The sequence below is a fragment of the Salmo salar genome, chromosome ssa22, assembly GCF_905237065.1.
Source record: "Salmo salar chromosome ssa22, Ssal_v3.1, whole genome shotgun sequence".
Taxonomy (NCBI): Eukaryota; Metazoa; Chordata; class Actinopteri; order Salmoniformes; family Salmonidae; genus Salmo; species Salmo salar.
Window position 1 is genome coordinate 12,850,313 of NC_059463.1, and position 144,179 is coordinate 12,994,491.

The following is a 144,179-nucleotide window of genomic DNA, read 5'->3' on the forward strand; positions in this document are numbered from 1 at the left end:
AATAAAAAAGACTTGTAGAATCTATGCCAAGACGTATTGAAGCTGTTCTGGCGGCTCGTGGTGGCCCTAGCGGTTAGACGCGAGCCAGCAGCCGGAGGGTTGCAAGTTCGAATCCCGGGTCTGACTGAAAAAAATCTGGCGGGAAGCGAGCTGGCAACTGGCCTGCCGTTATGTCCTTGAGCAAGGAACTTGGGCCCTAGCACCTCACAAAAAAAACGTGTTTGTTTGTCTTTTAGAGGGGTTGGTTTGAAAACGGAAGTAAAATTTCTCTTGAACCTTGTGTGCAACCCTTGCGCACATACACTTGACCAATAAAGTGATTTTAATATAAGACACTATGTTGGTGTTTCCTTTATATTGACAGTTACCTGTAGGTGGTGACGAATTAACAGCACTAGAGGCCGGCTGCATCAACAAAAACACCTTTCTGATATAGAATTGAATATCTTACCAAATAAATTCCTGAATGTTGATTTTAAAACATAATTCCTTATCCAATTTTGTGATAAAAGGCAAAAGCCTACCTCCATAGCTTCGATCTATGCAATCATGTCTGATTTTTTATTTATTTTTATTTAACTAGGCAAGTCAGTTAAGAACAAATTCTTATTTACAATGACTGCCTAGGAACAGTTCAAGGAAAGGCGCAAGGGTTTCCTTAAGATTATTCCAACAGGGTCTTCCCTTCTGTCAATTTATTAATTTTACAATGAGTCAAGTCAAATTGTTTCTAAGGTATGCACAACACTTACACTTGTCCGCTATTCGTCCCTCTGAAGCCCCAGAAATCATCACCACCCCTAAAGAGATCAACATGCATTCATAAAAAATAACAAGGTGAAATCTAATTTAATTTGTCAACCCTAACAACGGAAATTAAGTAAATTGATGGTAATACTATTTAAGCAAATTACATCGTATTATCTTGGTACCAATCTTAAAAGTTGCAATATGTTCTATGTGCACTATTTCTATGCTTCCCGTTCTTATGTTTCGTTTTTGCATCATTTACTTTCGGTTTTGTACACCAGCTTCAAACAGCTGAAAATACAATATCTTTTAAATAACCAAACCACTTAAACCGCTGTGAAATGATTATCTACACTATACATTGCTTGTTTTATCACATAAACTATTAGAATTTTAGCAACCAGGAAATGGAGGAGCGATTTCTGCATATTGCACATTTAATAAAATCTGTAGCTCATCAAAATGAAAATCAAGCACTTAACACATTATATAAGTGTATGATAGAAAATGAAGATACATTAATGATTCAATAGCCACAATGATAATCCTACGTTAAAACTGCTGAGGGTTAATTCGTCATCATTATTAAAGACTTCATTCATGTAAAAATATGAAATCATAATACTACACAGGTTTTATAGTGCTGTTAGGTTGTCAGAACACAGGGTAGGACGGGCTGTGTGGTTTGCTGTTGGCAGGCAGGCGCTGGAAACGGTAGCGGGCCAAACGAGACACGTCAAGCAGCTGGTCAGAATGCTGACTGCCAGACACTCTGGACACTGAAAAATCCTGAGAAAAAAAACAGAAAACCAATCAACCAGACCCACACATACCAGTATGCCAAACAAACACATGTTAAGACACAGACATCTTTGCAACGGCCACCAAGACATGTGATATGTTTTCATTCATCTTGCAATGGCTCACCAGAAACTTCTTAGACTGTGGCTGTGCAGAGGGGACTTCATAGCATGCTGGCTTCATGTCCACAGAGCTCCTCAGATCCAGGCTGCTGAGCTGTTGCCCAGTGCTGGGGACTGTGTTAGACCAGCCTGACAGACAGTGCTGTAGGGAACATCAAATCAAAGGCTTGTGATACAACTACAACTAAAACCGTATTATAGTTTTTGGGCAAACTATGAGCCGGATAAGCAATGAGAATGAGCAAGATGACAAAGCAAGATGATAACAGAACAGTATAAGTCAAATGATTGAGGAGTGTGTTTCAATGTCAAAACCACATTGTGTGGAGAGATGTAGTCTTCTCTTATTAACTAACACACACATGCCACACTCACCGATGGTAGACCCAGGCTGTCGGAGGGGTCAAAGCTACACCTCCGATGGGCTTTGTACTGGTATGCTGGCAACAGAGTAGAGCGAGGGATGCTGACCCTGGGACAGAAACAAAAGCATATTCTTTAGGACAAGTGTTATAACGGGATGGTATTAAAACACCATCCTGGTTTGTAATGGACTTCACTTTAGTAGAATTTGAGGATCAGTGAGATGAAAAGTGGCACCAGGCGGATGAGTGGTCTCACCTGATAAAGGCTGGCTCAGCCGCAGTGTGGGGGATTTTGTATTTGGGCTTCTTACACACAGGACATGACTCCTGAGAGTCCAACGGGGTTGGGAACAGTCGGCTGTTGATCCTGTAACAGAACGTACCTAAACAACAAGGAGAAACCGAGTCAGACAGTACAGTTACAGTATTCAGGGTCTCTTCTTCAGTAAGCAATAGTGACATTATGTACGTCTAATCCAAAAGCTTGCTATGGTTTCTCATACACTGGTGAGTGTCCATGGCGTGCTGTTGGTCTTCCTTCTCTATTGACAGTGGTGGGGGTGAAAGGTCCTCTTCAGATACTCTGTGAGGAGGGTAAATCAACAGTCATTCATTAAATAAGAATTATTATCTATTTCAGTAATAGCCTTCTTATAGTCGGATCTTTTGGTTAAAAATACTTTATGCCCAAATCCGATTCACAGCTCAAGAAAAAACATATTACATTAAGTGAATGCACTTGCCCTGCTTGTTGGCTGTGGACACACTCATCTCTGTTGACCTGTCGGAAAGTGCGCAGATCATTGAAGAACTGCTCAGAGTGCTCTGTCAAGGAGCTTTCTGCATCCAAAATCCCTACGGGAGGAGAAAACTATCAATTTCATATAGAGTAACATTTTGGCTGCTACCCCCACTAAACTGGTTGGGTTAGCTTTATTTCTGTATAGAACTCATTTATTGTCATACCTGCTATCCAGTCATAGCCCAGTAAAGGCTGCAGACGCTGTCTGTCTGAGGCTGATGTTTGCTCCAGTCCAGGGGATTGGAATGTGAATTTACCAACCTCCCTCTATGGACACAAGCAGAGGGCAACATTTTTAATGAGACTATTAAAGGTGAAATCTGTTGCTCAATAAAAACACAGCAGTGAGTGCAATGGTAGATCAAGCAGTTGTACCAAATATGTTTTATAACTAACCCAAGATAGGCCACAGCCTGTCGTTTCCAATGGGAGGAAATTAATTATAATGGGCTGAACAAGCAAAGAGGTGGGCAAAGCCAAGCACGAGCTAGTTTGATCCTATTGGCGCGTTCTAGCATATATTTGCATTCTTCTGTTAAGGAACGTCTACTCTGTGAAATGTGCAATAACTAAATTTGCACTTGCATTCCTTCTAAACAAAGCAATTTTTAAAAACTTCTACAAAACTGTTTGTAACATATTTTAATTTTGTTGGCATCCATCTTCTCCCACAGCCGGCCACTGGGCTTCCTCCCATCACCATTTTTGGTGGTGAGTGGAAATGCCAACAGGATGCTATAATTCTGGTAAACATCTGGCTCATTGTTCTATCTGTGGTTGTACTGCCTCACTTTGATAATACAGTGCCATCTAGTTGGAGATGATATACCCGTGTATAGTAACCTTTCTTTATATATTATCTATGGTAGTAATAGGGTAATTACTACAGTAACAACTTTTTTTTTAGCAGAACTATCCTTACACCACTTGTGTAATAACAACATTTCCCTTCTCCCTTTTTATTTGCTCACCCGTTCATTCTCCTGATTATAGTAAATAGGCCTGGTATTGTGCCTCCTAATATCCAGTGATCTGACAAGACTTGCAGGACGGTCTTTGCTTCGGTCTTGAAAAAATCCTGTGTAAACAGTAGAGTGTTCTGCAGCTTGGCCTGGTTTAAGCTTGGGTCCCGTGATAAGGTATGGTGTAGAGGTCGGACAGCGGGTGACTTTCACAGATTCCACTGCCTCACCTGAGGAAAAATGGGTTCAGCATTATTTCTATGGAAATCTTATTGTGTGACTGATATGCCAATATTAGTCTATGTCAGCAGTTCCTTTGCATTTCATTGGCATATCTAGCTTGTTAAGGTTACCTACCTTCAGATCTCAGTGGTGCTGTTGCCTGTGTTTTTGTGTTGTCTCTCTCCTTGAACTGTACAGTAGGTTTGCTGAGAGCAGACCTGGCAGTACCTAAGTCACCATCTATAAGGGTCACCATGTTCTCTGCAGGGGGGCTTTTTTCTTTATTCTGACCTGGGTTTTTTGTTGAGTTGTTTTGTGTTGTCCGGTTTGAATCATTCTCCGAGCTGCCTTTGGTGCCGGTGATAGTCAATAAACTTTCGGTTTGGTGCCTCAATTGCATCAACAAGTCTTTGTTGCGCTCTCGCAATGCACTCAACCGTTCGGGCGAGGCCATTCGCTACTGAACAGTGGGCTGGCTAACGTTAGATATCTAGCTACTAAGCTAACGTAGCTAGCTAACGTTAGCTTGCTAGCTAGACCAAAAGCAACGTTACGTTAAGAGCTTAAGAGCAAAGAGCCAGTCTTGGGCAATTCAGAAGACACATTTTTTTTGTTGAAAATTCGCTGGCTATTTCATACAAGTTTTAAAATATATAATGTATGTTTAATAATTTATAAACAAACACAATCCAAGTTTTATCAGTCTTCTATGTTTTCAGCTTGACTTTAACTCCATAACAACGCATCAGCATACAAAGCATTTGATTGGCTAATGTGAAGTTAGTCCCCGTAATGCAACGCGCAACCATTTTAAAGAAACAAACACACATTACTGAAGAAAAAAACATTTTACGTCCCAATTATCTCTATCTACTCCAAAAGTGTCCACTTGTGCACTTCCCATCACTGGTACAGAAATATTGTGGAAACTCCCTCCATGCTACTGTGGAAAGTAGTGAACGAGTGTACACTTCAGGAGAAAGGAGACATTGTTGGGATGCGAACTGGTTCTGTGGTTTGAAGACTAGGTCTAATTCTGCAATCATGACCACGTGAAAAAAAATGTTGTATTAACCACTCGCGACTGGGAACGCCCCCCAACTGGTAACAAGCGAGAAACTCGTATATCATCCCTGAGCTCCGATTTTTCCATCATGCTAATCTCTGACATCACCTACTAAGGAAATTACCTCGATAACAGCCTTTTCGACAGTCATGCAACAACAAAACATTATTTATAAAAAGCTATCTATTAATATGGTTTTTGAACGCTATCATTTGTTTACAAGCGTGATCGCTGTAATAGTTACTTAGTTTATGGTTGATGCAGTTTGTTGACCATTAGCCAATCTGCGTTTCTCGGTGAGTTCAAAGCACATGAAAGCATCCAATTGGGATTTACGACTTCACTTCACTGGTAATTACCACCTGCCCACTTGAAAATGAACGCAGCATTAGGTCTGAGAACGTAATCAAATAATATAATACACATGTAGGTTTCAAAACTATGTGATTTGTCAGGAAGTTAGGATTCAATTTGTAATTAAAATGACAAGGAGTGACATAACACATGATGCCCCAGCCAATTATATTATCCCCCTACAGATTGTCTGTAACATGTTATACAACCAGTGGGTCTAATCCTGAATGCTGATCGGTTAAAAACGGTATTCCAGCAGGTGTCTATTCCACAAGTTACCACCGGCTAAATCTATGACGTTAAACTGCCTATTTACTCTGTTCCATCTGCCTGCTTAGTCCAATGTCTCATCAGCCCAGCCAGGCAATTTATAAACGTGATCTCCACTATATCTCACATTTCATTTAGACTAACATTTAGTTTTCAACAGCGGAGATTTGAATAAACGTTGCTGTCTGTCTCTCCGACATTTGCAACATTGTTTCAATATTCAAATTTGATCTCCAGCTGTACCATAGTAATGAACTTGTCAGGAGTCCGGACGAGAAGCAGCGTTTTCTCAGCCAGTGGAAATCATGAATCAGCTGGCATCATTTTTATGGATATATACATATTGAAAAAGCTGAAACGAAACGAAGTGCTGCTAGTTTGCAGTATTTTCAGATTCAGTTTGAAGTGATTGTGTTAGTTGTGGCGTTGGATAGCTCTTCTGAACAACAGTGTCTTGTGACGAGAGAGCAGATTTTCTATGCCAGGCAAAATAGCGCCTCATTAGCTCATCGTTATGGGTGTCAAAATAAATGTCACTAGAAAACAGATTAAACAAACGCAAATGCAGCTACTGTTATTTTTCTGGGTGCATTGTTTGACGTGAGTGCAAGTTAGCAGTAGTTGGGTAGCTAGCAAGCAAGAGATACAAAGGAGGTAAAAAAATAAATAAATACGTTGCCAGCCAGTATGGCAATAAATACAGAACAAAAAGACTGAATGACGTCTGGCAACCGAACCTATAGAACGAACGACCAGCCGGCTTGGGTAGCAATCCTAGATTTGTGTCGGGACAATACCTTGTGGAAGGATGAAATACTATGAATAAATTCATCCAAATAACGTTTTTCATTAAAATATGTCAATAATTTTTTTCATTGTAACCCGTTGTCTAGAAGTAATAATGCACTTGAAGCCGGTGTTTGGAGAATATTGTTATGAAACAGACAGGGAGCAAGTCTCGAACCCTCAACCTTCCAGCCCGAAGTCCAGCGCGCAATCGACTGTGCCACAAAACCATGATGGAACGGCAGAGTCGATATCCGCGATTATATATTGGCACGTTTGCCTAACAACACTAATGCCAATAAATCCTCCAAACACCGGCTTCGAGGGTATTATCACTTAAATGTACAATTACTGTTTAATATAATTAACATATTCATTCATAGTTTCTGAATACTTTAGACAAGGTCATTGTAATGTTTTTCATTGTGCCATCCTAAAAGTACAATCTGCGCTTGTAAAAGCTGAGAAATTTGTGAGTATTCATCCACTGCTTACTGACAGGAGGAGATTAGTTTATCTACAATTAAACCTGTCCATCCGTGGTGACACTAATCATGGCACTGCCGGTGGCAGAGGGTCACAGTCATAATGATATGTATGCTCTCGTTTTGAATGGTGCTGAGCTGTGTGGGCGAGCTGCTACTCTATATTCCAGTCACAGCTCGTTTGCATTGAGATGTGTCCCAGCCAGTCCAGAGTGATTAGCTGACCACAGTACTGTGAGTTGCACCCCATTATCATTAAATGGTGCCAGTTATGAAGTCATATACTCCTCTGTGTCCCTGTAATTACTCTCCCACTGTTGTGCTCCAGGCAATTACTGCCTGCTGCCTGAACGCCTCATTGTCCATTAACCACTGGTCACAGACATCACAACAACAACAACAACAACAGAATAGGGAATTACACAAGATTTACAAACATATCATTCTTAGAATTTAGAATAAATGGGAACCTTCATTACTGTAAAAGCCCTGGTTCATTTGACAGTGGTAATCATAGGATAAATGTGAAGCAATTCAGTCAATACTCAATGAGACCAGAGCTCTGGGAGTTTTTTTGGTGAACTGAAAGGGTAAAAGGTGAAACAAAGAATATCATTTTTACATCTGGAATATTATCCATATCATACCCTGTAGAGGGCGATATGTGACTTTAAATGACTCTTCTAGATAAGAAGGAACTGTAAAAGTCAATAACAAATGGAAATATATTTCACAAGAAGTGTTCTAGCAAAACAAAACAGGACACTGTGTTTATGCTGAGGCTGAGCTAAGTGCTCCAACCATGTTACAACTACATTCAAATCCCACCTGGAGTCACTGAATGTATTGATCTCATCATAGTTTTACATGGTTTAGAAATACTGTGGGTCCTTCTTTACCAGATGCGAACACTTTTTAAAATTTCCTCTGAACTGAAATTCTCGGTGTGCTCCCCTGCTGCGGAGCTGTAGTCATCATAGTGGGACTATGGAGACCAGATGAAGTAGAGTACATGCAAAGAAAAATAAACCAAAGCCAATATACAGAAGAGGTTTCACTTGGATTCCCTGGCCAGTCGATATCATGGAAAGAGCAGGTATTCTTAATGTTTTGTACACTCAGTGTACATCAAGTCACCTAATGTGTCTACCTCTACTAGCTGACAGTGACATCTCTTATATTCCTAGTTTTAAATGATGTTTGATAAGCAGTAACATTTTACATTTTAGTCATTTAGCAGACACTCTTATCCAGAGCAACTTAGAGTAGTGAATGCATACATTTCATTTCATGGATTTTTTATTTATATATATATTTTTGTACTAGCACCCCGTGGGAATCAAACCCACAACCCTGGCATTGCACACACCATGCACTACCAACTGAGCCACAGCGAAGGACAAGTAAGCACACAGAAAAACATAGTCCCAACGGGAGATAGCGATGGACAGTGAAGGGTCAGGTTGGCTGATAGGATCAGGCTGAGAGGGGATACCTGTCACAGCAGGTGGCAGTGAGGTATTGAAGGGGGAGGTGGCTGTGCTGATAAAGAGACACAGAAGGTCGATTGTTCCCGCCAAGCTGCTTTTAGCAGGGGGATGCCATTAAGATAAGGAGGATTAGGTCTAGCACAGGGAGAGGGTTGTCCTAGCTGCCACGCTCTGATGGACAGGACAGCAGGAGAGATCGCACTGGGTAAGAGACAGGGTCCAAGAGAAGGTATGCAGAGACGCAGGGTCCAAGAGAGGTTTGCAGATACTCTACTATTCAGCAGCAGCACAGGATGCACACACACAGATGCATTAAACAATCAAAGAAACTAAAGGCTGTATGCCTTTACAGTGTCGCGATATACAGTACAAGGCAAAACAGCATCCTTCCTAGGTTGCAGGAACACATGTTCTTTGAGTTCTCGTTTTCCATGACACAATAAAAATGCTTCTAATCAACTGAGGGGGGATCTACTATAAATGATCAGCCTTTCCAGGATGGGAGGAATATTGTTTTGCCTTCCTACATAAACATCCAGGTACTAGCTTTGATCCATCATCCTATTGAGCCCTGAGTGTCAGAGAATGGTAAGAACACATTGAGAAAAACGGAACCACGGCAAGGTAGCACTCTTTAGCTAGTATTTAGGTGCCGGCGCTACCAAAAGTTTTCCAGGAATGGAGTGCTTATCTGTGTATATTCATTCTAGCTCCTTGGTATCTCAGAAAAGGAAAGGTGATAGCATCTGGGGAGATGCTATCACCTTTCCATGCTAACAGCTTTCCTTTTCTGGAATAACAAGGATCTGCAAGCCCTCTTTAGCTACTTGCATTGTGGATCCTTCCAGCACAGCGTTTACCTCTGAGATTTCACCCTGGTGATTTTGTGTATCTTTTATGTTGTGCACCTGTTATAGAGCGAGATGCGAGACACTTTACTTGACACCCATTGTCACAACACATTATGACACGGTCATAACTATGTCATGACACGGTCACCCATTTATGACACGGTCATAACCATGTCATAATATGGTCATAACACTGTCAGGACACATACATTTAGACCTGTTGTGACATATATTGCATTATTTTATGGCTGGTTATGACACCTACATAAGAGTGTCAAAACCCACAAAACCTACCACTGTAGTTATTTTATGGCTGGATATGACACCAACATAAGAGTGACAAAACCCAAAAACCTACCACACAAGGCAAAACATTCTATTACACCATAGCCTACTTGTCTACAGTATGTTAATGTTATACAACACTTTACTGAAATTGACCATATAAAATTCTCATTGTAATTGCACACAAATGTAGGTAAGACATGCACCTACCCCAATGCTCTGTTGCTGATCACTGGGATGAAATCAGGAGCAGATTTCAGGAGCAGGACAAGACACTCTTTTTTTGACTGATGACTGACATAATGGCATGGACACGATAGGCCAATCTGGCTTCTATGATTACGATGGTCATAATGCTTCATGACAGTGTCATAAAGTGTCTTTTCTGCAAGTTATTTAAAATATGACAAAAAAAAACATGATTGTAAATAATGAATTACAACAACAACTTAAGAAATACATTTTCAAATGAAAGGAAACTTCTTGGCATGGAAAAAAATACATTTGAATAAATGTGGGTTTTGACACTCTTATGTAGGTGTCATAACCAGACATAAAATAATGCAATATATGTCACAACAGGTGTAAATATATGAACAATGTTCAGGCACTGAGCAAATTTCAGGTTTGCTGAGCGCAAACTTGAATGCTGTGAAAAGTCTGTGCAGCTTCCAGCGAGCGTTTATTGTGAACACTGAGGCTGCAGTCGATTTAAGTTAGGTCTACCTGAGTGGCCTGCCATCAGAAACAATGGAGAAAATGCATCCATAACATTTTAACATGGAAATAGCTGTTCTATCATTCAGCCTACAGTAGCAGCCAATGTGTGGTGTTCAATGAAGGCCTACATTCCATAAGACTTTTGAAAAGAACATGCATGGCTTGACATTAACCTGTTTATCCACTTGTCCTTCAGACAAGGAGGTGACTGAAAATTGTGTTGTTTGATGCAAGAAACCCCTTTACAAAATAAAATGCACTATTATTCCAATAGCATTATTACAGAGAATCAGACACAAAGAAGGCTAGTAATGCAGATGTTTTGTGCGCTTGTAAGCAATCACTCCCCCATTGCTGACTACAAATGATCAATAACTGGGCTAATAACTCACTAACTAGCAAAGGATGTGAACAAAATTTGCACACGTGGCTACATGCAGCTCTCGCTTTGATCTCAAAACAAGCTCATCTATTCATTTTTATTTTTTTATTTCACCTTTATTTAACCAGGTAGGCCAGTTGAGAACAAGTTCTCATTTACAACTGTGACCTGGCCAAGATGAAGCAAAGCAGTGCGTCAAAAACAGCAAAACAGAGTTACACATGGGATAAACAAATGTACAGTCAATAACACAATAGAAAAATCTATGTACAGTGTGTGCAGAGAAATAGGCCATAGTGGCGAAATAATTACAATTTAGCATTAACACTGGAGTGATAGATGTGCAGATGATGATGTGCAAGTAGAGATACTGGGTGCAAAAGAGCAAGAAAAATAAATAACAATATGGGGATGAGGTAGTTGGATGGGCTATTTACAGATAGGTTGTGTACAGGTGCAGTGATCGGTAAGCTGCTCTGACAGCTGATGGTTAAAGTTAGTGAGGGAGATATAAGTCTTCAGCTTCAGTGATTTTTGCAATTCGTTCCAGTCATTGGCAGCAGAGAACTGGAAGGAAAGGCGGCCAAAGGAGGTGTTGGCTTTGGGGATGACCAGTGAAATATACCTGCTGGACCGCAGGCTATGGGTGGGTGTTGCTATGGGGACCAGTGAGCTGAGATAAGGCGGGGCTTTACCTAGCAGAGACTTATAGATGATCTGGAGCCAGTGGGTTTGGCGATGAATATATAGCAAGGGCCAGCCAACGAGAGCATACAGGTCACAGTGGTAGGTAGTATATGGGGCTTTGGTGACAAAACGGATGGCACTGTGATAGACTACATCCAATTTGCTGAGTAGAGTGTTGGAGGCTATTTTGTAAATGACATCGCCGAAGTCAAGGATTGGTAGAATAGTCAGTTTTACGAGGGTATGTTTGACAGCATGAGTGAAGGAGGCTTTGTTGCAAAATAGGAAGCCGATTTTAGATTTAATTTTGGATTGGCGATGCTTAATGTGAGTCTGGAAGGAGAGTTTACAGTCTAACCAGACACCTAGGTATTTGTAGATGTCCACATATTCTAAGTCAGAACCGTCCAGAGTAGTGATGCCAGTCGGGCGGGCAGGTGCGGGCAGCAATCGGTTGAAGAGCATGCATTTAATTTTACTAGCACTTAAGAGCAGTTGGAGGCCACGAAAGGAGTGTTGTATGGCATTGAAGCTCATTTGGAGGTTCGTTAACACGGTGTCCAAAGAAGGGCCAGATGTATACAGAATGGTGTCATCTGTGTAGAGGTGGATCAGAGAATCACCAGCAGCAAGAGCGACATCATTGATATATAAAGTGAAAAGAGTCGGCCTGAGAATTGAACCCCGTGGCACCCCCATAGAGACTGCCAGAGATCCGGACAACAGGCCCTCCGATTTGACACACTGAACTCTATCTGAGAAGTAGTTGGTGAACCAGGCGAGGCAGTCATTTGAGAAACCAAGGCTATTGAGTCTGCCGATAAGAATGCGGTGATTGAGTCACAATGGGTGGCTTGTGGATTCCGAAGAGTCAGGCGCAGGAGACAGAAAGGTTCCGTTAATGAATTTAATAAAAATATCCACACGGAAAATATGCAAGGTATGGAGTGCAAGGTGTGCAAAAGTAACGCACCACCCTTAAAAGAACGTAACCAGGGACGCAGCCCAAAAGGAATAGCGTAACTCCAAAATATACAGAACCACATGAAAAAACACCCTGACAAACGAACAATCCCGCACAAACAACAAACCTAACTAACTAGCCTAAATACCCCTCCCCACGAACAACTAACACAAAACAGGTGCGCAACTAACCTAGGCCTAACTAACAGAACGTGAAACATAAATCGATGGCAGCTAGTAGGCCGGCGACGACGACCGCCGAGCGCCGCCCGGGCGAGGAGGGGCACCACCTTCCGTAGGTGTCGTGACAGATTGACAGAGTCGAAAGCCTTTGCCAGGTCGATGAAGATGGCTGCACAATACTGTCTTTTATCGATGGCGGTTATGATATCGTTTAGGACCTTGATCGTGGCTGAGGTGCACCCATAACCAGCTCCAAAACCAGATTGCATAGTGGAGAAGGTACGGTGGGATTCCAGATTGTCGGTGATCTGTTTGTTAACTTGGCTTTCGAAAACTTTAGAAAGGCAGGGCAGGATGGATATAGGTCTGTAACAGTTTGGGTCTAGAGTATCTCCCCTTTTGAAGAGGGGGATGACCGTGACAGCTTTCCAATCTTTAGGGATCTCAGACGATACAAAAGAGAGGTTGAACAGGCTAGTAATAGGGGTTGCAACAATTTTGGTGGATAATTTTAGAAAGAGAGAGTCCAGATTGTCTAGCCCAGCTGATTTGTAGGGGTCCAGATTTTGCAGCTCTTTCAGAACATCAGCTATCTGGATTTGGGTGAAGTGGGCAGGTTGCTGCGGGGGGTGCAGAGCTGTTAGCCAGGGTTGGGTAGCCAGGTGGAAAGCATGGCCGGCCATAGAAAAGTGCTTATTGAAATTCTCGATTATCGTAGATTTATTGGTGGTGACAGTGTTTCCTAGCCTCAGTGCAGTGGGTAACCCAGAGATGGCGCTAGTGGGGCACCTATCTAGGATATATAAACAGGTACATTATGAGTGTCTGATTAGGATGTCGTGACCTGTAACATGTATTACCGGAGTAAAGGATTGTGCTTGCATTTTATAAAACTCTCCAACGTGAGTTATTCACATAGACATAATAATACCTGCTTACAAGCAAAAACTCAAACAGGAAGTACCAGTGACATGCTCACTATGGAAGTGGTCAGATGAAGTGGATGCTAAGCTACAGGGCTATTTCGCTAGCACAGACTGCAATATGTTCCGGGAGTCATCCGATGGCATTGAGGAGTTCACCACATCAGTCACCGGCTTCATTAATAAATGCATTGACAATGTTTTCCCTACAGTGACCATACGTAGATATCCCAAACAGAAGCCATTGATTACAGGCAACATCTGCACTGAGCTAAGGCTAGAGCTGCCTCTTTTAATGAGTGGGCCAGTAATTCGGAGGTTTACAATAAATCCTGCTACGCCCTCCGACGAACCATTAAACAGGTAAAGAGTGAATCCAGGACTAAGATCGATTCCTACTACACTTGCTCTGATGCTTGTCGGATGTGGTAGGGTTTACATACTATAATTGATTACAAAGGCAAACCCAGCCGCGAGCTGCCTAGTGACGCGAGCCTACCAGACAAGCTAAATGCCTTTTATGCTCGCTTCGGGGCAAGCAACACTGAACCATGCATGAGCGCACCAGCTATTCCGGACGACTGTGTGATCACGCTCTCCGTAGCCAATGTGAGTAAGACCTTTAAACAGGTTGACATTCAGACGGATTATCAGGACACATACTCAGAGCATGCGGTGACCAGCTGGCAAGTGTCTTGTGCCCAAGAACGCCAAGGTAACCATGAAATGCTTTGAAATGCTTTTGGCTCACATTAGCACCATTATCCCAAACAGCCTTGACCCACACCAATTTGCATACCGCCCCAACAGATCCACAGATGACACAATCTCTATTGCACTCCACACTGCCCTTTCCCACCTGGTCAAAAGGAACATCTACGCGAGAATGCTGTTCATTGACTATAGCTCAGAGTTCAACACCATAGTGCCCACAAAGCTCATCACTCAGTTAATGATCCTGGGATTAAACAACCTCCCCCTGAAACTGGATCGTGGACCTCCTGACAGGCCGTCCCCAGGTGGTGAGGGTAGACAACAACACATCCACCATGCTGACCCTCAACATGGGGGCACCTCAGGGGTGCGTGCTTAGTCCCCTCCTATACTCCCTGTTCACCCACGACTGTGTGGCCGTGCACAACTCCAACACCATGATGACGAGACAGCCTATAGGGAGGAGGTCAGAGACCTGGCAGTGTGGTGCCAGTACAACAGCCTCTCCTTCAACGTCAGCAAGATGAAGGATTTGATCGTGGACAACAAGAGACAGAGGGTCAAGCACACCCCCATTCACATCGACAAGGCTGTAGTGGAGTGGGTCGAGAGCTTCAAATTCCTGTGTCCACATCATAAGGACCTAACAAACACACCAATACAGTCGTGAAGAGGGCACGACAATGCCTCTTCCCTCTCAGGAGGCTCTAAAGATTTGGCATGGGCCCTCAGATTTTCAAAAAGTTATACAGCTGCATTATTGACAGCATTTTGACTGGCTGCATCACTGCTTGGTATGGCAAAAGCTTAGCATCCAACCGCAAGTCGTTCCAGAGGATAGGGCGTACGGCCCAATACATCCCTGCCATCCAGGACCGCTATACCAGGCAGTGTCAGAGGAAGGCCCTAAAAATTGTCAAAGACTCCAGCTACCCAAGTCATAGACTGTTCTCTCTGCTGCAGCACCAAGTCTGGAACCAAAAGGATCCTGAACAGCTCTTAGCCCCAAGCCATTAGAATGCTGAACAGTTAATCAAATGGTTACCCAGACTGCTTGGATTGACCCCCTTTTTGTTTTCACTAACTCTATGTACACTCAACCACACATACTACACTTACACTCCAACACACACACACACACACACACACACACACACACACACACGCACACGCACACGCACACGCACACACACGCTCACACATAGACACACTCTTTCACACTCTTCACATACACTGCTGCCACTGCTTATTATCTGTCCTGATTGCCTAGTCGACTTTTACCCCTACCTAAATGTACATATTACCTCAATCACCTCGTACCCCAGCACATTGACTCGGTACCGGTACTCCCTGTACATAACCTTTTCTTTTTTTTTCTTACTTATTAACTTTGCATTGTTGGGAAAGGGCTCATAAGTAAGCATTTCACAGTAAAGAGTTTTCAGTGCATGTGACAAATAAAAATTTGATTTGAGGTTGACCTTGGGACAGGGACTCTCGTCATCTCTCAATGTCCCCCTGAGGACGAATGCTGGCATAATAGTACAGAAAGCCGAACTTAATCTTATAATTGCTCTGACACATTATACACTGAATAATAAAAAAGCCATTACACCATTGATATTGCAATAGAACACTCAAGCACTCTTCTTTTTATTCATCAGCTGACCCCCTGGATTCTGTTTAATGGCATAGTTATAGCAGTTTTCTCCACTCGAATACAAAAGACACACAGAAACAGAAATGCTTGCAGAGCACAGGCAAATACAAAAATATATACACACGCACGCACGCACGCACGCACGCACGCACACACACACACACACACACACACACACACACACATGCACACACATGCACATACAAGCACAGTCACACTTAGCCAAACATTATCCTTGCTACTCATGAGGACTATTCTCGGTATTCACAAATTGCTGGTGATAAAGTAGTTATGGGTTTCTCCTCAGGGAGAGAGGCATTAAAGACTGCTCAGTGCTCAGATAGCTTGTATAAAAGGAAAGACAACCTAACAGGCAACAGGCAATGTATGTTAATGTACAACAACCCATACAGATACTCAATAATTAAGTAAATCATAACCAGGAGAGAGCTGTTGAGAAAGCCTGGAGAGACCAAGATGAGGAGGAGAAATCATATCAGTTAGTCTTGGGCCTGGAGAGATGTCTTGACCAGGACCTGTTACAAGGGTCTATCTTGACAAAAACTTTGCTGGTTACTACTTTATTGAGGAAAAAGGTACTTACTATGATGTGATATGCAAATGTCTCACCTAGCTATTTTAAGATTAATGTACTAACTGTAAGTGGCTCTGGATAAGAGCTTCTGCTAAATAACTAAAATGCAAATGTTAATGTATTGTGAGTTGACAAACCTGCAGAGCCCTGTGTCTTGGGGTCTAACCCTAAGAAGTTCTGGAAAATGGTTAAAGACCTGGAGAATAAACCCTCCTCCTCACAGCTGCCCATGTCCCTTAAAGTTGATGATGTGGTTGTTACCGACAAGAAGCACATGGCTGAGCTCTTTAATCACCACTTCATTAAGTCAGGATTTGACTCAGCTATGCCTCATTGCCCGTCCAACATTTCCTCATCTCCCACCCCTTCCAATGCGACTATCCCCGGTGCTTCTCCCTTTTTCACCTGCCCCGCAACAAAGTTTCTCCCTGCAGGCAATCACTGAGTCCGAGGTGCTAAAGGAGCTCCTGTCACTTTGGCAAGAAGGATCAGGAGACAGACGCAGGAATACGTCATATTTTTTTTTTACTTAGCCCAAATTACGGCGTGCCATGTGAAGGCACGGGGACGAAGACCAAACAAACACGTAACAAAAACACAGGGTTGAAACCCAAACAAAAGAGCGAGGAGTACCTTGAATAAATAACACACACGCACAATGATTAACACACGGGATGAGACCCGTAATCGCAATGAAAGTTCCAGAGGGATCCGTGTCAGTACCCCCCCCTCTGACGCACTGCACCAGCAGCGCAATGACACCGGCCTCGAGGATGATCACAGGAACGCAGTGCGGGTCGATCAGGACCCGATGCAGTTACCGAAGTTGCATCATCGTCGGACGGGCCAGTTGCTGCTGCTGCAGTTGAGGCGGTGTCGGACGGACCAGTAGCAGTGGCGTCGGATGGACCGGTTGTGGCGGCGTCGGACGGGCCAGTTGTAGCTGCTGAAATTGCGTCGTCAGACGGACCCGTTGTGGTGACGTCGGACGACCCGGTTGCAGCTGCCGAAGTTGCGGAGGCGCCGGACAGACCAGTCGCAGCGTTGTCGGACAGGCCATTCCCGCTGTCTCCCTTCTTAGGGATAGCCCCCTTTTCTCCCCAATTTTTGCCTAAAAGACATACCCAAATCTAACTGCCTGTAGCTCAGGCCCTGAAGCAAGGATATGCATATTCTTGGTACCATTTGAATATGAAACACTTTGAAGCTTGTGGAAATGTGAATTGAATGTAGGAGAATATACCACAATAGATCTGGAAAAAAACTACCAGATTTTTTTCTACCACCATCTTTTGAAATGCAAGACAAAGGTCCCAGTTCTAGCCATCACTCTGGTTGTAATTCCCAATAGTGTCCACAAGATGGCAGCAGTGTATGTGCAAAGTTTCAGATGGATAACTTGAATGAGTGAACTACAAGAATTTTAGTGTGAAGTCCCCAGGTACATTTGGGCAAATCGTGAAGGAGACATTCGCATTCATATTACATTTTTCTGCAAGAATATCGTCAAATCTGTATACTTGGACTTTGATTTAGCTTTCCAAGTATTAGTAGCCATATTATAAGGTCAACATTTGCAAAACAACCAGTTTTCCTAACTTCATAACTCTGAATATTTGTATAATATTTTCCAAAACGAAAAGGCATCCTGTCGTACAAGGTTAGTAGCTACATTTTACAACATATACATGATACTCCCGTAAAGCCCAGCTCATTGGCTATCTAGCTAGCTTTGTTTGACCTCTATTGGTGCTTATTTGACAAAGATACAGTCGTTCAAGTGATGACCGCCTGTGTCGTCGGCGTGCCATGAAGGCCTCGCTCTCTGACAAAATATGGTGTCCTATAGGATATACTACACCCCTAACGATATAGTGAAGTCTTGTTACGTTCTAGAATCTCTGAGGAATACATATGAACATGATTTGACTCGTTGAAACAACGTTTAGGGTGAGATTTTCATAGATTCATTTCTATGCAAATTGAAAGAGTGGAAATACAAAATCGATCGTGCATGCTACAGGGAACTTTTTAGGATATGAAAAAGGATTTTATCTAACAAAACTATACTTCATGTTATCTCTGGGACCCTTTGGATATAAATCAGAGCAAGATTTCAGAATGTAAGTACACATTTCACCTTCAGAGGTGAATTTATCAAACCTATCGCGGTGAAAAAAGTGTTTTGTTGTTTTGTTGAGCTCTCATCAAACAATAGCATGGAATTTTATCGCAGTAATAGCTACTGTAAATTGGACAATGCAGTTATATTAATAAGAATTTAAGCTTTCAGCCGATATAAGACACTTGTATGTATCGACATTTGTTGTTTCTCTAAAATCTGCGATGCTGACACATAGCGCTGCATGATTTACAACTGTCCCGTTGACAGGACGCCGCTCCCTAATTAATGGTCAATTATTCTGTCACGTTGGTACATATGATTTGGGAGACAGGCACATGTCACGACTTCCACCGAAGTCGTTTCCTCTCCTTGTTCGGGCGGTGTTCGGCGGTCGGCGTCACCGGTCTTCTAGCCACCGTCGATCCATTTTTCATTTTCCATTTGTTTTGTCTTGTTTTCTTACACACCTGGTTTCCATTTCCCTCATTAATTATTGTGTATTTAACCTTCTGCTCCCCCCATGTCCTTGTGTGGAATTGTTTGTTTGTAAGTGCTTGTACTCTATGTTACTGGTGCGTGTCGGGTTTTGTACCCATGTAGGTTCTTTTTGCATTGCCGTGGGTTTTGTATTACACTGCTCCGGCTATTACCTATTTCTGCTCTCCTGCGTCTGACTTCACTGCCACCAGTTGCGCAACCCTTACAGAATTCCACACCTGTATATGGAGTCAGCAGGAGCAGGTGCCCCTGGTAGAGGGGTCGAGGAGCGCGTCCTGGAGCAAAAGGCGATGATCCACCATCTCGGCGCCGCCATGGACCGCGTTGTCCAAATCATGGACCGCTGGGAGAGACAGGGAGTTCCTCCAGCGCCTCCCCCAGCACATCAGGGGCCTCCACTACTCACTCCCCCTGCACACGGTTCCAGTGGGATTTGCCTCACCCTCCCCGGGGAGTACGATGGGGCGGCTGCCCGCTGCCAGGGGTTCCTACTGCAGTTGAATTTATACCTGGCAACCGTCCACCCGGCTCCTTCGGGCCGTGAGAGGGTGTCCGCCCTCGTCTCATGCCTCTTGGGGAAAGCCCTGGAGTGGGCCAATGCCGTGTGGGTGGAAGGAAGGAGATGCGGTGTTGGACCACTTTGAGGAGTTCACCCGTCGTTTCCGGGCCGTCTTCGACCACCCGCCCGAGGGCAGAGCAGCGGGTGAACGTCTTTTCCACCTACGGCAGACGACGAGGAGTGCACAGGAGTTCACTTTGGACTTTCGGACCCTGGCCTCCGGAGCATGATGGAACGACAGGGACCCGATCGACCACTATTGCTGCAGTTTGCGCGAGAACGTCCGACGAGAGTTGGCCTGCAGGGACACCACCCTTACCTTCGACCAGCTGGTGGACCTGTCCATTCGGCTGGATAACCTGCTGGCTACCCGCGGACGTCCAGATTGGACGTCCGCTCCGATTCCTATGGAGTTGGGAGGTGCTGCGCTCAGGGACACCGGAGGAGGTTCCATCTCGTACACCATCTGTGGCCGTAAAGGTCACACTGCCGGTCGGTGCCGGGTTGGTTCCTCTGGGGGTCGAGGCAGCAGGCAGGGCACTCTGGCGTCACACGAGGTGAGAAAGCACCATTCTCACCCAGAGCCCTCTGTTACACACGTTTTTGTTCGTCACTTTTCCTGAGTTTTCCCTGCATTCCCAGCATAAGGCGCTAATCGATTCAGGTGCGGCTGGGAATTTTATTGACAGTGCATTTGCCCATTGTTTAGGGATCCCCATTGTTCCTGTGGCTACACACTTCCCAGTTCACGCCTTAGATAGTCGACCACTAGGGTCAGGGTTGGTTAGGGAGGCCACCGCTCCTCTGGGCATGGTGATGCAGGGGGGTCACACGGAGAGAATAAATCTCTTTCTCATTGACTCTCCTGCATTTCCCGTGGTGCTAGGCCTACCCTGGTTAGCTTGTCATGACCCCACTGTTGCATGGCTACGGAGGGCTATCACGGGGTGGTCGCAAGAGTGTTCGGGGAGGTGTTTAGGGATTTCCGTAGGTCGGTGAAAAGTCCAGACCAGGTCTCCACCGTGCACCTTCCCCCCGAATATGCCGATTTGGCTCTCGCCTTCTCCAAAAAGAAGGTGACTCAATTACCACCCCATCGACAGGGTGATTGTGCAATAAATCTCCTGGTAGACGCTGCACTTCCCAGGAGTCATGTGTATCCTCTGTCACAGGCGGAGACGGTGGCTATGGAAACATATGTCTCCGAATCCTCCACTTCCCCCACCTCCTCGAGTTTCTTTTTTGTGAAGAAGAAGGAGGGAGGTCTGCGCCCGTCTACTGATTATCGAGGTCTTAATCAGATAACTGTGAGGTACAGTTACCGCTACCTCTTATCGCCACGGCGATTGAGTTAACCTGTTATGGATAGGGGGCAGTATTTTCACGGCCGGATAAAAAACGTACCCGATTTAATCTGATTATTAGAATATGCATATAATTATTAGCTTTGGATAGAAAACACTCCAAAGTTTCTAAAACTGTTTGAATGGTGTCTGTGAGTATAACAGAACTCATTTGGCAGGCCAAAACCTGAGAGGATTCTGTACAGGAAGTGCCCTCTCTGACCATTCCTTGGGCTTCTTGACTCTCTTGAAAACTGAGGATCTCTGCTGTAACGTGACACTTCCTACGGCTCCAATAGGCTCTCAGAAGGTGGGAAAAAGCTGAATGGTGGCTTTGCAGCCCCTGGCTGAAAAACATTAGCGCATTTTGATAGTGGTCGATCAGAGTACAATGAGACTGAGGCGCGTGCACGAGGCGACCCCATGTTTTTATTCTTTCGTCTTTGAACGAAAAAAACGACTCCCGGTCGGAATATTATCGCTTTTATACGAGAAAAATTGCATAAAAATTGATTTTAAACAGCGGTTGACATGCTTCGAAGTACGGTAATGGAATATTTAGAATGTTTTTGTCACGAAACGCGTCGGGCACGTAACCCTTCGTCACCCTTGGATAGTGTCTTGAACGCACGAACAAAACGCCGCTATTTGGATTTAACTATGGATTATTTTGAACCAAACCAACATTTGTTATTGAAGTAGAAGTCCTGGGAGTGCATTCTGACGAAGATCAACAAAGGTAATCCAATTTTTCTTATAGTAAATCTGAGTTTGGTGAGGGTCAAACTTGGTGGGTGTCAAAATAGCTAGCCTGTGATGGCGAGCTATCTACTCAGAATATTGCAAAATGTGCTTTCACCGAAAAGCTATTTTAAAATCGGACACCTCGATTGCATAAAGGAGTTCTGTATCTATAATTCTTAAAATAATTGTTATGTTTTTTGTGAACGTTTATCGTGAGTAATTTAGTAAATTCACCGGAAGTGTTCGGTGGGAATGCTAGTTCTGAACGTCACATGCTAATGTAAAAAGCTGGTTTTTGATATAAATATGAACTTGATTGAACAAAACATGCATGTATTGTATAACATAATGTCCTAGAGTTGTCATCTGATGAAGATCATCAAAGGTTAGTGCTGCATTTAGCTGTGGTTTTGTTTTTTGTGACATTATATGCTAGCTTGAAAAATGGGTGTCTGATTATTTCTGGCTGGGTACTCTGCTGACATAATCTAATGTTTTGCTTTCGCTGTAACGCCTTTTTGAAATCGGACAGTATGGTTAGATAAAGGAGAGTCTTGTCTTTAAAATGGTGTAAAATAGTCATATGTTTGAAAAATTGAAGTTTTTGGATTTTTGAGGAATTTGTAATTCGCGCCACGCCTATCATTGGATATTGGAGCAGGTGTTCCGCTAGCGGAACGTCTAGATGTAAGGTTAAAATGCACGGGGCGCGCTTCTTCACCAAACTTGATCTCAGGTGTGCTTACAACCTGGTGCGTATCCGGGAGGGAGACGAGTGGAAGACGGCATTCAGTACAACCTCAGGTCATTATGAGTACCTCGTCATGCCGTACGGGTTGATGAATGCTCCATCAGTCTTCCAAGCCTTTGTAGACAAGATTTTCAGGGACCTGCACGGGCAGGGTGTAGTGGTGTATATTGATGACATTCTGATATCCCCCGCTACACGCGTCAAGCATGTGTCCCTGGTGCGCAAGGTGCTTGGTCGACTGTTGGAGCATGACCTGTACGCCAAGGCAGAGAAATGTCTGTTCTTCCAACAGTCCATCTCCTTCCTAGGGTACCGCATTTCCACCTCAGGGGTGGAGATGGAGAGGGACCGCATCTCAGCCGTGCGTAATTGGCCGACTCCCACCATGGTAAAGGAGGTGCAGCGGTTTCTAGGGTTTGCCAATTACTACCGGAGGTTTATCCGGGGTTTTGGTCAGGTAGCAGCTCCCATTACCTTACTGCTGAAGGGGGGACCGGTACGTTTGCAGTGGTCGGCTGAGGTGGACAGGGCTTTTAGTCACCTGAGGGCTCTGTTTACCTCGGCTCCCGTGCTGGCCCATCCGGATCCCTCTTTGGCATTCATAGTGGAGGTGGACACGTCTGAGGCTGGGATAGGAGCCGTGCTCTCTCAGCGCTTGGGAATGCCACCGAAGCTCGAAACTACGACGTGGGGGACCGGGAGCTGTTGGCTGTCATCAAGGCTTTGAAGGCGTGGAGACATTGGCTTGAGGGGGCTAAACACCCTTTTCTCATTTGGACTGACCACCGCAATCTGGAGTACATCCGGAAGACGAGGAGACTGAACTTTCGCCAGGCAAGGTGGGCCATGTTTTTCACCAGTTTTGTTTTCACCCTTTCTTACAGACCAGGTTCCCAGAACTGTAAGGCAGACGCACTGTCCCGGCTGTATGACACAGAGGAGCGGCCCATGGATCCCACCCTCACACTCCCGGCCTCCTGCCTGGTAGCGCCGGTAGTGTGGGAGCTGGACGCGGACATTGAGCAGGCGTTGCGTGCAGAGCCCGCTCCCCTCCAGTGTCCCGCTGGGCATCTGTACGTTCCATCCGTGACCAGCTGATCTATTGGGCCCACACGTTACCCTCCTCTGGTCATCCAGGCATCGGCCGGACAGTGCGCTGTTTGAGTGGGAAGTACTGGTGGTCTACTTTGGCTAAGGACGTGAGGGTGTATGTTTCCTCCTGCTCGGTGTGCGCCCAGTGTAAGGCTCCTAGGCACCTGCCCAGAGGTAAGCTACACCCCTTGCCTGTTCCACAGCGGCCATGGTCACACCTGTCGATCGATTTCCTGATCGATCTTCCCCCATCACAGGGAAACACCACGATCCTGGTCGTTGTGGATCGTTTCTCTAAGTCCTGCCATCTCCTCCCGCTGCCCGGTCCCCCTACAGCCCTACAGACTGCGGAGGCCTTGTTTACGCACGTCTTCTGGCACTACGGGGTGCCTGAGGACATACTGTCTGATCGAGCTCCCCCAGTTCACTTCGAGGGTCTGGAGGGCGTTCATGGAATGTCTGGGGGTCTCAGTCAGCCTTTCCTCAGGTTTTCACCCCGAGAGTAATGGGCAGGTGGAGAGAGTAAACCAGGATGTGGGTAGGTTTCTGAGGTCTTATTGCCAGGACCGGCCGGGGGAGTGGGCAGCGTTCGTGCCCTGGGCAGAGATGGTTCAGAACTCACTCCGCCACTCCTCCACTAACCTCTCCCCCTTCCAGTGCGTACTGGGGTATCAGCTGGTTCTGGCTCCATGGCATCAGTCAGACCGAGGTTCCTGCGGTGGATGACTGGTTCCAGCACGCGGAGGAAACATGGGACGCCGCCCATGTTCACCTTCAGCGCGCCGTGCTGCACCAGAAAGCCGGCGCAGACCGTCACCGCAGTGAGGCCCCGGTGTTCGCACCGGGGGACCTGGTCTGGCTTCAGAACTCTGCCGGAAGCTGGATCCGCAGTTTGTGGGGCCATTTAAAGTCCTGAGGAGACTGAACGAGGTGAGTTACAGGCTACAACTTCCCCCAGATTACCGTATTAACCCCTCGTTCCTTGTGTCTCTCTTCAGGCCGGTGGTGGCTGGCCCGCTCCAGGAGTCTGAGGTGCGGAAGGTTCCTCCGCCCCCTCTGGACATTGAGGGGGCCCTGGCGTACTCCATTCGATCCATACTGGATTCGAGACGTCGGGCGAGGGGCCTTCAGTACCTCGTGGACTGGGAGGGGTACGGTCCGGAGGAGAGATGCTGGGTTCCGGTGGAGGACGTGTTGGACCCTTCAATGCTGCAGGAGTTCCACCGTCTCCGTCCGGATCGCCCTGCACCTCGCCCTCCAGGTTGTCCCTAAGGCCGGTGTCGGCGCACTGCTGGAGCCGCACGTCGGGGGGGGGGGGGGGGTACTGTCACGACTTCCACCGAAGTCGTTTCCTCTCCTTGTTCGGGCGGTGTTTGGTGGTCGGCGTCACCGGTCTTCTAGCCATCGTCGATCCATTTTTCGTTTTCCATTTGTTTTGTCTTGCTTTCTTACACACCTGGTTTCCATTTCCCTCATTAATTGTTGTGTATTTAACCCTCTGCTCCCCCCCATGTCCTTGTGTGGAATTGTTTGTTTGTAAGTGCTTGTACTCTATGTTACTGGTGCGCGTCGGGTTTTGTACCCATGTAGGTTCTTTTTGTATTGCCGTGGGTTTTGTATTAAACTGCTCCGGCTATTACCTATTTCTGCTCTCCTGCGTCTGACTTCACTGCCACCAGTTCTGCAACCCTTACAGCACAGGAATGTGTAATAGGGTTTTTATTTAGCCCAAATTACTGTGTGCTGTGTAAAGGCACAGGGACGAAGACCAAACAAACACATAACAAAAACACAAGGTTGAAACCCAAACAAAAGAGCGAGGAGTACATTGAATAAATAACACACTCGCACAATGATTAACACATGGGATGAGACCCATAATCATCTGCGCAATCCACAAGGGCACGAAAGCTCAAAACACACAGCACGGGCACTCACACGCACCAACGGACATTGTACAATAACCAACAACACCATGGTGAACAAAGGGCACATATATACAAATACAATCAGTGGGAATTGGGGCAAGGTGTGCGCAATGAAAGTTCCAGAGGGATCAGTGACAGCTCCTGAAACTTGACCCCAAAAAAACATCTGGGTCAGATGGTTTAGACCCTTTCTTCTTTAAGATTGCTGCCCCTATAATCCCCAAGCCTATCTCTGACCTTTTTATCCTGTCTTTCATTTCTGGGGAGGTTCCCATTGCTTGGAAGGCAGCCACAGTTTGTCATTTAATGAAAGGGGGGGGGGATCAAGCTGATCCTAATTGTTATAGGCCTATTTCTATTTTTCCCTGTTCATCAAAAGTGTTAGAAAAATGTGTCATATATCAACTGACTGGCTTTCTTCATGTCTATAGTATTCTCTCTGGTATGCAGTCTGATTTCCGCACAGGTTATGGGTATCTCAATGCAACCTTAAAGGTCCTCAATGATGTCACCATTGCCCTTGATTTTAAGCAATGTTGTGCTGCTATTTTTATTGACTTGGCAAAAACTTTTGATCCGGTAGACCATTCCATCCTTGTGGGCCAGCTAAGAAGTATTGGTGTCTTTGAGGGGTCTTTGGCCTGTCTTGCTAACTATCTCTCTGAAAGAGAGCAGTGTATAAAGTCAGAAAATCTGCTGTCTCAGCCACTGCCTGTCACCAAGGGAGTACCCCAAGGCTCAATCCTAGGCCCCACACTCTTCTCAATTTACATCTAAAACATAGCTCAGGCAGTATAAAGCTCTCTCAACCATTTATATGCCGATGATAGAGTCTTATACTCAGCTGGCCCCTCCCCGGATTTTGTGTTAAATGCTCTACAACAAAGCTTTCTTAGTGTCCAACAAGCTTTCTCTACCCTTAACCTTGTTCTGAACACCTCCAAAACAAAGGTCATGTGGTTTGGTAAGAAGAATACCCCTCTCCCCACAGGTGTGATTACTACCTCTGAGGGTTTAGAGCTTCAGGTAGTCACCTCATACAAGTACTTGGGAGTATGGCCAGATGGTAAACTGTCCTTCTCTCAGCACATATCAAAGCGCAGGCTAAAGTTAAATCTAGGCCTGGTTTCCTCTATCGTAATCGTTCCTCTTTCACCCCAGCTTCCAAATTAACCCTGATTCAGATGACCATCCTACCCTGCTAGATTACGGAGACATCATTTATAGATCGGCAGGTAAGGGTGCTCTCGAACAGCTAGATGTTCTTTACCATTCGGCCATCAGATTTGCCACCAATGCTCCTTATAGGACACATCACTGCACTCTATACTCCTCTGTAAACTAATAATCTCTGTATACCTGTCGCAAGACCCACTGGTTGATGCTTATTTATAAAACCCTCTTAGGCCTCACTCCCCCCTATCTGAGATATCTACTGCAGCCCTCATCCTCCACATACAACACCTGTTCTGCCAGTCACATTCTGTTAAAGGTCCCGAAAGCACACACATCCCTGGGTCACTCGTCTTTTCAGCTCGCTGCAGCTAACGTCTAGAACAAGCTGCAACAAACACTCATACTGGACAGTTTTATCTCAGTCTCTTCATTCAAAGACTCAATCATGGACACTCTTACTGACAGTTGTGGCTGCTTTACGTGATGTATTGTTGTCTCTACCTTCTTGCCCTTTGTGCTGTTGTTTGTGCCCAATAATATTTGTACCATGTTTTGTGCTGCTACCATGTTGTGTTGCTACCATGTTGTTATCATGTTGTGTTGCTACCATGCTGTGTTGTCATGTGTTGCTGCCTTGCTATGTTATTGTCTTAGGTCGCTCTTTATGTAGTGTTGTGTTGTCTCTCTTGTCGTGATGTGTGTTTTGTCCTACATTTATAATTAATGAATTTATTTTTAATCCCAGCCCCTGTCCCCGCAGGATGCCTTTTGCCTTTTGGTAGGCCGTTATTGTAAATAAGAATGTGTTCTTATCTGACTTGCCTAGTTAAATAAAGGTTAAATAAAAAAATGGATAAATAAAAATAGGAAGCGTTAGATAACCAGGCAGTAAATCTGTACAGGGAGAACATTGAGGTTAGTCACAGCAAAGCCAGAACATCAGGGGGGAACATCAGCTCATGAATCTACAGCCTACTACGACCTTAACAGCCAGTCTGTAGGGACAGCTAACTAACCCAGACCCGACCTACAGAGACAGTGTTTGAAAAGCCATTGGATTGAATGTATTTTCTTTGATGTGGGATGGTATCTTAGTGACAGCATGACTAAATGGGATTCACATCTAAAATAATGCTTATTCTAAAGTTATGCAATGATAAACTCATATATGGTGTGTTAGCTGGGGACATTCAGAGAGCAATAATCCTTTAGAATTCTACAGGGATATATTAATAAATCACAGAAAATGGGAAATATGCAACTGCTAACTACAACCATTTTCATAGTGTGGCGTACCTCAGGTTAGCCACCAGGGGGAGACTCGAAGTCTACATCCCGCCGCGATGGCTCCCTCTGCTGGACGTGCCAGGTTCTCGACGGGCTCTCCGGCCAGGACTAATTGAGGCTTATTGGGGTTGGTGTGTAATAAAGGGGCTGATTGCTCACCAGCGGGACGACTCCCATAAAGCTGCCAGGAGGGCAGCACACGAGCCCGGAGCCCAGAAGACGGTATCCCGGAGGACACCTCCTGAAGGAGGCCTATTATTTTCTCTTTGTTTATTATTTAAATAAACACCCTTGAAACCGAGCTAATACAATTCTGTCCTTGTCTGATCTGTGTAAGCGTCTTGACAAAACCCCCTGGTCTGCCACAAGTGGTGGAGAATTCGGGCATTCTGATAACGTGGGCAGATCAGGGTTGATGTTAACCAAGCATCAGCATGGACGAGTTGATAGCTCAGTTCGTCCGGGCCCAACAGCACAACAGGCGGTTCAGGAACAAACGCTGGAGGACCCGCGGCTACAAAATGTCCGCCTTGTTGAGGAAATCAGGAAGCTACTGAATTGCATCCAAATCAGTTTTAAATCAAGCTAACGGAGGACGACGACATCGAAACATACCTCTGCACGTTTGAGCGGACTGCGCTACGGGAAGGATGGCCAAGGCCAAAGTGGGCAAGTTTGCTGGCCCCGTACCTGTCCGGGTATGCCCAAAAGGCGTATTGTGACCTTAATAACAAACAGGTGGCTAACTAAGATGGTCTCAAATGGGAGATACTCAGCCGCTACAGGTACAGCCTGGTCCATTGGGCCCAGCTGGTTCACGACTGGAGGTTTGTGGCCAATGCCTCCACCCGAGCCCAGATAAGCGACCTACTGCACATCACCAGAGCATGGCTCCTAACCGACATATCCAACCTCTCCATCATAGCTTCTTACGGGAGTTACCCCACAACATGACGAGGGCAGCGAGTCTATGTGCACCCCAGACCTTGGAAGACCTCCCGGGAGCAGTGAAGATGCATTACAACATAGAGGCCCTGCTGAAGGGGAGCCGGGCCGATTCGTGGACCCGTCTGAGGGGGCGGAAGGACACCCCCACCGCCGTATAACCCGAACCAACTACATCACCTCTTGTTGGGCGCACCACAAACCACCTGCACCCATGGTCCCAATGAAAGTCGACAAACATGACACTGAAGCTTTATTGGACTCTGAGAATGTGGTTACGCTCATCGTCATGAGCCTGATGACCCAGGGGACCAAACGTGGTGGGGAGATGTCCGTTTCCTGTGTCCACAGTGACACCGAGCAGTATCCGACCGTACAGGCCAACATCGTGACACCACAAGGGAGCTGCCAGATGATGGTGGGTGCCATACCGGAGTTGCCGGTACCCCTCCTCATGGGACCAGATTGTCCCCTGTTCATGGCACTGTGGAGGCATGAGCTGAGGAAAAAGGTAAGAGCTGGCAGTAGACGAGAGCGAGGACGACCTGTCGCCTGCGCGGCCCGGATGCAAGCGGTTGACCAACCCGTATCTACTGGTCCGGAGTCAGAGTCTGAGGGGGCGCCGGAACCCAACCCCCCTGGTGAACAACTGGAGGAGCCCATCCTCCCCCTCATTGATTTCGAGGGACCAGCCAAGATGCCCGCCATGGGCCAACTGAGGGTACAGTTCGGGACTCCACAGTGGGAGGATCCAAACTTGAAAGCCGCTGCAGGCCAAGTGATAGCAATGGATAGCCAGCTACTTCCGGGGTTGACTGGCGAGACCCCCATTTCCAAATCAAGAATAACCTTTTGTATCATGTGTCGCGCCAACAGGGGGAACTTCGAGAGGTACTGTTGCTGCCCCGACGGTATGTGGGAACCGTTCTTCAGCTGGCCCACACCCATCTGTTGGGGGCGCACCTTGGAATGTAGAAGATCCGGGAACGGCTCACCGCCCTGTTCCACTTGCCCGGGAAGAGGAGGGTCGTGGAAGACTATTGTCACAGCTGTCCAGTGTCAAATCACTGCCCCTAAAGCACACTTCCAAAACCCACTGGTCCCCCTACCGATCATCGGGGTGCTCTTTGAATCGCATCGCCATGGACATAGTAGGACCCCTGGTAAAAATGGAACGAGGACAACGGTACATCCTGGTAATAGTAGATTATGCCGCCCGGTATCCTGAGGCCATTCCCCTACGGGCGGCAGTCTCCAAGGGAATCACCCGGGAGCTGTTCCACGTCTTTAGCCTGGTGGGCATCCCGAACAAGATCCTGACCGACCAAGGTACCGAGTTTATGTCCCGACTAATGAAAGATTTGTGTGATCTCCTACAGATTATGCATATCCGGACCTCCGTCTTTTACCTGCAGGCAGATGGGCTCATCGAGTGGTTCAATAAAACACTCAAACAAATGCTGCGGAAAGTCCACGGGCAGGACGGGAAGAACTGGGACCAGCTACTACCCCACCTTATGTTCTCGGTCCGAGAAGTGCCCAGTCATCCACCGGGTTTTCCCCTTTTGAACTCCTCTATGGGAGGAGGCCACCCGTACTACTGGACCTCGCCACGGAGGTGTGGGAAGCCCAACCAACCCCCTTACGCAGTGTGGTAGAACACATGGAGACGATGGGGGAGTGGATGGCAGCCATATGGCCAGTGGTAAGGGAACATATGGAGAAGGCCCAACGCACCCAAGCCCAGGTCTACAATCGGGGAACCCAGCTCTGAGAAATCCAGGTGGGAGACAAGGTGCTGGTCTTAATCCCCACGGCAGAGAGTAAGTTCCTGGCAACGTGGCATGGGCCGTACAAGGTGCTAGAGAAGTTGGAACCCATCAATCACCGCGTACGGCAGCAGGGGAGACAGAAACCCCAACAGATTTACCATGTGAACCTGTTGAAGAGGTGGCACAAGAGGACAGCCTTGGCCGTGTTATGGTCGGGACCCAAGATGCCAATGGTACCAGTGGTGGCCCTGAGCAATGAGGACCTCGACATGGCCCAGAAGCAAACGCTCCGGGAGCTCGTCAATCAGAACACTGCAGTGTTCCCCGTGAAGCCGGGCCACACGACCCTCATTGAACACCACGTCCGCACCCGGCCCGGGGAAACGGTATAAAAGAGGCCATATCGGATCCCAGAGGCCCGAAGAAAGGCTGTGAAACAGGAAGTGGAGGCTATGCTGAGGATGGGTGTCATCGAAGAGTCCCACAGCGCCTGATGCAGCCCCATCATGTTGGTGCCCAAACCGGACAGTAGCCTGCACTTCTGTAATGACTTCTGTGGCATGAACGATATCAGCTTGGTCGACGCCTACCCCATGCCGAGGGTGGACGAGCTCATCAACCAATTGGGAATGGCCCGGTACATCAGCACCCTCAACCTGACCAAAGGATATTGGCAGGTACCGTTGGCAGCCTTCTCCTGGGAGAAGACACCGGACAGCTATCATCAGTACCGGGTGCTCCCATTCGGTCTCCACGGATCCCCGCCCACATTCCAGCACCTTACGGACCGAGTCCTCTGACCCCATCAACAGTACGCAGCGGCCTATTTGGATGATATCATCATCCACAGCCAAGGTTGGGAAGAGCAACTGACACGACTCCAGGCGGTGATGGACGCGCTCAGGCAAGCCAGTTTGACAGCAAACCCCAAGAAATGCAAGTTAGTGTTCGAGGAGGTGGAGTACCTGGGGTATTTGATTGGATGGGGAAACGGAAAGAGAGGAAGGCCCACACAGTACGTGACTGGCCCATTCCACGCACCAAGACACAGGTCAAGTCCTTCCTGGAACTGGCAGGAAACTACAGCCGGTTTATCCCCAACTTTGCGGCTATAGCCTCCCCCTTTACCGATCTAACCAGGGCTCGCCTCCCGAAAACAGTGACATGGACGGGTGAGACCGAAGCGGCATTCAGGCGCCTGAAGGAAGCACTGTGCTCCCATCTGATTCTCGTAATGCCCGATTTCCAAGTACCGATGTTGGTCCAGACAGACGCATGGGACACAGTACTAGGGACATCCTGTCCCAGGTACATGATGGGAAGGAGCACCCCAGCATGTACATAAGCCGAATGCTGATACCCAGAGAAAAAAAATACTTGATTGTCGAGAAAGAGTGTCTAGCGGTGAAGTGGGCGCTAGACACTTTCAAGTATTACCTGTTGGGCACCCACTTCAACCTGGTCACAGACCATGCTCCTCTGGCCATCCAGACCAGGGACACAAACAGTCGGGTCACCAGGTGGTTCTTCAACGCCTCTCTTTTTCTGTTGCGCACAGGTCAGGGGCGAAGCATGGGAACGCGGATGCCCTATCGAGAAGGGAGACATACGTCACACTGACGACAGCCCCCTCAGGTTAGCCACCAGGGGGAGACTCGTCGAGGCCTGGTGACAGACGGACGTGCCAGGTCTCGACGGGCTCTCCGGCCAGGACTAATTGGGGCTTATTGTGGTTGGTGAGTAATCAAGGAGCTGATTGCTCACCAGCTGGACGAGTCTCATAAAGCTGTCAGAAGGGCAGCACACAGGAGTGGGGGCTGGAGAAGAGAGTTTACTCCTGTGTAGTCGTGCTCAGTACCAGAGATAACGGAGGGAGCTCGGTTTTGTTCCCAACAGGATACAGCAAGACCCTGAAGCCCAGAAGACGGTATCCCGGAGGAGACCTGCTGAAGGAGGCCTATTATTTCCTCTTTGTTTATTATTTAAATAAACACCCTTGAAACCGAGCTAATACAATTCTGTCCGTGTCCGATCTGTGTAAATGTCTTGACCAAACCCCCTGGTCTGCCACAATAGGCTTCTAAAATATGTGTTCCAGGAAGAAACAAAACAATTCCAGGAAATTAAATGGAATATTCAATAAAAAATACATGCATTTTTGTTACCATGTTACTTTAATAGGAAGAGAACATGATGAAAAAACAGTTATAATACATGTGCAGAATGGAGGACATTTTATAAAATGTAATAAAAAATGAATCATTTTAATTTGTTATATTAAAGAGGCACTTAAATGTCCAGTATGTTCTTGGTAAAAACAACAACTGTAGTTAATACTATCACCCAGGTGACCCTATCTTTCCTTTTCCCTACAGAGAACTGTCTGCATTTGAGAATTGAGAATTCTGGTGCAGCAGGATTTAGCAAACTCAAGCAAAAGCACAAGTTGAGTTCATTCCTAATAGCCTAATTAAAAAGCTTTCAAAACTAGTTTTTCAAAGCTTCTAATCATTGAGACAGGGAAGTATTAACTTATGGCCAGGGCGAGCACAAACGTACACTGCCTTATACACTTTACAGAGCAAATAAATCTATAATGATTGAATTTGAGCTCCTGCACTTGAATACAATTAGGCACGCTTTTGCCAAGCAGTCTCTGCTCCGTATACAGGTGGATGACAGAGAACATCAGGCAATCAGCCATATAAGGAATAATAAGCATGACAAGCCATGTCTGGTAAACCCTAAGACAACTATCAATATATAATATAGCACATATCAAGCAGCTGCAAGTTGGCTACTGAAAAACAAAGGCCACAACTCCATGAACACTTCATTTCAAGTGAACTATTCAAATGTGTTTTGGGCGTGCCAAACAGCCAGACATTATACCTGGAACTACTGTCCCTATTAAATTAGCAGTGACACAAATGTACACTGTATTGTTTAACTGAGTTACTGTATGCACTACTAGCCACCTAGCAATTTTATAAAGTTGGTTTTAGCTAGCCCAGATAGGTTCCCAATCTCCCAACCTCATAACTAGTGACCAATAAGCCATTTCAGGATATCAATCAAGTTAGAGTAGCTAGCTTGTCTAACTATCTTAGCTGGCATGCTGGCAAGGTTGGTAGCCTTTAGAAAAGCAAGCAATTACTAAATGTACTGAATAAGACTAACATTCCTTTCAATCTTTGACCCAGATTTCAGCAGAGATGCAGAGAAGCATATTTAGTTTCTTGAAAAATTACCATCAGTCACAAGGACACAGACAGCTCAAGAGGTATGCTTAAGATATGCAGAAAAATAGAATTAAGCATAATAACGTGTAGCATTGTCACGACTTCCGCCGAAGTCGGTCCCTCTCCTTGTTCGGGCGGTGTTCGGCGGTCGACGTCACCGGTCTTCTAGCCATCGCCGCTCCACCTTTCATTTTCCATTTGTTTTGTCTTGGTTTTCCGCACACCTGGTTCACATTCCCTCATCTGACTTATTGTATATTACCCTCTGTTCCCCCCATGTCTGTGTGTGGAATTGTTTGTTTGTTACGTGTGGTTCGCATCAGGCTGGTTTGCGCTGGGTATGTGCTTCATTTTTTTCACGCTCAATAGTTTCCTGTGTGTATCAAGAATGGTCCACCACCCAAAGGACATCCAGCCAACTTGACACAACTGTGGGAAGCATTGGAGTCAACATGGGCCAGCATCTCTGTGGAACGCTTTCATCACTTTGTAGAGTCCATGCCCTGATTAATTGAGGCTGTTCTGAGGGCAAAACTCAAATATTATGAAGGTGTTCCTAATATTTGTTATACTCAGTGTAGTTCTGCTGTATCAAGGTCACTGCCTGTTAAAGGGGCAATCCTCAGTTTTTACATACATTTTTGGACTTAAATGAATGGTAGGTACCTATTGATTCTTGAAGAATATAACATAAATGCCTCATGAGTTTAGTTCAACTGTCGTCGCCCATCAGAACCCCAAATATAAGCTTATTTTACTCCAACGTTTGTGAGCAAAGTAAATTTAAACAACCACTGTTTAGCCTAAAAACATTGTTTAGACTGTTATTTTCATATCATGGATGGTCAGCCCTTGCATCCATAGCGTAGTCTATGGATTTGAGAGTGGTTGCATTCCTCCAGCTCCATACCTCAGCTTTTTACTGAAACTATGGCGGGGAGTTCACTTTGTTAATTTTCAATTAAGGACTGTTGCTTTAAACACTTTCAATAGAGTAATAGTGTTATTATATGGTGCAATCCTCTAGTGAATGAGTTAATTTTGTGCCATTAATATCAAGCAAAGCTTCTGAAGTCGAGAACAAAATTCTTAGTATTGCAAAAAGAATGATGATATTGAAAGTAAAACATAAACCCAAAAGTATTGACAGCAAAATCAAATATTGCAAGGAAATAATTGTTTATTTTATTTTAATGATGTGTTTTTGTAAGGGATGCTCTCTGCCTCTCCCTCGCTCCCTCTCTCGTTCTTTCTCCATCTCTTTCTCTCCCTCTCCCTCTCTCTCTCCCTCTCCCTCTCCCTCTCTCTCCCTCTCCCTCTCCCTCTCACTCACTCCCATGAGCTGCAAACTGGACCAGATAGTATCTCTCAAGCATCCAGCGCCACAGCGTCATTTCTTCACACACCAGCTCTGGGTGACAGCTCAGTAGGGGTGTTTGGGAAAACAGCTTGCTGTGCGAGACGTCTCAGGGAATTCTACCGTCTAGATACAGGTAAGGAGCACTGCCTCACAGGCACTCCCTTGCTACATACCTTTGCACACATTTAACCACGACAGGTACATAAACAGATATACATTTATAGCTGCTATAGTTTCAAATTTTCATAAGATTTAAACTCATTTGTATGATCTTAGCTGGTAATTTTATTTAATGTAAAAATGTATACTAATTTTGCTACCAGTCAGATAACACTTTTCTATTCTATCGTACATGAATACTGTATCATGCATGCTGCCTACTTTATGGATTGTTTTGAGCATGAACGCTACATGTGTGCATCCTACAAATACCCCCAAAGCCACCTGAAATGTCTTAACAAACTAGACAACAACAACAACAACAAAACATTTTACATTTTCTTTGTCACTATACAGATACACTATATATACACAGGTATATGAACACCCCTTAAAATGAGTGGATTTGGCTATTTCAGCCACACCCGTTGCTGACAGATGTATACAATCGAGCACAAAGCCATGCAATCTCCATAGACAAACAATGCCAGTAGAATGGCCTCACTGAAGAGCTCAGTGACTTTCAACGTGGTACCGTCATAGGATGCCACCTTTCCAACAAGCCAGTTCATCAAATTTCTGCCCTGCTAGAGCTGCCCCGGTCAACTGTAAGTGCTGTTATTGGGGAGTGGAAAAGTCTAGGAGCAACAACAGCTCAGCCGTGAAGTGGTAGGCCACACAAGCTCACAGAGCTGAAGCGCATAGCGCGTAAAAATTGTCTGTCCTTGCTTGCAACACTCACTACCGAGTTCCAAACTGCCTCTGGAAGCAACGTCAGCACAAGAACTGTTTGTCGGGAGCTTCATGAAATTGGTTTACATGGCCGAACAGCCGCACACAAGCCTAAGATCACCATGCGCAATGCCAAGCGTTGGCTGGAGTGGTGTATAGCTCGCCGCCATTGGACTCTTGAGCAGTGGAAATGCGTTTTCTGGAGTGTTGAATCACGCTTCACCATCTTGCAGTCCGACGGACGAATCTTGGTTTGGCAGATGACAGGAGAACGCTAACTACCCAAATGCATAGTGCCAACTGTAAAGTTTGGTGTAGGAGGAATAATGGTCTGGGGCTGTTTTTCATGGTTCGGACTAGGCCCTTTAGTTCCACTGAAGGGAAATCTTAACGCTACAGCATACAATGACATTCTAGACGATTCTGTGCTTTCAACTTTGTGGCAACAGTTTGGGGAAGGCCCTTTCCTCTTTCAGGAGGAACGCCGACTGCGAGCCAGGCCTAATCGCCCAACATCAGTGTCCAACCTCACTAATGCTCTTGTGGCTGAATGGAAGCAAGTCCCTGCAGAAATGTTCTAACATCGAGTGGAAAGCCTTCCCAGAAGAGTGGAGGCTGTTATAGCAGCAAAGGGGGGACCAAATCCATATTAATGACCATGACTTTGGAATGAGATGTTCCACGAGCATGTGTCCACATTTTTTTGGTCATGTAGTGTATAAACAAAACATAGGCTCAGAGTTCAGAAACATTGAGTAAGTTCATACTGTTGACCTGACACACAGGCAGGCACTAATCCCTGGCACCGAGTTGAGAAGTTCAGAGACGTGGCTGTAGTACCAGTCACCAAACATGTAATCCCATCTAACGAGAAAAGGTGCTTAGAGCAAAGAAAGTCTAAATCCATGACATTTTCCACCCAAAGGTTTTCGTTTTGATGTCTAGTTATACACCATAACATTGCATCATTGCTCTAATTCACAAATACACTTTTAAAGGTTACTAAATCTCATCTATTCCCCCAAGACATTTGAGGGTATAACCTATACTGAACAAAAATATAAACGCAACATGCAAAGTGTTGGTCCCATGTTTCATGAGCTGAAATAAAAGATTCCAGAAATGTTCCATACGCACAAAAAGCGTATTTCTCTCCACTTTTGTGTACAAATTTCTTTACATTCCTGTTAGTGAGCATTTCTCCTTTGCCATAATCCATCCACCTGACAGGTGTGGCATATCAAGAAGCTGATTAAACAGCATGACCGTTACAAATCAAACCCAATCAAACTTTATTTGTCACATGCGCCGAATACAACAAGTGTAGACCTTACCGTGAAATGCTTACTTACAAGCCCTTAACCAACAGTGCAGTTCAAGAAGAGTTAAGAAAATATTTACCAAGTAGACTAAAATAAAAAGTAACACAATAATAATAATGAGGCTACATACAGGGGGTACCGGTACCGAGTCAGTGTGCTGGGGTACAGGTTAGTTGAGGTAATTTGTACATGTAGGTAGGGGTGAAGTGACTGCATAGATAATAAACAGCGAGTAGCAGCAGTGTACAAAAGGGAGGGGGGGACGGTGTCAATGTAAATTGTCCGGTGGCAATTTTATTAATTGCTCAGCAGTCTTATGGCTTGGAGATAGAAGCTGTTGAGGAGCCGTTTGGTCCTAGACTTGGCACTCTGGTACCGCTTGCCGTGAGGTAGCAGAGAAAACAGTCTATGACTTGGGTGACTGGGCTTTCCTCTGACATGCCTATTATATAGGTCCTGGATGGCAGGAAGCTTGGCCCCAGCGATGTACTGGGCCGTTCGCACTACCCTCTGTAGTGCCTTACGGTCAGATGCCAAGCAGGTGCAATACCAGGCGGTGATGTAACCGGTCAGGATGCGCTCGATGGTGCAGCTGTAGAACCTTTTGAGGATCTGGGGACCCATGCCAAATCTTTCCAGTCTCCTGAGGGGGAAAAGGTTTTGTCGTGCCCTCTTCACAACTGTCTTGGTATGTTTGGACTATGATAGTTTGTTGGTGATGTGGACACCATGGATCTTGAAACACTCGACCTGCTCCACTACAGCCCCGTTAATGTTAATGGGGGGCCTGTTCAGGCCTCCTTTTCCTGTAGTCCACGATCAGCTCCTTTGTCTTGCTCACATTGAGGGAGAGGTTATTGTCCTGGCACCACACTGCCAGTTCTCTGACCTCCTCCCTATAGTCTGTCTTATTGTTGTCGGTGATCAGGCCTACCACTGTTGTGTTGTCAGCAAACTTAATGATGGGGCTGGAGTCGTGTTTGGTCACGCAGTCGTGGGTGAACAGGGAGTACAGGAGGGGACTAAGTACACACTCCTGAGGGTCCCCAATGTTGAGGATCAGGCGTGGCAGACGTGTTGTTGCCTACCCTTACCACCTGGGGGTGGCCCGTCAGGAAGTCCAGGATCCAGTTGCAGAGGGAGATGTTTTGTCCCAGATTCCTTAGCTTAGTGATAAGCTTTGTGGGCACTATGGTGTTGAACGCTGAGCTGTAGTCAAAGAACAGCATTCCCACATAGGTGTTCCTTTTGTCCAGGTGAGAAAGGGCAGTGTGGAGTACGATTGAGATTGCGTCATCTGTGGATCTGTTGGGGCGGTATTCAAATTGGAGTGGGTCTAGGGTATCCGGGAGGATGCTGTTGATGTGAGCCATGACCAGCCTTTCAAAGCACTGACGTCAGTGTCACGGGGCGGTAATCATTTAGGCAGGTTACCGTCGCTTCCTTGGGCACAGGGACTATGGTGGTCTGCTTGAAACATGTATTACAGACTCGGTCAGGGAGAGGTTGAAAATGTCATTGAAGACACTTGACAGTTGGTCTGCGCATGCTTTGAGTACACAGGTGCATCTTGTGCTGGGGACAATAAAAGGCCACTATAAAATGTGTAGTTTTGTCACATAACACAATGCCACAGATGTCTCAAGTTTTGAGGGGGTGTGCAATTGGAATACCTACCAGAGCTGTTGCCAGAGAATTTAATATTAATTTCTCTACCATATGCCGCTTTCCATGTTGTGTTTGAGAATTTGACAGTATGTCCAGGCGTCCTCACCTTCTTCACAACCACAGAACATGTATGGCATCTTGTGGGCTAGCGATTTGCTGATGTCAACGTTGTGAACAGAGTGCCGCATGGTGGCGGTGGGGTTATGGTATGGACAGGCATAAGCTACGGACAACAAACACAATTGCATTTTATAGATGGCAATTTGAATGCACAAAAATACTGTGAAGAGATCCTGAGGCTCATTGCGAGGCCCATGTTTTCAAGGTATCTGTGACCAACAGATGCATATCTGTATTCCCAGTCATGTGATATCCATAAATTAGCGCCTAATGAATTTATTTAAATTGACGGATGTCCTCAGCTGAAATGTAACTCAGTAAAATCAATGAAATTGTTGCACGTTGCATTTATATTTTTGTTCAGCATATATCAACGGAATTTAATACATAAATGACCACAACCCTTAGTAAGAAAACTGAAGATGACAGTGCAATCATATCACTATTAGATATCAAATTTGCAATATCTAATTATCAAAATAAGGAATTCATTGTATAGTCTATCTGAGGGGTGAAAGCAGATTTTGGCTCGGATATAGGCCTACCATAGCAACCTGGTCTTGTTGACTACAGAGATATGTAGCTCTGACATTGAGACAGACAGCTTTTGCGAATACATTCGAGATGGGCAGTAAAGACCTGCAGCTCCTTCAACCTCCAACAGCAGTGCCAGACGTGCCCATGAGTATTCATCAGGAGAAGCTAATGGGGCACAGCGACATGAACCTCTGATTTAGAGCCCTGCCTCCTGTCACTCCTAACAGAAGAGCAGCTAGAGAAAGTGTGCAACAGGCTGGTATGGGAGGAGGAACAGGTGTTGATGAGTGAAAAGATGCAAAGTGATGCTGAAAGGTATGAGTCATTGGGATTTGTTCCCCAGAAATGCTCATTTGCAATATTGTGTTCAGATAAAACATTATGATGAGTAGGAAATATTGTGCTGGAGGTGTACAGCCAGCTGTAGAATTATGAAGGGCCACATTACCCCTATTGAGTTAGGCCTACACATATTTTTTTTGTACTAAAAGCACAAATGCATAATTTAATTCAAAATTCTTTAAGATATGAGTGGGTGAAGAAACCCACGTTATATTTAACATTACGCCTAATATGACCACTTGTAAGGCTAAAAACGTATCCAAAGTCAAATGAGCAAATATTATGTCCCAAACTAAGAATTTTCTCAAAATAGCGAAGTGGCAAAGCCGAGCTCACAATTTGTTCTGCGCATCGTTGTCAGCGGTGTCTGGGTCATATCACCGAAACAGTCAAGGGAACAACATGGTCAAATCGGACACTACAATAATTTATTTCCAGTTGCGCAGTAGGCCCAATGGAAGGGTGTGATTCATTAGGCTATTAGCCTATAAATACGCTTTATCGTAGAAAGGAGACACATTTTCATACGAAGGAGAGATAAGTTGAAGGTTCAACTATGTTTTCTCTCACTCGGTTTAGGTCACTTGGACGACTGGCAAAGCACTGCATCACTTTACACAGCCCACTCACAAACGGGTACGCAGGCTCTCTGCCTGTACCCCGTCCCCGTTACTCTGCACGCTAATTTTCCAGAGAGCCCGGAGAGGTGAGAATGGGAAAATCCGAAAGCCAAATGGATATCATGGAAAAATCAACCAAACCAGTGAAGCGCCGTTGGACTGTTGTGGAGATCGGGCTATCTGTGCTGTTGTTGCTGGTCAGCTGTGCCCTAACTGGACTGATAGTCCTCTACACTTCGGCTTTGAGAGGTAGGCTCAACCCAATGACCGAGGACTATTCCCCTAATCAATTGCTAAATGTCATGCCATTTGTAAAGTAAAGTGCGTAATGTCCTGAATTGGTCTGTGACCCTCTGATTTTCTCCACTAATAGTAATGCAATTTACATTTTAACGGCTATGTCAACTTGTGGAGGTCATATGGTTTGACTATAGTTGGGCATTGGGCAGTAGAAATACAAATAGAATTGGACCTCCACTAATTACACTCACATCTTACTGTGATATTTATCAGGTTTTCATGTTATGATTCCTCTAGTTGGAAAGCACAAAGCCAAGCAGTATCTGAAAAACTTTATGAGCATCTTGTGACAACTATCCCAGAGTGTTTTGTAAAGTATATTGAGGGATAAGTAGGCGACCAATTTTCTAATCAGAATCAAATGTCCATTATTGAGGTGGGAAAAGCATTCCAGCCTATTGTAACAGTAAGTGCTCTGATCAAGCATTTTCCGCATTTATTTTCTCTCCAATGCAGAGCAATCTAATAGATCTGGTGTGTCGAGGAGCTCAGTCACTGAGGGTGAGTCTTACATTTTAGTCATTTAGCAGATGCTCTTATCCAGAGCGACTTACAGTAGTGAATGCATACATTTCATACATTCTTTTCTCCGTACTGGTCCCCCATGGGAATTGAACCCACAAACCTGGCATTGCAAACACCATGCTCTACCAACTGAGCTACACGGGACTTCAGTTGAAATACGTGATTATATCCATGTTATAGGATACGCTACGATGTAAACTGGCCAGAGGATGTTCCCCTTCTAATTCCCTCGGACAAAAGTGAGAGAATAGTCATCGCTGACAGAGCCATTTCAGAGAGACCAGACAGACAGACAGTATCAAGCCATGACTTTGCCAAAGAAATCTGAAGGGTCCTTAATGCTGCTGTTAATGAATTCATACTCTTTGCCAGGAATGACGATAGTTGTTTTCTATTAAACGTTCCTCTTATATCCATTCACTGTGTCATGTTTTCAGGGCAGCAGTATCGTTCTGGCCCCAGCAATGTTTGCACAACTCCTGAGTGTGTTACTGCAGGTGAGCATTCCACCTTCATACGGGGTTGGTCTTCCTCCCAAAACAAACTCATCACTCAATATTATGTCAACATCACAGACAACTGCGTCACAAGTTTCCCTTAACTGCTATGTAGTCCCATATTCCCCTCTCTTGACTCCTCATCTGACTGTGGCCCCACAGCTGCTCGTCTTCTGCAGAACATGGATGCAACAGTGGAGGCGTGTCAGAACTTCTACCAGTATGCCTGTGGGGGCTGGCTGGAGCGCCATGTCATCCCAGAGACCAGCTCCCGCCACAGCGTCTTCGACATCCTCAGAGACAAGCTGGAGATCGTGCTTAAAGGTCCAGTTCAGCCATTTTTTTTAAAATCTCAATGTCAAATCATTTCTGGGTAACACTGAAGTATCTTACTGTGATTGTTTTCAATTAAAATGGTCAAAAAGAAACAAAAATAGCAAAAGGCGATATTTCAAGCAAGAATATTGCTAGGAGTGGTCTGAGTGTGGAGGGGAAAACTGAAAATGAGCTGTTATTGGCAGAGAGGTTTGAAACTCTCTTTCTTATTGGTCTATTAACTAATTTACCGCATGGGGATGTCACCATGGAAGGCCAAAACTCCATCCCACCAAAACAGGCAGACATTTCAGGTGGTCTTTTCAAACAGCTCTTACACCAAAAAGGCATGATCATAACCTCATAGTGTGGACATATATATATATATATAAAACACAGGAAAACAATGGGCCTTTAAAGGTCAGTCAACAACATGTTTCCATAGTAACCTCAGGGTCAGCCATTATGTGATAAAAGTGATCCATGGTCAGCTACTGTCTTGTATGCAGGATTACACTGTGTTATCAACTTGCTGTGTTAGATAAAATCAATGGATAAAATTAGGTCAATCTTTGCGATGCTGTCGGTTATCTTCTCACAGGAGTTTTTGAGACTGAGAGTGATCAGGACCGTGATGCCTTCAAGAAGGCCAAAACTCTCTACAGCTCCTGCATGAATGAGAGTGAGTAGGATTTCTCACGTCTAAACTCATACCAACTCGACAGCAGTTAACACTGTTACAGCTCTTTGGTCTCGTCAGAATTAGTTGCATACTCTGTAATAGTAATCAACAGTAAGTATGTAAGATTGACGCACAGTGCGTTCGTAAAGGTGTCACTGTGTTGTCTGTGTTGTCTGCTGTAGCTCTGATAGAGCAGCTCGACTCCAAGCCTCTCGTGCGTCTCATCGATAGCATAGGAGATTGGCCTGTTGCCTCAGAGGACTGGAACAGCGCTACAGGTACTGATAACGCACACACACACACACACACACACACACACACACACACACACACACACACACACACACACACACACACACCAGCTGAAATGATGAGTGATATGAGTGTGAGTGACGTGTGACATGCTCGTCCAGCCTGCCCCTCCTCCCGGCTCTCAGGTGTTGTGATGGGGGGGGGGGGTTGAGTGGGCAGCAGAACAGCAGAGCAGTCCTCAATCAGGACTGTGACCGATTCTTAAAATAGACCACTGTGATCTGCGCCAAACCTCCTGACTGCCGCCAGTATAATTAAATGTAATCAACGACGGTGGCTCAAACAAAATTAACCACGCGTAAGTGCATCTGGTGCGTTTTCACAAACAGATATATGACTGTAAATTGTGCGGCAGTGGCCATCTACAGCGCTGTGGCTTCAGAAAGTATTCACCCTCCCTGACGTTTTGAACATTTAGTTGTGTTACAGTCTGAATTTAAAATTGATTAAATGTAGACTTTGTGTCACTGATCTACAAACAGTACCCCATAAATGCAATTGAACAAATTAATAAAATATGAAAAGCTGAAATGTCTTGAGTTAATAAGTATTCAACCCCTTTGTTATGACAAGCCTAGATAAGTTCAGGAGTAAAAATATGCTTAACAAGTCACATAATAGGTTGCATGGACTTACTCTGTGTGCAATAATAGTGTTTAACTTGATTTTTGAATGGCTACCTCATCTCTGTAATCCACACATACAAGTATCTGTAAGGTCCCTCAGTTGAGCAGTGAATTTCAAACACAGATTCAACCACAAAGCCCAGGGAGGTTTTCCAATGCCTCACAAAGAAGGGCACCTATTGGTAGATGGGTAAAAATAAAAAAAAGCAGACATTGAATATCACTTTGAGCATGGTCAAATGATTAATTACACTTTGGATGGTGTATCAATACACCCAGTCACTACAAAGTTACAGGTGTCCTTCCTAACTCAGTTGCCGGAGAGGAAGGAAACCGCTCAGGGATTTCACCATGAGGCCAATGGTGAGTGTAAAACAGTTACATAGTTTAATGGCTGTGATAGGAGAAAAAAACGGAGGATGGATCAACAACATTGAAGTTATTCCACAATACTAACCTAATTAACAGAGTGAAAAGGAAGCCTGTAAAGAATTAAAATATTCCAAAACATGCATCCTGTTTGCAACAACTCAACAAAATGTGGCAATGCAATTAACTTTTGGTCCTGAATACAAAGTATAGTGTTTGGGGCAAGTCCAATACAACACAAAATTGAGAACCACTCTCCATATTTTCAAGCATAGTGGCGTCTGCATCATTTTATGGGTGTGCTTGAAATCGTTAAGGACTGGGGGAGTTTTTCATGATAAAAAGTAAACGGAATAGAGCTAAGCACAGGCAAAATCGCAGAGAAAATCTGGTTCAGTCTGCTTTCCACCAGACACTGGGAGATGAATTCACCTTTCAGCAGGACAATAACTTTAAACACAAGGCCAAATCTACACTGGAGTTGCTTACCAAGAAGACAGTGAATGTTCCTGAGTGACGAGTTACAGTTTTGACTTAAATCTACTTGAAAATTTGTCTAGCAATGATTTTGAAAAGAATAATGAGTAAATGTTGCACAATCCAGGTATGGAAAGCTCTTAGAGACTTACCCAGAAAGACTCACAGCTGTAATTGCTGCCAAAGGTGCTTCTGCAAAGTATTGACTCAGGGGTGTGAATACTTATGGAAATTAGATATTTAATACAAAAAAAGTGTAAACATTTCTAAAAACATGTTTTCACTTTGTCATTATGGGGTATTGTGTGTAGATGGGTGAGAATTTGTATTTATTTTATCCATTTTGAATTCAGGCTGTAACACAACAAAATGTGGAATAAATCAAGGGATATGAATACTTTCTGAAGGCTCTGTGTACTTGGCTCTGTGAGAGGTAGTCAGTGTACTCTCTGCAAGCCAGATGATTAATGTTATATTAAATGGCCTTGTGTATAATTGTTTCACGTTATTATCCCAGAACAGGCCTGGAGCCTGGAGGACACTCTAGCCACCCTCAACTCTCGTTACCACAAAAAGGTTATTCTGGACATGTATGTGTGGACGGATGACCGCGATTCCCGGCGCCACATTATCTACGTAAGGACAGTGTCTGAATACACAATGTTCCCAAAGTTCACTGTTTTATTTGTCAATCTTCACCAATACTGATTTGGTGATAGAAAGCTGACATGTCTGTTTATATTTTACAGATTGACCAGCCAGCACTGGGAATGCCATCCAGAGATTATTACTTCAACGATGGAAACTACAAAAGGGTACTTTCATCAACAGCGTGTTTAATAATGTTATATTGATGTCATTGCAGGTCAACTTTGCAGTTATGTGTCGTATGGCTCTTTAGGTGCGAGAGGCCTACTTGCAGTACATGGTTTCCATGGCGAGGATTGCCCGCGAGGACAGGAACTTGACCCAGGAAGATGACCGTGTGGTGGAGGAAATGGTGCAGGTGCTGGATCTAGAGACAGATATTGCCAATGTGAGTGCCAACCTGCCACAATAGGAACCAGAGCTGTGACAGAAATGAAAAAGAGACTTCAATGAATTAGTCTACAGCAAGAAACATCTAATAGAGACTCATGAAATCAACTACACTCTACTTTATGTTGTCCGCATGTTAAAAACTTGATGAATATCATGAATAGATCAATATTACTGCTAAATACAGTTTGTCACCTCAAATTATAATACATCAGACATTACTGTACACCTATACTTTCTGTGCTGTCGTGTCATAGGCCACATCCCCTGCAGAGGAACGTCAGGATGTCACGATTCTCTACAATAAGATGACCCTTAGTAAGCTGCAGGAGTCCTTTAATCTCAACGTAAGTGCTTCCACTCCAGTGATTTCAAGTGGATGAGACTTGAGTCTGATGGCTTTGTCTATTTATAGTACACTGTACTATATGTACAGTGCATTCTGAAAGTATTTAGACCCCTTCCCCTTTTCCACATTTTGTTACGTTACAGCCTTGTTCTAAAATGGATTAAATTATTGTTTTCCCTCATCAATCTACACACAATACCCCATAATGACAAAGCAAAAACAGGTTTTTAGAAATGTTTGCAAATTTATACAAAATAAAAAACAGAAATACCTTATTTACATAAGTATTCAGACCCTTTGCTATGAGACTCGAAATTGAGCTCAGGTGCATCCTGTTTCCATAGATCATCCTTGAGATGTTTCTACAACTTGATTGTAGTCAGCCTGTGGTAAATTCAATCTATTGGACATGATTTGGAAAGGCACATACATGTCTGTATAAGGTCCCACAGTTGACAGTGCATGTCAGAGCAAAAACCAAGCTATGAGGTCAAAGGAATTGTCCGTAGAGCTCCGTGACCGGATTGTGTCGAGGCACAGATCTGGGGAAGGGTACCAAAGAAATTCTGCAGCATTGAAGGTCCCCAAGATTACTGTGGCCTCCATCTTTCTTAAATGGAAGATGTTTGGAACCACCAAGACTCTTCCTAGAGCTGGCCGTCCGGCCAAACTGAGCAATCGGAGAAGAAGGGCCTTGGTCAGGGAGGTGACCAAGAACCCGATGATCACTCTGACAGAGCTCAAGAGTTCCTCTGTGGAGATGCGAGAACCTTCTAGAAGGACAACCATCTCTGCAGCACTCCACCAATCAGGCCTTTATGGTAGAGTGGCCAGAAGGAAGCCACCCCTTAGCTTTGAGTTTGCCAGAAGGCACCTAAAGGACTCAGACCATGAGAAACAAGATTATCTGGTCTGATGAAACCAAGATTGTACTCTGTGGCCTGAAAGCCAAGCCTCACATCTGGATGAAACCTGGCACCATCCCTACGGTGAAGTATGGTGGTGACAGCAACATGCTGTTGGGATGTTTTGCAGTGGCAGGGACTGGGAGACTAGTCAGGATTGAGGGAAAGATGAACGGAGCAAAGTACAGAGAGATCCTTGATGAAAACCTGCTCCAGAGCGCACAGGACCTCAGACTGGGGCGAAGGTTCACCGTTCCAACAGGACAATGACCCTAAGTCCTTGAATGGCCCAGCCAGAGCCTGGTCTTAAACCCGATCAAACATCTTTGGAGAGACCTGAAAATAACTGTGCAGCGAAGTTCCCCATCCAACCTGACAGAGCTTGAGAGGATCTTCAGAGAAGAATGGGAGAAACTCACCAAATACAGGTGTGCCAAGCTTGTAGCGTCATACCCAAGAAGACTCAAGGCTGTAATCGCTGCCACAGCTGCTTCAACAAAGTACTGCATACTCCTGAGTGGTGCAGCGGTCTCAGGCACTGCATCTCAGTCCTAAAGGCATCACTACAGACCCTGGTTCAATCCCAGGCTGTATCACAACAGGCCATGATCGGGTGTCCCATAGGGCGGCACACAATTGGCCCAGCGTCTTCCAGGTTAGGGGAGGGTTTTGCCGGGGTAGGCCGTCACTGTTAAATAAGAATTTGTTCTTAACTGCAGACACATTTCCGTTGAATACATTCAGTTGGACAACTGACTAGGTATCCCCCATTCTCTTTCCCTAACTGGCTTGCATAGTTAAATATAGGTTAAAAAAATATATAATTAAGTAAAGGGCCTGAATAATTACAGTTGAAGTCGGAAGTTTACATACACTTAGGTTGGCGTGATTAAAACTCGTTTTTCAACCACTCCACAAATTTCTTGTTAGCAAACTATAGTTTTGGTAAGTTGGTTAGGACATCTACTGTGTGCATGACACAAGTAATTTTTCCAACAATTGTTTACAGACTGATTATTTGACTTATAATTAACTGTATCACAATTCCAGTGGGTCACAAGTTTACATACACTAAGTTGACTGTGCCTTTAAATAGTTGGAAAGTTCCAGAAAATTATGTCATGGCTTTAGAAGCTTCTGATAGGCTAATTAACCTAATTTGAGTCAATTGGAGGTGTATCTGTGGATGTATGTCAAGGCCTACCTTCAAACTCAGTGCCTCTTTGCTTGACATCATGGGAAAATCAAAAGAAATCAGCCAAGACCTCAGAAAAAAAATTGTAGACCTCCACAAGTCTGATTGATCCTTGGGAGCAATTTCCAAATGCCTGAAGGTACCACGTTCATCTGTACAAACAATAGCACGCAAGTATAAACACCATGGGACCACGCAGCCATCATACCGCTCAGAAAGGAGACGCGTTCTGTCTCCTAGAGATGAATGTACTTTGGTGTGAAAAGTGCAATTCAATCCCAGAACAACAGCAAAGAACCTTGTGGAACCTGGAAACAGGAACAAAAGTATCTATATCCACAGTAAAACGAGTCCTATATCGACATAACCTGAAAGGCCACTCAGCAAAGAAGAAGCCACTGCTCCAAAACCGCCATAAAAAAGCCATACTACGGTTTGCAACTGCACATGGGGACAAAGATCGTACTTTTTTGGAAAAATGTCCTCTGGTCTGATGAAACAAAAATAGAACTGTTTGGTCATAATGACCATTATTATGTTTGGAGGAAAAGGGGGAAGCCTGCAAGCCGAAGAACACCATCCCAACCGTGAAGCACGGGGGTGGCAGCATCATGTTGTGGGGGTGCTTTGCTGCAGGAGGGACTGGTGCACTTCACAAAATAGATGGCATCAAGAGGCTTGCAAGCCTCCCCCTTTTGATTATTTTACAGTGACGGCCTACCCCGGCCATAACCCTCCCCTAACCGTGTGCCGGGGCAGGAGGTAGCCTAGTGGTTAGAGCATTGGACCAGTAACCATAAGGTTGCAAGATCGAATCCCAGAGCTGACAAGGTACAAATCTGTCGTTCTGCCCCTGAACAAGGCAGTTAACCCACTGTTCCTAGGCCATTATTGAAAATAAGAATTTGTTCTTAACTGGCATGCCTAGTTAAATAAATACAAAATGAGGAAGGAAAATTATGTGGAAATATTGATGCAACATCTCAAGACATCAGTCAGGAAGTTAAAGCTTGGTCGCAAATGGGTTATCCAAATGGACAATGACCCCAAGCATACTTCCACAGTTGTGGCAAAATGGCTTAAGGATAACAAAGTCAAGGTATTGGAGTGGTCATCACAAAGCCCTGACCTCAATCCTATAGAAAATTTGTGGACAGAACTGAAAAAGCGTGTGTGAGCAAGGAGGCCTACAGATCTGACTCAGTTACACCAGCTTTGTCAGGAGGAATGGGCCAAAATTCACACAACTTATTGTGGGAAGCTTGTGGAAGGCTCCCCGAAACAATTTGACCCAAGTTAGACAATTCTAAAGGCAATGCTACCAATTACTAATTGAGTGTATGTACAGTCGTGGCCAAAAGTTTTGAGAATGACACAAATATTAATTTTCACAAAGTCTGCTGCCTCAGTTTGTATGATGGCAATTTGCATATACTCCAGAATGTTATGAAGAGTGATCAGATGAATTGCAATTAATTGCAAAGTCCCTCTTTGCCATGCAAATGAATTGAATCCCCCAAAAACTTTTCCATTGCATTTCAGCCCTGCCACAAAAGGAGCAGCTGACATCATGTCAGTGATTCTCTCGTTAACACAGGTGTGAGTGTTGACGAGGACAAGGCTGGAGATCACTCTGTCATGCTGATTGAGTTCCAATAACAATAACAGACTGGAAGCTTCAAAAGGAGGGTGGTGCTTGGAATCATTGTTCTTCCTCTGTCAACCATGGTTACCTGCAAGGAAACACATGCCGTCATCATTGCTTTGCACAAAAAGGGCTTCACAGGCAAGGATATTGCTGCCTGTAAGACTGCACCTAAATCAACCATTTATCGGATCATCAAGAACTTCAAGGAGAGCGGTTCAATTGTTGTGAAGAAGGCTTCAGGGCGCCCAAGAAAGTCCAGCAAGCCCAAGGACCTTCTCCTAAAGTTGATTCAGCTGTGGGATCGGGCCACCACCAGTACAGAGCTTGCTCAGGAATGGCAGCAGGCAGGTGTGAGTGCATCTGCACGCACAGTGAGGCGAAGACCTTAGGAGGATGGCCTGGTGTCAAGAAGGGCAGCAAAGAAGCCACTTCTCTCCAGGAAAAACATCAGGGACAGACTGATATTCTGCAAAAGGTAAATGGATTGGACTACTGAGGACTCGGGTAAAGTCATTTTCTCTGATGAATCCCCTTTCCGATTGTTTGGGGCACCCAGAAAAAAGCTTGTCCGGAGAAGACAAGGTGAGCGCTACCATCAGTCCTGTTTCATGCCAACAGTAAAGCATCCTGAGACCATTCATGTGTGGGGTTGCTTCTCAGCCAAGGGAGTGGGCTCACTCACAATTTTGCCTATGAACACAGCCATGAATAAAGAATAGTACCAACACATCCTCCGAGAGCAACTTCTCCCAACCATCCAGGAACAGTTTGGTGATGAACAATGCCCTTTCCAGCATGATGGAGCACATTGTCATAAGGAAAAAGTGATAACTAAGTGGCTCGGGGAACAAAACATCGATATTTTGGGTCCATGGCCAGGAAACTCCCCAGACCTTAATCCCATTGAGAACTTGTGATCAATCCTCAAGAGGCGGGTGGACAAACAAAAACCCACAAATTCTGACAAACTCCAAGCATTGATTATCCAATAATGGGCTGCCATCAGTCAGGATGTGGCCCAGAAGTTAATTGACAGCATGCCAGGGCAGATTGCAGAGGTCTTGAAAAAGAAGGGTCAACACTGCAAATATTGACTCTTTGCATCAACTTCATGTAATTGTCAATAAAAGCCTTTGACACTTATGAAATGCTTGTAATTATACTTCAGTATTCCATAGTAACACCTGACAAAAATATCTAAAGACACTGAAGCAGCAAACTTTGTGAAAATGTATATTTGTGTCATTCTCAAAACTTTTGGCCACGACTGTATACTTCTGACCCACTGGGAATGTGATGAAAGAAATAAAAGCTGAAATAAATATTTCTCTCTACTATTATTCTGACATTTCACATTCTTAAAATAAAGTGGTGATCCTAACTGACCTAAGACTGGGAATGTTTACTAGGATTAAATGTCAGGAATTGTGAAAAACTGAGTTTAAATGTATTTGGCTAAGGTGTATGTAAACTTCCAACTTCAACTGTATGTAAATGTGATATTTCAGTTTTTTTATACATTTGTCATTATAGGGTATTGTGTGAAGATTGATGAGGGGAAAAAACAATTAAATCCATTTTAGAATAAGGCTGTAGCGTAACTAACAAGCCAAGGGGTCTGAATACTTCCCGAATGCACTGTATGTACTTGTAGCTTGCAGAAGAAGGCTCAGCCTGATAATAATAGCAACAAATATACATTTCTGACAGGGTTTCAACTGGACAAGGTTTGTGCGTGGAGTGTTGTCCAGCGTGGCTGTGGACCTACAGCGAGAGGAGGAGGTGGTGGTCTACAGCTCTCCCTACCTGGAGAAGATGAACGACGTGCTCTCCAAACACACTGTCAGGTCAGACTCTGCCCAATGGCAGCTGTTCATGTAGAACAATGGTAGGATCATGAGAAGCCCATGGTTCAAATGTGCTTCTATCAGTATAGTATCTACTGTGAATTATCATGCGAGCCAAGGTGGTCACATCATCTTGGGCTGTGTGTGTCATGTAGATACATTGCTTGAGCGATTGAGGGACATTATTGGTGAAATATGTCCATGTTTTTCTCCTCCAGAACCATGCAGAACTACCTTACCTGGCAGCTCGTCATGGAGAGAGTCAGCAGCCTGAGTCGCCGCTTCAAAGATGCCAGAGCACACTATAGAAAGGTGAGACAGATATATGAGCACACTTAGGAGCACACTTCGAAACAAGCACATTGAAAAGCAAATTCATGTGTAAACATGTGGCAAATTAGACGGTCTGTGTGTGTGTCAGGCACTGTACGGGACCACCGTGGAAGAGGCACGGTGGAGAGACTGTGTGCGTTACGTCCAGGGCAGTATGGAGAACGCAGTGGGTGCTCTGTATGTGCGAGAGACCTTTGCTGGTGAGAGTAAACGCATGGTGAGTCACTCCTGTTGACGAGACGCAGGCAAAACAGGGACAATCCCTCTCCAGCTTATTATATCACTGTCACTAAAGCAGTTTAGGCTGCACTTTTAACATGAGTGCCCATTTGTGTCCATGTGAGTTGTTATGGGTGTGTATATGTTGATTTATTAACTCTTTGTGTGGACAGGTCAGTGACCTCATCAGTAAGATCCAGGAAGCGTACGTGGAGACACTTGAGGAGCTGAACTGGATGGATGACCAGTCTAAGGAGAAGGCAAGAGAGAAGGTACAAACAAAGCGGTGCAAACAAACACACCATGTACATCAGCATTTTGAATGTGTAAAACAAAGAACTTAGCAGCTGACTGTTCTACTGCTCTATGTTCTCAGGCCATGGCCATTAAGGAGCATATTGGCTATCCTGACCACATTCTGGAAGAGGGCAATCTGAAGCTTGACCAGGAGTATGCCCATGTATGTGTGACCTGGCCAAAGTACTGTGATACATCTTCCTGTTCAAAGAGAAATGGATGTGGAATTTGTTGTCTATATTGATTCTGATGATCTGGTCTCTCTCTGCAGCTGAACTTCAGTGAGGAGAACTACTTTGAGAACGTCCTTGAGAACCTGCAGGCTGAAGCACACAAGACTTTGAAGAAGCTGAGAGAGCCAGTCGACCCAGACATGTAAGATACATCCATTTAGCCTCACATTAGTGTAGACTCACCCCCCACTGGGCACAGACGTCAATTCAACGTCTATTCCACGTTGGTTCAACGCCATTTCATTGAAATTATGTAGAAACAACGTTGATTCAACCGGGTGTGTGCCCACTGGGACGTGAACACGGGGCACACATTCCCTCTCAAACGATGGGATCTTTATTCTAATAGTTTTTTTTTTTCTAGGTGGATCATTGGCGCTGCTGTTGTCAATGCTTTCTACTCGCCAAACAGAAACCAGATAGGTAAGATGACAACAGCCAAACACAATGGCTGCAACTTTTGTCACCCATCCAAACTTAGCTATCGTCAGCCAATCATGACTTAAAGAAAAATCCCTTACTAGAAAAATAAACAAGTTCTGAAGACACCATAATTATTTGATGAATTCAGAAGCATGTAGAGAATAAAAACAAAAACATGCATCCTGTTTGCAACAAGGCACTAAAGCAATACTACAAACGTGGCAAAGCAAATCACTTTTTGTTATGTTTGGGGCAAATCCAATACAAATCCAATACAACACATTACTGAGTACCATTCTCCATATTTTCAAGCATAGTGGTGGCTGCATCATGTTATGGGTATGTTTGCAATCATTAAGGACTGGGGAGTTTTTCAGGATAAAAAAGAAACGGAATGGAGCTATGCACAGGCAAAATCCTATAAGAAAACCTGCTTCAGTCTGCTTTCGACCAGAGACTGGGAGATGAATTCACCTTTCAGCAGAACAATATCCTAAAAAACAAGTCCAAATCTACACTGGAGTTACTTACCAAGAAGACAGTGAATGTTCCTGAGTGACCGAGTTGCAATTTTTACTTAAACCTGCTTGAAAATCTATGGCAAGACCTGAAAATGGCTGTCTTAGCAATGATCAAAAGCCAACTTGAAAGAGTGCTTAACCAATTGTGCTATTTTGTGTGTTTTTTTCAAATTGTTTGTAACTTATTTTGTCCATAATGTTGATAGTTCCGTCTCTTATGACCGAAAAGAGCTTCTGGATATCAGAACAGCGAGTACTCACCTCGAACTGGACAAATATTTTTTCTTAAATGAGTCTTGACGCTCCCGGACAAGGGGCAAATCCTTGTCATTCGCATGAAGAAAATAAGGAGATACAGGGGGCGCAGACCAGGGTGCCTTGTGAGAATTCGTCAGGGAGTGGGTAACCCGCCTCTACCATCCATTCTACTGGCCAATGTGCAATCACTGGAGAATAAACTGGATGAGCTCAGTGTGAGACTATCCTACCAACGGGACATTAAAAACTGTAATATCTTGTGTTTCACCGAGTTGTGGCTGAATGATGACCCGGATAATATACAGTTGCTGGGTCTCCTGTGCATCGGCAGGACAGAACAGCTACATCCGGTAAGACGAGGGGTGGGGGTGTGTCTATTTGTCAATATGTCACATATGTCTAATATTAAGGTAGTCTCAAGGTAAGGCTCGCCTGAGGTAGTGTACCTGATGATAATCTGTAGACCACACTATCTACCAATAGAGTTTTCAACTATACTTTTTGAAGCCGTCTATTTAGCACCACAAACCGATGCTGGCACTAAGACCGCACTCAATGAGCTGTATAAGGCCATAAGCAAACAAGAAAATGCTCATCCAGAAGCGACGCTCCTAGTGGCCGAGGACTTTAATGCAGGGAAACTGAAATCCATTTTACCTAATTTCTACAAGCATGTCACTTGTGCAACCAGAGGAAAAAAAACTGTAGACCACCTTTACTCCACACACAGAGACGAGACGCGTATAAAGCTCTCCCTCGCCCACCATTTGGAAAATCTGACCATAATTCTATCCTCCTGATTCCTGCTTATAAGCAAAAACTAAAGCAGTAAGTACAAGGGACTCGCTCAATGCGGAAGTGGTCAGATGACCCGGATGCCATGCTACAGGACTGTTTTGCTAGCACAGACTGGAATATGTTCCGGGATTCATCCAATGGCATTGAGGACTATACAACCACCTCAGTCACCGGCTTCATCAATAAGTGCATCAACAATGTCGTCCCCACAGTGACCATACGTACATATCCCAACCAGAAGCCATTGTTTACAGTCAACATCCGCACAGAGCCAAAGACTAAAGCTGCCGCTTTCAATCGGGGCGGGACACTAATCCCGAAGCTGATAAGAAATCCCGCTATGCCCTCAGACGAACCATCAAACAGGCAAAGCTTCAACACAGGACTAAGATTAAATCCTACTACACCAGCTCTGACGTTTGTCGGAAGTGGCAGGGCTTGCAAACTATTACGGACTACAAAGGGAATCCCAGCCGCGAGCTGCCCAGTGACGCAAGCCTACCAGATGGGCTAAATGCCTTTTATGCTCACTTCAAGGCCAGCAACACTGAAGCATGCATGAGAGCACCAGCTGTTTCGGATGACCGTGTGATCACGCTCTCCGTAGCCGATGTAAGCAAGACCTTTAAATAGGTCAATATTCACAAGGCCGTGGGGCCAGACAGATCACCAAGACGTGTGCTCAGAGCATGCGCAGACCAACTGGCAAGTGTCTTCACTGACATTTTCAACCTCTCCCTGACCGAGTCTGTAATACCTACATGTTTCTAACAGACCACCATAGGCCCTGTGCCCAAGAAAGCGACGGTAACCTGCCTAAATGATTATCGCCCCGTAGCACTGGTCATGGCTCACATCAACACCCACTCAAATTTGCATAACGCCCCAAGAGATCCACCAATGACGCAATCTCAATCGCACTCCGCACTGCCTTTTCTCACCTGGACAAAAGGAACACCTATGTGAGAAGGCTGTTATTTGACTACAGCTCAGCGTTCAACACCATAGTGCCAACAAAGCTCATCACTAAGCTGAGGACCCTGGGACTAAACACTTCCCTCTGCAACTGGATCCTGGACTTCCTGACGGGCCTGCCCCAGGTGGTAAGGGTAGGTAATAACATATCTGCCACGCTGATCAACACGGGGGCCCCTCAGGGGTGTGTGCTTAGTCCCCTCTTGTACGCCCCAAGCATGACTCCAACACCATCATTAAGTTTGCTGATGACACAACAGTGGTAGGCCTGACCACCAACAACAATGAGACAGCCTATAGGGAGGAGGTCAGAGACCTGGCAGTGTGGTGCTAGGACAACAACCTCTCCCTCAACGTGAGCAAGACAAAGGAGATGGACGACAGGAAAAAGAGGGCCGAACACGCCCCCATTCACATCGACTGGGCTGTAGTGGAGTGGGTCGAGAGTTTCAAGTTCCTTGGTGTCCACATCATAAACAAACTATCATGGTCCAAACACACCAAGAAAGTCATGAAGAGAGCACAACAATGCCTATTCCCCCTCAGGAAACTAAAAAGGTTTGGCATGGGTCCTCAGATCCTCAAAGTTTTACGGCTGCACCATTGAGAGCGTACTGACCGGTTACATCACCGCCAGGTATGGCAACTCCTCAGCATCTGACCGTAAGGCTCTACAGAGGGTAGTGCATGTGGCCCAGTACATCACTGGGGCCAAGCTTCCTGCCATCCAGGACCTATATACTAGGCATGTCAGAGGAAGGCCCAAAAGATTGTCAAAGACTCCAGTCACCCTAGTCATAGACTGTTCTCTCTGCTACCGCACGGCAAGTGTTACCAGAGTGCCAAGTCAAGGTCTTAAAGGCTCGTTAGCAGCTTCTACCCTCAAGCCTTGACTGCTGAACAATTAATCAAATGGCCACCCGTACTATTTACATTGACCCACCCCCTATGTTTTTACACTGCTGCCACTACCTGTTTATTATCTACGCATAGTCACTTTACCCCTACCTACATGTACAAATTACCTTGACTAACCTGTACCCCTGCACATTTATTCGGTACTGCTACCCCCTTTATATAGCCTCATTATTGATATTTAATTGTTACTTTAAAAAAAAGTTTTTAACTTTAGTTAATTTACTAAATATTTTCTTAACTCTATTTTCTTAAAACTGCATTGTTGGTTAAGGGCTTGTAGGTAAACATTTCACAGTAAGGTCTACGCCTGTTACCAACTGTGGTAAATTCAATTGATTGGACATGATTTGGAAAGGCACACACCTGTCTACATAAAGTACCCACAGTTGACAGAGCATGTCAGAGCAAAAACCAAGCCATGAGGTCGAAGGAATTGTCCGTTGAGCTTCGAGACAGGATTGTGTCGAGGCACAGATCTGGGGAAGGGTACCAAAACAATTCTGCAGCATTGAAGGTCCCCGAGATTACAGTGGCCTCCATCTTTCTTAAATGGAAGAAGTTTGGAACCACCAAGACTCTTCCTAGAGCTGGCCGTCAGGCCAAACTGAGCAATCGGAGAAGAAAGGCCTTGGTCAGGGAGGTGACCAAAAACCCGATGATCACTCTGACAGAGCTCCAGAGTTCCTCTGTGGAGATGCGAGAACCTTCTAGAAGGACAACCATCTCTGCAGCAATCCACCAATCAGGCCTTTATGGTAGCAGCCAGACAGAAGCCACTTTTCAGTAAAAGGCACATGACAGCCCGCTTGGAGTTTGACAAAAGGCACCTAAAGACTCTCAGACCATAAGAAACAAGATTCTCTAGTCTGATGAAACCAAGATTGAATTCATCACATCTGGAGGAAATCTCACCCTTCGGTGAAGCATATTTGGACTTTTAACGGGAGCTGACAGACAGACCACCCGGTGACTATATGGTTTGGCTCTGATATGAGTGCTGGTCTGTATGTATGAGCCTGCTCTGCTGCATGCCCTGGTGCTCTCCCTTATTAACGAAAAAACACATGAATTTCACATGTGAACACGTGATCTCATGTGATTTAATATGAGGTTGATGTGATAACGTGACAACGTGTGAAGCAACATGTGATAACATAAAACTACACATGTGACAATGTGTTAGCTCATGTGAAAACATGATCTCATGTCAAATTAATGTGAAATAAATGTGACAACATGGGGAGTCAAAATGTCAACATGTGATAACATGAATATCATACTATTACAGCTAATTTAAGGTGTTAATGTGAAAGGACAGTATGATGCTATATCAGCTGCGGTCGGTGACCTTTAAGAGGAAGGAGGAGCGTTTTTATGAGCATGGCCTTATTTCTATTATAGCGTATTGGATGACTGTCATTCATATTCCATTCACCCAGCTCAATGTAACATCGATAGGTTTAGGTTGCTACATGATACTCAAACTTTCCCTGTACCCATCATGAGGTTGCTACAACCTAGCCTATGAATGAAAGTTTACAACATAGGTGCACAGGTCAAGAAGTAATCAAGGTGACAGACCGTGACACATTCAATACCACCTTGCACAGTCTTGCCTGCATCTAGCTGATCTAGGGTGTAATAATTAGTCCCAACAGTTGCAAACAAAGTTTCTATTGGACAAATTTAGGTATGTTTATTCCCATTTTGTACCGTTTGTTTCCGTTTAAGAAACGTTTTTCGACATAATCGGCGGAATGAATACACCCCTGATCACACACAAACATAGTTCACTTTCACAGCAGCCACATACAAACAGTTCACTTTCACAGCAGCCACATACAAACAGTTCACTTTCACAGCAGCCACACACAAACACAGTTCACTTTCACAGCAGCCACACACAAACAGCATGATCATTTTGCTCGTTGTAGAATTCTTTCTCTCATCTACGCCCTCTCCTCCTCTCACCTTTTTTCTTCACTTGTGGACATCAGTGCACAACACATCAGCTATCTGTGACCAAGTGAAAAAACCTTTCTAACCCAACCCTTCATATCATAACCGCTAACTGCTACACACAGCCTACCTACAGTGCCGTAGCTACTAGAACTAACGCGTTAGTAAACCCCGCAACAATCATGCAGTACAGTGTACAGTCAGCAAGTAGTTTAGCAGTTACACCGGCAGGTCCGGTGTCAATAAATCAATAAAACCAAAAGCTTACCTTGACTTGGAAGAGTTCCAGTGTTGGATAGGCATAGCCAGCTAGCTAACATAGCATCCCTATCTTTTTGAGCCAGGTGTTTGAGTAGGCTAAACTAGCTAGCTGCATTCGCTAGCTAAGTAAAAGTGAAAGTGAACAAAAAATACAACAAAATATAGCTATCTCTCTGGGTCTCTCTCTTGCTTCTTCATTTTTTAAGAATTTAATTTGTTCAAAACTGTACAACTATTGCCTTTCTCTCTTTGAGTCAACTACTCACCACATGTTAAGCACTGTAGTGCTTGCTAGCTGTAGTTTATGCTTTCAGTACTAGATTAATTCTCTGATCCTTTGATTGGGTGGTCAACATGTCAATTCATGCTGCAAGAGTTCTGATAGGTTGGAGGACATCCACTGGAAGTTGTCATAATAACTGTGTAAGTCAATGGAACGGGGTGAAAACCATGAGCCTCCTAGATTTCAAATTGTAGTCAATGTACCCAGAGGAGGACGGAAACTAGCTGTCCTCTGGCTATACCATGGCGTTACCCTACAGAGTGCTGTTGAGGCTACTGTAGACCTTAATTGTAAAACTGTGTTTTAATCAATTATTTGGTGATGTGAATACAGTTGCAGTCAGACGTTTACATACACCTTAGCCAAATACTTTTAAACTCAGTTTTTCACAATTCCTGACCTTTAATCCTAGTAACAATTCCCTGTCCTAGGTCAGTTAGGATCACCACTTTATTTTAAGAATGTGAAATGTCAGAATAATAGTAGAGAGAATGATTTCTTTCATCTTCTATTTCTTTCATCACATTCCCAGTGGGTCAGAAGTTTACATACACTCAATTAGTATTTGGTAGCATTTCCTTTTAAATTATTTAACTTAGTTCAAACGGTTTGGGTAGCCTTCCACAAGCTTCCCACAATAAGTTGGGGGAATTTTGGCCCATTCCTCCTGACAAAGCTGGTGTAACTGAGTCAGGTTTGTAGGCCTCCTTGCTTGCACACGCTTTTTCAGTTCTGCCCACAAATTTTCTATGGGATTGAGGTCGGGGCTTTGTGATGGCCACTCCAATACCTTGACTTTTTGTCCTTAATCCATTTTGCCACAACTTTGGAAGTATGCTTGGGGTCATTGTCCATTTGGAAGACCCATTTGCGACCAAGCTTTAACTTCCTGACTGATGTCTTGCTTCAATATATCAACATAATTTTCCGTCCTCATGATGCCATCTATTTTGTGAAGTGCACCCGTTCCTCCTGCAGCAAAGCACCCCAACAACATGGGATGGTATTCTTCGGCTTCCAAGCCTCCCCCTTTTTCCTCCAAAGATAACGGTGGTCATTATGGCAAAACAGTTCTATTTTTGTTTCATCAGACCAGAGGACATTTCTCCAAAAAGTACAATCTTTGTCCCAATTTGCAGTTGCAAACCGTAGTCTGGCTTTTTTATGGCGGTTTTGGAGCAGTGGCTTCTTCCTTGCTGAGTGGCCTTTCAAGTTGTGTCGATATAGGACTTGTTTTACTGTGGATATAGATACTTTTGTACCTGTTTCCTCCAGCATCTTCACAAGGTCCTTTGCTGTTGTTCTGGGATTGATTTGCACTTTTCGCACCAAAGTACGTTCATCTCTAGGAGACAGAACGCGTCTCCTCCTGAGGGGTATGACGGCTGCGTGGTCCCATGGTGTTTATACTTGCGTACTATTGTTTGTACAGATGAACATGGTACCTTCAGGCGTTTGGAAATTGCTCCCAGGGTTGTACCATACTTGTGGAGGTCTACAATTTGTTTTCTGAGGTCTTGGCTGATTGCTTTTGATTTTCCCATGATGTCAAACAAAGTGGCACTGAGTTTGAAGGTAGGCCTTGAAATACATCCACAGGTACACCTCCAATTGACTCAAAGGATGTCAATTAGCCTATCAGAAGTTTCTAAAGCATGACATCATTTTCTGGAATTTTCCAACTGTTTAAAGGCACAGTCAACTTAGTGTATGTATACTTCTGACCCACTGGAATTGTGATACTTTAAACAATTGTTGGAAAAATTACTTGTGTCATGCACAAAACCGACTTGCCAAAACTATAGTTTGTTAACAAGAAATTTGTGGAGTGGTTGAAAAATGAGTTTTAATGACTCCAACCTAAGTGTATGTAAACTTCCGACTTCAACTGTATATTTAGTATAGTTTTATAGAATTTTTAAAAACTTTTTCATGTTTCACAATTTTTATGAAATTCACTGAGGAGGATAGTCCTCCCCTTTCTCCTCTGAATAACCTCCACTGTGCTGTATGCTGATTACTTTAGAATCAACCGCACTTGGGTTTTGAACTCACAACCTTTTGGTTGCTAGCTAACTGAAGTTCCTGCAGCACCACCAATTCTGTAGACATAATGGAGATCGGCTATACATTTATTGCCGAAGAATACAGTATTGCACTTTGCCTAAAGTGGCAGGAAAAATAAGTAATTTTTACAAAAACTTGAATGTGTTGTTCCTATAAAATGACAGTATGCTGCTGTATTCTGATTTCAAGAACTGTAAAATATTGTTTAAGTTTGTAGTGTGACAACAATTGGAACAAAGCCTTAAATGGGATTTAAACTCATAACATCTCAGCAACCTCTAATGTCCTGCTTCAGTGCAGCTAAAGCGTAAAATCTGTGAGCATGGAAGAGATATGGGCCACAGACTTATTGGCAAGAATGCATTTCTGCACTTTGCTAAAAGCTGGCAAGAAGCAAGTAAATAATTATCCAATTATCACCACCAACATAATATTAACATAAAACTAGCAGTGCTCAAGGACTTAGAGAATACATTAACTCTTTGGAGATTTGAACAATGGGAGTGCATTGATATTTCTGCCGTGCCACTAGGTTCATTGCTTGGAAAATATATTAACACACTCTCACAGAATTATGGTATGGTTAGGGTACACTACAGTGTTGTTCCCTGGGGTACAAAAAGGTCAACGTTAAAAACTGAACGACTAAAAAACACCATAAGGAAAAGCAAAGCTGAAAAAGATTTAAATATGTCCACAGTTTCGGCCCCCTCAGGTTCTCTGGCAGGCTATTCCAGAGGCTGGGGGGATAATAACTTAAAGCTGCCTCTGCAGGCTTTGGGATAGTTAAAAGGTCAAAAAGGTCAGTAGGACCTGCAGGACCTACTGGGTACATAACATAAAAGCATGTCTGACATGTATTGGGGTGCACAATCGTGGATTGATTTAAACACCAATAGAATAATCTTAAAATGTATTCTAAATCTCTCAGACAGCCAGAGCAGAGACCTTAAAACCGGTATAATGTGTGTTCTCCGTCTGGTCTTGGTCCGTACCCGTGCTGCAACATTCTGTATGTGTTGCAGTTGACCGATGGGTCGACCAGACAGTAGAGCGTTACAGTTGTCAAGCCTTGTAATAAAAGCATAGAGGAGTTTCTCTGTATCAGCCTGAGAGAGAGAAACAGCCGCACCTTGGCAATGTTCCTCAAGTTGTAAAAAGCTGACTCTTCTGTTGACAACATGCACATCACTTGCTGATTGGCAGCATACTGTAACAGAGGCAGCCAATCAGAAGATTGCAGGTGGTTTGGAGGTTTGGCATTCAGCTAACTATTTTTGGTCTCCCATGAGTGGGAATGCCATCCCAGTTAATGTGTTCTGTTGTATTCTAGTCACCATGTCATTGTAATACTCGCTTCCCTACAGACCATCAGTGTGATGTATTAGTGATGTATTAACTACACTAAGTGATGTATTAATGTAGTGATGTATTAACTACACTAAGTTACTGTGAATTTCACAATAACCTACTTGCAAATAGCTGACAGCAAGTTATTGAAAATTAAACATTAACTTCTTGTGAATCAGCTGCTATTAAGCTACTGGGAAATTCACAGTGCAGCTCTTAATTGTCTCTAGCTCTTACAAAAAGGTGCTCAACCTTGATCAACACAACAATAAAACCAATTAAACTGGCACAACATTCCAGTTGGTAGAGCATGGCGCTGTGGATTCCATTTCCAAGGTGAACCAGTACGAAAAAAATAAGTATGCACTCAGTAAGTCACTCTGAATAAGAGCATCTCCTAAATTACTAAAATGTAAACATTCCAACCAACAGTTGGCAGCCTAGTGGTTAAGGACGTTGGCCAGTAACTGAAAGGTTGCTGACCCGGTGAAAAAATCTGATGTCCCCTTTAGCAAGGCACTTACAGTGCATTCAGACCCTTTGACTTTCACATTGTTACATTACAGCCTAATTCTAAAATGTATTAAATAGTTTTCTTCCCTCATCAATCTACACACAATACCCCATAATGACCACGCAAAAACAGGTTTTTAGAAATGTTAGCACATTTATTACAAATTCAAACAAAAATATTGAATTTACCTAAGTATTCAGGCCCTTTACTCAGTATTTTGTTGAAGCACCTTTGTTAGCGATTACATCCTTGAGTCTTCTTGGGTATGACGCTACAAACTTAGCACACCTGTATTTGGGGAGTTTCTCCCATTCTCTGCAGATCCTCTCAAGCTCTGTCAGGTTAGATGGGGAGCGCCGCACAGCCATTTTCAGGTCTCTCCAGATATGTTCGACCGGGTTCAAGTCTGGCCTCTGGCTGTGTGGTTAGTGTCGTTGTCCTGTTGGAAGGTGAATCTTTGCCCCCAGTCTGGGGTCCTGAGAGCTCTGGAACAGGTTTTCATCAAGGATCTCCCTGTACTTTGCCCCGTTCATCTTTCCCTCGATCCTGACTATTCTCCCAGTTCCTGCCGCTGAAAAACATCCCCACAGCATGACGCTGCCACCACCATGCTTCACCGAAGGGATGGTGCCAGAAGTGAGGCTTGGCATTCAGGCCAAAAATAATCTTGTTTCTCATGGTCTGAGAGTCCTTTAGGTGCCTTTTGGCAAACTCCAAGTGGGCTGTCATGTGCCTTTTACTGAGGAGTGGCTTCCGTCTGGCCACTCTACCATAAAGGCCTGATTGGTGGATTGTTGCAGAGATGGTTGTCCTTCTGGAATGTTCCTCCCATCTCCACAGAGAAACTCTGGAGCTCTGTCAGTGGCCATCGGGTTCTTGGTCACCTCCCTGACCAAGGTCCTTCTCCCCTGATTGCTCAGTTTGGCCGGGCAGCCAGCTTGAGGAAGAGTCTTGGTGGTTCCAAACGCCTTTCATTTAAGAATGATGGAGGCCACTGTGTTCTTGGGGACCTTCAATGCTGCAGAAATATTTTGGTACCCTTCCCCAGATCTGTGCCCTGTGCCTCCACACAATCCTATCTCGGAACTCTATAGACAATTCCTTCGACCTCATGGCTTGGTTTTTGCTCTGACTGTCAACTGTGGGACCTTATATAGACTGGTGTGTTCCTTTCTAAATCATGTCCAATCAATTGAATTTACAACAGGTGGACTCCAATCAAGTGGTAGAAACATCTCATAACAAAGGGTCTGAATACTTTTGTCAATAAGGTATTTCTGTTTTTCATTTTTTATTTGCAAAAATTGCTAAAAACCTGTTTTCGCTTTGTCATTATGGGGTATTGTGTGTAGATTGATGAGGAAAATATTTTATTTAATCCATTTTAGAATAAGGCTGTAACATATCAAAATGGAAAAAGGGAAGGGGTCTGAATACTTTCCGAATGCATTGTAAGTCGATCTGGATAAGAGTGTCTGCTAAAAATGTACATATTTTAGACCATACTCCCAAATATACTAATGAGCCTCCACAGCACATTTCCCCCTCCTACATTTCAAAGTACAGTATAGTCACGTTCACATGCTAGTCGAAGCTAGGAAACTCTGAAATGTCCGACTTGCTAATTCATTGAACATGGCACGTGATTAACTACAACCATTTAGCAATTTGGAGATTTCAGAGTTTCCTAGGTCCGACTAGCATTTGAGCGCAGCATAATGCTGCGTTCGTAACCAAGTGGGAATTTGGGAATTTACCACAAACGACTGGGAAAAATCCACTTGAACGACCCTCCAACTGGTAATTACTAGTGGGGAAACTCGTCTATCATCTTGAGCTCCCACTACTCCCCCATGCTGAACTTTGACGTCACCTAAGGAAATTACATTTTATAACAGCATTTTCGGCAGTTAAATGCAACAACAAAACATTAATAAAAAGCAACCCATTAATATGTTTTTTGAGCACTATAATTTGTTTCCAAGCATGATAGCTGTACTTTTAGTTTATGGTTTACGCAGCTTGTTGGCCATTAGCCGATCACCTTTACTCAACGAGTTCAAAGCATGTGAGCGCATCCAACTGGTATTTACGACTTCACAACTGGTAAATTCCCACCTCCCATATAGTTACGAATGCAGCATTAAATGGAATATAGTATTATATAGAAAGAGGAGTGGGAGGCCTCAGTGCACAACTGAGGAAGAGGACAAGTACATTAGAGTGTCTAGTTTGAGAAATAGATGCCGCACAAGTCTTCAACTGGCAGCTTCGTTAAATAGTACCAGAACACTAGTCTCAACGTCAACAGTGAAGAGGCGACTCCGGGATGCTGGCCTTCTAGGCAGAGTTGCAAAGAAAAAGCCATATCTCAGACTGGCCAATAAAAAGAAAAGATTAATATGGGCAAAATAACAAAGACACTGGACAGAGGAACTCTGCCAAGAAGTCCATTATCCCGGAGTCGCCTCTTCACTGTTGACGTTGAGACTGGTGTTTTGCGGGTACTATTTAATGATGCTGCCATCATTGATTACATTTACTTATTTTAGCTATTTGAGAGTTTTCTGTATAGTTGTTAAATGTTGGTGGGGTATATTATTCTGTTTAATGTTACTCCTGAATCACTATGATAAATATAATAGTTTTTCTTGAGTGTATTTTTAACAAAACTGAGATGTACTTTGAAGTCTAAAGTGTAGGAATACAGGTGAAATCAGTTATTGACACAGACATTCTGGTGTAGCAGGATGATCAGAATGCAGTGAATCTAGAGGTTCTGAGTTCAAGGTAAGGACATGAGGAATAATAATTACTGTTTAAATAAACATACGCACTGTAGTCGAAAATGTTAGTTTAAAGCACTGTGTGTGTATCATAACAACACATTTTTGTTTTCAGGGTTAAAAGCAGTGTGTGTGTATCATAACAACAAATTTTGGTTTTCAGGGCATCACCTGTGAAATCTCGTGAATTTTATTCCAAGTGAAAGGTTATGCGATCACGTGAAAATCCATGTGAAACTTAGTGTGAAAATCCACATCATCACGTGAATTGTTCCAAAAACACATGGTTTCACTTGATTTCACATGTGCAAAATGTGATTTTCCACATGTGAAATCATGTAGTTTTTCCATAAGGGCTGGCTCACTTCCACTCTCACCTCATTGAGAATAATGACTGGCGGTAATCCTTTCTGCTGTTGATAGTTTCAGGCTCCAGTGCACACAAACTTTGCGGGCTAAAAAAGATGGACTTGGCTTGGGGCGCCAGCAACAATGAATGCAACTCAGACAATGCTGCTAACACATGGACTGGTAATGTGCAATGATGATTAGTCAGATGTGAAGAATTTTGTTTCATTCGCTTGATATAAAAGGTTGCATGATATGGAAATCTTCAATGAATCATTGTTTATTATCAGTGCGCTGGAGAGGTTCCAACAAACTTGAAGTGCCATAGTGAACGTCTGTCAGGAGGTCCCACGGGGCAGTGATTAAGCTTATTTATAATTAATTCATCATTCATGTTTTCTTCATTCATGTGACCGACCAATACTGGGTCATGCATGTGACAGACCAATACCTCACAAGGCTTCTTCTCTAAGATGAGACCTTGAAACTGAGATATCTTTCATTCTCAAAACAAGGGTCTTGGCGTTCTGCCAAATTGCAGATACTGATAGTGAAGGTTCGTTCAATCGATCACTTGCATGAACACAGAAAACGGTTATTAGAAAAGCACAAACATAGAACACGGAAATTGTTAAATAGAAAAGCGCCAACATAAAATGTTCCATCACATTCCATCCTCTTATCTCTTGTGTGATAATAATCATTACATTTTAATGTAAGCATTTAGACTTTAGCTTCTATATCAAAATAGTCTATACTCCTATTAAAGTAAGGGAAATCAACACAGAAAAAACACAGATCATTTCAAACCCTTCATTCTGGGTTATACAATGTAATTAGTATGGTAATACTATAATCATAATAAAGGTTATACTTCTATTAACGGGAGTGAATTTATCAAGAATACACACACATGCACAGCATGTTAAAAACCACAATTTAGACAAACTAAGAAAGAAAAAACATGCTGCAGCCTATTGGGCAATTTGAGATCCACAACTTCCAACCAAGTTGCAGGCGTCCACTCTGGTTGTGGGTAATTATTCTTAGCAACAGTGGCAATGTATTCGGTGAGACCAGTCACATTAGAAGAGTGATCTAGGACAAAAGTACAACATTCATCGCCAATGATTGCACAAATACCCCTTGACCTGCCAAAAGATAGTCAAGAGCCTCTGTTTAGCAAAGCCAATTTAAGCAATTCTTTTAGCATTTCCAATTCCAAGTCTCTAGAGATCTCCTGAATCTGGTCTAGGGCACATGCATAGTGACTTTCACTCGGAAGAGAGAGAATACATGTTATAACAGTTTCACACCAACCTTTAAAAGGAATGAGATTGGGGCAAGGTTAGCCCAAGCTACAATCTAGTGGCTCTCCTCACAATTTAGGGGCATAGCTCTGTCTCTAGAAGCCTCGCCTTTCCAAATCATAATTATAACTATTGATAAATTATCCAACTCAAATTTAGAATGACGGTCCTTAGTGCTTCACGTTGGTTCTATCATTTTAATTTAAGACCCTCAACTTAGCACAAACCAATACTGGCATACAGTATATTTATCTTATTTTTCTAACATTAACGTTTCTCATCACGGCCCCAATTTGTGGTAATGACAGATTGGTATCTCAATGCATTCTTAGTCTAAATGACTATCAAATTCGCAGTGTGCAGACCTCCACAATCAACGTGATTGCCTAAATCCATTACATGCACGGTTGACCACCCCCCCCCCTCCCTCCCAGCCGGCACTCATCCTTCTGCCGTTTTCTTCATGTTCTTCTTCAGATAGTGTTTCAGTTTGTCCTCCTAATGGCACATGTTCAAAGTGGATGGCCCTTGATAATGTCTCTCACCTGAGCCGCCACTGTCCTTTACAGTCCATTATGTCTTTGTCCATTTTTCGACCAGTACACCAGCAGTATGATAGAAGTTTGGATGGGAACTCTCTCCATGCTCACTCCACATGGACTTATGTCGCACTCCTGAGAGAAAAGGCAGTTGATAGCGTCGGCTGGATGCTGTGTACAGGGTGCTGGCTCGGATTCAGGTCTCACGGTAGAAGTGGTGAAGGACAGTACTGAACGCCATTGTCGCCATTGCTTCAGCCGGTTAGGGGGGTTGAGGTTCACACTGTTCTTGGTAAAATGATCCCTTCCATGTGTAACCGATGTGAAATGGCTAGTTAGTTAGCGGTGGTGCGCGCTAATAGCGTTTCAATCGGTGACGTCACTCGCTCTGAGACTTGAAGTAGGGTTTCCCCTTGCGTTGCAAGGGCCGTGGCTTTTGTGGCGCGATGGGTAACGATGCTTCGTGGGTGTCAGTTGTTGATGTGTGCAAGGGTCCCTGGTTCGAGCCCAGGTTGGGGCGAAGAGAGGGACGGAACCTACACTGTTACATTGATGCAGTTGACCCGGATCATTGGTTGCTGCGAAAAAGGAGGAGGTCAAAGGGGGGGTGAGTGTAACCGATGTGAAATGGCTAGTTAGTTAGCGGTGGTGTGCGCTAATAGCGTTTCAATCGGTGACGTCACTCGCTCTGAGACTTGAAGTAGGGTTTCCCCTTGCGTTGCAAGGGCCGCGGCTTTTGTGGCGCGATGGGTAACGATGCTTCGTGGGGTGTCAGTTGTTGATGTGTGCAAGGGTCCCTGGTTCGAGCCCGGGTTGGGGCGAAGAGAGGGACGGAACCTACACTGTTACATCTAGATACCACCGCCATAACCTCAAGAGAGGAGAGACCAGAACAACAGTTTAGTTTAGGGCATTTCTGATTTAGGAAATCCAGACAAATTATTTACTGTATGACAAATTATTATTACTACCAATACTCTTAATAACAACACAGTTGAAAATATTTTTTTCTCAAATTGGCTTATACTCCCCTATCATCTTGGCGATCTCACCGCAGAGTTACAAGAGGGCGTATCCTTAGGGAGAAATCACGACCATCCAGCAGACCCAATCTCGTGAGATCTGTTATTGAAGCAAGACAAAAACAAAGAAAACAAAACAACAACAGCAATACAAATATATCACTCGAGGTGGAGAAAACTTAACCTCTATGGGCTAGGCGTCCCACCTACTCAACAGCCAGTGTAATCCCGTGGCGCGATATTCAAATACCTAAAAAATGCAAAAACTTCAATTTTTCAAACATATGACTATTTTACACCATTTTAAAGACAAGACTCACTGTCCGATTTCAAAAAGGCTTTACAACGAAAGCAAAACATTAGATTATGTCAGACACCCATTTTTCAAGCTAGCATATAATGTCACATAAACCCAAACCACAGCTAAATGCAGCACTAACCTTTGATGATCTTCATCAGATGACAACCCTAGGACATTATGTTATACAATACATGCATGTTTTGTTCAATCAAGTTCATATTTATATCAAAAACCAGCTTTTTACATTAGCATGTGACTAGCATGTGACTAGCATTCCCACCGAACACTGCCGGTGAATTTACTAAATTACTCACGATAAACGTTCACAAAAAACATAACAATTATTTTAAGAATTATAGATACAGAACTCCTCTATGCACTCGCTATGTGCGATTTTAAAATAGCTTTTCGGTGAAAGCACATTTTGCAATATTCTCAGTAGATAGCCTGGCATCACAGGGCTAGCTATTTAGACACCCAGCAAGTTTAGCACTCACCAAAGTCAGATTTACTATAAGAAAAATGTTATTACCTTTGCTGTTCTTCGTCAGAATGCACTCCCAGGACTTCTACTTCAATAACAAATGTTGGTTTGGTCCCAAATAATCCATTGTTATATCCAAATAGCGGCGTTTTGTTTGTGCGTTCAAGACACTATCCGAAAGGGTAAATAAGGGTGACGAGCATGGCGCATTTCGTGACAAAAAAATTCTAAATATTCCATTACCGTACTTCGAAGCATGTCAACCGCTGTTTAAAATCAATTTTTATGCCATTTTTCTCGTAAAAAAGCGATAATATTCCGACCCGGAAAGCGTGTAAACGTACAAAGAGAGAGAAAATAAAAACATCTCGTGCCCTCGTGCACGAGCCTGAGTCTCAGAGTTCTCTGACCGGCCACTATCCAAACGCGATAATGTGTTTCAGCCTGGGGCTGCCTCGATATCTTACTCGTGGTCCGAATCACACATAGGACTATTGATAAATTATAAACTTTTTCTTAATTATTCGAGTTTACATAGCCCATTTAAATCTCACTCAATGTCTCTAGTCTTTATAGTGAGGGTGATCAGGTCTCACCAGGAAGTCAGAACAGAGGTCCGAGGTCAGTCAGCCCTATTAAGTGAGTGTTTGTTTCCCTGTACCTCAGACATTATTTAAAGATATTTCAAACGTTTTGTGTATCAGGTTTACATTCAGTACATTTCTTATGAAGATAATTTACATGTGTGCAACCAAAACTCTGTCAATAGAAACTTCAGAAATGTCATTTGTGTACAGCATCCTTTCTAACCTGTGAGTAGGTGGGTTGTGTGTGAGTGCTGGCGTGTGTGTGGCAAAAATCATTGGGAAAAAACAAACAAAAAATGGCCAGGCCTAACTTAATTTGGGAGCTCCCTTAACAGCTGGATCCGGGTAGCTTTAACTGCTCTCCCAAGGCACTTGCCTTAGGAAGCCTTTCAAAGGGAGAGATACATAATCATAAAAAAAACTTGGTAGTGGACATTCCATCAGTCTTATACATAATTATACTTCAGATGATGCAGTGTCCCGTCAAGCTGAATAGGCACCTTCTAAAGTAAACAATCCCAGAGCCCCTCTCTTGTAATCTTGTCATTTTGACCTGTTGCATTAACATACAATTCTGTACAAACTGTCCCTGGGACATAAAACTAGTCAAAATATGAAATCCGCTAGGACCTTCAAAAAGTTAGTGCTGACTTATCAGCTCAATATTCGGTACTAAAACATTTACTTAGATCTACTTCATTCTGGTCACAGTTCCACGCAATGGAAAAATATTGTTTTAGATGACATTACCTTCTTAAAATCACTGGTGCTACCCAAACTATAGAATTGTCAAAAACTTGCTTATTCAATTATTCATACCTCTGTCCCAAATTTCCCCACTGTCTTTCATACAGCCTGTTTGAGTTCAGTGTGTACTGGCAGCTATCTATTGTATCACAGGAAGCTATATCTCTAACCCAAACAACAGATAACACAAACACGAGAGCAGTGGACCAAGCCTTGAAGAGTGAGCGGCCTCTAATTTAATATCATTCCCAATGCTCGATCCCCCTTTCTTACTTCTTCAAATTACTAAGATATTCCATTATTGGAGTGCAATTTGAAAGCCAATTACCATTCACTTTGTTACTTTCACTAGTCTCCATATCATTTTCCTTCAACTAGGACTCCCTTCCCAATAGGAAGTCCTCTTAACCTCTCTGGGGTATGTGGGACGCTAGCAAAATAGGAGAGCGCCAAATTCAAAACAACAAAAATCTCATAATTCAAATTTCTCACACATACAAGTATTATACACCATTTTAAAGATAAACTTCTCGTTAATCCAACCACAGTGTCCGATTTCAAAAAGGCTTTATGGCGAAAGCATGCCATTAGATTATGTTAGGACAGCACCTAGACAAGAAAAACCACACAGCCATTTTCCAAGCAAGGAGAGGCGTCACAAAAACCAGAAATACAGCTAAAATTACTAACCTTTGATGATCTAAATCAGATGGCACTCATAGGACTTCATGTTACACAATACATGTATGTTTTGCTCGATAAAGTTAATATTTATATCCAAAAACCCCATTTTACATTGGAGTGTAATGTTCAGAAATATTTTTCCTCCAAAACATCCGGTGAATGAGCACATCAATTTACAGAAATACTCATCATAAACATGGATAAAATATACAACTGTTATGCATAGAATTAAAGATACACTTCTCCTTAATGCAACCGCTATGTCAGATTTCAAAAAAGCGTTACGGCGAAAGCACACTTTGCAATAATCTGAGTACAGCGCTCAGTCACAAGCCATACAGATACCCGCCATGTTGTGGAGTCAACAAAAGTCAGAAATAGCATTATAAATATTCACTTACCTTTGATGATCTTCATCGGAATGCACTCCCAGGAATCCCAGTTCCACAATAAATGTTTGTTTTGTTTCGATAAAGTCCATATTTATGTCCAAATACCTCTTTTTTGTTCGCGCGTTCAGTTCACTATTGCAAATGCAGAAGGCGCATGCACTAAGTCCAGACAAAAAGTCAAAAAAGTTGCATTACAGTTTGTAGAAACATGTCAAACGATGTATAGAATCAATCTTTAGGATGTTTTTATCATAAATCTTCAATAATATTCCAACCGGACAATTCCTTGGTCTTCAGAAATGAAAAGGAACTCAGCTCGCTCTCACGGCTGCGCGTGTGACTGAGCTCATGGCATTTTTCCAGACACCTGGTTCAAATAGCTCTTATTCTCTCCCCATTCACAGTAGAAGCCTGAAACAACGTTCTAAAGACTGTTGACATCTAGTGGAAGCCTTAGGAAGTGCAATATGACCCCACAGACACTGTATATTGGATAGGCAATCACTTGAAAAACTACAAACCTCAGATTTCCCACTTCCTGGTTGGATTTTTCTCAGGTTTTCGCCTGCCATATGAGTTCTGTTATACTCACAGACATCATTCAAACAGTTTTAGAAACTTCAGAGTGTTTTCTATCCAAATCTCCTAATAATATGCATATCCTAGCTTCTTGGCCTGAGTAGCAGGCAGTTTACTCTGGGCACGCTTTTCATCCGGACGTGAAAATACTGCCCCCTACCCCAAAGAAGTTAATCTACTATTACCAATATACTCGATCACTCTCAAACAACATTCTGCTTTTCCCCCATTGCAAGGTTTAAAACAAAACAAACATGATAACTTTATCCATATTGGAAGGCATTGTTTTCATTTTAGTCTACCCTAACAATGTTACTCTATATATTTATTTTACATTTCTGATGGATATTCACTTTCTGCTTCACACTTATTAAATGTCTATTATTTTAAGATTAACATGTAATGCTTTGGAGGGATCAATATGTATTAACTGAGCTGGCACTGTCTATCAGTCCCCTGTAGATGGCATGGTGCTCTGTCCATAATAAGTCCCTACCTAGCAAGTTAAATGGTTGAGTAGGTGAATACAGAAAATCATTGGGTCTATTTAACAGGGTATGGGATTTATTTCAAAATGTATTACCAGGGTGGAGGAAATCATATAAGCATTTATAGTTTTATTGGTTAGGTTTAAGTCAAGTCCCGTACAATGCTTTAACCGTATCTTTATCAAATGATCCATAAAGGGACCACTGAACATTTCTCCAAATTTTTTACACCACTTAAGCATGTTGATGTGTGGGTGTGCAAGTTGTATATTATTATTATTTTTATTGTTATTTCATCAGATTTCTAGTAACCCATTATACTCAATATTATGTTACTTTATCTCTAGTAACCCATTACACGTGTGTTACATCACAAATTCCTCCTCTACACCAGTGTTCTATTCATACAAGGGTTTGAATATTCACTCCAGTGTTATATTTAACAGCATATTTTTGAATAGTCCTTTCATATCTCCACATACATAATAACGTTATACAATCAAACTCCAGTGATGAGTCATGTTATCCTCATGTAATCTAAAGGCATGTTACCCTCAGAGACATGTTATCCTTGTTACTAATGAGACGTGTAATCATGTTATCCTCTGAGACATGTTATCCTCGTTACTAATCGTGACATGTTATCCTCCACCTGTAGATCCAACGGGTGGTGGTGGACAGAACCCTAGATAACGTTACAGACTGAAAAACTCAATTCACAGAACTGGTTGGGACATTCATTCACCTTTTTCACACGTGAGCTAGTCCCCTGACAGCTCTCATTCACTCAGTAATTTACAGTTAAATTTCAGTCTCTTATTATCAGAATTTCAATCATAATAGTAATAATGTCAATCAATTTATTATTCAAATTTCAATCCTCCAAATTTCAATCAGTTTAATATGCCATATCTCACAATCACACAACTTTCACATCCACATTCACTGAGTACTATTCCTAAACACACTCTAATCTCCCTTATTACCCATGTGCATCTTCAACAATTCTCTTGTCATTTGCTATTCCCCATATGTATATCCTGTACATACAGTGGAAGTCAGAAGTTTACATACACCTTAGGCAAATACATTTAAACTCAGTTTTTCACAATTCCTGACATTTAATCCGAGTAAAACTTCCCTGTCTTAGGTCAGTTAGGATCACCACTTTATTTTAAGAATGTGAAATGTCAGAATAATAGTAGAGAGAATGATTTATTTCAGCTTCTATTTCTTTCATCACATTCCCAGTGGGTCAGAAGTAAACATACACTCAATTAGTATTTGGTAGCATTGACTTTAAATTGTTTAACTTGGGTCAAACGTTTCGGGTAGCCTTCCACAAGCTTCCCAAAATAAGGGGTGAATTTTGTCCCATTCCTCCTGACAGAGCTGGTGTAACAGTCAGGTTTATAGGCCTCCTTGCTCGCACATGATTTTTCAGTTCTACCCACACATTTTCTATAGGCTTGAGTTCAGGGCTTTGTGATGGCCACTCCAATACCTTGACTTTGTTGTCCTTAAGCCATTTTGCCACAACTTTGGAAGAATGCTTGGGGTCATTGTCCATTTGGAAGACCCATTTGCGACCAAGCTTTAACTTCCTGACAGATGTCTTGAGATGTTGCTTCAATATATCCACATAATTTTCTTACCTCATGATGCCATCTATTTTGTGAAGTGCACCAGTCCCTCCTGCAGCAAAGCACCCCCACAACATGATGCTGCCACCCCTGTGCTTCACGGTTGGGATGGTGTTCTTCGGCTTGCAAGCTTCCCCCTTTTCCTCCAAACATAATAATGGTAATTATGTCCAAACAGTTCTATTTTTGTTTAATTAGACCAGAGGACATTTCTCCAAAAAGTACAATCTTTGTCCCCATGTGCAGTTGCAAACCATAGTCTGGCTTCTGACCCACTGTAATTGTGATACAGTGAATTATAAGTGAAATAATCTGTCTGTAAACAATTGTTTGAAAAATTACTTGTGTCATGCACAAAGTAGATGCCAAAACTATAGTTTGTTAACAAGAAATTTGTGCAGTGTTTGAAAAACGAGTTTTAATGATTCCAACCTAAGTGTATGTAAACTTCCGACTTCAACTGTAGATATTTATTATAAATGCCTGTAGATAGCTGTCAGCAAGGCTTTCCATGGTACCGTTACTTCCTCACTCTAGTCTTCTCGTTAGACTAGTGAATAGCCTTCTCTCTAATAACAATATGGGTACCTTTTTATGCGTTGGTCGCCTTCATTTTATATCATTTATTTTTTATACTGATTCGTTTAAATTGACTTACTAAAATCAGTTGCCGTCCCACAATTGTTCACGGATGATGTCTCTTGTGGTCAGACAGGAATTTCCCTCATGCTTCATAGAATGCCCCCCACTCCCCACTGGAAAGCTTGGCAGGCAGAATGAATAATCCTGTTGGTGACTTCAATTTTTTGTGGAAATTCTTACACAGGGACACTCAAAGTCAATCATAAATTAATCATTGTTTATTATCAGCGCGCTGAAGAGGTTCCAACAAACTTGATTCACCATAGTGAACGTCTGTTAGGAGCTCTCACAGGCAGTCTCATTAGTTCTCTTATATACTGCAGACAAGTCATATTTGCATGATTTAGCTTATTTATAATTAATTCATCCAACCAATACTGGGTCATGCATGTGACAGATCAATACCTCACGAGGCTTCTTTAAGCTGAGACCTTGAAACTGAGATACAGTGGCTTACGAAAGTATTCACCCCCCTTGGCATTTTTCCTATTTTGTTGCCTTACAACCTGGAATTAAAATGGATAGGCCATTCCAAGACATTTAAATGTTTCCCCTTAAACCCCATGAGTGTTGCTTTAGCAGTATGCTTAAGGTCATTGTCCTGCTGGAAGGTGAACCTCCGTCCCAGTCCCAAATCTCTGGAAGACGCTAACATTTCCCTGTATTTAGCACCATCCATCATTCCTTCAATTCTGACCAGTTTCCCAGTCCCTGCTGATGAAAAACATCCCCACAGCATGATGCTGCCACCACCATGCTTCACTGTGGGGATTGTATTCTCGGGGTGATGAGAGGTGTTGGGTTTGTGCCAGACATAGGGTTTTCCTTGGTGGCCAAAAAGCTCAATTTTAGTCTCATCTGACCAGAGTACCTTCTTCCATATGTTTGGGGAGTCTCCCACATGCCTTTTGGCAAGCTTTTTTTCTGGCCACTCTTCCCTAAAGCCCAGCTCTGTGGAGTGTACAGCTTAAAGTGGTCCTATGGACAGATACTCCAATCTCTGCTGTGGAGCTTTGCAGCTCCTACAAGGTTATCTTTGGTCTCTTTGTTGCCTCTCTGATTAATTCCCTCCTTGCCTGGTCCGTGAGTTTTGGTGGGCGGCCCTGTCTTGGCAGGTTTGTTGTGGTGCCATGTACTTTCCATTTTTTTAATAATGGATTTAATGGTGCTCTGTGGGATGTTCAAAGTTGCGGATATTTTTTTTGACCCCAACCCTGATCTGTACTTCTCCATAACTTTGTCCCTGACCTGTTTGGAGAGCTCCATGGTCTTCATGGTGCCGCTTGCTTGGTGGTGCCCCTTGCTTAGTGATGTTGCAGACTCTGGGGCCTTTCAGAACAGGTGTGTATGTGTACATATATATATATATATATATATATATATATATACATATATACACACACACACACACACACATATACACACACACACACACACACACACACACATATATATACACACACACACACACACACTGAGATCATGTGACAGATCATGTGACAGACTGCACACAGGTGGACTTTATTTAACTAATTATGTGACTTCTGAAGGTAATTGGTTGCACCAGATCTTATTTAGGGGCTTCATAGCAAAGGGGGTGAATACATATGCACCCACCACTTTTCCGTGTTTTATTTTTTTAAACAAGTTATTTTTTTCATTTCACTTCACCAATTTGAACTATTTTGTGTATGTCCATTACATGAAATCCAAATAAAAATACATTTAAGTTACAGGTTGTAATGCAACAAAATAGGAAAAACACTAAGGGGTGAATACTTTTGCAAGGCACTGTATCTTTCGTTCTCAAAATAAGGGTCTGGGCGTACTGCCAAATTGCAGATACTGATCGTGAGGGTTCGTTCAATCAGTCACTTGCATGAAAACAGTTATTAGAAAAGCACAAACATATAACACAGAAATTGGTAAAAAGAAAAGCACCAACATTAAAGTTTCCATCACAACGATTATAGACGGTCTTAGTTCATTTGGCCCGATCTATTCCTTTGTACGTTTCTCTCTGTCCTTTTTCCTAGTATTCCCTGCCGGTATCCTGCAGCCTCCTTTCTTCAGTAAGCAGCAGCTCCAGGCCCTGAACTTTGGTGGAATAGGGATGGTTATTGGACATGAGATCACCCACGGGTTTGATGACAATGGTGAGGCAGTCCTCATATTTACAGTCACTGTCCATGTCTGTGTCCAATGTGTTGCACAATCATTTTTAGTATAGAGTATTAATTCATGGGAAAATGTCAAGCGATTGCATCACAATTAATTCCACATATCTTTCAAAACAGGCCGTAATTTTGACAAGGATGGTAACATGCTTAACTGGTGGAGTAATTATTCTGCTGAGCACTTTAAGGACCAGTCACAGTGCATGGTGCAACAATATGGCAACTTCAACTGGAAGCTTGCAGGAGGACAAAATGTGAGTTTCTCAATGTAGCTGAAGCATGGGCAAAATGTTAAATGTATTTGGGTATAATGACTAAAACTTCATTTTAGCTATAAAAGATTATAGAAGCTGCTCGATAAATTTTTTGGAAGAACCTCGACTGAGTGTTTACCATTTAGCTGTCAGTGTGTTAAATACGTCCTGCAGTGATTTTTGAATTTTTTTCCAATATTTTAAGTATAAATATACTAATGTACATACACTTAAGACCACCTAAATCAGGTGTTAAATGAGGTGAAAAGGAGACTGGAGTAGGACTTTAATGACTGTCTCTGTGTTACCCCAGGTCAGTGGAATTAGTACTTTGGGGGAGAACATCGCAGACAACGGAGGTGTTCGGCAAGCTTACAAGGTGCTACACCAAATTATGTCACCCTGACAAAACGCATTCAACCCCCATAAAACACAATGAACCTCTTCATACCAAAAACAAAAAAATCTCTGACTAAATACTATCTAATTATATTTTATATTTGTATGTTTTTTTGTGTGTTTGTGGTCAGGCCTACATGAAGTGGGTGGAGAGAGAAGGAGAAGAGCTTCGTTTACCTGGTCTGGACATGGACCACAAGCAACTTTTTTTTCTTAACTTTGCCCAAGTGAGTAAGCTCCCATTTTAATAAATTGAGTAGTCTAAAGCAGGCTTCCCCTACAGGGGTGGGCAACTCCAGTCCTCAAGGGCCTGATTGGTGTCACAGTTTTTCCCCAGCTAACTCACCTGACTACAATAATCACCTAATCATGATCTTCAGTTTAGAACGCAATTTTATTAATCAGCTGTGTTTGCTAGCATGGAGAAACAGTGTGACACCAATCAGGAGTTGCCCACCCCTGTGCCTAGCACTACACAGCTGATTAAAATAATCAAAGTTTGATGATGAGTTGGTTATTTGAATCAGCTGTGTAGTGCTAACCAAGGTTGGGAAACCCTGGTCTAAAGTAGGCCACTGTTTCTCAACCTTTATTACCCCAGGGACCTAAAAGCTAAATTAGTGTCCTTCCTCCACTGCTGTCCACAGACCACTGAGAAACACTGGTCTAGAGACCACTGAGAACAAAAACCCAAAGAGATTATATTTTCCTAAATACTTGGTTTTCAAGAGATAAACAATTGGACCAAGGAGTTTAAAACTACACCAGATCATGACTTTATATCAAGCGACCTACCTAGGGGTACAGAATTTTTTTTTTTTAAAGATCCCCGCGGTGCCAGGGAAAACAAGGCAAGAGCAAAGCCAGACTAGTGTTTTATAGTCCTTATCCAAAACCAGGTCAAAAGCCAATGTCTGCATAACAGCCAAACAAAATCCCTACTGGGATTGTTCAGATGGGCTGTCGAAAGGCACTTTGGAAAAAAGACTTTTCTCAGGCATATCATTATCATTTAATGGTTTACATTTACTGTATATTCAGGCAAAAAATATCAGCACTGGTAAAATGCTAACACATGTAGTAGAGAAAAGAAATGTGCTTTTACTGTATCAAACTTGAATGATTTAATTAGTGATACATCTTTCTCCTCCAGGTATGGTGTGGTGCCTATCGGCCTGAATATGCCAGCCAGTGCATCAAGACTGACTCCCACAGTCCCCTGGAATACAGGTAACGACCAACAGTAAAAATGTAGCGCTTGGCTATTCCAACATAGTGTTTTCTGTCAATCTGTTAACACTCAATTACCTATCTTCTCTCACAGGGTACTTGGCTCCCTACAGAATTTTGGAGCATTCTCAGATGCATTCCAGTGCAAACCAGGTACTCCCATGAATCCTGAGATGAAATGTCGGGTGTGGTAGCCAGTTTGGGCTTTTCGGCTCTACTCTTGTTATTTATTTCTTGACTGGGGCAGCTAAACGAAAGAACATGCTTAACAACCACCTTGTGTTATACTGACGCCAAAGAGGCATCCTGCCTTGGAGTATGTCTGATTGATTTACATGGCAGAAGATAACAGACATTTACACAAGTGTTACGGATTGGATAACTGACCAAACTACACCCTAGTATCACCACTTGAAGCAGACGTAAACTACGATGAGACAGGAAAAACACTTGGAATGCGTATGTACTTATATGGCTACTCAACCTAAAGATGTCTGTGGGTGAACAGTTTTGCTTGTTCTTGTTTACAAGTGGTTTTGTTGTATACATGCATACATCTGAAGCTCCTATGGACCAACGTGGGTGGTCAGTGGATCCATGCATAGTCGGGCAAATGTAGAACGTTCCTAAGACCTTGTAGAATATGTTTGAGCCAAGCTGGCTTTACATGCTTTAACTGACTTTTTAAAGAATTTCCTATATAACTCTTTGTTCTTTTTGCCAAGTCATTCAGATGGCAAATCCACCACGCTTTTTAAGCCCACATATTTAGTGGCTTTCATTTATGTGCAAGAAGTATCTTTTGGTACTGAGTTGCCTGGTACGATCCTGTCTGATATGGAACATTTGTTTTTTAAGACATTTTGGCACAGGGCAACAGGCAAAAGTGAATAATAAGTCTGACATTACAGTGTGACTATGAAATGAATAAAGGCTCTGTGAAAATGAAGAGCAGCGGTGACCTAGAGATGGACATAACTAGTCTCACTCCTAGGCCAAGGCTTGGCTACGTCACTCTTTGAAATAATTTACCTGAAGACATCAGACTGTTAAACCTTTGCAGCTTTAACCTTGTGAACATTTTGAAAATCTAAAAAAGGATGTTTTTGATATAGCATATATAAAAGTGAGATCTACGAAGATATATGCTTGGCAATAAGCTTAAATACTTGCTAGGCTAGCACTGTTTTGTTTGAGATTCATTTATAGTGATAATGATCTGCCATGGAGTGATCAATGTCTTATTTATATTAGATGCTCAATACTCGATCACAACTGAAAGTGATTTGACTTACTTGACTGACTTATTGTTGTGTTACAGTATGTTTCAGAGACAAACATTTGATCAACAGTGCTCCTGATCTCGGGCTTTGTCCACACAGCACCAGTCAGCATTTGGGACTAGGATATGATCAGAAAGAAACATTTAGAGGAGTTTTTTTCAAAAAGGTGCACAGAAGTCTTTAAGTGTATACAATGCTTTGTGTTTTCCACATAAAATAAAGAACAGAAAACTGTTCCCATCATCCCATAATAGTCATGGGGTTAGCGCCTACCAATAGTCCTGGCATCGCCAGCAGAAAGGAAGAGGGGGGTGATACTTCATATAATGAGGAATGTGCAGCCATGTCCTTTCCTCCATGTCTCCTTCCTCTGTTTAAAAAAATATATATAGAGACAAATACTCTTTACTTTTGGATCCGGATACCCCTTTCCATATTGGGTGTGCAAGAAATAGAGAAATTAAATTAAATATTATATTCCCCCCAAAAAAGGGGTAGGTGTAGCAATTTTTTATGGTCTTGCTCGGATGTCTAAAATACCAATATTTCAGATATCACTACAAGGTGTTCCACAATAGTTTCCAGAACAGGCAAAACATGTTCACAATTTGACGAAGTTGTTTAAAAAAAAAAAAAAGTACATTGTTCATAATTCCTTACCTGTTGTTGTGTATCTTGCCGTGATTGAACATCTAAAAGCTAGAACTTGATTATTGTATGCAACCTTTGAGGCAAAACCCTATAGTCATTGGCATATCCACACAGAGGTGGAACGTAGGTTTGAATAGAGAAGCAGGTGAAGTCCAGGTGAAGGGGCACGTCTTGATCTCTGCCATTGACTAGCGGCCCAGAGAAAGACTGTGTGCTGGTGCGTGTGTGGGGACAGTTGGGAGCCTGGTAACTAATCGCTATAGGGGCCTCTTGGACAGACTGACAGATTGACACTGGGGAAATGGCTTCTCATTAGAGAGTTGCCGGTCAAGGCCAGAACTGTTCTTTTCTACCTTGATTAACAAGTAATGACAGCAGAACTAAAGGGCAGAACAGGAGAGAGCGACTGAGAACCTGACAACATGATCAAACAGATTGCCATGGTGGTGGAACAGAGGGTTTTGAAGCACTGCTGGGGAAAGAAAACACACAGACGTTGTTAAAAGCTCAACACTGTCATTGAGAAAATTCAGGATGCCTTTGTCAATTGAACATGACTGTTATGTCTGATCAGAGGCTGATTTAGTGAATGTTCATGATATATGTATCTTGCCTTTGAAGCTTTATTTACAATCACTTTGCCTGTTTACTTCTTGTAATGGCTTGGATGTTGTACAGTGCCGTGCAGGGGATTCCGATAGCTTTGTTACTGGTGCCTGTTTCACTTGGGATGTGAGTGGTGAAGTAGTTTGTTGCCAATCAAAGCGACTATCCATAGTTGACAAGGAATTAAAATAACCAACAGTGACAATATAAAGATAAAAGCTAGATAAGCTACTTGGGTTGCTTCTGAAATAGCACCCTATTCCCTATATAGTACACTACTTTGTGATGTGCCATTGTATTGTTTGGTTGTCCATTTAAACTAACTGTTAATGGTTTCATCATGCACATAAGATTTAAACAATACCATTTGCACAAAATCAGTTTGAGAATTGTACATACCTCTTACACATTGACACACACAATAGCCTCTTCAACCTGTGATAATATACATTCCCCCACCAGTATTCCTTAGACCACTAGAATCAAATAAATACCCCAACTGCAGCTATCTGCAATTGGATTTGTACTTTTCTTGCATATCTGGTTGATATAACTATAAACCAAAATGGAACACAAATAAAATATTTCTGGAGCAACAATAGGATACCTTGTCAGTGCTCTGTGCTTCTCTGGTATTTACAGGTGAAAGCTCATGCTGCTATATAATTATCTATATAAACAGCTATTTTTGTGACTCAATCTGTTATTAGCGCCGTCAATTGATTGTTTACCTGAGACGTTTCAAGTCACTTTTTTTCAATGTTTTATTGTGATCATTATAAAGAGCTATGGAGCTAAATCCTCACTTCTCAAACTAGTGAGTCATTTTCAAACTTTTATGTTAAATGTTTGTGTACATCAATGTTCTGAATGTGCCGTTTTGTGATAAAAATGCATATTGCATTAGTAATATGCAAATTGTTACTGTATATCTTGGTGTAAAAACAAATGCTATACCTATTGAAGATATGTAAATTGATTAAATTAACTTTTATCTAAACATAACAAGTGTTGGGCCTGAGTTCACTGTGGAATCCAAGTTGGATATTTTAACACTGTTTATATTACCTTACATATATATATATATATACACTTTTGCCTAGATAAACCCAAGTCGATCTAACGGTGCTATTTCTTCCAGATCAGGTACAAATATTTAATTCATGAGAACTTGACAGCTTGTGTGTGTTCCAGCTCTCCATGTCAAAAATAATATGGTTACTGTAAGGTCGTACAGCCAACACCTGGCAGCTCTGTCCAGATCAGATGACTGAACTCCATGGTTGTATTTCACGACTGTGGAAAGTGTTCACAGATCTCTGCAAAACACTCAACAGAGAAGTCATTGTATTCAATCCCATAAGCCACTAAAACAGAATTTTAATTGGGCACAACACATACATACAAAAAGTATTTCAAACACAGTACATTGTAAAATGTCACAGACCATTGAGCAATTACTATACAAGTCTTCAATGTTAAATGTTATGTGAGGTATCTGATTTAAGGAAAAAGTATCAGGATAATTTATGGGAATGTCTAGCGAGGCATGTGTAAGTCAGCACCAGCCTCAGCACACATACAGCGAGTGTTTAAATTATCTGCTCTGTGACGGAACTGGAGTGACTGGCCACTCAGCAGTAAACAAGCAACTTTATACTATTTAATAACATTATCCACAATCATAAATAAGGATTTACAAGCTAGACAAACATCTAGTAATCTACTATATCGAGAATCAAAATTGATTTGGTTGTAGCGAGTTGGGGTATCCATTATAAGAAACATTGACGCAGATTCAGGTTATAATCATCCTGCTTCACAGTCTGGATTTGCCCCTCTTGATTGGTGGTCGGGGTTCAGCTCTCCTCCCCAAAGTGCACTTGAGTTGTCACAGGTCCAGGGTGTGTTCAGGCGTCATCTGGTACAAACATCATCGTTGCACTGGGAGGAGATGCAGTGAGATACCTAGGTTATACTACTATATGGATAAACCTTCAACAGGGTATTTTACATAGCGCTCTGATAAAGGTTGACTGACTGAAAGCTCAGCCACAATTAAATACATTTGCATATGACTGGAAGTGTGCAAAGACTTTTGCCTCCAGCACCTTCACTAATCAGCTGTGTGTGCGGTAGATTCTGCATGTAATTACATAGCGAAAGGCCGAAAGATGGGTACTCTTTCATAGCTATACTCATTCAAAGCAAAAACAATAGTTCAAAAACGACTCAGGGGGATGAGGATAATTTAAATACATCGGGTAGGAAACCCTGTTCCTGGAGGTACTGCAGGATTTTGTTCCAACTAGGCACCACACCTGAGCTAATTGATCAGTTCAGCACACCTGGTCTTCCCCGTCGGTTAAATCAAAAACATGAAGTGCCTACAGCTCTCAAAGATCGGGGTTTCCTACCCCTGCTGTACATGTACTCAGACAGGTAAGTCAACTGTGAGTGACATAATGAGTATGCACACTGCTCCAAGGTCACAGTAGTAAGATTTCTCGGATATTCTGCTGCCGACAGTAGCTGTTGCAGGACATTTATAACTCACATTCATCAGCATGTAAACGCCCACGCTCTAGAACATCCCTTCAGTTCTAAATACAGTCGAGAGGAAATTGTCAACTCAGTTTGGAGATGTTATTGCGGCCCACACTGTAGGCAGTCAGCGTGCCTGTAGGTGCAAATCCAGGGGAAGACACGTCACGTTTTTCCATAGCTAGTACGTAGTACTGCTATATATACACACGCCATATGTTTTAGACTTCGGCGTAGCTACTGTTTTGTTTTACAGACAGTATTTTCATTTCCTTTGTGCCTTTTGAGTTTTATGTGGGCTGCATTGATGAGGATGTACTGGTCCTTGGGCTTGATTCATTTATGCTGTAGATAAAGGTTCTGTAGTTTGATTTATGCGAGCCAAATATTTTCCTTATTTCTGAATGCCACTCTCTCAGAGATGTGGAAACTCAGGAATAGAGCACTTTTAGCCCATTCTGGAGAAGGGATGAGATTTAATCCGTTTTGCTGTCAAATGAAATGCTACAATGGCTGGATTTACAGCCAACTAGGGCAGCTAAGTGTTGGCGCAAACATTTTAATTTTAATGCGTCATTGAGAACAGGACTTGGCCTTCAGCCACAGGAACACTCTCCTGCCACAGACGTACAACTGACAGCAGGTCTCATAAAAAGGTTCAATGACATTAACTTAATTCAATCTTCCAATAACAGAAACACACAGCTTCTTTGCCATGCAGCACACCTCACAGAAGCTGGCCTGTAGTGTAGAATTCAGGGACCACCTCGCAATGCCCTGTGCACCAAGCCCTGTCCAGGGGAAACCTCGTGGCTTCCTGAGGAAGAGGGTGGAACTATGTCCCTGGGGCACCTGGCAAGGGGCACAGGGGCTCCTGAGTGGTGCAGCGGTCTAAGGCACTGCATCTCAGTGCAAGAGGCGTCACTATAGTACCTGGTTCGAATCCAGGCTGTATCACATCCGGCTGTGATTGGGAGTCCCATAGGAAAGCATACAATTGGCTCAGCATCATCCGGGTTTGGCTGGGGCAGGCAGTCATTGTAAATAAGATTTTGTTCTTAACTGACTTGCCTAGTTAAATATAGGTTAAATGAAATAAAATGCAGGGGACTGAAGTGATTCCCCTGGGAGAAATCGAGCATTTCCAGCTCTGATTCAGACACAGATAGCAGCCTGTGAGTGACACTGTTTACTACCAGACAGGCCAGAGGACCTATGTGGGCATATTAACCCACCCACACTGGGTGAGCTGGAGTCATTTCTCACCATTGACAGATTAAGTTGAAACTTGTTCTCCTGTGATTATCAAACAGCCACATGCCTTTTTAACTCACGCTGTCATGTTTAGCTCATGATAACCATGATAAGATGGCCATCTATGAAATGCATCGCCTTCCGGGCTTACAGACCGCGGCACTGCAATGTAGACGTTGGAGCCTAAAGGCTTATTTCACCCACCTCTTCACCCTTATAAAGAAAACATAAAGCTTGCTGTGTTCCCGAGCTGGTGAGAGGACATCTGCTTGTCCTCAGCAGTCACGGGGAAACACCCATGCCTTGCTGGCTCTAGGCCTGGCACTGTGAAGTGTTAGCAGCACATCGGCCTGCCTGAGGGCAGCCTGCAGAGCCCACATGCTGAGCATCTTAGGCCTGCAGACATCACTAACAATCACCGGGTCACCAGCCACTCAGTATGACTCTTGTTTATTTCTCGAGGCATGTGCTTACAAAAACCCTATTGTGTTGTTGAATGACAAAACGATGGGTGGGTGGACGTAAACGTGACTATTAGGGATGTAATGATTCACCGACACGCATCGGTCCCTGATTCAAAATGTTGAAGATACGACTGCATCAGTCCACAAACTGATCCAAATGTAGCATGCGTCGGTCAGAAAATCGATTTTAAACATTCCGAATTGCCGATTTCCTCAAACGTTTTGCTCATATTAAGTTCTACCTTCCCGAAAACGCCACATCTTTTGTGACAACTTATCCTTCAGTGTCGAACTAAGCAAGTAACTGTGTTGACAGTCACAGATCTACAAGTTGTTTTGCACGCCGAACAACCCCAGGGAATATCAGTAGCGTAGTCGAACTGCGCACTGTGTCCATTCACACACTGACCACTGAGGTAAAATAAGAACTGGAGGATGCGTCCATGATGTCTGTTGTTTTTTCTTATGTTTATATTCGCATAGGTTCAAGGTGGCCAGACCGGGCACTCATCGTTATAGCTCCAATTTGTGTTTATCTGAATGGTGGTTTAAGATAACACATGATTTAGACAGATTATAACACATTAACGATTAAATAACCAAGAAAAGGTAAATGGAGAGTCTGAAGATTTTCTACAGGTTAAAAATATAAACCCTGCCAGTCTGACCTCTCCCTACAACAAATGATCAACAGCTCAACCTAGTCACGGGAACATCCTCGGGAGATGAAACAGCAGCTATGGTATTCTTGGTCTGTCTGTTCTCTTCCTGATTCCATTGGAGCACTGAGAAATCATCAGGTTCTCATGGGAGCCTTTTCAAAACCTCACACTGTAGGGATATGCTGAAAAACCCATTACACCAGCCACAAAGACCATTGTCAAGGTTCAAAGGGGTTTTGAGAAGTAAGAGTGATAATACAGGCTGCCTATCTAAAATTGAAGAAGAGATCTGGGTCATGGAGTGCAGGCAGAACGTGTGTGGCATTGTCAATAAGGAGTATTCGCTGATACACGTGTGGCTGTGTCTGCACACAGCATCAGTGGAAAATCACCATGAGGAACTTGTACGCAGCTTGGAAAAACTCAGCGCGTTCTCAGAGTGCCATGATCAGATCTAAAATGTTCCACTCTGTGCTCTTTCACAACAGCAGTAATCACTAAATCACAATAATATCAATTATTCCAGAACATGGTCTCTCTCAAGAATGTTCTTGTCTTGCCCGTCATTGGTTGGTTGCCAACTTACCTGTGGTCTCTCCCCTGCTTGTACATTGGCTGAGATGTCAAGAGCCTTGGAAATGTCCTCCAATGGTACATAGTCTCCAGGTGAATCCTGGACAAAGTGTAGCAGAACTTTTTCTCCACCTGTATAGTACACGAAACACAGCATGGAAAGGCCTGAGATGCATACCAACAGCCTGAAATACCAGTCTAGTGTGAACTGATGTTATCAAACTGCCATCTGGTGGAGAGTCTATAGTACAGTCACACATAGAACAAGGAGCCGGATGTTTCAGCAGAAGTATAAATCTGAAGCATGTGGTTGGAATTTCCATCCACCACCAAATACTGTTATGAGAGGAAGCCCAGTGGCCAGGAGTGGGAGAAAATGGAGCGAGACTGGGCCGACATTCTGCTCATTTTCTCATCTATGAAACATTTGATCTCAATACAATTTTCTAATCCCAAAAAAAGGATTATGTCACAAACAGAGGACTACGTTTTATAGACTTTACCCTTCAAAGTTTCTAAGAATTGCATTGTTTAGAAAGTCTGCAAGGGCGAATTGAGTCATTGCACACGTGTACTTCATAGGCGTTCCCTAATGGAAATATGCAAACGCATGCTAGAACGAACCAATAGGATCTCGCTAGCTCGTGCTTGGTTTTGCCCACCTCCTTGCTTGTTCTGCCTACTATGCTTCATTTGCTCCCTTTGGAAATGACATGTTGTAGTGTATCTTGGGTTAGTTATAAAAATCTTTGGTACAGTACACAAAAGGTGGCCACAGCATTAGATCTATTTATGAAAAAAAATCCCCTGAGGATCTTAACTCATGACACTTACTTTCACACATTGCTATTTTTAATGTATTTAGCTAATATTTGAAAAACATATCTTTCCAGCAATCAATTCTAATCACAACAGCTTTGAGATGTCTTTCCAGACAGGTCAACCCCTGAAAGCTGTATGGTGTATTTCTGACCTATATATGGTTCAGTCTGGCGATTATCTGGAATATACTTCCACCTTTTCTCCCCATGTCTGTGTTTGGACCTACCTTTGGCCACGATGAGCATGCCTCCACTCTGTAAGAGGTCCCCAGTGAAGTTCCCCTGGATCCCTTGAGCTTTGGCCTGGAAGACAGAGCAGAGGACAAATCATGTAAAACACCTTCCAATTCCACTCTGACAGACAGAAGAGGACATATACATGCAGTATCAACTGAACATAACCCCCCTCCCGTGTCAACCATGAATACAGCAATTGGACAAATTGAAATCACAAACGTTACCTTTGTCGTAACCTCTCGTATTTTCTTCCCCAGTGCTGCAGGAACCACACTCAGAGCCGTGTACCTGTTTACAAATGTAAAATTACAAAATGTAAGTTCTATGCCAGAGCTACTTTTCTTCTTGGCACTCCAAGTAGTACACCTAGGGAAGTAAATAGCCCTCAGACAACCTAGCTTACCTTTTGAAGCCCAGGTCCTTGTAGCATTGCTTTTTCTCGTCAATGTAAAGGTCTGCCACAGAAGACAACAGGCGGATTATGCTACGATCGACAAATTCTCAAAACTCTTACTATGGCAGGGCATTTATGGTCGGCTGTGGAATCCAACAGGAGGCAGGTTTATTGCTTTCCTAGTAAAACGGCCATAACTATGTAGCTATGGCTACTTAGGACACACCCACTTGCACTGAGTGTTACAAAAGGAAGCTACATATGTTGTGTAAGGGTGACAAAGCTTCTATTGATTCTAAATGACAAACTGTCATTAAAAAGTTAAATGGTATTCAAAGATCAATATATTTTGATATACCTAAAAAAAAATGTATATACACTATTTAAGCAAATATTTTATTTGCTTAAATAAAACATTTTTATAGAATTTTTTTTTTTTAAGTCAATTGTGTTTGAATACATTTGTGGTTGCTTGAGAAGTCAAAAAGGTTGGGTTGTAGACATCATTGGTGTATTGACACTTACAGCCAACTGTAATGTGACTTTGGACAACTGACTCGGTGCCCGCAATCGAGAATCTGTTTTTTTGCAAAGCATTAATGGTTTTTCTAACCTCCTTTGAAGAATCCTCCCTCCTTAAACTCCTTCAGGCCTGTCTCCTCAGGTCCAATGCCCACTAGGGCGATACCGTGGGCTGTCAGGTCTGGTTCCAGTTTACTGATCTCTGCAGCTGTCCAGCGGCACACCTGGCAGCCAAACCTGCGCAGGAAGAACAGGACCACAGGCTTGTCACGCCATAAAGACTGGAGCTCCACACTCTGCAACAAATGACAGAGAAAAATGACATGTTATGAAAGTTTGAGGGAGGGAGGCAAGGAGGGAGGTTACTTCCCTGAATAGTTATGTTATCTCTCATAGGAGAGTGTTTAAATTGAATGAAGTACATTAGTGGCTCACAAACAATGACTGAGTGGATAATCAATGTAAAATGGTCGGTCAGAACAAAGTAACACTTTCATGTTATGAAACATTGAGAGAGTGAGGGAGGCAGGATAGAAGTAAGCAAGGGAAAGCGGGAGGTATGAAACGTTGAGGGAGGAGGTAGATAGGGAGTGGTTGAGATGGGGAAGATCAATGTTTGTGCTCCCTCTACTGAATTGTATTGATCATTTTGACCCATACCTAGGGGATGCCATTTACAATTTGCTGCAATAATAAGATGGATGAAGACGTAATGGTCAGGTTGTGATTTCAGCAAGGGAGTCATTATACCAATCATTAAAGTGCTGCCTGTGGCTCGCAAAGTAGCTAGTTAGCTGGCTAGGAAATCCGTTCACAACCTTTGTAAACCTGGCACAACCTGATAAAGAGAAAACCGATTTGGCCGAACCAGTAAAAACCTGGGTCTATATCTACTTAGTATTGTAATGAAACAAGGAGGGAGCAGACCTTCTAGCCCGAAGTCCAGCGCGACTGTGTCAGCTAGCTAACGCTAGCTAGGAGCCTAAACCCACCATTCTCACACACACATTGACGTTTCAACACATACGTACCTCTCCAGAAACACTCTTCAACAAGTTCGTTCCAACTGGCTTTAGTTCAATCTTTGCCATTTCCACAGAAGGTATTAAATTGACTGGAGACAATATACGTTAGTAAAAACGACTCTTACTCAACCGACTATATCAGACACGCTGGTTGCACAACGACCACGCCTATTTCCATATTGATATCCAATCACAATCGAGAACAACACCCTGGCGCGATGAACGCACGTGGGCGGGTTTGATAACATAAAGTATACATTTTTATGAGCGGATAAAAAGTAGCCTATATTCCAATTTCCAGTATTGTTGAATAAAGTGAATAGCTGGGATTATATCTAGCTATATATTCAAAGATGATGTAATTTCGCGCAGTTTGTGCATGCGTTTGAAGCACAAAACAGACACATTTTCAAGTTTCAAGTTTTATTACTATATGTACGGGTTTACCCCAGCCTGGTCTCATAAACTAGACGTAACACAGTAAATTTTAATCCGGAACTCTCAAATTAGTATGATATGTTATGTTTGGTTACATAAGACAGAAGGTTACTTAAGGCAGACAGTATGGTGGGTGGGTGTATAATGTGAACGTCTAGCAACCCAATGGTTGCGTGTTTGAATCTCATTCCAGACAACTTTAGGTACTTGCTACTTTGCAACTACTTAGCATGTTAGCCAACCCTAACACCTAACCACTAGCCTAGCAAATGTTAGCCATCTAGCTAAGGTTTGCCTTAGCCACAACAAATTGGAATTTGTAACATATAGTACAGATTGCAATTTGTAACATATTGTAGTAATTCTAATTCGTAGCATATCATACACATTGTAATTGGTAGTATATCATATGAAATGGATGATGGACATCCACAAAATAATACATACCATATGAAATGAAACATAATATACTAATTGAAATATCACGAATTTACATGTATTATGTTATGTCTATCCATGAGTCCAGGTTGCATACAGGTGGAATGAAACGCTTACTTGCAGGTTCCTTCTCGAACAACGCAACAACTAGAAATAATAAAATATAAGAATACGAACATAAAGTAAATGGCCCAGTAGAATATAATAAATATTTTAACATAAATCCAATACAAGAAGCCACCATTTTGTGTCCAATATTTACACGTATTTTGGGGAAGGTGGGATTGGTGGGCAAGTGTTCAAATTGTGCAATATTTAGCAATCATAATAGTCCTGCACAGTAGACAGGTCATAACACCCATAAAACCTAGCGGTCAAACACGGAACTAGTTCCAATCGTTTTTTCAGCATTCATTTTTCACTTTGTGAATTTTACAAACACTTCAAACGAAGTGTTTGTAAAACACTTTGTTTTACAAACTGCTACCGCTTGCAGTGCAGTAGCAGGGAAAACAGTATGACTAGGGTGGCTGGAGTCTTTGACAATTTTTAGGGCCTTCCTCTGACACAGCCTGGTATAGAGGTCCTGGATGGCAGGAAGCTTGGCCCGATGATGTACTGGGCCGTACGCACTACTTTCTGTAGTGCCTTGCGGTCGGAGGCCAAGCAGTTGCCATACCAGGCAGTGATGCAACCCGTCAGGATGCTCTCGATGGTGCAGCTGTAGAACCTTTTGAGGATCTGAGGACCCACGCCAAATATTTTCAGTCTCCTGGGGGGGAAAAGGTGTTGTCGTGCCCTCTTCACGACTGTATTGGTGTGTTTGGACCATGATAGTCTGTTGTTGATGTGGACGTCAAGGACCTTGAAGCTCTCAACCTGCTCCACTACAGCCCTGTCGATGAGAATGGGGGCGTGCTTGGTCCTCCTTTTCCTGTAGTCCACAATCATCTCCTTTGTCTTACTCACGTTGAGGGAGAGGTTGTTGTCCTTGCACCACACGGTCAGGTCTCTGACCTCTTCCCTATAGGCTGTCTCATCGTTGTCGTTGATCAGGCCTACCACTGTTGTGTCGTCAGCAAACTTGGTGTTGGAGTCGTGCCTTGCAGTCATGAGTGAACAGGGAGGACAGGAGGGGGCTGAGCAGGTACCCCTGAGGGGCCCCCGTGTTGAGCATCAGCGTGGCGGATATGTTGTTACCAACCCTTACCACCTGGGGGCGGCCCATCAGGACATCCAGGATCCAGTTGCAGAGGGTGGTGTTTTGTCCCAGGGAAATGAATACAGCATTTTACTTCTTCCGTCTCAGCTAGCTACTGACTACACTTTAACTAGCTAGTTATAGTAGATTAAAACTTGTTATTTAGCCTAGATAATTGTACAGTATGTCGACTTGTGTCCATTTCAGACCTTATGGATTTTAAGGATGAGCATAAGAGCATTAAAAGGGGAGAGGACCCCTAAATCTGTCCATGTGGAGAATTGCAGCTATAGTGAGGGATAATGTTTGGGTTGGTGAGTGAAGTAGCATTGGCTCATAGGGCAGAAGCCCATCTCCTGTTTCTGTAGCATGAAGTACACCTCCTGGATATGACGCTAGTCTATCGCAGAGCCTTATCCCCAGTCTATCTCCTTAATGTGGAGTGCCAAGCAGAGATGCATCAGGTCCCATTTTGACAGTCTTTGGGATGACTCAGCCAGGGATTGAACTCACAACCTTCCAGTCTCAGGGCCAACACTAATCACAAGGCCACTGAGTTGTGTAGCAGTTCAGTTAAAGCATCTTAGCACTACAATGTGTTCTGTATAGCTGCCAACGTTCAAGGAAAGAACCACTTAATTATATAATCTTTAACGAGATTACGATGCGAGATAACTCAGTTGTAGAATGTTGTCATGAGAATTAATCAAAGTCTATTGACATTCAGAATGGACTTTGTTTAGACATCTAGCCTGTATTGTAGTTTCGTGACCAGAGACAAATATCGAAAGGCACAGTATTTATTCAGAGTGGTACATGCATTCAGTCTTGATTTATAGGATCCTTCGCAATATATGATTGATATGTCAAGTTGTAAAATCCCAAGTTATCAATTAAAAGTTTATGGAAAAACTGCACTTGTGAAAATGACAGCTTAAGTATTCTACAGGTGCAATGTCATAAAGCTAACTATTCATAGTATATAGCACATTTCTTGCATTGAAGGCATGTGGCACTTAACATCCTGCCTCTTGGCAGGTCTCTATAGGTGACCAGGGGATTCCCTCTACCACATGTGAATGACTCCGTGGAGCTTGTAAGTGTAGCCATGCAGCTTATCTTGGCGGTTCACAATGTTGACCGTGCAGATGTGGAATGCGAGTGGAGGAAGCTAGCCGTGCCCAACCAGGTGCAGTCAGTCGAGGCCCTGTACACAGCCCTCTGTCCCGAGAGCCCACAGAGGAGGATCTTCAGTGGCTAAGAAACCATCTCCGGGGCAGGTTCAGTGGAATGGCGTGTCTCCTTGAACCTGCGCCAGAACAAAAACGCTATCCTCCGTCAGTACTGGACATTGTTAAAAAAAAACAAGGGCACCTGGGGCATGCAGGCATCCTGGCTGGCATGGTGCTGTCAGTGGAGCAGCAGGAGGGTATGCGGCAGGCAACAGTTGGCCAGCGCACCAACCCCAGCTGGCACACCATGAGAGGGAGGTTGACGGCCAGCAATTATGGAGCAGTGGTTAGGGCCAAGCGCGTTACTCCGTCACTGCTAAAAAGGGTCCTCATCACAACCATTGGATGGGGTGTTCTCTGTAAGGTGGGGCACAGATTACAAAGAGGGAATCAAGGCATTCAAAATGGCTACAGGGATGGATGTGCAGGAGTCAGGGCTTTGGGTCACGGGTCTGGGATCCTGGGTGCCTCACTGGATGGTCTGGTGGGCACCACAGCAGTGCTGGAGGTCAAGTGTCCCTATGGTGCAAGGGACCTTACCATTGAAGAGGCAGTGAAGTAGAAGGATTTCTATATCAAAGACAGAGGGTTTTATAGCCTCCATGAAGACCATCTTTACTGGCACCAAGGTCAGCACATGCGTCTTTGCTGTGTGGACAACCAAAGCCTCCAGGACCATCCAGCGTGACGACCTCTGACACTAATTTTGCTCCTCCTCCTGTCAGGACCTGTTTTCAGGGAAGCCAATGGTCCAAAAAGATTCCACAGTTCATACGTGTACACACAGTTCCCAGAAAATGTTCTATTACATACAAGTAGGGTTGCAAAAATTTCCATGGGAAGTTAAGACTGGGAATTTTGCTTCAAATCACCACAAAAGTTACTTGACAGTGAACCTTTTTTGTGAGATACACAAGGCAATTCTAGGTCTTGTGGCATATTTTGGTTAAACTATCCCCAAGGCAACGGAATTGCAACCCTCTGCATGTACAGTGCATTCTTCCCTCACATGCGCAGTGCACTCTTCCATCACATGTACAGCTGATTCTCAAGATCTTGCAGTAATGAGATGCTCTTGAACCCACACTACTACACTGTCTGAGCCAAGGACTACATGGTTTCTGGTAAGTTTTGATTACAATACTGGGTGGGGTGAATATATTTTATATGACATACATGATTTTTTGTTAACTAGTAAATAGTAGCCTCCAGCAAAGTGTGTTTTAATCATTTCTAACTTATTAACAATTTCTGCTTGTTAGTTTTTGCTACCATGTGGGTTTCAGTTTGCTTGAGCCTGCTGAGTGTTAATAAACCTGTTTCATTTTAAAACATTTATCTTACAAAGGAGTTGTTTAAGCTAAGCACTTAACTATTTCTGTATATGGAATTGAATTTGTTTTTTTTCTAATCTTTACAGGAAAATGCCACAGGCATTTCATTGCAGCTAATATAGAAGGAAAAGCTGTGTACATTTGCAAATACTGTGCCAAATCATGTGAAGAATGCAACAAAGATGCAGAATCATCTGGCCAAGTGCATAAAGTTCCCTCAGCGCTCACAACAAGCAACCTCTGACAAAAGTCCCTCTACTTCTATTCGAGGTGAACATGATGAATCAGACACCTTATCAATAGCAACAGCTCACGGTCCTCCTGGAATCAGATTTTTTTTTTTACTCAATGGAGGAACGTAGTCAGAAATGCTGATGAATGTCTTGCTTGAGCTGTGTACGCAACTAGTACACCTCTGATGCTCACAGGCAATGTGTATTGGAAGAGATTTCTGAATGTTCTTTGCCCAGCATACACCCCTCCAATCAGACATGCTTTATCTACTCATTTGCTGGATGCAGAGTTCAATAGAGTTCAAGTGAAGGTCAAGCAAATCAGAGAAAGCAGACTGTATTGCAATCATCTGATGGGTGATCGAATGTTCGTGGGAAAGAAATAATTAACTACATCTCCACCCCGCAACCAGTATTCTACAAGAGCACAGACACAAGGGACAACAGACACACCGGTCTCTACATTGCAGATGAACTAAAGGCAATCAATGACCTTGGACCACAGAAGGCATTTGCACTGATGACAGACAATGCTGCAAACATGAAGGCTGCTTGGTCTAAAGTGGAGTCCTACCCTCACATCACACCCATTGGCTGTGCTGCTCATGCATTGAATCTGCTCCTCAAGGACATCATGGCACTGAAAACAATGGATACACTCTAGAAGAGAGCCAAGGAAATGGTTAGGTATATGAAGGGTCATCAAGTTATAGCAGCAATCTACCTCACCAAGCAAAGTGAGAAGAATAAGAGCACCACATTGAAGCTGCCCAGCAACACCTGTTGGGGTGGTGTTGTCATCATGTTTGACAGTCTCCTGGAGGGGAAGGAGTCTCGCCAAGAAATGGCCAAGTAAGTCTGCCGATATGGACAGCCCCATCAAGAGGATCCTCCTGGTTGATGCATTTTGGAAGAGAGTGGTAAGCAGCCTGAAACCTATAGCAGTAGCCATTGCACAGCTTGAGGGAGACAATGCCATCCTGCAAGCAGCGTCTGTTCAGACGCTGCTTGCAGGTGTAAGAAGAAATCCGTACTGCCCTGCCCACTTCACTGTTGCTCCAAGCAGAGGAAACTGCATTTCTGACATACATCAAGAAGCCTTCTGCCTGAAGCCCATGCACGTCACAGCATACATGTTGGACCCCAAGTATTGCTGGCAAGAGCATCCTGTCTGGTGCAGAGATCAACAAGGCCTATGGTGTCATCACTACTGTGTCTCACCACCTTGGCCTGGATGAGAGCAAGAAACTTGGCAGTCTGGCGAAGTACACTTCCAAGCAAGGGCTTTGAGATGGAGATGCAATATGGCAGTCGTGCCAACATATCTGATCAGTCAACTGGTGGGAGGGATTTTGTGGATCTGAGCCTCTTTCTCCTGTTGCCTCCATCATCCTCCAAATCCAACCAACATCAGCCACCTCAGAGCACAACTGGTCCTTGTTTGGGAACACACACCAAAGCACGCGACAGGTTGACCAATACAAGGGGTGAAAAATTGGTCATCTGGGCAAATTTGAGGCTTTTTGAGCCATCCTCAACAAGGTTGGAAAGTGACAGTGAAGATGAGGCCTCACAGTCTGATGTTCAAGAGCTGGACATTGAGGAGGTCCAGGGAGAAGACATGGAAGCCTGAGAGGAAGACAACCAAAGCTTTAGTTTCTAGACTATCATTTTACAAATGTATGTTGAAAACATTTTTTGGGGAGATGCGATGGATAATTTGGGGCAGGGGGGAAAAATCAGTCAATATTCCCTTTTGTTGTTCAGTGAAATCATCCCATGTGAAGAGTCAACTAATTTAATTAAAGTTTATTTTGTAACCCCACATTTGCAATTGTCTACTTATGATCAGGTTTATGTTTGTCTCCATATGATGAATATATCCAATGCAAAAAAAAACATTTAAATGGTATTCATATTAATTCCAATATACTGCCATTACTTCCCATGGAAAGTTTCCACCTCTAAATATTCCCCAAAATGTGCAACCCTGCATGTAGTTGACATGGTTGAAAAACAAGTGAACAATAAAGAACATACACAAACAGGCACATAGAATAGATTGTGTTACATTGAGGTTATGCTCAAAGCAGCCAACTGAAGTAATATAGTTAACATAAGTTTAATCACAAAGGCTGGTCTGAGTGCATCTCCTCAGTTTCATTCAGTACAACACAATTTACATTGCATTTTAACATGGGCACAGTAGAAATTTTGATCTGTGATGTTTAAATGTCTTATCCCCAGAGAGAGAGAGAAACTACATCACTTCCTGCAGATCCTTGCTGAGAGTGGTGTTGATCATTCACTGCTTCTTGTGGGGTGAGCCTGATGTTCTGCATGTCACGCTTCATGTCTTAAAAAAAAAAAAAGATAGAAAGTAAAATTTGATGCATCTACAAATTCAATGTTTTACACAATATTGTATCATATTTGATGAGTTACTGACCTGTCCGTCCACAGGCGCGATATACTGTAGTCTCCACAACTGGACGTTCATGCTCAGATCACACTGGCAAAGGATGTCCATGCACTGGATGGTCTGAGGGATGTACTCCTGTTGGACTGGGAAACAAAGAAAGTCAGTCAGTGGTAGGTATTTTACAATGCTGTATCACCATCTATCTATACAGAAAACACTGCTTATCATAACACAAACCCACCTCAACAACCAAATTCCCATGCCTCATTGTTCTTGTTTCTCAATCAAGAGTCTAGATCTTCCTCTTCTGCCTTGATGGATGAGATACCTTGTTTGGTAACTACAGGGCCATCGCTCTCTCCCACCAGAAAATGGCAGCTGCAGACCCCAGTGTTGTCGCTGGGTTTCCGGGCCGCCCAGCTGAAAGACAAAAAAAGTAACTTTTACTAGCTAGCTATGTTGATTCCTAAAATGGTAACATCTATATTAAATTACCATAACCCACAGACTGGACTATAGTAACTATAGACTGGGCCTATCTGCACATCTAAAATCCTATTATTGTAATATGTACGGTGGGAGTCGGGAAGCAAGTACCAGGAGTGCAAATTGAATAATAACGCAAACATCATCCGAAACAAGAACCAAGCACAGCCATGAAACAGAAACCGAGTCAATAACACCTGTTGCAGGAGGATAAACCAAAAGGAATGACAGATATAGGGGGGGTAATCAAGAAGGTGATGGAGTCCATGTGAGTGTCATGACGCGCAGGTGCGCGTAACGATGATGGCAGGTGTACGTAATGATGAGACAACTGGCGACAACGAGCACCAGAGAGGAGGAGCTGGAGTAGACGTGACAACTATGTGGATTGGACATTTCTGCTGGGATGGAGAAATGATTTGGAATGCTCAACTAGATCAGGACACTCTAGGGTAAGTATTGCAATTAGTTATATGGCTGTACTTCTGATTCTAAAGAGGAGAGTTACAACCCTTAACCATGAAGTCACTGAGAAGGACCAACCGTGATAGGGGATCCTCTGAAAGAGACTGAGATGTACTGGTCAGCAGACTACAATTTCTTCCAGCCCCGGTAACATTCAGGTCCTAAATCTGTGGCATGCGATGTTTGGAAATGCAAAATTTCACTGCTGTGTCAGGCTAATTTGGCACATTGTCTCCTATTCCAGTCTGAAAAGTACTAGCCTAATTTCCATCCCTGCTGACATGCATAACTGACTTCACACAGATTAGTCATGTACAAGAGATGCACTCTTGGAACAAAAGTATTTGTTTTGTATGGGAAAACAGTAAGCCCACAAGTCCTTTGTGAGTTAGCCAGTTAACGTTTGCTCACCGTTTGTGTAGTCAAACTTTTTTCCATGTGGTAACATGCTAACTAATGTTAGCCCACCAGGGCAGGAATATTTAGGTAAAGTTTAGCTAGGTAGTTACATTTAGCTCATTTGTGTAGTCAGACTTTTCCCCAGACACCACAGGTGGTGACATACTAGCTAGTCCACCAGGGCAGGAATATTTAACATAGCATGTTAGCGCTAACTAGCCTATCGAATATGCCTATTGTGAAAGTCCGACTACACCATGGTGAGATATGGTGCAACATTAGCTAATGTAGCCAACTAGCCAACCAAGGTACCTAACTTGCTAGCCCACCAGGTGATATTTAATAGCTGTATTCCTATCAATTATTTACACAAGAAACAAAGGCTATCAATTACTTGTTAGGTTACTTTAAACTTGTCGATGAGAGTTTGCATGGAGAAATGTGGAGTTTTTTTCCCACCCTGCACCTTGAGTGATTACATCAAAGCTTGGGACAGGATGTGTAGTTCTGTATGATAGCCACATTAGCGACTAATTAGCGTTCGATTTTTATTTTTTTATTTTTTTGGGGGGGGGGGTAATTACAGGCAAATGTATTGTTAAAAGTTACCTTGCCCGAGAGAGATTTGCACGGTTGTCAAAACATCACGCCAGGGTAAGCCTACACGAAACACAGATCTTAAATGCAGTCGTTCTAAAATCCCCTATGGAAAAATGAATGGTGGAAAAACGATTGTAACCATTTCTGGGTTTTACTGCTAGGTTTTATGGGTATTATGACTCATACTGTGGTACTCAATAAGAGTCTGGTGTGTGTGGATGTGGATGTAGTGTGTGGTAGTGTGAGTTGAGTGCATGTGTGCTAATTTGCAGAGAATGAGAGCAGGTTGTCAGTCCAGTTCAAGTGTTCAGCAGTCTGATGGCTTGTAGATAGAAACTCTCTCTGAGGCCAGTGTTATCAGACCTCATGCTTCGATAGTGGCTGGGGTTTACAAGTTGCATAAGTTAACAAAGGTGTGGCAAGTGTTATATTATGAAATGTTGGTGAGATCAAAGATTAACAGAAGACACAGTATTGGCATCAGCTTTCATGCTGCTCATTATGGTTTATGAAAATAAAACTACTAGGCTACTGTACTTCTACCAGAGAGCATTTCTATGAAACTCCATTGCGTATTGGGCTAAAACTGTCTGGACAGCACAAAAACCAAATGCAGATATTTGTCTTGGTAGTCTAAGCCCAGGCTAATTTGTATGGTAAATGGTCAACATATCCATACTGCTTTTAACTATTAGTTAGTGTTGTTGGCAATAATTTTAAAGGTCCAATGCAGCTGTTTTTATCTCAATATCAAATTATTTCTGGGTAGCAGCTAAGTACCTTACTGCTATTGTTTTCAATTGAAATGGTACAAAAAAAGAAACATAAATAACTTTTTAGAAAATAGAAATTTCTCAAGCAATAATTTTGCTGGGAATGGTATGAGCGTGAAGGACAAAACTATGAACTCGACTTGCCAGCAAAACACCTCAACTGGGGTTTTGCGGGTACTATTTAATGAAGCTGCCAGTTGAGGACTTGTGAGGTGTCTGTTTCTCAAACTAGACACTAATGTACTTGTCCTCTTGCTCAGTTGTGCACCGGGACCTCCCACTCCTTTCAATTCTGGTTTGAGCCAGTTTGTGCTGTTCTGTGAAGGGCGTAGTACACAGCGTTGTACGAGATCTTCAGTTTCTTGGCAATTTCTCGCATGGAATAGCCTTAATTTCTCAGAACAAGAATAGACTGACGAGTTTCAGAAGAAAGTTCTTTGTTTCTGGCCATTTTGAGCCTGTAATTGAACACACAAATGCTGATGCTCCATATACTCAACTAGTCTAAAGAAGGCCAGCTTTATTACTTCTTTAATTAGGACAACAGTTTAAAGCTGTGCTAACACAATTGCAAAAGGCTTTTCTAATGATCAATTAGCCTTTTTAAAATGATAAACTTGGATTAGCTAACACAACGTGCCATTGGAACACAGGAGTGATGGTTGCTGATAATGGGTCTCTGTACGCCTATGTAGATATTCCATTAAAAATCAGCCGTTTCCAGCTACAATAGTCATTTACAACATTAACAATGTCTACACTGTATTTCTGATCAATTTGATGTTATTTTAATGGACAAAAAAAAAGGTCCTTCTTTAAAAACAAGGACATTTCTAAGTGACAACTTTTGAACGGTAGTGTAGGTAGGGGTAAAGTGACTATGTATAGATAATAAATGGCGAGTAGCAGCAGTGTAAAAACAAAGGGGTGGGATGGGGGGGGCAATGCAAATACTCCTCAAGGGGTGGCAGGTAGCCTAGTGATTAGAGCGTTGGACTAGTAACCGGAAGGTTGCAAGATGGAATCCCTGAGCTGACAAGGTAAAAATCTGTTGTTCTGGTAAAAGAAAAAAAAATACTCCAACAGTGGTGGAAAAAAAGTACTCAATAGTCATACTGGAGTAAAAGTAAAGATGCCTTAATAGAAAATGACTCAAGTGAAAGTCACCCAGTAAAATACTACTTGAGTTAAAGTCTACGTATTTGGTTTTAAATATACTTAAGTATCAAAGTAAATGGAATTGCTAAAATGTACTTAAGTAGTAAAAGTATAAATCATTTCAACTTCCCTTTATATTAAGCAAACCAGAGAGCACAATTTTTATTGAGGGATATCCAGGGGCACACTCCAACACTAATTTACAAACGAAGCATTTGTTTATAGTGAGTCTGCCAGATCAGAGGCAGTAGAGATGACCAGGGATGTTCTCTTGATAAGTGTGTGAATTGGACCATTTTCCTGTCAAAATGTAACGAGTACTTTTGGGTGTCAGGGAAAATGTATGGAGTAGAAAGTGCCTTATTTTCTTTAGGAATGTAGTTTAGTAAAAGTTGCCAAAAATATAAATAGTAAAGTACAGATAATAAAATAAGTAAAAATACTTTAAAGTACTACTTAAGAACTTTACACCACTGTTCCTCAATGCCATTGGATGAATCTTGGCACATATTCCAGTCTGTGCTAGCAAAACAGTCCTGTAGCGTAGCATCCGCGTCATCTAACCGCTTCCGTATTGAGTGAGTCACAGGAATCAGGAGGATAGAATTATGGTCAGATTTGCCAAATGGTGGGTGAGGGATAGCTTTGTACGCATCTCTGTGTGTGGAGTAAAGGTGGTCTAGAGGGTTTTTTTTTCTCCTCTGGTTGCACATGTGACATGCTGGTAGAAATTAGGTAAAATGGATTTAAGTTTGCCTGCATTAAAGTCCCCGGCCACTAGGAGCACTGCTTCTGGATGAGCATTTTCTTGTTTGCTTATGGCCTTAAACAGCTTGTTGAGTGCGGTCTTTGTGCCAGCGTCGGTTTGTGGTGGTAAATAGACAGCTATTAAAAACTCTTAGTAGATTGTGTGGTCTACAGTTTATCATGAGGTACTCTACCTCAGGCAAGCAATACCTCGAGACTACCTAAATATTAAACATTGCGCACCAGCTGTTATTGACAAATATACCCCCCCCCCCCCCCCCCCGTCTTACCGGACGTAGCTGTTCTGTCTTGCCGATGCACGGAAAACCCAGACAACTGTATATTAGCCGTGTTGTCGTTCAGCAACGACTCTGTGAAACAAGATATTACAGTTTTTAATGTCGCATTGGTAGGATAGTCTCGAACTGAGCTCATCCAGTTTATTCTCCAGTGATTGCACATTGGCCAATAGAATGCATGGTAGAAGCGGGTTACCCACTCACTGACAAATTCTCACAAGGCACCCTGATCTGAGACCCCTCTATTTACTAATTTTCTTCATACGAATGATGAGGATTTGGCCCTTGTCCGGGAGTAACATTATATCCTTTGGGTCAGACTCATTAAAGAAAAATTATTTGTCCAGTTCGAGGTGAGTAATTGCTCTTTTTGGTCATGAGATGGTAGCATAAACATGATGTACAAAATAAGCTACAAACAATGCGAAAAAACACAAAAAATAGCACAATTGGTTAGGAGCCCATAAAACGGCGGCCATCCCCTCCAGTGCCATTCTTCCAACCTCATAGTGTGGAAATGTATATAAAACACAGGCAGTCATGTTTTTGACTGCACTGGGCCTTTAAATGTGGATGACGCTAACTTAATATGTATTGGTGCTGAGGCTGCAGGTCTACCAAGCGCAGGGAACAGGAGGGGTGACGTCACGGGTGAGGGACGGGAAGGGAGAGCAAGAGGGAAGAGCGGGGGAAGGAAAAGGGACGGAGAGTAAAGACGGGAGAATAAAGAAGGGAGATGACTGCATCTAAGGAAGAAAAAAAACATATTTCTCTCATCCAACGTAAATATTCTAAATCATAAATATGATTGACTTGTTTACCAACAGAGAACACTGAAATAAATGACAGAGAAACGGTGACAAGGTAATTTCTTTAATGTTTCAGTTTGCACGCTTTGCCCTGTCGAAAACCATGTGTTAATTCCATTGTATAATCTTCACCTTGACTCGAGAACAAAAATGTTTTCAAGTCAAGGAGCATAACGTCGATGACAATTGGAAAACAAATTATGACAAACCAGACCTATCAAGCCGTAGTCACATGCTTGGCATGTTTTTAATGTTTAAAGACGTGTGTTTCACAAATAAATAATGTGTAGCCTTGCATGTTAAAACATTTATTTCAGACGATTTGTGCCAATGGCCTTTTATATCCCCGACGCATCCGATTAGCTTGTTACGTGGGCAAAAAACACCCATGAAAAATGTAAACGGAAAAAGCCACGGTGAGAGACGATGCCGCATACCACACTGCTGTACTAGAGCACATGGGTTTTGCGCACATCACCATCAACATGCACATTTGTTGCAGTGCGTCTTGCCCATGAGGAGCATAGTGCCATCATAGGCTGGCAGTGGCCTTACCGCCGGTTACCTTGGTGTCTAGGTATTCCTCTCCTGTTTTACAGTACTAGCCATATGAGCAGATGTTACCTTGAGTGTCCTCTAAAAGTAGCTTGCCAAAGCTATTAATACTTTATGGATGTAATTACTGCAATTCTGTTATTGATATGCCTCCTACAGTATAGTCGTCCTCCTCATAAAATGGTATATTTATCTTTTAAACTTTAATGTGATTGCATTTTGATCTATGAATGAGAATCTCCTAGTGTGTCCAGCGTAAACTGGGCCCAGCAGAGTGATGTCATCTCCAGGAATGGGCACCCCCAGTGACCCCCTGTTGGCCAGCCCAGGAGGGAGGTCATCAGAGAGGTCATTGGGTGCCACAAATGATGTCCTCTGGAGGAGCTCCATGCCCAAGACCGTCAGCTTCCCATCGTCTACCACACGCCTCCTGAGTCACCGTGCCAACAACTTCCAGAGACACCCGAAGCGGCGGAAGCTGATCAGACCGTCCCCGCCGCCCCCGCCCAACACCCCCTGCCCCCTAGATCAGCTGGACCTCAGTGAGATGCCCCCTCGTCGCACCTTCCCTGAGCTGCTCTTCAACGGCTGTGTCCTGTTTGGCATTGAGTTCAGCTATGCCATGGAGACAGCCTATGTCACCCCTGTCCTGCTACAGATGGGTCTGCCCGAGGAGTTCTACAGCCTGGTGTGGTTCATCAGTCCGATATTGGGTAATGAAGTGGCAGGGAGAGATGAAGTAGATGCAGAAAGTCCTGTTTGATTAGATAAAGATAATACATAACTGTGCTTTGAATAGTAGAGTTAGATTATATTGCTGTTCCCATCAGCATTGCCCATTGAGTGCCCCTAAATCCTTCTAATTTCTCCTCATGGTTTTAAGGATTCCTTGTCCAGCCTCTCCTAGGAGCTTGGAGTGATCGTTGTACATCCCGCTTTGGCCGTAGGAGACCGTTTATTTTAGCCTTGGCTATTGGTAAGGAATATTCTGTCTTGCAAGGCTCTCCCTCCTCTGGTGAAACTCTGTTCCTGTTTTTAACTAATATTGTAGTCCTGAAGTTCTCTGTTTTAACTTTGTAGGAGCTCTGCTTGGTTTGACAATGGTGCTGAATGGGCGAGACATTGGAGCTGCGGTGGCAGACACAGCAACCAATCACAAGTGGGGCATCATACTGACTATTTGTGGAGTGGTTCTGATGGACTTCTGTGCGGACTCGGCAGATAATCCCAGCCATGCCTACATGATGGACGTGTGCCTGCCAGAGGACCAGGACCGTGGCCTCAATATTCACGCACTGCTGGCAGGTTAGAGAGCACTGTATGCACTAACTACTGTTCAGTCAGGGAACGCTATAACACTCACCACTGGTAGGTGAGACAGTAAAATGTACATGTAAAACACTTCTGACAATGTAGAGTTGAACATAACATATATAATAAGTCTAAGATGTAACAGCATAATCAATGTCACTGATATGATGACCAGTTCTATGATAATTATGTCCCACACGCTCTATGCAGGACTGGGTGGTGGATTCGGCTACATCGTGGGTGGAATTAACTGGGACCACACTGAGTTTGGGAGGTCAATGGGAGGTCAACTTCGAGTCATCTACATGTTCACCAGTGTCACGTTGGTCATCGCCACGTGCATGACCCTCAACAGCATCCCCGAGCGGCCCCTGCCAAAGACGCAGCCTCAGAAGAACTCTAAAAACTCTCTAAAGAGCCCCAGCCTCCCTCTGCCCCCCTCCCCACCCATCCCTCCAGGGGCAAGCCTGGGATTGGAGGAGGAAGAGGCAGAGGAGAGGCTTTATAGCTACCAGTTCTCTGAACCCTGCCCCTCAAACCCTAACCCCATGGCACACTCCTGTAGTGCCAACGCACGCCTGTGTGCCGGCCTCACCAGCCCCATCTCCCCCCTCAGCCCCCTTACTCCTAAATATGGCAGCTTTATCAGTCGGGATAACTCTCTCACTGGCATCAATGAGTTCGCCTCATCCCTGGGAACCTCCTATATAGACAGTGTGCTTATCGACTGCTACACAGGACAGCCATCTCCACAGCCCCTTGACCAGGACACTGCAGCCCGACCACTGCCTCCAGGGCACACCCCACCTCTCCAGGGATCTCAGCCTGGAACTGGGTCACAGTCTGGAGCAGTAGCCCAGGCTGGAGCACTAACTGTGGCTGTAGCTCTAACCGTGGCTGGGACAGTGGCCCTGGCTGGGGCAGGATCCCAGGCCGGGGCAGGGGCTCAGGCTGGGGAGGCTCAGATGGAGGCAGGGTCCCATCGAGGTTCGTCCGCTGGTATCCTGAAGCGCCCTCAGAGCCTTGCGCTTGTCGAGGAGCCAATGGTGATCCAGAGTGAAGGGCTGGAAAATGGCCGCAGAAGAACGGTGACCTTCAGTCAGCAGGTCAGCCTGGAGTTTAATTCCTCTGATTAGTTTAACAAATCATCATGTTGAGAGAATTAATGTATCTGATTCTTCTTCCTCCTGTAATAAAGGTGGCAAACATTCTTCTGAATGGAGTGCGCTATGAGAGTGACCTGAGTGAAAATGTGGAGACAGCAGATTCACAGATGTCAATGAGGCTACTGTGTATCGCCATCTACAGGATGCCTCCGTCACTGCGCAGCCTATGCACTAACCATTTCTTGGGTGAGAGTCATGTCACTCGTGTGCTTGTGTTTTATTGTCTGTACGCCTACTGAGGTTAAAATGACCAGTGATGATGTCACCGCAGCCGATCTGTACTCCAGTGGAAGCTGTGTGAGTATGTCTATGTAAATATGAGCCATCTGTCACCCTGTCTTGATCCTATAGGTTGGCTGTCCTTTGAGGGCATGCTGCTGTTCTACACTGACTTCATGGGGGAGGTAGTGTTTGAGGGAGACCCCAGAGCACCCCATGACTCTGAGGCCTACCAACGCTACAATGCTGGCGTCAGCATGGGCTGCTGGGGCATGTGCATCTATGCATTCAGTGCTGCCTTTTACTCAGGTGAGTCCTGCGCGCACACACACACACACACACACACACATCAGTACACTCATAAAAACACAGAAATAGCACACACACCTCACACAACATCCATCATTTCGATTCTGTATCAGATATAGTTGTTTTACAGGTTTTTCCCTTCTGTTATCTTCCTCTCCTCTTGTTTCTATTCATAGCCATACTGGAGAAGCTGGAGGAGCGTTTTTCCCTCCGCTCTCTCTATTTCTTTGCCTACCTGGCGTTTGGCCTTGGCACGGGCCTTGCTACACTCTCCACCAACCTCTATGTGGTGCTGTCTCTCTGTGTCACCTACGGGGTGCTCTTCTCATCTCTGTGTACACTGCCTTACTCTCTGCTGTGTGAATACTACCAGAGCCCACAGGTTAGTGAATATGAATGGGAATACACTGAATACAACACATAAATGTGAACATATAATGTTCTGAATTGTGTTTTTGTGAAAGTATTTTATACAGTATTGGTCAAGTGTTTTGATATAGCACAGTACTGTGTCTTTATAGATTTATTTGTAAAAATGTGTTGGTTGAAAAAGTGTTCACAGTATCAATCATGCATGTGCCGTCTCTCTCCGTTTTTGTAGTTCTGTGGCTCGTCAGGGGAAGGGACCAGGAGAGGGATGGGGGTGGACATCTCTCTGCTCAGCTGCCAGTACTTCCTAGCTCAGATCATAGTCTCCGTGGCGATGGGACCTCTGACCTCGCTGGTGGGCGGGGCCCAGGGAGTGATGTACTTTTCTAGCGCGATGTCATTCGTGGGCTGTCTGTACTCCTCCCTCTGCGTGGTGTACCACCTGCCCCCCCCTGAGGGTGAGCCTTCCGAAAGTGAGACCCAGCCACTACTGGTGCACATTTAGACCCCCCCCCCCCCTTCTCTCACACTGCAGCCTTCTGTCACAATGCATATAGCCTACACACTCTGTCTCTCTGCAAAGCACATACAGTACTGTACTCTCTCGCACTACTCAGCATAGCTCCTCTTAGAGCTTAGACCGACAGGCAGACATTGGCCACCGTTCTGTGGTGTCAGTGTGTTATAGTGTCCACGTATTTCTCTCCCATAATTTCCACTAAAAAGCGCAACTTATGTTAATTTTGTGCGTGCCTAAATACTTACGGCCCTACAGCCCCTATTCCCCAGGACATCAGAAATAAATTAAAAATATCTTTGAAGGGGTTAATTGTTTTTGGCCTCGCCTAATATATGCATGCGCTGTAGCCTCAATGCCCTGCATCTTCTGTTTTGGTCTGATGTCCGAGGGAATGTCTACCTGCCTGTTTCTCTGAGTCAGCACACTATCATCCCACTGTAGGCAGGCTTAGGGACTGTCTGAATGTGTCACCAATGACCTTTTGCTTGAAGCCCTGAATTCATGTAAGCACAGTAGCATATCTACAGTGCATTTACACACACATGCAAGCCATAGGACCCCTCTCACTCAATGTACAGTTTGTACTATGTGAACAATAAAGAGCCAAACTGTGCCTCTGAGGTTTCACACAAGGCACTCAGATTATTATGGTCATTATTTATTACCATTTTGACTTGACACTCACTAATGCGTTTACAAACATACACACAGAGGTGGACCCTTTACTAAGCCATGGACGTCACTCTGTCCTGTCACCTTGCTCCTGGCGTGACTGTTGTAATGACAGTGATTCTTGTCATTACCAGGAAGAGAAGTTGAAACTGGGGTGTGATTCGGCATTCCATCGGAAACCGAACAAAAAAGAAGAACAACAAATCTGTTGTTTTGGTGGCAAGAAAGAATTCAGGAAGATGCTTGTGAACTATGCTTAAGATGGAGCTGGACAACTTTGAGAGGGAAGACTTTTGGGTTCATATTTGCCAACAGCAAGTGCTTATTTTCACCGCTAAGGCGCATGCTTTAGTTAGGGTTTAGGCTTGTTTCACCACACGACCCAAACTGGCTCACTGGAGTGACCCTCTCACGTTTGGGTTAGTTATCCAGTCTCATCACACGCTGCATTTATTCACTCAATTCATTCGATTATAAACAGCTGAAATAACATTTCATCTTCCATGTTCATCAATCAGCCAATTATAAAACATTGGTGAAATCATAATTACTTTTTAATTGAGAATCTATGACAGGCTAAAAAAACTTGCTTGCCTTGAACATCACTTAATTGACACCGAGACTGTTTCCAGGCATTTTTGTTGTTGTTGTTGAATGAATTAACAATAACTCATGCCTGTGTTCAGCTTGATTTGTGAGTTTCACTAGAATGCCCACCACCATGAAACACCCCACTGTCATGAGTCATCTAGAGCTGATGCTTCAGCGGAATGTTGATCAGGGTCTACCACTGAAGCCTCCATAACAGACTGGAAACGTGCCATGATGATGTCATGATTCTGACTGGTTTCTTTTGAGAAAACGGCAACTGTATGGATCATCATGCTGTTGCAACTTTCTTCAATTCAACAAAATAACATTTCTAGTATTTTACAATAGTGTTTTCTGATGTTCTTCATCCTTAATTCCAATATTAACTGTATTACTGTAACGGCTACTTCAGGGTTGAGTTAAATTAAAATTATAATTTTAACTTTTGGGGCTATTGTCCTTTTTTATTAAACTCACTATCATAGAACTTCACACATCTTAGAAATCTACTCTATGCAGATAATTATGCACAAGTGTCCCCTTTGCAAATATTGGTATTAGATTTACAGCTATTATGTATTTCGCATTAAGATATGTAATCTTCATAACTGGTCATTACCAGAAAACCTCTATCCACATGTAGTTTCTATCAAATAAAAACAATTCTCAAAAATCAAACCTAAAATACCAATTTACACCACTAGATGGGTCTGTAAACTGCAACACGTCAGGACTTAAATTGATTGACATGTACAGTGTAGTTCTATGGAGAAAAAAATCTCAAAATCCAGATGACAAGAATCACCTCTTTCCCAGTTACAAAATCATCTTGGGAATTACTCCCATCCATATTCAGTCTTATGCTATATTAAGTCAACTGACAACAGGTCCTTTACATGGCTAGGACTGTTAACTGAAAGCATACCTTATTTCATTGTTAACGTGTGTTAGTCACAATTGTAATTTGGTGTTAACAGTAAAGCATCTTAAATGGCACTTCCACCACTAACCTTTTTTCATTATCTCCAGCACAATACCAGTGTCTAACAGCCCATTTCTGTTTTGATGAAAAAAGTTAAATTCAACCCGATAGTTATACCAATGATTTTTAAAACCCTGAGAATCGTAGTGACGTGGGGAACAAGAAAATATCCTCTATGGCTAGAAACTCATCAGGGTTTGACATTTTAATTGTTTACTTTGAATTCTACCCTGTGATGTCACAAAGCGTTTTTTAGGACCCTTCTTCTTAACCGCAGACCATAGAAACGTACCGTTTACAGATATGTAGACACTAGTATGGCACTGGAGATCATGAATAATAGGTTGAAAAGTGGCAGAATTGCCCTTTAAACAGAGGTGAAATATCCAGCACATTTAACAGCGTATGCAAAACCAAAACACCATGGTTAAAAAGACAAGACTGATTTATTTAATCATCAACAACCAGAATATACAAAGCAGTGGCCGAAGCAACCAAATAGCAATCATGAAATTTAACTGCACTAGAAGAGAAAGAACACTAGGTTGGGAATGTTGTTCTGATAAAGACCATTGTAGACAATTTGAGTCAACCAGACAAAATAACTGAAAATTAAACAGAAAAACAGTATCTTGGGTACAAACTTGTTTTAAAATGCATACAAAACATATGACCAAAGCCTTAAGAATTAAGAGGGGGTAATTAACATTGCAGAAGCCAGACCCCTAAACAGGATCAAGCTATCTTTTATCACGGAGGTGTTCTTTTATTTGTGCCATTTTTGTGTTAACAGATCAGCCAGACAAAGAATTAACTACTAGCAGCAGCACTAAACAAAAGGTATTAAAAAAGCCTGAACTAATAATGCTAACAATAGTCCATTAGCCCCTGCTTAAAACTTATCTTTGGTCTTTGGTGAGTCCGAGGTCACCTTGAAAATGTGGAGAAGGGTGCAGCTGCCTGCCTCTGAATCAACTGGTCAGCAGTAAAAAAGTAGAGAATGTGCTTAACTCATACAGACACAAACTAACATACTGATAAAACAGCATGGATCCTATTTGCACAAGTTTTTTTTTTTGCGTAAGGAAACCAATAAATAACATCTTATAAAAAGGGAGGAGGCCGCTATGTTTAAGGACTCCAGTGCAATGTAATATCTTGGGGGCAAACAAAATCTGTAAAACATACATAAAGCACAAGCTCTACAAGGTGAAGTTGACAACGGCATGTAGACAGAGCAGCGGAAGAGTACAGACTGAGCGTTCTAGGCCTCCACTTCAGCTTCCTTTGAATCATCGTTTTCTGTTTTCTGTTTTTTTGTTTCCACTTGTTCCTGAGGGCAAAATAAACATTTTCAAGTGAGGAGAGAACTTAGTGGCCAGATTTAAAACAGTAATAAAGATGGCTCTACTTTTACTGTGAGACTATTGTATATTGACGGGTTTAAAATCGGACAAAACTGTACCTCCTCCTCAGCTGGGCGCTTCACAGGGTGGTCAACCTCAGCAGCAGCTTCTTCTGCATCTTCAGCTGCATCCTCTCCCTCTCCTGCAATCACATTCATACATGAAGCAAAAACATGGGCTTCAAGCACCTCACGTATCAAATAACCATTAAACATGTTTTTTTTTTTATCCAGCTGTTAGTCCAAAGAGGAGCATGAATTTACCATCCTCTTCAACCTCTGGCGTTACTTCAGAATGAATTGCACCATTTGTCTTCTCCTCTGCACCATTTGTGTGCTGGAGGGAAGGAACCAAAGAATGACAAACTTTAATATTTCACATAAATGTGGGTAAATTGTATGCATGAGTGACAAGGAATTTCTTTCAGAAAAGTATTCTGAAAAAGTTAACCGAAGAGTTACAGCCAACACGCTTCAGCTTTAAATCAGGGCACATGTTGCAGTTCATACTTAATTCCCCGAGAATAAGGAAAGGGAATGCAATGAGGTCCAACACGTGTCTTAAGGAACATTTGTGCCATTTCACAAACTAAACAAAGAGTAGTGAGTGGGAGTGGGGGTGGGGTAGATGGGGCTGAGTCTGGAGACACCTGTATGATGATGGCGCCAAGACAAAAGGCCATGAGGCTCCCAAGGAAATAAACTTCGGCATCAACTCACTGTTTCCTTGCCAGGTGCGTCCCCACTGCCGTTCTCCTTCTCCACCACCTCCTCGGCAACCTCTTTCTTCTCTTTGAGCTCCTGAAAATATGTTATTCTAGATTAGCTCACTGACACAATTGAAGCATGTCCACCACGATGTGGCCATATACTCAGTCGCCAAAGTCAACGTAGTCATCTTTAACTTAAGATTGTTAAAATTGTTGTAACCTTTCTACACATCTCCAGTATTTACTAGAGGCGCATGCCCGACGACTGCCGAAAGTGCACACAACGGAAGGCATCGGGAACTTGCATCGCCGTTCCCTACAAGAAAGATAAGCATGCACACTCCTCTCGCACGGCGAAAGATTAACGTTATCACTTCCCGCCATCGCTCAACCGTGTAGCTCGAGCGCATTCAAATTGAGGTGCTTTTTTTAAGCTAACGTTTACTAACTTAGTAATAACTTACATTTGCAATGTGGCTACTGTAGCAAGTTGAACGTCAAAACTAGTTGGCTAGCAAAGTTAGTCACAGGCCAAGTCGCCAATAGTTGAAGTTAAATGTCATGTGCAGAAGTACAGTGAAATTGCTTTCTCGCTAAATCAAAACAATGCAGTAATCAATGTAGTACTACTGATGGAGCTAGCGAAGTTATTGAAACTAGTTAAATAGCTAACTAAATGTTTGAGAAATACATACTATTTTTCAGCCATTGACAGTGACTAACATTAATGTTAGCTAGCTACTTGGTTATTATTACACGGTTGGCTACTGTAGTTTGCTATTACAGCTGAAGTTAGCTAGCTGGTGTTCATGCAGGCTTAGCTGAAGAGTAAAGTTGTTAGCTAGTCAAATTAATCAAACTCACCTTTGCTGAAATCTCGGTGGTTGTGGTCGTCTCCACTGCGGTATCAGCCATAGCTAGTTTAATTTAAGGGTATAATATACTTCCGAAATAAATACTTTGTTTGATGTTTATGGCAGTGATATAGCCCTGTCTCAATGACACGCTGAGGAGAGAGTTATGAACACCAGCTACAACTGTAGTCCATTAGTTAGAATGGAGACGGTAGATCTAAAACGTAATTGGACCATCTAAAGTAACTAACATGCTTAAACGGTTCTTATTGGACAGATTGTTGTCAATCTCCCGAATTTGATCCCGATTATCAAGCTCCTCCCAGCTGTCCTTCTCCTAATTGGTTGAAAATGTAAAGCGTGCACTCTGATGTAAAGCATAAAGAAAGTGTTCATGTGATAACGTTAAAGGATTTAAATTGAAAGTATCTTAGGGATATTAACATTGTTATCGTCTCTCATGAATTACATTTGACATTTTAATGGTGTTTAATGTAAGCAATAGTCTATTCTAAGAACGTGCTTGAAGTGCGCTTTGATGAATGCAGTCCCTTTCTTTGTGTGACTGCAAGCATTCCCTACATTCAAAAACAACAATATTTTTTTAATCATTAATGCTGTTGCCAATTGTAGTTTTTTTTTGTCTTGATTTGGACATATTTGTATTCAAAACAAGTTGTCCTTGATTTCGTCCATCTAGAAGCATGTGTAAAGCCCTGGTAGAGCCGCTTATCCCTTTGTCTTCAGTGCCTAAGTATCAAATTACAGCACAAAGATGATATGATGTGAAACCATTTGCTAACTAAACCACACCTCTTGCCTCAGTTAGACTTCTCTATTTTAAACATGAAGGTCAGGAACAAAGTCCCTCGTATGAAAAAAAAAATGAGAAGGAGGCTTTTGTATTTGAATACAATAGCTAGCCTACATAAGCCTATTACAAGCACACAGCCAGTAAGCTACCTACACTTATTCACTGTGTCTGTGACTGTCTGTGTAATATGAAATATCTGAACTGTAAAGAACGAATGGTGATCCATGTGAATGTAAACCATTGCAATTCTTGGGCCAGAGTAATGATTGGGAAACAAGCAGCATGTCTAGTCAAATGCATTTATAAAGCCCTTCTTACGTTAGCTGATATCTTAAAGTGTTGTACAGAAACCCAGCCTAAAACCCCAAACAGCAAGCAATTCAGGTGTAGCAGCACGGTGGCTAGGAAAAACTCCCTAGAAAGGCCAGAACCTAGGAAGAAACCTAGAGAGGAACCAGGCTATGAGGGGTGGCCAGTCCTCTTCTGGCTGTGCCGGGTGGAGATTATAACAGAACATGGCCAAGATGTTCAAATGTTAATAGATGACCAGCAGGAAAGTCCACGTGCAGAACAATGGCTTTGGTCGTAGGGTCAGCAATTAAGGTGTGGCTGTCTGATTTGAGTCTGGCAGACAATGACGGCAGGATGGAGAATGGGGTGTGAGGGGAGGAGAGTAGCGTGGTCTCCTTTTTTTGTGAATCTGGAGAAACTTTGCACAGCACATTGTATTACTGCACTTGTATGGACAGTTGGCCACTTCTCTCACTTAACGCTACCAAAGCCTCAGAAGTAATTGAAAAAAAGATCAAGTAGGCCTAAGTATTTCCTTCACAGATTTGATGACATGTCCAATGTAGATTGTGTCCCATGGCCATGATTGTACAGTATGTCTCTCATCGTTTTGTGGTTCATACTGTACATACATTTAAAGTCTATTCCTTATAACACCTGGATGCTTTTATAAATATAATTAGATAATTGAGTGTGGCATTGGTAAGCCCTCACACAGCCATCATTTGGTCTAAGGTCCGGGCAGGAGCATCACATGTTGTATTTTGCTGTCTGCCTGTGTATCTGCACGCGCACTCAAACACACACACACACACACACACACTTACACATAGATGCAGGCACCACACACACCACGCCAAGCCACTTTGGAGTCTTTTGTTTATGGCCACCGTTTCATTTAGCATGTTGTGTGGGGGCTATTGTATTGCAAATGGAGCTACACTGAGCATCTGTTCCAGTATAATGCAGACTCACTCACTGTGGAATATTATCTTGTCAATCTCCTCTACCCAGACTCAGACATACAGTCAATGCTCAAATACGATAACTCCAGTTTTGCCTCTGATATGATACATGTTATTCATTAGTATCATGGTATTAAGAAGCGTTTTCATTATTCTTACTATTATGAAATTAGACTTTTCATTTGTCCCCCACCAAGAGGGTGGGGTGAGCACCTGCTCCAGAGTATTAGAAAGTGGTACTGCATATCACAGATCACACCTGATTCCTCTCTCCTGGGTAATTTAAGGTGAGCCCTTCTGCTCCGTTTCTCACTCATCTCACAGTTTAAACCTCAGGGAGCTACATATGGCACATCACGTGCCCAGAGCCATCCCACTGAACACGCTTAACTGAGCTCAAGGTGATTAAATCAAATCAAAGTTTATTTGTCACGTGCGCCAAATACAACAGGTGTAGTATACCTGTTATATATATATATATATATATATATATATATATATATGTGAAATGCTTACTTACAGGCTCTAACCAATAGTACAGAAAAAGGTATTAGGTGAACAATAGGTAAGTAAAGAAATAAAAACAACAGTAAAAAGACAGTGAAAAATAACAGTAGCGAGGCTACAACAGTAGAGAGGCTACATACAGGTACCGGTTAGTCGGGCTGATTGAGGTAGTATGTACAGGCCACCAAAAATGGGGATCACCTGAACATGGTGTGGTAACAGCTTGCGTCGCAGTTCGGTAGGGGCCACTGGGCAGAAGATTTTCATTTGCTTCTCTCCAGGTGCACACTAGAGACGTTAGAGATCACGAAGATTGATAACAAAGCCCTCTTGGGGGTCCTAGATGGAGAGCATTTTTGTTACATGAGCTTTTGACTCCGCCTGGCCAACATTTACTCATGTATGTGGATATCCTTCTTTGGCATTAGGCTGAGACAACCTTTTTAAAAAGGATAGAACAGTGACAAGAGAGAAAGTCTATGAGATGATGCATTTTTGCTGATATTACTCATCTTTCATATCCATAGCTTGGATATTTCTACTCTCAGGGACGAAATTATTGGGACTCATGCATGTGCACTCTTTATGTATGAAGAATATCAAAACAAGTGTTAAATGAAGACCCAGACTTTATTTTTAGGGCACCCTCAAGAGTAATACCCTGGCTGGCTGGTTTGGTTATATTATGTTCACCAAAATACAGACACTTTATTTGATGAAGCCTCAGAGAGCTCATTCAGTCGTTAATCCCAGATTTGACTAAAATGTAATTATGACTGGTGGAAAACAGCTATAATTACATGGACAGATCAAAGGGCTGTGTCAGTGCCGTAGTGGGTTATCTCAGTCCATGGGAGTTTGTGTCTGGGAATCTTGTTTTTTCGTGGGGAAGAGGGTGACTATTGTGTCCATCATAAAGAAATAACCTTTAACTGGTAAATACTTACACTAATAGTTTAATAAATTACTTCCCAATATATCCTGATCATTAATGCACTAAATCAATAGACGACAGCAAAGGAAATGCATTCAGTGAAGGCTGACATAGTGTATGTAGGCCTACAGTTACGGTAGTCCTTTTATTTTGGAAATGAAGACCATGTGGAGACCGCAGAGCACTGAAACAGACGTCTGCAATCTAATGATCCCAGTCTTTGGGTAGTCCGGAACCAAAAGAGAAGCAGTCTAACTGTCTGAAAAAAATCAGTCAGTCCAAGCATTACTCATTCTCTGTGACTGGAAAATGGGGGCAATCAGAGAGGGGAGTGTTTGTGAGATAATTTCCTGTCATTTTTTTTCTCTCCCTTTCGTATGCCTACCACCTCAACTTGTTTCCATGGATACTGGACCTCTTCCAGAAATGTCCTCCTGCTGGTGCCTTGTAGTCGGTTGCTTGAAACAGGTAGAAGTTCACTTTAGAAAGAGTGAGTTCGAGCAAAAACTGAAGAGAGAGAAATATCCTACATCTGTATGCTGTTCACGGTTGTATCATCTTTACGGTTTGCAGGAGAAGGTCTCAGAATCATGGGCAGTATTCCATTTTACACTCTGACACAGTAAGAGTATTTTCCTCACAGTTGCTACACGACTTAGAAAGCTATGATGGAACATTATTTTGACTTATGAACGGATGCGGTGCAACAGAGTCTCTATAACTGGCTGGACCAGGCAGAGAGAATAGAGTCTTTGTGCTCAAGAAGTTAATCTTTAGTTTTAGAAGGACAGGCAAACGTGAGTCGTTTGGCCATCAGGCATCCCCTCCACCACAAACAAAGAACTTTCAACGTCAAGAGTTTTCTGCTCATGATTGTCCCCCCCCAAAATCTGAATAAACACAAGACTGTGAGTAACACTATCAATCACACCTGACAAACAGGGAGACAAAAGACCTGATCCATGGAATGTAAGTGCTTGAGGGGAGAGCAGAGCGGGGGGCATCAAAGAGCAGAGGTCAGGATTAGGAGGGGCAAGGGTCCCCATAATTAGAAGAATTGGCAGTGGCTAACTGGGCTCTATTCTTCTGAACAGTGGTGTCTTGCACGCTCTGAATGGCTTTCTCGGGGTTCCAGGCAGATCCAATAAAGAAGCAGGACAACATATAAGTTGACTGCTACACAGTGACAGAACCTCTGAAGAGTTCCTAGACAGTGGATGTGCCAGCGGGGGAGCTCAGTCTTTACTATCACTGCCAACAGGGGTGTTGGTCATGTACACTTTCATAAGTACATGCAACAATGAAAACACCTATGATTGCTATCGTACCTTCACCACTGTAATTGGTCTTGCATGATGTATTCTCTGTATCCTTAAAGACTGTGAACTTACAAAGCCACATGGCTGGCTACCTCCTGGAATGTGGCCCCTTGGCCCCAACCCGGAGGTGTCCGGCTCATTTTAAGGCGACAGGAACATTGAAGCATGTAATCATCGATTTAATCTCTCGTTTTGTCAAATTAGCATTAAAGGAGAGAGGACTGAAATGAAAAGGACAGGTACTGGGAGGAAAGGTTTGCAAAATGGATGCCACCTTTTTTTCTGCTATTACCAAAATATTGGAGTTTGTGAAGAGACTGAAAAGGGACAGAGTGTAAAGGAGAGAGGAAAAAGTACTGGATGGATGAGCAATTGGAGAAAAAAAAGCATTCTACTTCAACCCGATAGGCCAACCTGCTGAGCGCCATTTTAAAAATTCTTATTGTACTCCATTCTTGGTGTTATCTCCTGCTTTCCCAAGTGCAAACATCTGTGGCAGGTAGAAAGAATAGCCTATAGATAAGGTGAGCTCTATAGAGAGATTGTGGTAGAGAAAAAGGTTAATGGCAGAGTCGAAGTAAGGAGAACAGGGAATGACTCCACGTGCCCTGTGTTTGTACAACACCACCTTATTCCATCTCAAGCCCCACCCACACTCCTGCCTTGCCAGGAAAGTGGAAATTTCCAGTACTTCAGTTTCTCCAACTCCCCTCTTGGTTTCCCGCCTTCATTCTACCTGTTCCTTACTGCGACTATTGGTCTGTGTAATGCCTGCCCAGAGGCATCTCATTGGTGGACCCCCCTCACTACTCTTTTCCTCCGAACCTACATTCATAAGTCACGCCTTGAGTGTTTTTTTGTTATGTAACAAAACACGAAACCCCTTATCCACATTGAAGGGATAGCAGTGGAGGTGGAAGGTTTTAAGTTCCTTGGTGTACACATCACAGACAAATGGAATTGATTTAAATGTATTTTACCTTTATTTAACCAGGTAGGCCGGTTGAGAACAAGTTCTCATTTACAACTGCGACCTGGCCAAGATAAAGTAAAGCAGTGCGACACAAACAACAACACAGAGTTACACATGGAATAAACAAACGTACAGTCAATAACGCAATAGGAAAAAAAAGTCTATATACAGTGTGTGCAAATGGCATGAGGAGTTAAGGCAATAAATAGGCCATAGTAGCAAAGTAATTACAATTTAGAGAATTAACACTGGAGTTATACATGTGCAGATGATGATGTGCAAGTAGAAATACTGGTGTGCAAAAAAGTAAATAAAAACAATATGGGGATGAGGTAGGTAGATTGGATGGGCTATTTACAGATGGGCTGTGTACAGCAGCAGCGATTGGTAAGCTGCTCAGATAGCTGATGCTTAAAGTTAGTGAGGGAGATATAAGTCTCCAATGGTCCACAAGTCTCAAATGGTCCACTCACACAGACAGTGTGGTGAAGGCACAACAGTGCCTCTTCAACCTCAGGAGGCTGAAGAAATTTGGCTTGTCACCCAAAACCCTGACAAACTTTTACAGTTTGCACAATCGAGAGCATCCTGTCGAGCTGTATCACAGCCTGGTACGGCAACTGCACCACACGCAACCGCAAGGCTCTCCAGAGGTGGTGAGGTCTGCCCAATGCATCACCGGGGGCAAACTACCTGCCCTCCATGACACCTACAGCACCCGATGTCACAGGAAGGCCAAAAATATCATCAAAGCTGGGACAGAGAGACTGAAAAACAGCTTCTATCTCAAGGCCATCAGACTGCTAAACAGCAACTAACCCAGAGAGGCTGCTGCCTACACTGAGACCCAATCATTGTCCACTTTAAACAATGCCACTTTAAATAATGGCACTTTTTACATATCTTATATTACTCATATCACTTGTATTTTATACCATCTATTGCACCTTGCCTATGCCATCGCTCATCCATATACTTACATACTTACATGTACATATTCTCATTCACCCCTTTAGATTTGTGTGTATTAGGTAGTTGATGGTAAATTGTTAGATTACCTGTTAGATATTACTGCACTGTCGGAACTAGAAGCACAAGCAGTTCGCGACACTCGCATTAACATCTGCTAACCATGTGTATGTGACAAATAAAGTGCGATTTGATTTTTGCTCTTAAATGTAGTATTCTTTTATTTTTCTCTGAACAGATTTGACCACACACACTTAATAGATAGAGTTGGACTAGGTGCAAAACGCCATTACCCGTGGGGTCAGTCAGCATCGCTGTTGAACTTAGAATCAGTGGCTAATGGCTCAATAACAGTGGCTCTGACCAATGATGAGGCAGGGCTGTTGTGGGATCACAGAACAGATGATACATTTCCTTCTCCAGAAGATCAGACATTTTGCCTCCAATTTATACTGAATAAAAATGTAAATGCAACATGCTACTTTCAAAGATTTTACTGAGTTACAGTTCACATAAGGAAATCAGTCAATTGAAATAAATGAATTAGTCCCTAATCTATGGATTTCACATGACTGGGAATATAAACGTCCCTTTTTCAGGACCCTGTCTTTTAAAGATAATTCGTAAAAATCCAAATAACTTCACAGATCATCATTGTAAAGGATTTAAACAGTTTCCCATGCTTGTTCAATGAACCATGAAACAATTAATGAACATGCACCTGTGGAACGGTCGTTAAGACACTAACAGCTTACAGACAGTAGGCAATTAAGGTCACAGTTATGAAAACTTAGGACACTAAAGAGGCCTTTCTACTGACTCTGAAAAACACCAAAGGAAAGATGCCCAGGGTCCCTGCTCATCTGCGTGAACGTGCCTTAGTCATGCTGCAAGGAGGCATGAGGACTGCAGATGTGGCTAGGGCAATAAATTGCAATGTCCGCACTGTGAGACGCCTAAAACAGCGCTACAGGGAGACAGGACGGAGAGCTGGATGGCAACAACAACTGCCCTTGGTGGAAGAGTGGGGTAACATCTCACAGCAAGAACTGGCAAATCTGGTGCAGTCTATGAGGAGGAGATGCACTGCAGAACCTAATGCAGCTGGTGTGGCCACACCAGATACTAACTGTTACTTTTGATTTTGAACACCCCCCCCCTTTGTTCAGGGACACATTATTCCATTTCTGTTAGTCACATGTCTGTGGAACTTGTTCAGTTTATATCTCAGTTGTTGAATCTTATGTTCATACAAATATTTACACGTTAAGTTTTCTGAAAATAAACACAGTTGACAGTGAGAGGACGTTTCTTTTTTTGCTGAGTTTAGATATCTGTTGGTCACAGATACCTTAAAAATAAAAGGTAGGGGCGTGGATCAGGAAACCAGTCACTATCTGGTGTGACCACCATTTACCTCATGCAGATCGCCTTCACATAGTTGGTCAGGCTGTTGATTGTGGCCTATGCGAAGTTGCTGGATATTGGCGGGAACTGGAACACGCTGTTGTACAAGTCGACCCAGAGCATCCCAAACATGCTCAAAGGACGACATGTCTGGTGAGTATGTTGGCCATGGAAGAATTGGGACATTTTCAGCTTCTGTGTACAGATCCTTGTGACTGCCACGCCTGCTCCCTCCCTCCAGCGCTCAACGTCGCCTGTCTACTAGCCACCGGGCCTGGCAACCCACATTGTGCACACCTGGCAACCATTATTGCGCACACCTGCTCCCATTGTTAAGCACACCTGGACTTCATCCCCACCTTGATTACGCTCCCTTCTTATAGCCCTCACCCAGTTCAGTAATCAGGCCGTATTAGTTCTGTTTTCATGTCAGACACGTCTCTTGTTTTGTAACGCTCTAGGGGGATTATTATAAAACTAATCATCTGTACCTGCGTCCTGACTCTGTCTTCATTAAAAAGTGACATGGGGCCGTGCATTATCATGCTGAAACATGAGGCGATGGCAGAGGATGAATGGCATGACAATGTATCGCTGTGCATTTAATTTGCCATTGATAAAATGCAATTGTGTCGTCTGTAGCTTATGCCTGCCCATACCATAACCCCACCATGGGGCAGTCTGTTCACAACGTTGACATCAGCAAACCGCTCGCCCACACGACGCCATACACATGGTCTGCAGTTGTGAAGTATGTTGGACGTACTGACATTTTTTTTAAATGATGTAGAGAAATGAACATTCAATTCCCTGGCAACAGCTCTTGTGGACATTCCTGCAGTCAACATGCCAATTGCACACTCCCTTAACTTGAGACATCTGTGACATTGTGTTGTGTGACAAAACTGCACATTTTAGAGTGGCCTTTTATTGTCCCCAGCACAAAGTGCATTTGTGATCATGCTGTTTAATCAGTTTCTTAATGTCACACCTGTCAGGTGGATGGATTATTTTGGCATAAGCAAAATTCTCACAAACAGGGATGTAAACAAATTTGTGCACAACATTAGAGAGAAATAAGCCTTTTGTGCATATGGAACATTTCTGGGATCTTTTATTTCAGCTCATGAAACATTGGACCAACACTTTACACGTTGCGTTTGTATTTTTGTTCTGTGTAGATTGAACACCAATGAGACGGTGTCCAAATTGAAATGTCTGTCTAATTTCAAAAGAGCTATCTTTTGATGTAATAGGTAAATGATGGTTGGTAATACAGATATGATCTTCCTTTTAGTCACAACCACAACAGTTGAATTGTGGGGTGGCTACTGGCTAGATCTTTATCTGGGGGTTTATAAGGCTACTTCCTCATCACCAAGGTAGCGAGAGACTGACATTCTGTGTATTCTCAAACATTGGTGGAGCTGTAGTTAAGGATACGTCATAGATAAGCGAACATTGATTGAGAAATGATGGCGTACCAATCGGAGGCAACGAGACAGAGAAACCGAGGGAGGCGTATCCATGGGTTAATGTTAGGGCACACTGACCTCAGCCCCATAATGAAACACCAACAAAGAACCATCTGCACAGCCACCAGAGACCAGAGACGAGGAGGGACACTTTGGGGATAGGGTGGGGGAGGGACTGATAGGAGCCTAGAGACTAAGGAAGGACAGAGAATGAACCAGGGCTGGCCGAGAGATGTTTGTATTTATTATGGATCCCCATTAGCTGCTGCCAAGGCAGAAGCTACTCTTCCTGGGGTATTGCAAAATGAAGGCAGTTATATAAAAAAAACATGACAATACATTTCACAACACATTAAGTGTGTGCCCTCAGGCCATTACTCTACTGCTACATATCTACAACACTAAATCCATGTGTACGTGTGTGTATAGTGCGTATGTTATGTGTATGCATGTGTCTGTGCCTGTGTGTCTCTTCATAGTCCCCGCTGTTTCATATGGTGTATTTTTATCTGTTTTTAAATCTGATTTTACTGCTTGCGTGAGTTACTTGATGTGGAATAGAGTTCAATGTAGTCATGGCTCTATATAGTACTGTGTGCCTCCCATAGTCTGTTCTGGACTTGGGGACTGTGAAGAGACCTCTGGTGGCATGTCTTGTGGGGTATGCATGGGTGTCTGACCTGTGTGCTAGTAGTTTAAACAGACAGCTCTGAGTATTCAACATTTCAACACCAATTGTAATTTTCCTAAGTCCCTCTTTGTGGCACCTGACCACACGACTGAACAGTAGTCCAGGTGTGACAAAACTATGGCCTGTAGGACTTTCCTTGTTGATAGTGCTGTTTTAAGAAGGCAGAGCAACGTTTTACTATGGACAGACGTCCCTCATCTTAGCTACTGTTGTATGTTTTGACCAAGCAGTTTAGTCTCCTCAACTTGCTCAATTTCCACATTATTCATTACACGATTTAGTTGAGGTTTAGGGTTTAGTGAATGATTTGTCCCAAATACAATACTTTTAGTTTTTTGAAATATTTAGGGCAAACTTATTCAAGTGGAATGAAAGGACAAGGAGGAATAAGAGAATGTTTTGGACCTGTAATAACAGGGAATACGGAGCCCTCATACAAAGCAGTGGTCTCCAGTGCACATGGTGAAATAAAGTTGGGGCTCAGGGGAATTCAGTGGTGTATATTTAAAAACAAAGACTTTTACTCAAGTAGTATTTTACTGGGTGACTTTCACTTTTACTTGAGTCATTTTCTATTAAGGTATCTTTACTTTTACCCAAGTATGACAGTTGGGTACTTTTTCCACCAGTGGGGGATATACATGGCTCCTCAGACTCACAAACTAGAACCCCCTTAGCAGCCTGTGAAATGGAGGGCAGCTGTAATTATTCATGAGCAAACTTCCTGTAAATGGCAGAATGACGCCAAGTCAACTGAAACTCAGAAGGCTGATCAAGACTAATGTTTAACCTAGCCCAGGGCCTGTTCTGTTTCCAGCAGACTCTGTCATCTCAACATTTCACATTTACCACAAACTGAGGGTTTTTAAGTCCACACCAGAACACAAGTATTTCACATGCATGTCCTCTCATAGAAGGGAAAACCACTATGAACAAGAGCATAACATTGCTTGCTTTTTAATTTAGAACTACTGAAAAGTGATGACTATCATGACTTCAATGCAAGTGTACTCACAATAGTGGCACTGCTGATAATGATATAATGTTGTATAATCATATTAAAACAGACATCTGTGTGAATCACACAGTCAATAACAAAATATCTACAGGTAAAGGAGCTAGATTACTTAGCATCCGCTGCCCGGTAGCCTGTCTTTCTTGCCCAGCTGTAAGCAAAAGTAAACTGCTAGTGTTGTCAAGTATAGGGCTAGGCACAAAAATTCACCCCCAAAAAATACACAAAGCCTGGAAAACTGACCCTTTAAAGTGAGAATAAAATCTAAAACAGAACATGAATAAAATGGTATCTGAAGGTAAAGGTTCAATCAACAGATTTGAAAAATAACAGTACAACCTGATTGGTGGGAGACTCTTGGTCGGCTGGTTGCCTAGCAACACATATTGGTGGGTGAATTGGAGGGGAATGGGGGGAGGGCTCTGGGCTCTTCAGTAATGTTCCAGAGCAGCAGGCAGACTAGGGAAATACCTGGCACAATTCCCAAGTAGACAATCTGAAAAGGAAAGAGAGAGAAAAGGGAATAGGGTGAGTGTCTTAATGTACCGGTGATTATATTTCTGGTTGTGTGAAGGGAGGTGATTTAGCTGAGCAATAAAATCCACTGCACTCTCTTGTACTTAGAAGCTGATAACATGCTATATAAAAAGTGAATCCTACCAGGTGAGAGGGAAAATATGTAGTATATACACTTATCTAAATGTTTTTGGAAAGGATTGACGAATTTCATGCAAGTATTACGTAAAGAAATGAAGTGCAGTTTTGACTAGACCTACAGTGGCGAGAGCCAAAAGAGAGAGTGAAGGCAAAAAGAAAGGAAAAAAAATAATACAAAACAGGACATTGACTGTAACTTCTGATAAGGGCATAGAGGAGGTGAGATAGAAAGGGAAAAAATGAACAGGAAACAGGCCAGTTTGGAAAGCTCAGATAAGAGAGCGAGAGAGAGTGTGTTTGTGTAGATGCAGGTCTGGCAAGTGTGGGTGTAAAATGTCTCTCAGCAAGTTTCCACTAGCTGCTCTTATGCCTCGTCTGAGACTAATCGCAATATTTCATGTGAAGCAAAATAGGGATAAGAATAGACGACAAAAAGGGTAGTGGGGCAGAAGGTGGAGAAGTGAATGGAAAGAGCATGGGAGTAATAAGAGAAGGAAAATGGGGAGGAAATAGGAAAGTGAGGGAGACAGTGAAAAGAGGAGAGAGTAGGGAGAGCAGTGGTGGCCTGCTGGTAGGCAGGGCTTAGAGAGTAGGAGGTGGGTCTTGGGACTGGGCTGGGGACTGGCTGGTGCAGGCGGTCTCCAAGGCCGATGTGGAGCCTTTGTCAGGAGGAAGAAATTAGGTTCTGTTGTGATTAAAGGGAAGGTTTCTATGGCAATGCAGCGAGCTGTGCGCACAGAGAATTTAGTTGGGCGTGGAGGGGGCTCAGTAGGAGTCGAATTTCAAAGCAAACATCCTCCTCCATATCATCTCTCCTGCCTCTTTCTCATATTTCCTTTTTTTAGCTTAGATTTTTTTTTTTTTCATAGTTACACAGTGAAATTTCAGAGTGGATTAGTCACAGTCTCCCTTCTTTACAAACTGCTGTCAAATCTCTCCGTATAGGGAAAGATATTATTAGCACCCTGTATAAAGATGAAAAAAAAATACTATATAAAATAATACAAATACTGAGCTATATTGTATGCAATTTTTTGGGGAAATTATTTTTATACTGATGTGTGTTTGGGGTTATTGGAACACAGTATAATTGGTACTTGGGGTTATTGTCTTGCTGAAGATCCACTTGCGGCCAAATTTCAGCCTCCTTTTAGAGGCATCCAGGTTTGTGGCTACCAACATATTTTGTAGTAGCCCTTTTCTGTATATGCATTTTTTGGAACCGCAAAACCCACCACTGGTGTACTGGGCCAAAGAGCTCTATTTTAATGTCATCTGACCATAGCACCGGTTCCAATCCAAGTGCCAATGCCGTTTAGCAAACTCCTGGAGTTTACATTTGTGGAATGACATGAAAATAGAGCTCTTTGGCCACACACACTAGTGGTGGGTTTTGCTATGAAAGAAATATGCAGAAAATAACCTCATACCTCCTTGTAAAATATGGTGGGGGATCTTTGATGTTATGGGGCCATTTTGCTTCCACTGGTCCTGGGGCCCTTTAAGGTCAACGGCATCATGGTGCAGCGCCAAAACATTTTTACACAAAAACCTGGTTGCCTCTGCCGGGAGGCTGAAACTTTGACGCAAGTGAATCTTACAGCAAGACAATAAGCCACAACTGAAAATCCACAAAGTAATTTGTAATTGATCACAAAATCAACATTTTGCAACTGCCATCTCAGTCTTCAGACTTGAACCCCATTGAAAACCTCTGGTTTGAATTGAAGAGGGCAAGGATCTGGAAAGACTCTTCATTGAGGAATATAATTACATTTTTGTACCGCAATCACATTTTATATATAGTCCCCTATCTGCCTGAAAAGGCATAAAACAATATCCTACAAATATTCATGATCAAACTTTTAGATATGAAAAGGAAATGAAAATTCCCTTGATACCAGTAACTGACAAGCAGGAAACAGACTGGAAGGATAGAGGTAGGAACCACCTAACACACATTGTCATTCAAAATCATTCAAACTCCTTCATCACATATTAAAGCCTTTATCGAAGCTCTTTAACAATGCGGATTGTTCTTTGTGGCTATCAATCTATGCAGTGAACCTACAATGAGTGGAACGGCAATGATCTGCTGCCCTCTTGTGTTCAGTTGTCAGAGAGGACAGCAGGGGGGTCTTGACAACAGACTTGAATAGGCAAAGCCGGGTGGCCTGTGACACATAAAAAAAACAGCTGGCTGCCAGACTGAGAGAAGTCTCCTAACCTGATTAGTTCAAGCTAAACAAATCACACTTTGTTGAAACAGACCATGATGATGCAGCACCATGGTTGTGGACTACAGGAAAAGGAGGACCGAGCACGCCCCCATTCTCATCGACAGGGCTGTAGTGGAACAGGTTGAGAGCTTTAAGTTCCTTAGTGTCTACATCACCAACAAACTATCTTGGTCCAAACACACCAAGACAGTCGTGAAGAGGCCATGACAAAGCCTATTCTCCCTCAGGAGGCAGAAAAGATTTGGCATGGGTCCTCAGATCCTCAAAGTTCTACAGCTGCACCATCGAGAACATCCTGACTGGTTGCATTACTGCCTAGTATGGTAACTGCTCGACCTCCGACCGCAAGGCACTACAGAGTAGATGTCGACCGATTAATCGGAATGGCCGATTAATTAGGGCCGATTTCAAGTTTTCATAACAATCGGAAATCTGTATTTTTGGACGGTGATTAAATTTTTTTTTTTTAGACCTTTATTTAACTAGGCAAGTCAGTTAAGAACACATTCTTATTTTCAATGACGGCCTAGGAACGGTGGGTTAACTGCCTTGTTCAGGGACAGAACGACAGATTTTTACCTTGTCAGCTCAGGGATTCAATCTTGCAACCTTACGGTTAACTAGTCCAACGCTCTAACCACCTGCTTTACATTGCACTCCACGAGGAGCCTGCCTGTTACGCGAATGCAGTAAGAAGCCAAGGTAAGTTGCTAGCTAGCATTAAACTTATCTTATAAAAAACAATCAATCAATCATAATCACTAGTTAACTACACATGGTTGATGATATTACTAGTTTATCTAGCCTGTCCTGCGTTGCATATAATCGCTTAGGTACACGTTGCTCCAACCATAAACATCAATGCCTTTCTTAAAATCAATACACAAGTATATATTTTTAAACCTGCATATTTAGTTAATATTGCCTGCTAACATGAATTTCTTTTAACTAGGGAAAATGTGTCACTTCTCTTGCAAACAGAGTCAGGGTATATGCAGCAGTTTGGGCCGCCTGGCTTGTTGCGAACTGTGAAGACTTTCTTCCTAACAAAGACAGCCGACTTCGCCAAACGGGGGATGATTTAACAAAAGCGCATTTGCGAAAAAAATCACAATCGTTGCACGACTGTACCTAACCATAAACATCAATGCCTTTCTTAAAATCAATACACAGAAGTATATATTTTTAAACCTGTATATTTAGTTAAAAGAAATCCAGGTTAGCAGGCAATATTAACCAGGTGAAATTGTGTCATTTTGCGTTCATTGCACGCAGTCAGGGTATATGCAACAGTTTGGGCCGCCTGGCTCGTTGCGAACTAATTTGCCAGAATTTTACGTAATTATGACATAACATTGAAGGTTGTGCAATGTAACAGGAATAACGTTTTGTTTGAGATGATAGTTTCTGGATCCGACCATATTAATGACCTAAGGCTCGTATTTCTGTGTGTTATTATGTTATAATTAAGTCTATGATTTGATAGAGCAGTCTGACTGAGCGATGGTAGGCAGCAGCAAGCTCGTAAGCATTAATTCAAACAGCACTTTCGTGCGCTTTGCCAGCAGCCCTTCGCAATGCATTGCGCTGTTTATGACTTCAAGCCTATCAACTCTCAAGATTTGGCTGGTGTAACCGATATGAAATGGCTTGCTAGTTAGCCGGGTGCGCGCTAATAGCGTTTCAAACGTCACTCGCTCTGAGAGTTGGAGTAGATGTTCCCCTTGCTCTGCATGGGTAACGCTGCTTCGAGGGTGGCTGTTGTCGATGTGTTCCTGGTTCGAGCCCAGGTAGGAGCGAGGAGAGGGACGGAAGCTATACTGTTACACTGGCAATACTAAAGTGCCTATAAGAACATCCAATAGTCAAAGGTATATGAAATACAAATCGTATAGAGAGAAATAGTCCTATAATTCCTATAATAACTACAACCTAAACCATCTTACCTGGGAATATTGAAGACTCATGTTAAAAGGAACCACCAGCTTTCATATGTTCTCATGTTCTGAGCAAGGAACTTAAACGTTAGCTTTCTTACATGGCACATAATGCACTTTTACTTTCTTCTCCAACACTTTGTTTTGCATTATTTAAACCAAATTGAACATGTTTCATTATTTATTTGAGGCTAAATTGATTTTATTGATGTATTATATTAAGTTAAAATAAGTGTTCATTCAGTATTGTTGTAATTGTCATTATTACAAATAAATACTTTTTTGATGTTTTTTTTTAAATCAGCCGATTAATCGTTATCGGCTTTTTTTGGGGGTCCTCCAATAATCGGTATCGGCATTGAAAAATCATAATCGGTCGACCTCTACTACAGAGGGTAGTGTGTACGGCCCAGTACATCACTGGGGCCAAGCTTCCTGCCATCCAGGACCTCTATACCAGGCGGCGTCAGAGGAAGGCTCTAAAAATTGTCAAAGACTCTAGCCACCCAAGTCATAGACTGTTCTCTCTGCTACCGCATGGCAAGCGGTACCAGAGCGCCAAGTCTAGGTCCAAAAGGCTTCTTAACAGCTTCTACCCCCAAGCCATAACACTCCTGAACAGCTATTTGCATTGTCCCCCACCCCCTATTTTACGCTGCGGCTACTCTCTGTTTATCATTTATGCACAGTGACTAACTCTACCTACATGTACATTTTACCTCAATTACCTTGACTAACCTGTGACCCCACACATTGACTCTGTACCTGTACCCACTGCATATAGCCTCGCTACTGTTATTTTACAGCTGCTTTTGAATTATTTTTGACTTATCTATTTTTTACTTAACACTTATTTTTCTTAAAACTGCATTGTTGGTTAAGGGCTCGTAAGTAAGCATTTCACTGAAAGGTCTACACCTGTTATTTGTCACATGCACCGAATACATTTTATTTAATTTGATCATAAAAAAAAAGAGTGTTATAGAAGTGCAAGTAATACTATCTATCATACATTAAATCAGAACTGAAACGGAGACTTGTGGTCATTGACTTTTGGTTGAAATTCAGGTGATAATAGTTTAAGACAAAAGCAGCTATTCTCCCTAGGCATAGGTCCTTCACCTGGCGGGTAGCTATGGCTGTGTCTGTGTGTGCCGCTCCTCTCAAGCCACTAGGGGACGCCGGTGGCAGTTAGATGAGTTTGCCGTCTTTCTCCTCACTCCTGCATAACGCAATGATCCCTCCTTCAGCAGGACCTATGGAATATTATCGCTTATAGCGGGTATACAGTAATTGAGAGGGTTCATGTTGACAGTACAGTATGTTTGAACGGTTTGATCTTCATCGACAGTCTTAGTAGTCCGGTGAAGGGAATGAAAAACAAAGACTGCAAAGTATCATAACCGAAAATGATATTGTTTGAAGGGTATGATTCTCTGGCGTAGTTCTCCATGGGAGAGAGGCCGCTCTTCCTCGTCAGTAAGAGGAGACTCCTCTGTGTTATAGTCATCCCTGAGGAACACAATCACACACACACAGGGTACATGTAGAAACACACAAGCTAAAAACCAAAACACAAAAGTACCAACCCAGTGACTGGAGGCTGTATGATGATATTCCGTCTGGTGACGTCTGGGTTCTAACCCAGTAGAAAAATCAGGACAGGTCTTCTGGTTCATACTCCTTATCAATATCCTGTGAGAAGAAACAGAGAGAGGGTTACATTGCACAATATGATGTGTGTGTACATACAGACTGACAGTAGACTGGTCCTGATCTTCATGCTGAAAGATGAATGAAGCAAAGTACAGTGAGATGAAAACCTGCGCCAGAACGCTCAGGACCTTAGACTTGGGGCGAAGGTTCACCTTCCAACAGGACAACGACCCTAAGCACACAGACAAGACAACGCAGAAGTCTCTGAACGTCTTTGAGTGGCCCAGCCAGAGCCTAGACTTGAACCCGATCAAACATCTCTGGAGAGACCTGAAAATAGTTGTGCGGCAATGCTCTCCATCCAACCATGAGAGGATCTGCAGAGAAGAATGGGAGAAACTCCCCAAATACAGGTGTGCCAAGCTTGTAGCGTCATACTGAATAAGACTCAATGCTGTATCACTGCCAAAGGTGCTTCAACAAACTACTGAGTAAAGGGTCTGAATACTTATGTAAATATGTCTAAAAAACTGTTTTAGCTTTGTCATTATGGGGTATTGTGTGTAGATTGATGAAGGGAAAAAAACAACATTTTAATACATTTTAGAATAAGGCTGTAACGTAACAAAATGTGAATAAAGTCAAGGGGTCTGAATACTTTCTGAAGGCAGCGTGTCTTACTATACTTTAGGACTTCTTGGGGACCAACAATTTCCATTGAAAAATCCATCCCTAACCTTAATTTGAACCCTAACTCCTAAGCCGAAAATAGCCTTTCTCAAAGTGTGGATGGCAAAATGGCCTCACTTCTCTGAATTTTCATTGGTTTACTATTCTTGTGAGGACTTCTGGTACTCACAAGTATAGTAAAACCTACACACGCCCATCTGCTGAGTGTGCATATGGACTCCTACCATGGCTGTGCTGTATTGTGTGTTGCTGGCAGATCAGGACAGTCAGAGCAACATTCCAACATCACATCCACAGACATTACACCTACACAGTTAGAGCTGAACTCAATGGGAGAGAACTCACATGTGAAGATTTGCTTCAGTACCTGAAGATTCTTTGTGACCAAAAAGTTCACAAAACAATAGATATTTTGGAAAAGTTGTGTATTATCAATACAATAAGCATTAAAAATAACAAATGTTTCAAACTACCAATGCAGTTTCAGTGCAATTTCAGAATATACATGTTTTTTTCAGCAGGGCAAGTCACATCAGTATAAACACAGCAAATGCCTGTTAATAAATACATACATTAAAATTAATAAATAAAAGCACGCTACTGAAGTTAATCATATTCAAGGGAGATTTCTATTTTTTTTTTTAATTGGTCACTGTTTTGATGGTCTTCGATTATCTCCCTATTGTCCTATGCTATAGGAAGCTCTCAGGTGATACCTTCACTAAGGTAAAACTTCAAAACAAAAATCAGCCTCCAAACGTAACACTCAAATGCAAGTGAAATGTAAAATAAACAGAGAAAAATAAAAAAACGACAGTACACTACAAAGCATTGCTTTTGTGAATGAAAATGAAACAAAGGGAACATTTAAGTGGAAAGAGATTGTCTGTGGGATTGAGATAATCATAAGATGTGATCCACTAAGCCAGAGCTTAGAACATCATTTAAAACGGTCCAACGCAGTGGCTTTCATCTCAATATGGACTCACTTCTGGGTAACAATCAAGTACCTTGCTGTGATAGTTTATTAAAATGGTCAAAAATAAGCAAAAATAGCTTTTTAGCAAAGAGCAATTTCTCAAGCAAGAATTTTGCTAAGACTATCGGAGTGGTCTGAGTGGGGAGGGGAAACGGAAAACTAGTTGTTATTGGCCGAGAGGTTTGGAACTCTTTCTTATTGGTCCATTAACCAATTCACTGCCTGGTGGTGATACCAGGCACATCAAAACTCCATCCCACCAAAACAGGCTGAAACTTCAGGTGGTCTTTTCAAACAGCTCTCACACTAAAAGGGCATTATCATCATATTCACAATTTCACAGTATTATTCCAACCTCAGTGTGGAAACATAAAACAATCACATTTTGACTGCGCTGGGCCTTGGTGACTGCCATTTCAAATTGGTGACTGCCATTTCAGGTATTTGGTGTGCATGTCTACCTTTCGTACTGCTCGTTACGACCCCAAAATAATTTCCCATGTAAGCTTCAACATATCCTTTTAACACAGGCATAGCTTGTCTGCTTGAACTGGGAGGTATATTAACGCTAATTTAAGATATGTCACTCATTGCGACAGTACTTGCTGGGCACCGATGCATCAAAACAAAGCTAGCGAACACATTTTAGCTCCAGTGAGAGGGTGAGCATGACCTCCTGCGATGACAGTCAGTTCTCCACAGAATACAAATCCGATCCAAGGCCATTAGAATACAAGTCGAGAAGGTTGGCTGAAGCAAAAGCTTCAGCAGCAATAGAAAGTTCTGCTCGACACACGCACTCCTTTATATAAGTGATCCATACTCAAATATACAGTATACTCATATAGTGCTCTGACAAGCACACAACCGTTCAAGTGTTCAATCATACTGGGTTAGGATAGCAACGCTCTCACTGTTTTTTGCTGCAATATTGTTACTATGTCAACAATGTAGTGAGTGGACGTCAACTTTCCTTTTCACGATCATGTATTTTCTGTCTGGCTCCTTCGCCAGGTTCGGGTGACATGTGCGTAATTAGGCTTAATCTGTTTTCCTAGAGCATCTTCAGTCCCACCACAGAGGCGCCCTAGAACCAAACTCGTATCTATAGTCTATGTTCTAGTACCATTTGTTGATCACACTGGCCCTCCTCATGAAAGAGTGACAAGATAAACTGGCAAATACTCAATGTAAACAATGTCAGATTCTGAAACCGAAACACAACATCATCGTGATTGTTCAAGGACCAACACAGGACTGACACAAATCTAAAACACAGCATACAATGTTCAATCCAGTGTCCAATGGCAATAGGCAACCCAAAGGGTATAAAACAGCCATGTGAAATGTTGAGACCATCCATCCATCCGGCTGTCTGTCCGTCGGTGAATCAGAAAGATGAGTTTGTTTGATTGGGGGTTCAGTTGTGAGTTTGAGGAGAGAGGGCAGTTCCGACAGTCCAGTTCTATCATTGGTTTCGCCCAGAGAGAGAGAGAGAGAGAGAGAGAGAGAGAGAGAGAGAGAGAGAGGAGAAAGATCGGAGAGTGTTTCTAACAGACAGATGTTGGGAAGGGGGATGTGGTCACAGGGTAAGCCCCCCTCTCCTCTTTCGCTCACTGCTTCTTCTCCATCTGTTCCTGGGGGTTCTGGTAGGTCTTGCTCCTCCATCTCTCATCCCTCTCTACCTGATACACTCCTCCTCTGATGGGCTTTCTGATTCCTCGTTCTCACTGTCCTCTAGCTCGGGAAGGTCTCCCCACAGCAACAAGTTTAAACCTGCAACAAAAGACAAAGTCATCACCAAAGTTTGTGTGTGGCAGACTGTGTGGTGCAGCAGTTTAATTAAGTCTTTCCTCGCCAACTAGCTTAGTCAATCAAAAAATGGCCAAAGCTGAAACAGGCTGGCATCCAGGCGTTGCACAATGACCCCAAGTAATATATTCAACCTCTGCATTTGTTTCTGCTGGTGCTTACTGATGTGGTAGTAGAGATAGGAAGAGTACACACACAATGCCAAACATTGTGTCAGTCGGTGTTGCATCTTGTCACAAACTATGCATTTAGGGGAAATTCTTCTTTACATTTACTTTAACTAACTCCTTTGGGTTCAGGACATTCCTCTTGGGATACAGTCTGTATTCTTCATGAGCAGGTACTGTAAGAGGCCAGTGTGCTGGGAGACAGTGAGTGAAAGAAGTTTTAACCTGTAGCATCCAGTCGGTTGAGGGTGGACACAGCATCACTGTTAAACATCCAGAAATGGCCATTGTTACAGGACAGCAAGCAGGGCTTACAGGGAGCGACCACGTGATACCCCACAACATTACCACTGAAGAGGGGGAGAGAGGGGAGGCAGAGAGGAGGAAATCGATACAGAGAAACGGGGAGGGGGAAATTTATATGTAGAGAGGGAGGGTGAGAGAGAGAAACAAAAAAACATGTCAGCTTTTTATAGGGAGCACCTGTGAAAGTGCTAACTATCAGTAGGCAGTAGGTGTCTATTATCTACCCAATGCGTTTCTGTGAACAACAACAAAGCACAGGAGAAACAAAAGGGGCCTGACAAAAGCCTTCCTGTACCCACCAAACTGCTGGCTGAACAACTTTCCTACTGAAGCACAACACATGGACATTTGCATGCATTTACATTGGTATTTGTCAATATAAATATGAATTAAACAACACCCCCACCAAAACAGCCACCACAGTGTTTGCGCTGTTATTTTATTAACATAAAGCACATAGGATTATATGGCGATGCAAACAGGTTAGAGTGACGTGAGCAGGCAAACCTGTGATTACAGTAACGTTAAATACATACCATTTCAGGCAGGCGATATCTCTCAGTTTGCATCTGCAGCTTTCTGTAGAGTAGCAGCTGGCCACAAAGTCAACAGTTCTAGATGAGGAGGTGGGTGGGGTGGGGTGGGGTGGGTGGGGGGGGGGTTATTGGGATTGTTAGAAAGAACAAAGGGGCACCATCTCATTCTAGCCATAGAGTGTGATAATGGATAAGAACTTATGTTGATTTATAAAGTATTCACTATATCTCACAGTAATCACAAACACTCAACATATGAACAAAAACAACTGACAGATGAGAGACCCCCCCATAGTAAACATAATATTAGCTCATTAGTCACAACTCCATCCACACATTCAGTGATCATGTCATTACAATAGTGGCGGTATTGCTTACCTGTTGGGAGGTATGTCCGTAGAAAACAGCTCAATTTCTGTGTCTGCAAGAAGTACTGCCTTCATTCCTCTTGTGCAGAGTAGACTCTCACAGTATACACAATTCACTTGAGTGACACATTTGTTTTTGAAGTTGGAGGTAGACATGCTCTTTAAATACTGTTCTGCTAGCCCCAGAATCCCAGTGTCCAGAGGAAATGTGTCAAAACAGATCGATCAATGTAGCAATGGTAGCTCCTCTGAAACGAACGTTACCAAAAATAAAAATGTATAGCTAACTGTTACCTAAGTTAGCTAGCTAAACACTATTGTTACTGGATAACTTATTAGGTAACTTAGCTAGCAACAACTAGCTGGAGGTCGTTAGCAGCAGGTTGGTTATAAAACATACGCCACAAATCAGATGGCGTAACGTTGTCATATAGCTACCGTTAACGTTTCCACGTCTATATTGGAGGTGTCAATAATTAGCTAACTAGATAGCTACCGACTCTTGTTGATGGCAAGCTAGCTACATTAACTACTTGTCAACACAAAGTCGCAAGATAGCTATCGTTAGCTACGTCAGTTAAAGTAACGAGTGACCACAATAACACAGCATCCGATGTTCAAAATAGCTAATGGTCTGTTGCCATTTCAACTTATCTTCGAAGTGCTCTTCCCATATGAAACAATCTCCTGAATCTTTGTTCAGTTGCGTCGTTGCATTCACAGATTCAGTCAAATGTTGTAGTAGTAGCCAGCCAGTTTCACTGTTGTGTTGATTGTTTATAACTTCCTGTTAGCTACCGATACTTCCTGAAACATTTTTTAAACGGCTTTAGGTCGAATTTCGATTGGCTCTCGAGGACAATAATGACTATTCCATTGGGTAATAATCGTATGTCACGCCTACCTAGGTAATCTTGACAGTCGATTTAAAGCATGTTATGCCATTCATAATCAATTCAGCCAATCGAAAGATGCAAAATCTCATATGTTTCGATGAAGAGGCGGGGTTATTTTTGAGAATTGGTGAAGAAAGCACCAAATAAATCTTCACGAGGGACTTCAATTAAATAGTAAAGCTCGTATTCTCATGGAAATCGACATACGAGGTAAAATCAATGTGGTGCATGTATAAGATTTGCTTTTAGCAACTTGCATTGTAAAGCGTGTGCGATGCAGTATGTGTTTATATCATACAAATAGTTAGAAAAGTAACTTTTGCAAGTCATAACTTTGATGTATGTCAACGTTTGTAGAAAGACAATGGGTATCTAGCTAGTTAGCAAACGGTATCCCGGAGACTTTACCTTCTTATTATACCTCAGTGGACTTGACTAGCTAGCTCCTTAGCCTACCTCTGGTCCTGAGACTTTTCTATGGCAAAAAAATAGCTAAATGCGTTATTCTTATAGCCTGATGTAACCATCCCTATTATTTCCCCCTTCACTTATGGATGAGTGAAAAGGAAATAATTGTGAATTTAGCGAACAGGCTGATTCCGCAAGGCTTTCATTCTTATGCCACACATGTTCAAATGGAACAGTTGTATTTCCCTCCACGTATAAAAGCCTTTCGTTTTTCACATTGTTGTAATGTATGTATTTAAATATCCTCCTATTTCTTTTCTACAGCCAAATGCATCTTGCGACAATATTGGAACTTGCGTGATCTGACCGCAGATAGAGCAATGAGCTAATTATAAATATATTTGATCTGAATGTCTGTAAAAAAAATATATACATGATAGATTTTGACCTCATGCTACAATTCCAGGCTATATTGCAGCCTACTACTCTACAAGATCCAATGTTGTATATACAATGTTATATATGTTATCGTTAATATCATCTGTAGGGCTAAACTTTGATAGCACCTTCTTTAAAGGGGTTTTCGCTCAGCCGCTATAGTTAGTTTAGTAAAAGAGCTATAACTCATTGATTGGTTGACATTGTGATATGCCCATGTTTTGCAAACACCATATGACTCTATTTCCCTCGAGATAGGCCTAGGCTATATTAACTGTAACGTGTTCTAAGCTACCTATAAACTAATACAAAGTGTAACTGCTTATATAATTTACAAGCCCTTATAAAAAGGTACCCCAGTTTGTTTTTAAGTGTTATTACCCTTTTCTGAGTTGAACTGTTTTTAGTCAATTATATTGTCAATGTCATGGGCACATTGGACCACATTGAACTGAAATATATTTGGACCTTTATGTTCTCTGGACTCTGCCAGATATGGCCCCACCCTAAAACAATCTAATGCATTTCTCTCAGGTAATTAGTCAATCACATTTCAAGAGTACAGCTATTATATTGAGTCAGATTAGCCCTATGTTTTATTACAGTGTAGTGTGTAGGCAAGGGTCCGTTCACCAACTCTAAGCGTCACTGTTAAGAACTACAGTTGGATCTCATCGGACTGCCCTCCCAACCCTGTAAACCCTACACCCAACCCCCAGACACATGGCAACACCCAGCATCTGGCCTAATCACTGCAGTATCAATAAAGTTGCCCATTGTTATAGGTTTGAATGATGTGTAAAGCCCACTATTTTATCCATACATACACAGTATTAAATACTGGGCTAGTGTGATAATGAATATGTATGGACAAGCACTCTGCAGTTTATGTATCAACCAGATAAATGCGATACATGCTTAGTGTGTGGGCTTTTCCCCCATGCCTGCGCATTGGCTTCCCATTCCCAGCTCATCCATGTACCCCACTCTGACTCTAGGAGGAAGCGCAGAGAGCCACGGAGCCAGGCCATCCTCCGACCGTCGTGGTTACAACCACTCACTGAAGGACTAAACTTTTTGGGAGTCTCCTCATCCGGCCGTGCTGGCTGACTGGTTATTGTTGGTTTAGGGGAATGCATCTCTCCTCTGTTTGCTCTATAAACGGGTTTGGGAACGCATTGAGGAAGGGGTCCACACGAATGGGAATACGGCAGCGCCAAACTCTTACAATGCGGCCAGAGTGAAGGGGGCAGAAGACAATACCATTCCACGGGCTGTGGGGCTGCTCGCTACAATATTTCAGTGGGGTCTGCTTCCAGACGAATTGTTTCAGTTCCATTTTTTCTCTCTGATTGCTCCTATAACCCATTATTGCGACGAATAGTGCTTTTGATTAGAAGAACAAGCCATGACGTCTACGGCCAAATTCCGAAAGGACAAGGAGATCGTAGCCGAATATGAGACTCAAGCTAAAGGTAATACTTTTCTACCAAGTTTTATATTGTTATAAATGCTGTTCCTTGCGCTCATGTTGGCTATCCAGCCCACAATGCCTTGTCGCATTTATTTTCCGCTTCGTGGATACGTCAACGTGGATCAGTTATTCCTGTCTAAGCCTACCCCAACATCCAAACGAATAGCCTATTCATTTTACAAAGGGTAACACCGTGTGGGTCCTATTTGATGGGTTTAGTAGGCGGATTATCCTTGTTTAATTGTCATCATAGTCTACCGTGGTGTCAAATCCAAGCGTTCTTTTAACAACATCTTGATAACCTATTTTATCGAGAGTAGCCTACCAAATCACCAGGCCCACAGTTAAAAAATACATCTGATAGCCTTATGTCTGAATTACGCTGTGTTAGTGCATTCATATACCGCATTAATAAGACAGTATGAAATGTGGTTTTTGCTCGCCATGGTGATGTTATGTATGTAGCCTACAGATTCAACATGCCTGTGAAACAACGCAGGGCGTTTTCTCTCCCTGCAGGTCTCCCTGCCTTCTGGTGTGGTGCTAGGCATTCAGAACAACGTTAGGAATAGGACAAACTTGTGAATTAAATGGCCCGTCGCCTCACGTGCGAGGGTCTGTCCGAGGGTCACCGAATGTCGCCTGAACCAAGGACACGGGAGCACGGGAGGGTTTTGGCGAGGTTTTGTCAAGGGGGAGAGGATGAGAAGGGGTAGTGTTTAGCGGGTTAACTGTTTACTCGCTGATGGTTTATCGATGTTTGTTGTCAAGGGGATCATGGTATTTTCATGGTTAGGAAGTCAGTCATGTTAGATGTATATCTGAGTGGTAATAAGGATTGGAGAGGAAACTGTAGAGTGAGAGAGAGGACAGGAGAGAGAGAGAAAAGGACAGGATATGATCCTCCTAATCAACAGCACTGCACCCACAGAAGATTAGGTGACCCCCCCCCTGTTATGGGTCAGAGAAGGAGACAGAGAGGGGGACAGACACCACTTCATCATAAGCTAGTCAGGTTAGCTGTATCCTAACAGTCTGAAAGCGCTCCCCCCTCTCCTTACCGTACCTCTTTAATTCACAACCCCTGCTATAACTATACCCAAATCCATCCATATAGGAGAAATGAATGGACAGGTTTCCAACAGTGGACAGACGGGAAGAACAGGAGAGAGAAGGAGAAGAAACGTTTGATTAAGTTGGCACAGTGTGTTTGTGACTGTAACAGACCAGTAAGACTAGCCCAAAGGCTGGCAGATGGCGATATTGAGTCACGTCATCTTACCGTCCAAATGCATTGTATGCAGCCGGCAGTACATTCGTTTCCCCGTGGACCGATTTTTACCGAAAACATTTTCCATTCAGGCTTTAAAGGCTTCGATTTCCTCTTTATGCATATTTTAATTTTTACACCACAATGCTAGTGGCTGAATGCTAATCCCAGATGATGTGTATCGTGTTCAGCCAATCATGTTACAGCAGTCTGGTTTTTCACCCCTAACCTAATGCAGGGCTGTATCTCATTAGTGGAAACCAAGACTCTTCTCAGGGCGGGTCTGTCGGTTTTGACCCTTTTCGTCGCAGGCGAAGAGAACATACGCAGCAGGTTAGGAGAATTAGGTTAAGGTTAGGAAAAGGGTTAGGATTAGCTAAAATGTTAAAATTGTCCCCAACGCGAATCGAACATATCTAGCTACAACCAGGTCTGCCCTGAGAACAGTCTTGGTTTCCACTAATGCGTTGCTGCTGAAGCCCAAATCAATGGACAAGTGGTTTTTTGGTAGTGACGTAGAGAAAACAAACCGGCGTGAGCGTCAACGGTGTATTTTTCTCAAGTGTATGCGGAGCGATTCTGATAAAATAAGCAGATAAATGGCATGGGTCGTTTGTTGCAAAGGAATTTGAGAAATTGTTAATTCCCTATGCTAAGTAGACTAGCTAAATATGTAGTTTAAAATGTATTGGTCTGTAAGCTAAGGTTTCAGTCAAATGAGATATATATTTGAAACAATGCAGCCTACCTGTGTTGATTTTGGTCGTATATAGCCTAGTCGTATATAGCCTAGTCGTATATAGCCTAGTCGTATATAGCCTGGTCGTATATAGCCTAGTCGTGTATAGCCTGGTCGTATATAGCCTAGTCGTATATAGCCTAGTCGTATATAGCCTGGTCGTATATAGCCTGGTCGTATATAGCCTAGTCGTATATAGCCTAGTCGTGTATAGCCTAGTCGTATATAGCCTAGTCGTATATTGCCTGGTCGTGTATAGCCTAGGCAGACTGAGCTGGAAAAATCGAGGACTCCGATTTCAAGAGAGAATACTTTTATGTTAAACGACGAGACTAGCTAAGTTCTTTATGAACTGCTAGGCTGTATCTACAACTCTCCTCACAGTTGGTGAGCTAACATAACTGTTTAGTGCTGGCAGGCAGGTACAGTAGCTCCCATAGGACATATAAGGCGAGTCAAAAGGAACACACAACAATAATATGTAAGGGCTACATAGTGAACATAACAAATACAACTGTTTAAATGGATTCTCTTGACATTTAAGTTGGTTTTCGCAACGCGGTGTCTGTGAATTGACGCGCTTCACTCTCGCACGCACATTTTGAGGCGTCAAAAGAAACTGCGTCAAAAAATAGTTTTAACCAGATTGCCTGAACGCGATACACAGGATTAGCATTTAGCCACTCTTGCATGGTGGTGGAAAATGGTGTTTCATAAGGAAAGTACACATATTTCCCCAGTTTATTTCCTCTTTTCTCACCATTAAATAAAGTTAAGGAGTAAATCGAAGCCTATGCAGCCTGAATGGAAAATGTTTTAGGTACCAACCGGTCCACGAGGGATACGAATGTATTTCCGGCTGCATACACAGAAGAGAACAGAGGGGTAGAAAGAGAGGCTGTCGTGGTCCAATGAGGAGGAGGCTGGGAAGTAGGCCCATACCTTTTCTCTCTCTTTCATTCTTTTTTCCCTTTCACTCCCCACCCTGGGAATGGAGCATGAAAGCAGGTCAGATGTATTCACAGATAGTATGGCTCTCTATCGCTTAGCAGCATCACACTGAGGCCATGACCCTGTAGGATCTGAGTTGTTGGCAGTGACTTGTTGACCAGTGTTTGGGAGTAGTGAACTACATGTAGTTAACCTAGTAATTTAACTACATTTTGAAGTAGCTTGGTGGTATTTGAACTGAATTCAAATCTAGGTAGTGTTTTCAGTAGTTAATAACGTTTTTGCCATGTAGCGGTGTAGATAGCTACTGGAACTACACACTACTTTTTTAGCAAAAATAAAATATGGGCAATCATTTCCTTCATTCTTTGGCATCAGACCTGTCTAATTCTCACTTGAAACATCGTTTTTTTGTGTTTAATGGGCTAAATTACACATTCTGTTAACATATGACCCCAAAGTGAACTGGTCTTGTAATTTGTAGTTGACATTTCAGATTTACATATGATGATTTTTCACAAATTAGTTTGGATGTAGTTAACTAAAGTTACTTTGAAAGAGTAGTTAAGTAAACTATATTTCTCTTAAGGGTAGCTTTCGTGTAGCTTAACTTCTTTCAGTGTAAAGTAATTTGTAACTTGGTAAACTATCTTTTCAGAGTAGTTTCCCCAACACTGCTTGTTTCAGTGTGAAGTAATTTGTAACTTGGTAAACTATCTTTTCAGAGTAGTTTCCCCAACACTGCTTGTTTCAGTGTGAAGTAATTTGTAACTTGGTAAACTATCTTTTCAGAGTAGTTTCCCCAACACTGCTTGTTTCAGTGTGAAGTAATTTGTAACTTGGTAAACTATCTTTTCAGAGTAGTTTCCCCAACACTGCTTGTTTCAGTGTGAAGTAATTTGTAACTTGGTAAACTATCTTTTCAAAGTAGTTTCCCCAACACTGCTTGTTGCCCTGAAGGCTGTTGCTGTGTTCCTACAATGACAGAGGTTTCATGCCTGGCCAAGTATCTGAGGTTGCTGCAGTGAGTCTGCTTTCTGAAGCAGAAAATGTGTTCTTACTACAGTGTTATAAGAATATACAACAATTTCAGGGAGAACACCTACGTCCTCTTTTTCTTAATGTTTTCTCCCATTTCATGCCCATCGGTGCTGTAGTGGCGCCAGGAGAATTGGATATACTCTAATGTAGCCAACGTTTTCCCAAACGGACCACCCAGCGAAGGAAAGGTGATCTGTGTGAAGTTCTATGAGAAACAGTAACACACTCTGACTGACCTAAAATGATGAATCCCATATTAGTATTTCAGAGTCAGGTCAACCCAAGTTGTACTGTGCAAGTAGGCTAATAGTAGGCCGTCTATTAAAGCAGATAAATTAGTCTGTCAACTGAGTCACAGGTTTCAGATTTTTCCATTTTGTCCCCCCCAGGTTTTCATTCTCAAAGTCACATATTTTTTATAGATGTCACGTCCTGACCAGTAAAAGAGGTTGTTTGTTATTGTAGTTTGGTCAGGGCGTGGCAGGGGGTGTTTGTTTTATGTTTCGGAGGTTTTGGTATATGTTCTATGTTAGTATATTTCTATGTCCGTGTCTAGTTTTTCTGTTTCTATGTTTAGGTTTTTTGTTTGACCTTCAATTGGAGGCAGCTGTTTCTTGTTGCCTCTGATTGGAGGTCCTATTTAGTAGAGGTTTTT

General features: G+C 43.0%; 7 protein-coding genes and 1 long non-coding RNA gene across 18 annotated transcripts in view; 3 read left to right on the forward strand and 5 right to left on the reverse strand.

The window, feature by feature from the left end:
* Positions 1-1,165: 1,165 nt before the first annotated feature.
* Positions 1,166-4,787, reverse strand: miip (migration and invasion inhibitory protein). The gene is made up of 9 exons (XM_014166304.1): positions 4,160-4,787; positions 3,812-4,032; positions 3,005-3,107; positions 2,782-2,893; positions 2,542-2,621; positions 2,295-2,421; positions 2,049-2,145; positions 1,678-1,815; positions 1,166-1,539 (listed from the first exon to the last, which is right to left on the reverse strand). The coding sequence occupies exons 1-9, from the start codon at positions 4,476-4,478 to the stop codon at positions 1,405-1,407; spliced, it is 1,332 nt and encodes a 443-aa protein (XP_014021779.1). The 5' UTR covers positions 4,479-4,787; the 3' UTR covers positions 1,166-1,404.
* A 30,496-nt stretch (positions 4,788-35,283) lies between these two features.
* LOC106582826 (membrane metallo-endopeptidase-like 1) lies at positions 35,284-83,405 on the forward strand. Its single transcript, XM_014166305.2, has 24 exons — positions 35,284-35,393; positions 40,720-41,009; positions 41,517-41,561; positions 42,023-42,082; positions 42,245-42,406; positions 42,999-43,079; positions 43,262-43,357; positions 45,381-45,499; positions 45,613-45,678; positions 45,765-45,899; positions 46,159-46,248; positions 51,709-51,845; positions 52,064-52,157; positions 52,267-52,395; positions 52,571-52,669; positions 52,774-52,857; positions 52,966-53,069; positions 53,292-53,350; positions 77,843-77,962; positions 78,104-78,237; positions 78,551-78,616; positions 78,768-78,863; positions 79,790-79,866; positions 79,961-83,405. Exons 2-24 carry the CDS (start codon positions 40,853-40,855, stop codon positions 80,058-80,060), a joined length of 2,310 nt encoding a protein of 769 aa, XP_014021780.1. The 5' UTR covers positions 35,284-35,393; positions 40,720-40,852; the 3' UTR covers positions 80,061-83,405.
* A 361-nt stretch (positions 83,406-83,766) lies between these two features.
* Positions 83,767-91,141, reverse strand: prxl2b (peroxiredoxin like 2B). The gene is made up of 7 exons (XM_014166306.2): positions 90,909-91,141; positions 89,969-90,173; positions 89,365-89,416; positions 89,186-89,249; positions 88,952-89,027; positions 87,917-88,035; positions 83,767-84,350 (listed from the first exon to the last, which is right to left on the reverse strand). The coding sequence occupies exons 1-7, from the start codon at positions 90,966-90,968 to the stop codon at positions 84,324-84,326; spliced, it is 603 nt and encodes a 200-aa protein (XP_014021781.1). The 5' UTR covers positions 90,969-91,141; the 3' UTR covers positions 83,767-84,323.
* Positions 91,142-97,605: 6,464 nt separating this feature from the next.
* On the reverse strand, positions 97,606-98,944 carry LOC106582830 (uncharacterized). The gene is made up of 4 exons (XR_001323389.2): positions 98,798-98,944; positions 98,442-98,620; positions 98,228-98,343; positions 97,606-98,134 (listed from the first exon to the last, which is right to left on the reverse strand). It is a non-coding gene; the product is annotated as an uncharacterized lncRNA (long non-coding RNA).
* Positions 98,945-99,040: 96 nt separating this feature from the next.
* On the forward strand, positions 99,041-110,112 carry slc45a1 (solute carrier family 45 member 1). 9 transcript variants are annotated; one of them, XM_014166316.2, is made up of 10 exons: positions 99,041-99,138; positions 104,737-105,204; positions 105,375-105,467; positions 105,572-105,796; positions 106,013-106,908; positions 107,001-107,154; positions 107,320-107,496; positions 107,673-107,878; positions 108,098-108,323; positions 109,192-110,112. In XM_014166316.2, exons 2-10 carry the CDS (start codon positions 104,769-104,771, stop codon positions 109,215-109,217), a joined length of 2,439 nt encoding a protein of 812 aa, XP_014021791.1. In that variant the 5' UTR covers positions 99,041-99,138; positions 104,737-104,768; the 3' UTR covers positions 109,218-110,112. The 9 variants fall into 9 exon arrangements, with proteins under 9 accessions (XP_014021791.1, XP_014021782.1, XP_014021789.1 ...); XM_014166307.2 differs by lacking the exon at positions 109,192-110,112 and having other exon boundaries at positions 108,098-109,021; XM_014166314.2 differs by lacking the exon at positions 109,192-110,112 and having other exon boundaries at positions 99,051-99,138; positions 104,782-105,204; positions 108,098-109,021.
* Positions 110,113-111,057: 945 nt separating this feature from the next.
* si:ch211-222l21.1 (parathymosin) lies at positions 111,058-113,873 on the reverse strand. Its single transcript, XM_014166317.2, has 5 exons — positions 113,610-113,873; positions 112,756-112,836; positions 112,300-112,372; positions 112,096-112,178; positions 111,058-111,963 (listed from the first exon to the last, which is right to left on the reverse strand). The coding sequence occupies exons 1-5, from the start codon at positions 113,658-113,660 to the stop codon at positions 111,895-111,897; spliced, it is 357 nt and encodes a 118-aa protein (XP_014021792.1). The 5' UTR covers positions 113,661-113,873; the 3' UTR covers positions 111,058-111,894.
* Positions 113,874-132,547: 18,674 nt separating this feature from the next.
* fam72a (family with sequence similarity 72 member A) lies at positions 132,548-137,114 on the reverse strand. The gene is made up of 4 exons (XM_014166319.2): positions 136,318-137,114; positions 135,940-136,017; positions 135,323-135,447; positions 132,548-134,894 (listed from the first exon to the last, which is right to left on the reverse strand). The coding sequence occupies exons 1-4, from the start codon at positions 136,461-136,463 to the stop codon at positions 134,800-134,802; spliced, it is 444 nt and encodes a 147-aa protein (XP_014021794.1). The 5' UTR covers positions 136,464-137,114; the 3' UTR covers positions 132,548-134,799.
* A 144-nt stretch (positions 137,115-137,258) lies between these two features.
* LOC106582832 (SLIT-ROBO Rho GTPase-activating protein 2) overlaps positions 137,259-144,179 on the forward strand; it is a 140,165-nt gene continuing 133,244 nt past the window's right edge. For all 3 annotated transcript variants that reach the window (XM_014166320.2, XM_014166321.2, XM_014166323.2), the window contains exons 1-2: positions 137,259-137,413; positions 139,048-139,524. In XM_014166320.2, coding sequence (XP_014021795.1) covers positions 139,458-139,524 — 67 coding nt within the window. In that variant the 5' untranslated portion in view covers positions 137,259-137,413; positions 139,048-139,457. The remainder of the gene's footprint in view (positions 137,414-139,047; positions 139,525-144,179) is intronic.

Coding starts and splice junctions, on each gene's coding strand:
- miip (XM_014166304.1), bottom strand. CDS start 4,478: ATGGCCTCGCCCGAACGGTTGAGTGCATTGCGAGAGCGCAACAAAGAC. Junction 3,108..3,811: donor ATAATCAGGAGAATGAACGG/GTGAGCAAATAA, acceptor TTGTGTCCATAG/AGGGAGGTTGGTAAATTCAC. Junction 1,816..2,048: donor ACAGCCTGGGTCTACCATCG/GTGAGTGTGGCA, acceptor TGTTCCCTACAG/CACTGTCTGTCAGGCTGGTC.
- LOC106582826 (XM_014166305.2), top strand. CDS start 40,853: ATGGGAAAATCCGAAAGCCAAATGGATATCATGGAAAAATCAACCAAA. Junction 42,407..42,998: donor GCTGGAGATCGTGCTTAAAG/GTCCAGTTCAGC, acceptor ATCTTCTCACAG/GAGTTTTTGAGACTGAGAGT. Junction 53,351..77,842: donor GCCAAACAGAAACCAGATAG/GTAAGATGACAA, acceptor CCTTTTTCCTAG/TATTCCCTGCCGGTATCCTG.
- prxl2b (XM_014166306.2), bottom strand. CDS start 90,968: ATGGCAAAGATTGAACTAAAGCCAGTTGGAACGAACTTGTTGAAGAGT. Junction 89,417..89,968: donor GGGAGGATTCTTCAAAGGAG/GTTAGAAAAACC, acceptor CTTCTGTGGCAG/ACCTTTACATTGACGAGAAA. Junction 89,250..89,364: donor AAGGACCTGGGCTTCAAAAG/GTAAGCTAGGTT, acceptor ATTTGTAAACAG/GTACACGGCTCTGAGTGTGG.
- slc45a1 (XM_014166307.2), top strand. CDS start 104,769: ATGTCATCTCCAGGAATGGGCACCCCCAGTGACCCCCTGTTGGCCAGC. Junction 105,797..106,012: donor TATTCACGCACTGCTGGCAG/GTTAGAGAGCAC, acceptor CGCTCTATGCAG/GACTGGGTGGTGGATTCGGC. Junction 107,155..107,319: donor ATGCACTAACCATTTCTTGG/GTGAGAGTCATG, acceptor TTGATCCTATAG/GTTGGCTGTCCTTTGAGGGC.
- si:ch211-222l21.1 (XM_014166317.2), bottom strand. CDS start 113,660: ATGGCTGATACCGCAGTGGAGACGACCACAACCACCGAGATTTCAGCA. Junction 112,837..113,609: donor CCACCGAGATTTCAGCAAAG/GTGAGTTTGATT, acceptor ACATATTTTCAG/GAGCTCAAAGAGAAGAAAGA. Junction 112,373..112,755: donor ACGCACCTGGCAAGGAAACA/GTGAGTTGATGC, acceptor CCTTCCCTCCAG/CACACAAATGGTGCAGAGGA.
- fam72a (XM_014166319.2), bottom strand. CDS start 136,463: ATGTCTACCTCCAACTTCAAAAACAAATGTGTCACTCAAGTGAATTGT. Junction 136,018..136,317: donor ACGGACATACCTCCCAACAG/GTAAGCAATACC, acceptor CTCCTCATCTAG/AACTGTTGACTTTGTGGCCA. Junction 135,448..135,939: donor GATATCGCCTGCCTGAAATG/GTATGTATTTAA, acceptor CCCCCTCTTCAG/TGGTAATGTTGTGGGGTATC.